Source organism: Vipera berus, assembly GCF_964194415.1.
Source record: "Vipera berus genome assembly, chromosome: 1".
In the NCBI taxonomy this organism is placed as follows: domain Eukaryota; kingdom Metazoa; phylum Chordata; class Lepidosauria; order Squamata; family Viperidae; genus Vipera; species Vipera berus.
Window position 1 is genome coordinate 150,281,977 of NC_138202.1, and position 144,179 is coordinate 150,426,155.

Here is a 144,179-nt window from a genome sequence, read left to right on the forward strand (position 1 = left end):
TCCAAAGATCTTTGTCTCTTAACATCCTTAAAATAAGTTAGATTCTGTTGAGTATGAATAGTCTATTCTATCCCAAGATAGTGAGCCTTGAGATTTTTGAAAGATAAATTAATTGAAATGTGAACTTGATGGAAATCTACTCAACCATTTTCATATATGTAGTAAACATCCATCCATCCATCCATTCATTCATTCATTCATTTCTATTTATATGGCCACCCATCTCACCAAACCAACCCTGGGCACCAAACAAAGTTTAGAACTATGATATAAATAAAACCAGCGAATGTATTCAAAGCAAAAAATGGTATTCAAGGACATCATATCAAGATTAACAAAAAGCCACATGGGCTCCATTAAGTATGTGATCACAGCCAGGTTTTAGGCACTGACAAACAGCCACATATTTTGCACTTTCTGGAAAGCCAACCAGGTTGTATCCCTTCTAATCTTGGGCTGTAACATGTTCAAGAGAACAAGCACTGCAAGAGAAAAGACACTGTTCCTGAATTCCACTAGATGCATTCTTTAAGTTCCACAATGATGGAACTTCTCTTGCTGGATCTAACGGGGTGAATAAAGATGTTTGGATGTCATCCTTGCTATCTTTTCTATCACAATGGTTGGGATATCTTTATTCTTTTGGGGGTCTCCCGATACTCCCATGTTACACCTCTGCTCTGTGAGCTGCATTGGCTTCCAGTTGCCTTCCGGGTGAGATTCAAGGTGCTGGTGATGACATATAAAGCCCTATATGGCATGGGTCCGGATTACCTACGGGAGCACCTACTGCCAGCGTCAACTTCCCTGCGTCCTGTACGCTCCCACAGAGAGGGCCTCCTCAGGGTACCACCGGTCAGAGAATGGCGGCTGGTGACCCCCAGGGGGAGAGCATTCTCGGTGGGCGCACCAGTCCTTTGGAACCGCTTACCGGCTGAACTACGGATGGCCCCCAACCTTCGCTCCTTCCGGCGTGATCTAAAAACTTATCTATTCGAACAAGCCGGCCTGGTCTGATGGGTTTGGGGTTTTAACATTGTTTTTAACTAACTTACTACATTGGGCACAATCATTTAACTTTAAATCTTGTATCCTGTATTCTTATTTTATTGCCCTGTATACCGCCCTGAGTCCTTCGGGAGAAGGGCGGTATATAAATCAAATAAATAAATAAATAAATAAATAAATAAATAAATAAATAAATAAATAAATAAATAAATTTGTTGATCAACAAATGCTGTCAGAAGACTAATAGAGTATGTTCAAATAAGATGCAGGCAGTAGATATAGTAATCTAATTCATTACTATATCTAAAACAGAAGTATTGTATATCTCTGTTAACATTTCTGCCTACTATAATTGGGAACTATATCTATGCAGCTGGTTCTCTTTTTGTGGCTCTTCTAAAGGTTCTGGGATAAAAATAAATTGCTGAGAACTAGTGCTAAATGGTTGAAATCTAAAAGGAAGAACTACTTTTTTTTGTAGGTATGCAAATCTATTTGATTCAAACTGTCAGTAAAATAAAAAATGAGCATACACCTAAAAGTCCAGTAGCCAATGCAAATAGAAAGACTGGGTGTAAATCATATAAATAAATAGTACAAATACTATCTCACAAGCTTTGAATTCAGCCAAAGTGATTGTGCTTGCAGTTTAAACCTTATCTGTTACATAGTGTAGCCATTAATCACGAATGTTTTCTGATTCTATATGGTATAGGATACTTTTTGAAGCCACACAAAACATACTAAAGCATAAGCTGGAGGAATATGATATAAAGTTGAGCTTTTTCCCCTTGTCTTTCAGTCAGTTCATTCACACCAAATGTCAGGAAGATGTGACATCACAATCTATCATTATTTAAAAGCAAATGACCCTTTGGGCAAAGAAAAAGAAAGGTTCTTATTTAAAAAATTAATTTAACTGCAGTAGAAATAAAAATGAGCCTGTTCCATTGCATTTATATTACAAAACATATTAGGCAATACGTAAGGGCTCTTTTCAACACCCAGCAAAAATAATCATTTAGATCTTCACTCTGAATAGCAGAAAAAAGGCTATTAGCAAAATCACATCTTACTGCAGTTTGCTTGGTTGAGGGGGGCATCATCTTATCTGGGACTGCCTAGAGATATCATAATAAATGAAGACGTTGCTCTAAGAACATGGAGAGCATCATTCTTACTAGTGAGTAACCAGAAAGACAGGTTTCCAGATACGAGAATAATGGTACACCCACACGTACATACACATACTGCATCAAGATCCTAGAGTGAACTTCATGCTGAAAAAAAATCCGGCATAGCTGGAAGTGAGGGACCAAGTAGGGAAAATTGCAGCAGATTAGCAGATGGCTATAGCTTTTGAGCAGTGATTTGAGTAGGCGTACTTCTTTCAGCTAATTATTTTACAAGGAAAGTAAGATTGCAACCATCTTAATAGTAACCAACTCCTTGGATACAAATACCAAGAGCTGAATAAAGGGTTCAAGAGTTCCAGTTACTTTCTCTGAAACAGAAAGCAAGATGGGCACACTGGATTATAGCAGTGAATCATGGTAAGAGCTTAAGGGTCAGGATGGGGACACAGCATCCTAAAGAAGGCCTGTCTATACATTCACTAAAGTTTGACATTCACTTGATGGCTATCTCTGTCTTCTGTCTCTGTCGCTCTCTGTCTCTGTCTCTCTGTTTCTCTCTCTCTCTATCTCTGTCTGTCTCTCTCATCTATCAAAATAGGCTTATTTGAGATTTTGCTTTGGTGCTAAACATCACATGGATGTTGTTCTGCTGTCAATGAATCATCACAAAACAATTGGGCATTTCAGATGCTCCTCAGTAATGGTCCCATGCAAAATGCAGATGATGTTAATGTATTTAGGTTTACTAATATTTACTCAAGATAAAGGAGATTCTGGATTTAAAATAATATTTCCAAAGGAGGACAAACTCATCTGCCTCCATTATCATATTCTTGCCAAATCATTTTAAAATAAGCTATTTAAGAGAAAACCTAGTCTATCTTTCAGTAGAAATATAAGGAGGCATAGAAAATAAAGTATTTCATGACTCTTCATTCTCATGTTATGCTGAGTATCTCACTGCATTATTCCCAGGGTAAAGCACTCCTAAACTTAAGGTTGTGCAGAATTTGATGAGAAAAGTGATTTGATTTGGGTACCTATCAATGCTTCCTTAAATCAAATGCATCTTTTCCTGGGATTATAGATCCACCACCTTTTGAATCAAAGAAGTCACTTTTTTAAGGAGTTGTAGATATAGACTACATATGCGTGCATGCGTGCATGCACACAGAAATTAAATCACCATTCTCCTTTTGACTCCAGAACTATGTAGGCCTAATGAATAACTAGTGAAAATATATTGAGGTACTCTGGAAAATCATGTGTTCTAAGGATATGTGCTGACATGTGCATCTACAGATATGCTGTTTATATTATAAGCAGAGGATTATCTACAGGAATTAATACTGAATTCAGGATGCACTCAAGATGACAGAGTTGGTTTCTTATTGGGGGTTTGTTATCATATTTTTGCAAGGACAATCAGATTTCTCCAAATCTGTTTTTTCAGTAGTCCATGAATTGAACCTATACTACCTTGTACTCCTCCTGAGTAAAGATTTAAACAGAATTTCTAAAATTAATTTTGAAATATAAGCATGCACTCTTGACCACAATTTTTAGCTGATTCATTTAATTTGCATCTTCCCTCCCCCAGTATTAATGTCACTTGCACAGTAAAAGGTGCGTGGCAAAAAAGTAATACTGATGCTGCTTGATGTATGGCCTCAAGGTGCTACAGTGCAGTGGGGTGCCAGAAGAAATCATAGTTGTTAAATAATTTGTTAGGTCTATGTACAAAGTAGTCAGTACTCGGGTCAATGAAACTATAACATTTATTGAACAAAATATTGCAGCTGGATTGTATGATCACATGTATTCGTGTTGTTCATTGCTGTGCATGATCTGAATTTATAGGAGATTATGCCATAAATGAGAATGATGTCACAATGCAAATTTGATTGCTACTAAAAAGAGGAATGAAGCATGAGGAAAATGAAGGCCTTTTAGAAGCATTCCTGGAGGAAGTACAGTTTCCACTAATTTTACAATACTGGACTGTAACCTGGGGTGTGCCACTGAGAGAAGTTTTAACATATCCTCATGCCATTATATCCATAGATGGGGAAATAGGGAAACTCACTGACTTGAGTTTGCAAGGATGGCTGATGCTCCCATAGGAGGGGATTCTTGGATCATTCCCTTCCCAGATTTTGGGATCTCACAGGAAGTAACAGCATGTTGACATGGTTAGGACAAAAAGGAAATGCAAAGTTGATGGTACAGCAGGTTTGCTCCCCATGACTAATGAGAAGACTTTTAAGGCATTTGTTGTTTGCTTTAATAACTTCCTTTCACACAACTTTTTTCCCCAAGCTAAATCTTAATTTTATTATAAATCCAAGAACAAATGTTTACAGATACAGTACATGCCCAGAAGCATCTGGAGTATAAGCGAGGAGAAATGTTAATAATCTATTTTCATTTCTGTTTGACAACAGGGGGAGAGGTTGGGATTTTTTTAGGCAGTGAAATCTGAAGGAGCAGGGCTAAGCATCAGTTTGGGACAGCTAGAAAAGACAGCAAGTGAATACTTGTTCAACTATTTGTTAGAAAAAATGAGCTGTGGCAGCTGAAAACTCTCTGAAAACTCCAAAGTTGCAGACAAATAAAGCCACATATTTCTCTCAGTTTCTTGATACCTGACTAGATCTGCAAATAGTCAAACAACCCCAGATTGATCTCACAAGCATTTTAAACTGGGTTTAAAAGGTTTGGCTCCTTGAACAGTTGGTCACCTGGTTTTCCAGACCACCAACCATTCCAACTCCTTTGTCCATCTTAAAATTCTTTTGAGATGTATTTTGGGGTACATTTAGCTGGGAAACTGCTAAAAAGGATCTTTTCACCTCGCTAGGAAAACTTCTTGTAAATAAGTGAGTCAATGGCAGAAGCTGTTCAGGTTTAGCTTTTGGGGTGTGATGTTTTATGTTGGCTGGGAAGTTGTCTTCTATTGTGAATGGGAATACAATGTGATAAAGGAGCAACTATGTTCAGTGAGAAAAGAGATAACTGGCCCTTCTATTAGGCAAAGCAAGATGGCTTCTGATAAAGGGAATTCAGAAGGATGCAGAATGGACAGCGAAGAGGCACATAGGTTGCTCCGATCCACAAAGCTGTCCTACTCTCTTGGGTGCTGTGGACAACACCAAAGCTGGTCCAAGACGCTTGGCTGCCTTCTGTCATGTAGCAACAAACAACTCCCCTTTTTTCCCCCAAAGTGCTCAAAGTCAATAAAATCATCAGCTTTGAAGTAAGATTCATCTGCTAGTCAGATCAACCTTTATCCATCGAACAAGGCAAGAGAGGAAGGCAGTAGCAACAATTTCACTTCAGGCAGACAAGTGTTTTGAACCTGCCAGTTCCTGGGAAAGAGTTACAACTAGAAATCAGGAGACACAACTGTAGTTCAGCCTTTAGACTTAGATTGTTCATTGCTTACATAAAACAACAGAGTTGTTTTCCATTAAAATGCCCATTAAAACTGGCTAGGGCCTGGAGGAAAGAAAGCAGCCCCATCAGGAGCCATATTCATGAGGAGCATACAAGCTCCCAGAGCTTTGTCTTGACAAAGAAACCAAGCTTTCCCCTAATAGAACAGCGTTCCCAAAGGAGCGCCTTTCCACAGTGAGTGTGCCATTTGGAACACTGACCTTCGTGATCCCTTCTGAAGCCAACCAAATCTGAGCAGGATAAGAACTAATTTGCTCCATCGTCTCCTACTAATACTTCCTTCCAGAGAGCAAACACAGAAGTGTTTTCAGATGCCTTGACGCAAATGCGGCGTGTCATCTATACCCTTTTGTTGAACAACACTTCCCACTTTTGATTGTGGCGACACTGGTGTTTTGCTTTTTTGCTTTAGAGATTTTCATTTAAAGCATTTCATCCTTATTGATCACAACCACATATTATGTTCTTGCACCAAAAGAGAGAGAAATGAAAACAAAGATTATTCTTTAATGTCTAATAGCAGTGGAAACGGCAATATATCTTGAGTTGCCTCGATTTTAAACTAGTTTATCTGAAATGCATAACTTTCTACTGGTATATTTTGTTTACAGAATTCTTACAGATTTGTGAATTGTTACCTTAGTTTAATCTTCCCTTTTATACCGCTCTATTTAGTAAACAGAATATACTGTATAACATAATATACAATTATAACTGTAGGTGGGTATGTTCCTGGTGACTCAAAAGAATTTAAATTTAAATATTAAAGTTACACAGTGGAATTCTCCACTTTTATAATCAAGTAATCAGTGGATCCACTGTAGAAAAGGTGATGTGATAAATGCAATATTTAGCCTACATTATTTTCTGCTTTTCAAGAACCATGAATAGAAAAAGAACTATAATTTTAAAACCTACCTGCCCTTGTCACTGTAATCCTATATATTTTTACAGGAATGTAAGTCCCATTTCAAGGGAAGCGGTGGCTCAGTGGGTTAGGACGCTGAGCTTGTCGATCAGAAGGTCGGCAGTTTGGCAGGTCGAATCCCGAGTGCCGCGTAACAGAGTGAGCGCCTGTTACTCGTCCCAGCTTCTGCCAACCTAGCAGTTCGAAAGCACATAAAAATGCAAGTAGAAAAATAGGGACCACTGCGGTGGGAAGGTAACAGCGTTCCGTGCGCCTTTGGCGTCTAGTCATGCCGGCCACATGACCACGGAGACGTCCTCGGACAAGCGCTGGCTCTTCGGCTTTGAAACGGAGATGAGCACCGGCCCCTAGAGTCGGAAACGACTAGCATGCATGTGCGGGGGAACCTTTACCTTTACCTTTAAGTCCCATTTCAGGTTATGATACTTGCTATCATGGAAGTATTTGGGAATACCTTTAGTTTCAAAAGATAAATCAGAATAGAGGAATGCACATATGTACACACATACAGACATTTAACAGTGCATAAGTATAGTTTATTTGCTAGTTCCTTCATTGCATGTGACTGTGGATAGAGTGGTCATCACCTTATCTGTCTAATATAAAATATCTGCATCTAGCTCAAATTATTCTGAAATCCTGGCCTGGATTAAAGAATGGATTTGCAGCATGCAATACAGTTTCATTCTGCACCAAGATCCATTTCCAGGACTTTCAGAGAATCACAAGAATGAAGCACTATTGTTTATTCTCTTTGGATAACCCCTTGGACATCCTTCTGTAGCAAACAGTGTCTAGCTAGCATGATCTTCATTTCAGTAAATTTATATTTCAGAGGAGCAGAACTGAAAATCATACAGGCTATCTGTGTCTTTACTGCAGAGCCTAACTGATTAATCTTTCTATTGCCCAAATAGTGAGCAATGAAAGTTGCCAACCGATAAATAAAAAAAAATACACATGGTGCACATTCATGTTAACTCAGAAGAAGGTGGTTTCATTATTTATTTATTTATACTGTGTGGGAATTTACGGGGGGGGGGGAATCCTTTATGTCAAGGCTTCATTACAAAGTTGCAATGTTACTTGTTAGAGTAATGGGACATCAGAAAGTATTCAACCCTAAATATGCTTTTAAAATTAGATATCTTCTTGGCTCAGTTATATACTGAGATATATTTCTGAGAAAGAGAACAAGAGAGCAAAAGCCCCACCTTGTGGTCAAAGAATGTCACATTTCTCCATGCAGCAAGGGTCCCCCCCCCCCAAAAAAAAAGTTGCAGTGGATCTTTAAAAAGGACTAGGATTGAGAATATCTATTTTGTCTATTGATAGACAGATACATAATTTGTATACAGTCTTATGTGGAAAACCTGGTGAACCCAAAGCACTTTCCCTTAAGTAGCAGGGATTGCTGGATTTTCCTGTAGCAGTACCTAAACCAACATTGGATATCACCCAGGTTTTGGGTGAAGCCAGGAAACATAAGCCATCTCCACAAACTCCAAAAACTAGTTCCTGCAGGATTTAACAACATCATCTCTATTTCCAACCCCCATGTGTTTCAGTTGGATAAAGATAAAGAATGGATCCAGGTTTTTGCCAGAAGTGTAAAGTTATCTACAGAGGTTGGTATCAGTTTTCCTATTCCATCTTCTTGAGCACTCTATGCAGAGATTAGGCTGTTTTAAGAATAGGGTAGCATAGGGTGGAATGGAGTGGAGTGGAGAGGACTGGAATAGAATAGAATAGAATAGAATAGAATAGAATAGAATAGAATAGAATAGAATAGAATAGAATAGAATAGAATAGAATAGAATAGAATGGAATATGGAACATGGAACATGGAACATGGAACATGGAACATGGAACAGAACAGAACAGAACAGAACAGAACAGAACAGAACGGAATAGAACGGAATGGAATGGAATATGGAATATGGAATATGGAATATGGAATATGGAATATGGAATATGGAATATGGAATATGGAATATAGAATAGAATAGAATAGAATAGAATAGAATAGAATAGAATAGAATAGAATAGAATAGAATAGAATAGAATAGAATAGAATAGCTTTATTTGGCCAAAATTTGATTAGACACAGAAGGAATTTGTCTCTGGTACAGAAGCATTCAGTGTACTAATTAAATTAAATTAAATTAAATTAAATTAAATAATTTAATTTAATTTAATTTAATTTAATTTAATTTAATAACATTTATATACCGCCCTTCTCCCTGAGGACTCAGGGCGGTTCACAGGGCAGAATAAAATACCAAATACAAACATTAAAAAAGATTAAACAGTTGCCCTAGTTAAAACAATAGAAGTACAATTCTAAAAACCCCAAGATAAAATTAAGAGACCAAAGATAAAACAACCCCACCGATCCCCATCAAACTGTTTTCAAGAATTTGGAGAGTGAAGCTAGTGAGGATGCTGAAGAGCATCCAAAATGTCCAGTATGGACATTTTTTATTCAAGTAACATAAAAGTTTCATTGTTGGAATCTACAGGCAATCCTCGACTTACAACACTTCATTTAGAGACTGTTCAAAGTTACAATGGCACTGAAAAAAGTGACTTATGACTGTTGTTGCATCCCCATGGTCACGTGACTTACATTTCAATGCTTGATGACTGACTCACATTTATGATGGTTGCAGTATCCTGGGGTCACGTGATCCCCTTTTGCAACCTTCTGACAAGCAAAGTCAGCAGGGAAGCCAGATCTGCTTAACAATCGTGTTATTAATTTAAGAATTACAGTGATTCACTTAACAACTGTGGCAAGAAAGGTATTAAAATGGGGCAAAACTCACTTAACAAATTTCTAATTTAACAAGATAAATTTTGGGCTTAATTGTGATCGTATGTTGAGAACTATCTGTATTTAACTGATTTATTTATTAGATTAGGCTTCCATCTCATCTAGGTGCAACTCTGGGACACTTTAATACATGAGTGTCAAACTTGCCACATCACATGACGTGTCGCGACGTATCACAACTCTTTTGCATTGCCAGCAATGAAATGCGCGGCTTTGATATGATGAAACCAGCCCGTGGGCCGGCAGTTTGACACCCCTGCTCTAATATCTAAATCTAATCCAAATATAAAAAAGCGTAAAAGGATTGCTAATTTCTAAAGAGGATTTTTATAATATTGTATAAATCTCTCTAGCTTATTGGATAAAGCTACAGTATATAATTTACACAAATAATGAGTTGTCACAGCCATCCAGCAAGTGCCCCTGTGGCCACCACTGGCCCATTTCAGGAAAGGCCTCTGCAGCCCAGAATGGAGCCCCTGGTTGACGCACACCTCACCCCCCACGGCCTCCATTTTGCCAGTAGAGGCCTTCAGGAAAGGCCTTTGCAGCCCAGAACGGAGCTCCGGGTTGATGCACGCATCACCCCCAGCCTCCGTTTTGTTGGCAGAGGCCTTCAGGAAGAGGAAAAGGCCTCTGCTGGCAAAATGGAGGCTGGGGGGGCCATGCGCACATCAACCTGGAGCTTCATTCTGGGCTGCAGAGGCCTTTCCTGAAGGCCTCTGATGACAAAATGGAGGCCAGGGGCAATGCGCACAAGCAATGGCGAGTGTACACAAAAGTGGGTTGTTGCTGGCCATGTGGCCTCCTGCTGGATGGGGCTCTCGGTGCTGCCACCATGAGGCAAGGCAGGTGTTCAGGCATGGGAGGTCTGGCTGCGGCGGTCCTGAGGTAAGCGGGTGGGGGTGCATAGGGCAGCTCCACCCCCACCCTAGCTTGATTTTTACACGTGTGCCAGTTCAAACAACCACAATTTTACCTAGCATGCCTGAAGGGATGTGAACTTGCTTTACAGTCAAACTCATGGGGAAATAGTCGTATCAATATTCTTTAACTTGCACAGTTTTAGTAAGACCACACCTGGAATACTGCATCTAGTTTTGGTCAACTAAGGGCCTGGAGATAAAAACATATCAAGAATGGTAGCAGAGATTGGGTATGACCAGTCTAGAGAAAAGAAGTATTAGGGATGACATTATAGCAGTATTCCGGTATTTGAGAGGCTGCTACAAAGAAGAGGGGGTCAAACTTATTTTCCAAAGTACCAGAAGGCAAGATAAGAAACAATGGATGGAAACTAATCAAGGAAAGAAGCAACCTGGAATTAAGGAGAAACTTCCTAGCAGTGAGGACAATTAACCAATGGAACAGCTTGCCTCCAGAAGTTGTAGGTGCTCATCTCTGGAGGTTTTTAAGAAAAGACTGGACAGCCACCTGTCTGAAATGGTATAGGGCCTCCTGCTTGAGCAGGGGGTTGGACTAGAAGACCTCCAAGGTCCCTTCCAGCTCTATTCTGATTGATTGATAATGAGATAAATGTTGGATGTGTGTGTTTGTGTCTGTGTGATGAAGGAATCTCTTGCCTTTCTCATACACAGAATAAAAATGTGGAGAATCAAAAAGGATGTAATTACAAAATACTGTTATACTTGCTGGTATATTAATATATGTGTGTAGTATTTACTGCCTTAGATTGAGGTGGCTCTTAATAGATGATCGTATGAAGCTGCCCAAAATGCTCTTCCTTTAGAATACTTGAATCACCACATCCATGGTTCTTCTGACTTAAGTGGTCTAAAGGGAGAAAATATATTATTTTGATTTCCCCTAACTTAGCATATTTTGAGGCTTTATGAGAAATTCAATGGTGGTGAGTTTCCAAACTGGTTGTGGTTCTGACACTTCAACTAGCAGCTGTGACTGACATTTTCAGAAATAAAGTGGGTTCTGTAGCACACTCCAAGTGACTGAGCAGGAACTAAATGAGTAGTGGTGTTTGTAATAGAACTAATCACTTACTGGACCATGTCAACAGAATTCTGGAAAGCCAATTTCTGACCGATTCTTCATCTAAGTGAATTTATCATTGGTCTGATTTGAAGAACTTCCAAAGGAGCTACTTTTTATTGGTCTGTCTTTCAAACACAATACTACTATATTATTATTATGGTTGGTCGCGCAGCCAACCAAATGTTCAGACTGGATTTGACATTTTGAATTCTTCCCAAGGACCCGGGATATTATTATTTCAAATAAGACCATGGTAGATGATATATATAAGGGACGCGGTGGCTCAGTGGGTTAGGACGCTGAGCTTGTCGATCGGAAGGTCGGCAGTTTGGCGGGTCGAATCCCGAGTGCCGCGTAACAGAGTGAGCACCTGTTACTCGTCCCAGCTTCTGCCAACCTAGCAGTTCGAAAGCACGTAAAAATGCAAGTAGAAAAATAGGGACCACTCCGGTGGGAAGGTAACAGCGTTCCGTGCGCCTTTGGCGTCTAGTCATGCCGGCCACATGACCACGGAGATGTCCTCGGACAAGCGCTGGCTCTTTGGCTTTGAAACGGAGATGAGCACCGGCCCCTAGAGTCGGAAACGACTAGCACGCATGTGCAGGGGAACCTTTACCTTTACCTTTACCTTAGATGATATATAATTAAGGATTGTTTTATTTTGATGTGACCTAAAGGTGGAAACTTTGTCAATCTTCAAACTCTTTTCCTTCTCATTAAATTTATTGAGATATTTATACCTTAATAGCTTCTCTGGGTGGTCATGCCTTGATATGATTGCTAATACTTGTGGGTTTTTATCTGATGCTCATTATATAGCAATACGTGTTCAGCTATCACTGATTTTTCAAATTGTCTAGTCAGCAGTATATTTCATGGACCTTTAGTCAAGTATTAATATTATCTTTTGTAGTTCCAATATATATCTGTCTGCAACCGCAAGGTAACTCCCACTGATAAAAGCGGACTTCTGACATCCTTAGATGATAAAAGCATTTCTTGGGTTTTTCTCATTGGCTTATAAATAGTTTTAAGCTTTGTTTCTCCTGTAATTTTCCAATGTTGTCTGTAGCATTCTCAGTATAAGAAGCACTTTACCTATTGGGAATGCTTTGTCTTTCTATCAGATCTGGGCATTTTACAATCTGCGAGCCACAACTGGCCCTCTAACTGTCCTTGTCCAGCCTGTGGGGATGGCAGCAGCAGCACTGGGTGCAGGGTGGTGAAGTAGGGCAATGATGAGGTGTCCAGGGCCTCCCTCCACAAGAGTCCCAGTTTCTCATGTGCCCCCTTGGGAAAATTAATTGCCCACCCCTTCTTTAGAAAGAACATGGTGGCTGGACACCATCAAAGATGACACCAGCCAGAGCAAGATATCTTCATCATCATCATGATGTTATTCTTATGGCTGGATTCTATCACTTCCCTGATCTTACTGTCAGAGCAACTTAGTGCACAGTATTAGTCTATAAAGTAAGAAGATGTGGTGGCATAGTGGCTTAATGATGCCAGCCAGAAATAGTCTGCACTCCAGCAGTTTGAGCCCGGTTCCGTGAGACGGAGTGAGCTCCCGTCATTCAATCCCTAGCTCCTGCCCATCCAGCAGTTCGAAAGCATGCAATACTGTGAGTAGATAAATGGGTACCACTTTGGTGGAAAAAACCTAGCTGCATTTATAAGTGCAGAGAGACTGGAAGCCGACACTGGACTTGGCGAGGCAAGGCAAGACTGGTGGAGGAGCCCAAAAGAGCCAGCAATCCGAGCGCCACTAGTCAGCTGGTATAAGTTAGTTCATCCCCCTGCAGTGCACCAAGGATAGGCACACAGGCACCGGACAGAATGAACTATGCATGCCACGTGCTAAATAAATAAAGTCTATAAAGCGCTATCAAGGTATCCCAGCTCATCACATAATCTTTCAAGCTCGCAAATGTATCAAGCACAGTTGGTGAGTGTTTTAATGATAATGACTCTTTTCTAGCAGGGATGATGGTTAGATCGTTCCTGTAAATAACGATTCATATGTGCTGGTTTCTACTATAGTGTATCCTAGTTATTCATTTTCCTGATGTTGCCAACAAAATAGGACAGGGCTTTTCAACCAGTGGTACAGGTACCACTTGTGGTACATTGGCGACCATCCTAGAAAAGTGGTGGCGGGGAAGGGCAATGAGCTGAACCGGTGGCAGCACCGCACAAGCCTGAGCAAGAGATGGCTGGAGCTGCAGGGCTGTCAGGGCTCAGCGAAAGTGCCAGGATCAGCACCAGGCTCCAGCTGGAGCTCGGCACTGATCCTGGTGCTTCTGCTGAGCCCAGAAGAAGCGCCGATCAGCTGGAATGTTGCAGCATTTCCAGGGTCGTGTGATTTACATTCAGATGCTTGGCAACTGATTCATATTTATGACGGTCACAGTGTCCCAGGGTCATGTCAAGTGACCAAAACCTGCTGCAACCACCCAGTAGACAGGGGGAATAAAAACCAAACACCCCACCCCACCCCACCCCCGCTGCCAATCCTCAACAGAAATGCTCACAACAATGAAAACCTCGGACAGGAGGAAGAGTGCCTCTGGGCAGGCAGGCAGGTGTCTTGCTCGGCTGTGGCTTGGGAGGCACCTTTTTCAGTGCCATTGTAACTTCGAACAGTCACTAATTGAACTGTTGTAAGTCGAGGACTACCTGTACTTCATCACTTTTTTCCTTTTTTTTTTGGTCATCAAATTTTTGACACCTTGCTAGGCGACTGGTGGTACTCGGATGTTGCCATATCCTAAAAAGTGGTACAATGGGTGAAAAGGTTGAAAAGCCCTGAAATAGGACACCAAATAATTAGACCACAGCTGACTCGCCGAAAAGTTCATTTCCATTGGTTCAAATGATATCCCTCAGTCAATGGTAACTTTCACTCAAAAATATGCATACATGCATGCCATTCAATTTCAAGACAATCATTTTGGCAATTGTGGTCTTCATATGCTGTGAAGTATGTGTTGTCAAATTACAGTATTATCAAATTCACTTGTGGGATGCTGTTACAGGCACATTGCTATAAGCAGGGGAAATCAAGCAGGAGAAATCATGCAGGGCAGTTTTCTGTTAGCACTATGAACCTGACTGTAGTAATCAAGATCAGCCTGGCTGCTAAAATGAGCTTGCAAAAAGAGCTGCTGTACAGGAGGAAGGATTGCCACAACCTCTCTTCTTCCTCCAGAATTCTAGTACAAGAACAGTCAGGAAACCATCCGTGTCCTTACATAAACAAGTGGTATCAACTGGATCAGTTCACCGTGTTCCTTGGGTACTGAAACCACAATTTTTCTGGACAGAATTCATGAATTCATTCATTCATTCATTCATTCATTCATTCATTCATTCATTCATTCATTCTGTCCATCTCCAAAGTGTATTTCCTGTCATGCAATGGAAGAAGCCATGGCACATTAATAGGATGCAGATCTTTCATTCAGCATAAATCATAAATCTAACCAAAAATTCATCTATATTTTCTAATGCGACAAGGCAAATATATATAATTATATAGTAGATGGTTATTTATATATAAAGAAAAAAATAAATAACCATCTACTTAATTCATTTGTTTTGAATTTAATTACAAATTTCATCCATTTAATTTCTCATTTTCCCAGTCACTTCTTTTGGACTGCAAACCAAATGTGGCCCCTTTTCTGGAAAACAAACAAAAAACAAAAAAACCTGCACATGCCTGATGAAGATTACTCCGAGTTAAATGAATTAATGGCTTGATGTGGTATAAGATAGATTCCCATGTTCGAGTATCACGTCTTCCTTCGAATGCTGCCCAATCTCAGCTCTGGAACACACAAGGACCTTTTGCCCAATCCTTGTGTCTTGTGTCTCCTCTATGTGTGTGTGTGTGTGTGTGTGTCTGTGTCTGTGTCTGTGTGTGTCTGTGTGTAAACAGTGCAGTGCAATCCATGTGAGACATAGAAAAGTCCATCTATGTTTTTCTGTATTTTCTTTTGGAGTTCTTATGGCTTGAAAATTATTCTCTTCATTGACATTTGTTTGATGTTATTTGTAAAATTCAAACCAAGCAATGTCAATGCATTTGTCAAAGCAAAGACAAGGAAAAAATCCAGAATGAATAGATGTGCAAAGAATTGCATATTTCTGCAATTCATGTAACTGTTAAGTATCTCACATGAATATTCATTTCATTTGTAACTGGTTCTTAGTTCTGTTTGCAACACTTCAGCCTCACATTCTGCCAAATACGTTTCTCAGCAAGAACATTGGGTGAGTGAATCTACAAATGTTTCATGCAGATATTTAAGTATATAGAAAATTGGTTTTAAAGCCGTATAGTTTGCATGAAATCGAAGGCATTTGAAAATTCGGTCACACTTAAATGAATCATCATTCCCATTTACTTCAAGAGGATTAAGGTATGATTATCTTGCCTGGATCCAAGCCAAGATGTTTTTGCAAGACCCATTTATCGCTATACTATATTGTACAGTATTCATGTATCACAAGGTTTTTCATTGGCCTTTGGGGGTATGTAATACATGTATTTATTTCAGAAATTGTATGACCTTATTGTTCAAACAGCTTAAAAAGAATATATCAAACCAACATAAACTTGGTTTATATCTCATAAGCCCCCACTCCTTGGAATATCTTATTGCCTGAAGTAAGACCTATCCCTTCCCTTCTGGCTTTCTGGGAGAGTATTAAAACCTGGCTCTGCTAGTTAACCTGGGGTCCTAATGGGGCCACTCAATATTGGCAGTGGCTGATGGATTAACAGAAGATGCGGCCACCACATTGATCTTGCCTCTTGCTACTTATCTCTGTACTTAATGTTTTAATATTTTTACATTTATGATTTTAATTGTGCATCACCCAGAGTCACTTTGCAGAATAAACTGAATACATAAATTGAATACATAAATAAACAAACTTGTAAGGGGAAATATTAAATATTACAAATTTCATAACCACTGAATCTAAATCCACTGTATCTTTTAAGATTGCCTTCACAAAAGCATAAGAAAATAGCTGACTCTTCACATGGCAACTAAATTCTCTTTCTGTCTTCCTTATGAAATTTATAAGCTTTTTCAGCATTTATAGATGAGAAATAATAAGTAAATGGTTAAGTGACCAAGAGATAGAGAATTTTTCTCATGGGACTTGTAAAGTGAAATCAAGGCAAAATTTGAGAATAGGAGGATATTCTTATCAATGTTTTTTTTTATTTGCATTTAACAGAAAGGTTTAAAGTGGATAAAATATTTTATGGTTTTGAACAAATATGACTGAATTTTAAATAGAATTATGTACTAATGATGTACTAACTATTGCTAAAATGTATGTGTTTATTGAAATATGAGATAGAAAAAGAAGTGAAAGAATGTATGATAAAATGAGCTAAAATCTGGCTAAATTAAGCACATGTGAATGAAATAATTGAAATTTACGTTATGTTCTAACCTTAAAGAGAATTTTTACAAAATGATGTATCATTGATATAGGTCAACAGAAACATTGTTCTAGATTGTATAAAAGTATTTTGAATCTTTGCTGGAAATGTGAACAAAATGGAACGACATGTTTGGTTGACAAGTAAAAAAGCCAAAATATTTTGGATACAAATACATGCATTAATTGAGAAGAACTTAAAGGTTAATAATACAACTGAAACCAGTGGTTTTTGTTTTGGGACTAGCGAACGAGCAACCAAAAAAAATATATATCACAAAACTTTGTTTTTTACAGGTAGTCCTTGGTTTATGATCACACCTGGGGTCAAGACCAGTCAAGACCACCAAGTGTTATTTAAATGACTTCAGTGAAAGAAATTCTATGGCTTTCCAGGTAATTTCTTTATTGTGAAAATAACCATTGGGAAGCTTCCAATAGTTAGCCCACCTGAAAGGGCTTTGAGTCAGCACCAACAATATATGCTGCTAAACAGGCAACACAACACAACAGTATAACACAATTCCCTTAAGATCACAGGTTAGAGAGTCTGACATGGAAGTGACTAATAAATGACAGAGACAGACAATAATTTTAAAGGATATGATAGAATTATAATAGCCTGTGCTCTTTATACTCCATTAACTCCATCAAATACATTTGGCATGTTGATTCACAACTTTCAATATCTGTTGGACTTAGGAGTCAGAAAATTGAATATATTCATGACAAGCAAGAATGACTCTATCATACAATTGTTGTTGTTTTTTATATTACTTGGCTCCAATCTAATACTTCTGGTCTTTCTTTATTATTAAAGGGCTTATTGTCTTTCTCATTATTTGGTCCTCCCAATATCTTCATTGTTTTCTGGATGGCAACATCAATGTCTCTTAGCCTAACAAGAGGCTCTAATGAGAATACTCCTCATATTATTCTATTGGTACCTCAGAATATATTGTATGGGAGAAGAGGGATATGTAATTTACCACAGAGTCAACATTACCTTTGATCAGAATAAGGCATCTTAGTAGATTTGATGAAACAGTTCCCAGTGAAAAATAGTGACTGAGATATGAAATAAGTACTTTCAAATTATGCAGCATATTTCATTCATTCAGTGAGTGGCTGTCCTTATGAAAACTATATAACTATAACTATATTGAGGAGGCTCTTCAAACAATTGAGCAATTTCTTGATTCTTTCAAGCATTTGCTAAATGAAAGTATTAACTGCAGGCAGTATATCTGGGGGAATGCTAACAGTAGAGAATCCTGCTATAGATAAACATTTGGACTTATGGATATATACGGGAGAGAGCATGACAGTGTATATATCCCCATATATACATGTTACATTTATAATGACATTTTTTGCATACAGAGTCCTAGGATGGCACACAAAAAGCCAAAAGAAAATTTTTGATAAAATCAAGAACTAAAAATAGGAGATGAAAGGTTCATGCAATAGAATTCAAGAATAGTAGTAAAATAAATAAGCACTATACCTTCAATTTTCCAGAAAGGTGTTGAGGATTATTCTCTCCCATGCAGAGGCAATGTTTGCTTCTCTTCACTTAGGGATCCATCAGATCATACAATCTGACCAGAAAGGCTGAAGCATGTGCATACAAATATGGCATTAGTCTCCCTCCTGTCATCTTTCTGATCATTTTATACTTTTTATACTTTCTTTCACATGAGAATCAGCATCCAGTTAAGATCCTGAGTTGAAGAGGGACAGAAATTCACTGAATCATTTTCCAAAGGTGCAACCCCAGGACTACCATACTGTATCCATAGTGTGCTTTACAGCCTTCTCTAAGCTGTTTATAATGTTGGCATATTGCCATCAACAATCTGGGTCCTCATTTTACTGACCTCGGAAGGATGGAAGGCTGAGTCAACCTTGAGCCCTGTTAGAATCAAACTGCAGGCTGTGAGCAGAGTTTGCCTGCAATCCTGCATTCTAACCACTGTGCCACCAGGGCTCCAATGCTAGAAAGATTATGGATCTCTGCAGCTTGATGTCTTTAAATACTTAAATAAAAGCTAAGAAAAGCTGATGGCAAAATTAATGAGTGAACAAATTAATAGTATATACAACTCAATTTCACAGCTCTCTCAGAAAGCTGAAGTCCTCTGATATTTTCTAGGGTACTTCCCACAGGATCTTCTTATTATTATTTCATATTTTCACTTACCAAGGAATACAGGCAGTAATAAAAGTCAATACTATTTCTACTCTATCATTAGTGTAATGATATGCATATAAGATTATAGTTAAAGGAAACACACTTCATAAATTTTTGTCCCAACCTACCAGGTCTGATTTTTAAACCATTAATCCAATCAATGGGTATGGGTAAGCCTACCTTATAAAACAAAACATTTAAATCATTCCACTGTATTGTTGGATTATTTTGTAGATTTTACAAATCCCCAGCTCACTACTGACAACTTCACAAATTTGGTTTAACTGTTTTGATGTAACAATATAATTAGGTAACAAGTTCAGCAGCAGATCATGTTTCGTTAATTTCAACCATCTGCTTCAGCATTTGTTGGTATGTGTACCAGATTTTCAGGGTTTCTCCACTCTAATAGTAATTAATGGGAATGTTCATATGATACATGAATTATATGCAGCAGTAATTCAACAAAGAATCATTTTATGAGACAGATTATATTTAGCAAGCATAGAAAATACTTCATATTCCTGAATGTTGCTTTTTTCTAACTAGTTGTTTTACTTTCCTCATAATGAAACTCCTAATTAATTTCACAAACATGTTGTGCATAATTTGTAATTTGAAAAGCATTATCAGGACAGTTTTTATCATTGTTTATTTAAAACACACTGTCTGTCTTTAGAGGACATATATTAGCCAAACACGACTCTTCTGCAAATCTGCAGAAGAGCTGATGTTCTCATTTTGAGTATTTGTGAATATATCCAGTAAATGTATTCTTTCCCTCCCCAGATAATTATTTTGCTTTAACTAATTTTTAATTATTAAATTTATAACAAATTGATTATATAAATATTTTTGCTTTAACTAAATTTTGTTTATTAAATTTATATGCTGCCCATCTCACTGTCAATGACTCTGGACAGCTTACAAACATAAAGAACCTCTCCAAAATTCAAAATATTAAAACATTAACTATTAAATAAGGAGAGATTAAAGAAATTTAAAAACCAGAATACTATGAGTGGAGGTGGAATCTTCTTCCTAGTCCAATATGGAACGCCCCATCGGGGCCTAGGCCAGTTGGCAGAGCCAGGAAAATTATATTCTTCCTGAAAGCATTGCCTCATGATGCCTCTTTTGCAAAGAAGCCTTCCTTGGGATCCCAAATGAGGAATTCTCTGCCACAAAACAGTGTAAGAGGAATGGCACCAAGAACAACAGAGAGCAACAATTCTCCAGGTAGTTCTTGACTTATGTCCATAACTGAGCCTTGAATTACAGTCATAAGTCATGGTGGTCGTTAAGGGGGTCGCCACATGACTGTGCCTGATTTTACGAACTTTTTTGCAGTGGTTGTTAAACAGATGCAGTGGTCATTAAGCAGACAAGGAGTTTGTTAAGTGAAACTGTTTTATTCAATAGGCGATTTTTGCTGGAAACTGGAAGCAGATGCCGGGAACTGGCAAAAAAAGTCAAAAATTGCTATCACATGACCATGGGATGAAGCAGATGGCCATAAATGTGAATTGGTTGCCAAGCACAAAAATGTGATCATGTGACCGCTGGGGAGGTGGCTATTGGAACTCCAGAACCAGGTTTTAAGTAGCTCTGGGGAACTCCATTGTAACTTTGACCAGTTGCTAAGCAACCAGTTGTTAAGCTAGAGTTACCTGTGTTGCAAGGAATCCATGTGTTCCTGTTAGTGCTAGTGGCAAATCTAAAATACTGTTGGCATTTATATTTTCAAAGGAAGGACATCTACTGTATATTATTTGTTCCTCCCAATAATCTCTGGTATTTCATATGAATAGTATGTTTGTGTACATACACACAAACACACACACAGCACTTCCTCCACTCCATCTTACAAAATGCAAACATCACAATGATCAGGATGAATTTCCTTTCTCTCTTCTGCCCTCCTTTTTTGCTTAAAACCCAGCTTAAAGAGAAAGCGTGAACAGTACATTTTGACTTTTTCCATCTCATATAATGAACACATTATTTGGCCGTTACTTTTGCACTTTAGCTTTACAGCTGTATTTTTTCTGCAACAAAAATGGTAAGCATTGATTGAAGAGCTTACTGTTTCAGTTCTCTAGTGGGATTTTGCAAGACTGGTCCTATCACTAGACAGAATGAGGCAATGGCCTCAGATCGGCACCATGCTAAATGCAGAACTTATAGGCATGTAATGTGCTTTATAACAGAGACCCCCAATGTTTTGGGCACCAGGACCAGTTCCGTGGAGAGAGGTTTTTCCGTGGACCAGAGGGGTGTGGTTTTGTGTGCTGCCTGCATCCTGTGGATGGAGCTTCGCTTGTTTGCACAGACCAGTTTCTGCTATGCCGTGGACCGGTGCTGATTCACAGACCAGGGTTTGGGGATCCCTGCCTTATAATAGTTCAACAGTTCTACTGGCTTTGGAGAGATGCAACAGAGGCTGCTGTCTTGTCACCAAAGCTGAAATTAAATTTCATGGCTAATTGAGTTGTCTCAGTTATCAGTATCTTCTTCCAGGCAGATCCTATTTCTTTGATGTGATATTTAATAATATTTTCTCCCTGAAACTGAATACTATCTACTATATGTACCTATTTGTTCCCAATAAGGAAGGAACTACCAGGAGAAGCAATCCTACAATATTTTTATATATGTGGAACAAATCCTTATTACATTTTGTTGGTGCTTATTCATTAATGAACTGTTTTAGGATGGCTGTCTGAATGGAGCTTTTTTTTTATTGAAAAGTTTTATCATACATTTTATCTTTAACAATCCCCCCTAGCCCTCCCCTATCCCTCCCTCCCTACCCCTCCCCCCTCCCCCCCTCCCCGACTTCCCAGAGCTAAGTACAAGGTATAAAAAACCAAAAAAAACCAATCGTAGACATTCATATGCTAACAACCATAGACTCTGAATGGAGCTTTTTTTATTTAAGTGCAGCAGAAATAGAATGACAGAAAATGGTTGAAATGACAAAGGTAATAATTTCTTAACTTACTTAATGAAAGAATATGGAGATTTGACCACTGGGCTGATATCATTCTCCATCTGTCTCTAGAGATATTTCCAAATAGTTTTCCATCAGTGTATCTTTAGATGAGATAGTCCAAATTGGTTTCAAGACTAGAATTTTAAAATCTGTATAAATATTCAGGCTGAGGGCTATGTACCAAAAAACGAACCATTCTTATTTGCCTTTCAAGGATTGCTCAGGAAGTAGGAAAAATTGAAATATTCTTGTAATTAGTTGCTCTTTGTCACGGAACAAGTCTTTAAACATGCAAGAATGTTAACATCTAATTACCGCTTATGTGATTGCTAACAAAACATTAGTAAAGTGGCAAATGTTGGCAAAGTGGTAAGTGAAGTTGCAAAGTGACAAATTTTCCACATGAATCGTACAGGTCTAAGCTTTGGATTCAAAGTTCAATTATGAAATTGTGAGCATGAAATACTTAACAAAATTTGCATGAATATTCAAAACAAACCTAATATTCATTGATGCATCAGTATATCCTTTGTCCAGAAGATTTGTTTATCTAGCTTATTATCAAAGCAGTTACTAAATAATTCCAACAAGTGTAGTGTGAGAGAGAAACTACACTAGGAAAGAAAAACAATCTATGGACTTCCTATGGTAGCAGCTGTATTAACTTTTCAGTATATTTAAGTCTCGGTTGCTTTTTGCTATTCTGAGGAGTTTTTACTTGTAGATAAAAAAGGCTTAGCTTCTTTACTCCATACGGTATTTATCTCTACAGTGAAAAAATAAATCAATGTTTGAGAGTTACCTTGCAAGGAATTATCCTCAAAAGTAATATGTGTGTAAAATCTGTAAGTAAAATAATAAGCATATTTATTTATTTATTTATTTTTATTTACTATTCTAAATCTCAGACCAAATGGCTGAATTCCATAATCATATGAAGTTTCATTATTTTATTTTACATTGTATTTCCTGTAATTTTAATCAGGGGCAAAAGAAGAAGATTGAGATTCAGAATATGTAGCTGGATGATTTAATAGAGATGCCTAGGATTTCTGATTTATAATACCTTAATAGACTGAAGTTGCTTTTAAAAGAATGGCTTCTAATATTGCCAGTTATACACTCATTATACTTTTCTTCTTGCTGGCTGTAAGAAGAAAATCTGAACAAGCAGTGATAGGCAGACTTGTTGCCCACACTGGAAGATGACAATTTTTGGATTCACCATAAAATTTTGTGAGGCAAAATAACACTGTGAGAAAACCTTTTTCTGGCCTCTAGATTCACTATATATATATAAATATATGCTCATTTTTAGCTCTTAGCTACAGTGCTTTTTATTTGAAAAAAATGAGAGTACAATCAGTTGCATTGATCAACTCTCTTTGCCTACTAGTAATAAAATTGTGCTTGAATTTACTTTTCTCTTCAACAAACCTCTTTCTTTGTTCCTCCTTCCATTCACTTTTCAGTGTCTTTTCTCCCTCTTAAACATTAATCAGCATTTGGTGCTGGATTGTTTTATTTAAACAAAGAGTTTTTAAAGATTGCGTGTAGGTGGACGTTCAGGGGTCATAAAGATGTCAGGTGGGATCAGTGGTGGGATTCAGCCAGTTCGCACCACTTCGGCAGAACCGGTAGCTATTTTTTTGTTGCCCAGGCCCAGAATGGACTTTTGGAAGCGGTATCCACAGAGAGAACTGGTTGTTCACATATTTGAATTCCACTACTGGGTAGGATGCTGTTCCAATGGACATAGAAGACCTGCTTCCTTGGTTCCACAACATGACTTTGCTTAGTCGAAGAGACCTGAAACAAGCCAATTCTGTTAGAATAACCGGATGGGCAGATATAAGATAATAACTGTTCTGTACCAGCCTGCTACCGGCCCTGCAGAAAAGGCAGGGACAACCCCTTTTACAAGAAGGCAAGAGGCTGGAATTACGCCTGCCAAATTTATTACCACAAAAACAAACGGAACAAGACAAACCAAGAAACAGGAGCTTTAAGAAACATGAACTATCCAAGCGGTTGCCTTCAGCAAACCAGCCCTCCCCACACATTCCCCTTATATAGAGTTCAGGGCGTGGCTTCTCTCTGCCTCCTTCCGAGAAGCCCCATTGCCTTCCTCTGTTTACTCCTAATTGACTGCCTCCTGCGTCGGGCGTCCTTGAACAGGGCCAGCTGTGGGTCATCTTCATCCACGCTGTCAGGCTCACACAGCTGGGTCTCCGTGGTGACCAAGTGGGAGGGGCCTGGCTGAGGGCTCTCATCAGCAAGATCTTCAACCCCCTCAGCAAGGTCTTCAACACCCCCCTCCTCCTCCTCTGAGTCGTCCGACCCAACTGCCGAACCCACAGGCTGACCCTGAATCACAACAATAACTGGCATTTTAAATTATAGCCTTGAAGCCAACTAGGCATTTCATACTGTATATGACTGCCAGTTTGGTGCAGTGGTTAAGACATCAGGCTAGGAACCAGGCGACTGTGAATTCTAGTCATGCCTTAGGCACAAAGCCAGCTGGGTGACTGTGGACAAGTCATTTTCTTTCAGCTGAGGAAGAAGGCAAGGGCAAATTTCTGAAAAAATTGCCAAGAAAACTGCAGGGACTTGTCCAGGCGGTTGTCAGAAGTCAAAACTGACTTTAAGGCACAAGTGTGTGTGTGTGTGTGTGTGTGTGTGTCCTCTGTGGGAGGTGGGTGGTTTAGAATACACACACACACACACACACACACACACACACACACACACAAGAGAGAGAGAGAGAGAGAGAGAGAGAGAGAGAGAGAGAGAGAGAGAGAGAGAGAGAGAGAGAGAGAGAGATGCTTTCTGTAATTTCCCTCTTAGTTCTCCCTATAAAGATGTTATCCTCTTTCCTACCCATTTTTTTCTTATTTTTGAAAAGTATACTGTAGGTATAGACATGTAAAGCTGGAATTCAAAGCACAGCAAATATAATTGTATGCTGTGGCTATAGGTGCATCAAGCTGGACCACAGGTAGTCCTTGTTTAGTCACTCCAACTAGGACTGGCATCTCAGTTATTAAGTAAAGCAGTCGCTAAGTTAAATCATGATGGTGTTTAGAATTTTATTTCAGCTTTCCTTTGCTTTACAGACCCATGAAAGTCATAAATATGAGGATTCTACTAATCTAAATGAAATATTAATGTATATATTGCTAGTCCGAGTATGTTATGCCATACACTAAATAAATAAATATGAGGATTGGTCACAAAGTTACTTTTTCCTTACTGTCATAACTGTGAATAGTTGCAGTATGAGATAATCGTTAAATAAGGACTACTTATACACAGTCACATGTAATCCCTGTGTAAGCCATGTATCAGAGGTGACATATCTCTCTGGAGATCAGATGCTGAAGGAGGCTGTTGCTGTCACATCCTGGTCATAGGCTTTCTCAAGACAACTGTTTTGCTACTCTTGAAAACACAATGATGCTTGATGATGGATCAACCTTTGGACCAATGCAGCAAGGATTTTTCTCATTTGCATATTGCATATTGCAATCAAAATGATTAGGGATTTTCTGAATTATGTTCTAAATCATGATTACAGATTAGATTCAAACTGTGCCACATTTTAAGATGCTTTTACAATCAGGTTAATTAGTTCCCTTCCTTACATTTAATCATTGTCCAAACATGTCCTACCAATATCTTTCCCCCTTTTTTCACAAAGGCACTGCCTTCTTCTCATCTCTAACCCATGAGTGAGAAAGGCTTTAGTCACCCTCATTCTGTCATTAAACAAGGGGAAACTCTAGGAGCATTTAATCTGTTAGGCTATGTCACCTATCGTCTTGGAAGAGAGTCCAGTGACTGACAGTGACTGGGAACAGAGGCAATAAAGCTGGAACAGAGATCACAAAAGGGACAGCAAACTTCAAGCAAATATAATTTCTAGATTGACTTCATCAACATGCCTTTGGCTTGGCTTGGCTTGGTTTGACTTGGTTTTACAACTCCATGGAAATAAACTTGCCCCTGCTTCTCAAAGGTTTTTGTTTTTAATTCCAGTAAATATACAGTTCTCCAAGTACCAACGAAGTCTAACTTACTTTTTCTTAATTATGCTTTTCAAGATTACCCAATACAATATCAGCTAGGTGCTATGAATCCAACATACTAATTCCTAACCTCTTGGTCTGTTTGAAATTGTTTCAACTAGTCAGCTTTTATAAGCAGATTTTGAATGTTCGTTTTATTAAATGTTACTAAATTTTATTCTGGCAATAATCTATGTCCTATTTTATTTCACAGTAATACTGCTTGGTCATATATTATATTGTTCAGATACATACAGCTTCCTTGAAAACTTTACAATAAAGCTTGTATTTCCTAGGTGACCTTTTATACAAATACACTTTATTTAAACTATTTTCTTTGTCTGGCTATGGTCTCCAATTTAGTTTATGATTCTTTAAAATCCATCTCCTTTAAAAAAAAATTAGCTGCTAGGTTTTCAAAGAAAAAAATCCACTAACATTTTTATTTTTGTGTTCATTAAGGAAAGCATACTTTTTTTTTATTACATTTATATCCCGCCCTTCTCCGAAGACTCAGGGCGGCTTACAAGCTTAGCAGTAGCAGTACTTCATGAATTTGTGAAGATGTTTTGACCCTAATTTGACAGTTTTAAAAATCACCTATCACATCACCTAGCTGCAGAGATTTCAGTCAGCATTTGTAACATATTAATGGCCTAAGGGGAAAAAGCTACATCAGTTTTATTTATGAAAGCTTCCTTGCCTAATGATTATCTAGGGCACACCTTTAAGGGCTGCAGGAAGTTAGATAACTACTTGCTGATACCTTTTAAAGGGACAAGCACAAAATCTCATACCTAATTCTTTTTGCCTTGGGGCAGAGGGTTTGGTTTGGAAGTGATATAGGCTTACCACAATTCCTTATGTAATGTTTTATAAATTTAATAGTTCAGCAATAACACTGACACACCATTTTGGGATTTGAACAATGAGATGCAAATGGGGATTACAAGCCAATCAGAGGCAAATCTGCATAGTTTACTCTTGTTCTGCTTCCAGTTTAATAAAAGTAAACTGAGGTAGAAGATTAAATCAGATCTGAAATTAAGCGTAATTGAAACATTGAGAAAATAGCATTCAGAAAAAAAAGTCCACGCCAAACAGTTCCTTCACATATGCCAAAAATAGTTTCAGAATAGGAATGAAAAGGTGAAACTTTTAAAACTCCAGATGTACAATAAAGTATCCATAAATAGTATGAAATCTTGATCAAGAACTGCAGGAGACTATTCATGATCATCCCTATCACAACATACCTGTTTCCCAGGAAATAATATATCATATGTATATGTTCTAACGGTCATTTATATATCACTTTAAAACGATTTTTCAAAGAAACTAGCACATTAGAAATAAATAGTAAGAAAACCTACAACAGAAAAACAAATATTTAAAAACAATAAAAATATATCAGTGTAAAGTGGTAATAACTGTCAATACTAGATGGATTACTTGACTGCTCTCTTGTACCTGAAAAAGTTTTCCTGCTAACTCGGGGAAAGATACATCCTTCAGCACATAGCACAATTTTCTGCCTGATATACATAATTTTGTATATGAAGGAAGTAAGTTTTAGGTTTTGTTTGGAGCCAAGGTGATGGTCTTTAGCAGTGCTTTTTTTGTAAAAGAAAAAGGTGCCGGAACTCACACATGTTATACAACCCACCTTGCCTACCCTACAAGGTTCCATCCAAAAAAGATGCCGGAACTCCGTTCTGAGCGTTCAATGAGAAAAAAAGCCCTGGTCTTTAGTAATAGATCTATCAAGTGGAAGTACTCATAGTATTCTTTGTGCTTTAATTAGTACCAACTATTCCTTCCCATCTGTTGGACCAAAATTGAACCAGTCCTTCTACCAACACTGGAGTTACAGTAGAATGTTGACTCAGGGCTGAACTGGAGATAATCTATTCTGTATGATTACAAACTAATAGAGCTGAAAGCAAAGTAGCAACTGCAGATTTACAGATCTCACTACTATTAGCTCATTAACCAGAGGAATCAAATCCTAGCTTTGTTAGCCATTTGCTTTCAGATTTAAAATGGATTAGTATTTCCTTTAAACTACAGTTAAGTATGTGTTATTGCTATAATCTTTGTTGTCAAATTTGCACATTATTGCGTGCAAAGCAGCTGTTCTAACTCCAATATCCTGTAGCACTTATCTTAAATATTTATTGTAGATATGAGGTCTGGCTTGATTTCTTACTAAGCATCAAATGTCATGATCTCTACTTTTGACTTTTGTATATATATTTTTTTCAAAAAGAGAATGAAAAGAAGGTCCATGTGAGGTTGATCCTTGGTATTATTTTAATGTTAGCCTTCTGGAATAAATTAATCAATCCACACTGTAAAAACTGCTGTCTTGTGTTGAACAAGTCTGTCCAAACAGAAACCACACATTTGTATTTGCTGTGTAGTAAAGCCACATTGTAAAGTTTATGGTAGGGCTATTTGACCATGCTATTTCCAGCTGTGAAATGTTTCATGATTTATAATGTGCAACAAAAGTTTAAAAGTGGGGCATACTCTTTCACTTATTTTCAATAATTCATTCATGGGGTGAAGGGGAAGAAGAAACTGCTAAAAAAAACCTTGTTATTCAACTATTCTTAGCAATTTGTGGCTAGCTAGTGCTTTGAGAAGCTAGTATTCAACGGGGCATCAGATGTTTGAAACCACAGCATGGCAATTTTAAATTCCTTTCCCCTCGTACCACACCAAAGGAACAACAGCAATCTTTCATGTGTTTTCATGTGCTGGCTATATTCATACATACTGCCAGGCCAAAATGTGTTGGGCTTAGCATGAACAGAGTTACTGCGGGTTCATTCCATAAAGGCTGCTGTCATTTACAGCAAAAGAAGGCAACCTGTAGACCCTGATCCACTCTACTGCAGATGTCACAATTCTCTTGGATAGCTCAGTGTGAACCTTCCTGCATTTTTATTTAATGTGCTGGGTAAGAATGCTCTTCCAACTACAAGACAACTATTAACATGCATTTTCTACTTTCCTTCATGACTTTTATAGCACCTGAAAACGTCTATTCTACACAAAAAATTACTAACTTTTAAGGCCAACAACATATTTCTAAACTCAGATATAAGTCACATGGATTTCAATGGAAATTACTTCCCATCCAGAAAAAAACAGATTTAGGATTGCAGCTTTAGATTATCTAAACCTGTGATGCAAGAATGAGATCTTTCCTGAGCCATATCTGACTAACTACCAAATATCTGCTTTCATGAACTTGGAACAGATGTTGCATTCTTGTTTGTGCACCATTCAGAGCATCCAAGTCAAAGGAGGAAATAAGAAGCAAAGGCGGTATTTGGTTCTCTTTAAATTCAGTTCTACCAAGTAATGTTGGCTTCCTATTGGCTCCCTTGTAAGGGCTTTTTATGATTTGTATTCATCTGTTTAAGCTCACGCTTAAATGGACTCCAGAAGATGGTAGAGGACAGGGAGGCCTGGAGGAACGTTGTCCATAGGTTTGCAATGGGTCGGACACGACTTCGCAGCTAACAACAACATTCATCTGTTTCTGCCATGGCTCCGTGATATTGTGTTCATCTCATTATCAATCCATGACCAAGACATTTCCCTACCCCCCCCCCCACTTTTTCTGGGTCGCTCCAAGAGCAGATGTTAGTTTTGTTACAGTGACTTAAAACAGAAGTAGGACTGGGACTAGCAACAGAGACTGCAAATCCCATGCTGATATACTGTAATTTTCTGGAGCTCAAGACATAAGGAAGAACATGGCTTCACAACAGACAGTAAGACCCATAGAAGACCCACTTTATATTATTATTATATAACTTTTATTCATTAAACATGAAACTCAGTCAACTGAACACTCAAATTGACTGGCACTAATGGTTGACACAGGTTGCTGCCAGCATCCTAGATATCAACCAGGTATCTCCTTAAAATGTAAGATGTTCCGAGTAGCGCAGTTTTTTGTAGCTTTGTTGGAGTTATTGCAGGAAGCTGCAATTTCTTGATGTATTTTACAAAGTTTTTGGACATAGTTCCCAGTGCCCCGATGACAATGGGTATCACTGTTACACGTTTCACCCATAATCGCACAGTTTCGATGGCCAGGGCGCAGTATTTTGTAACTTTTTCCAGTTCTTTTTCTTCGACTCTGGCATATCCTGGTACAGCGATATCAATCAGCTGTACGCTTCGGTTCTCTACAACTGTGATATCTGGCATGTTGTGTTCCAAATGGTGATCTGTCTGTATTCAGAAGTCCCACAAGATCTTCACCCTCTCATTCTCGACAACTTTTTCCATCCTATGTTCCCACGACTTTTCGGACACAGGGAAGTCGTATTTTTTACACAATGCCCAGTGGATTAGTTTAGCAACTCGGTCATGTCTAGCTTTGTAATCAGTTTGCGCAATTTTGCTGCACTCACATATTAAATGTGAAACAGTTTCAACTTTGTTGTTGCAAAGTCAGCAATTTGGATTGTCAGTAGATTTTTGTATCTTCGCTTTCATGGCATTAGTTTGTAGTGCTTGTTCTTGAGCAGCCAGTATTAAGCCTTCCGTTTCTTTCTTGATGGTTCCTATCTTAAGCCATGCCCATGTCAAGTTGTTATCACATTTTCCTTCAATGTTTTTCAAATGTTCTCCATGCATCATTATTATTATTATTATTATTATTATTATTATTATTATTAGTAGTAGTAGTAGTAGTAGTAGTAGTAGTAGTAGTATTCTCCTCCTGTTGCTTGACAGGAAAATATGGTAACCTGACCTAACTGAAAAAGCAGCCTTTTCAATGGGACATTATCTCTGTAGGCCTCTATCCTGGGAAGCTCATTTCCACCTACCTTTACAAATGCTCCATCATGGGAGAATTTTTTATTTTTATTTCTGTCCTATTTTATTATTGCATGAATATTTTTAATCTAGTCTTTCTTAAGCCAGGATGTTTCTTTTTTATTGAGTCCTCCCTGAAATTAGCACAATTTGAAAACCTTCTCATTGGTTGCTGCTACTGCAAATATCAAAAAGTAGTAAGATAAACTGCTTTCAAGCACTTTCAGAGGACCTTTCTCCCCTTCCCCTCAACCGCTCCCCTCCTCTTTGATCCATTGCTGCCAGCCACTGCAGTCAGATGCTGACCTGAAACATAGTTTGCTGATGGCTTAGCATGTCAGCTAAATTCACCAAACTATGATTGGTGAACCTTAGCTTGTGTGCCTTGGTGTAACCTCTGAACTCAGCAAATTTATTCAATAAACCACGATCAAATAAACCATGGCTTGCCAAAGAACAGAAAAAGGTGGGCGGTTAATGAATATACATAAGAATCGTTCAAGATAGTACAAATTTTTTTCTGAAATTCTGAAGAGAATTTCCCCATGACTACAAAGATGGAATCCTGAGCCACATACACACAAACAAGACAGACCACAGGCACGCAACCAAGTTTGTTTCTGGCGTTTGGGCATGATTTTTAAAAGTATCTGGGATCTCGGAAGGTGATAGTAGAGGCTACGCCAGAGCAGTAAGAAGTTTGCGCTTTGTTTTCCCTCCGAGACGGTGTCGAATTACAGAGAAAGAAAACCAGCTCGGGCTGGGGTGGAGGGGAGGCGGGGAGCTGGGATCAGTTTCTCCTGCTGATACGCAGCCGCCCCTTTCTTTTCTTTTCTTTTCTTTTCTTTTCTTTTCTTTTCTTTTCTTTTCTTTTCCATCAAGTAGAATGGAGGAGAATATCCCAGGCTGCCGAGAGGAGGAGGCAGGGGACTCCTAAGAAGGCGCTGCAAGTTGCACCCGCCGGCCGCTCGGCCCCTGCTGGCGGGCTGGCGGGCTGGTTGGCTGAGGACATGCGACTGCAAGGCCGGCCACGCGACACCGAGGAGACGTGGATGCCGCGCTATAAATATGCCACGCAGGCAAGGCGCAACAGGCGACTTCTCCTAGCTCGCTATGCGGGCGCGCTCCAGGGCTCCGCGTGGCGCTCCTCTTGCCGCCTCTGTAGGTAAGGAGGCCCGGAGGCGGCCGGAAGAAAAGCTTTTCAAAGGCCAGGCAAACTTTTTTCTCCGAAATGAATAAATTCCGGAAGGTTTGCCGAGGCAGCGGGCGAGTCCTGGCTTTGATCTTCGCAGCCTCGGTCGTTTGGCTGATCTTTGACATGGCAGCCCTCAAGTTGTCCTTCGGCGAGAGCGGCACCAAAGTGCTGCAAGGAGAGACGGGCGGGAAGGACAGGGGGCGACGGCGAGTTTGGCGCAACTCCGAGCGTGGCCTGGGGAGGTGGTCCCGAGAGGAGTCCGAGGTTTCTCCGCCGGGACAAGGCGAGAAGCCCTCTAGGAGCAGCGAAGACGCTGGCCGGGGCGCGGAGGGGAGAAGGCAGCGCTTATCCCCCGGCACGACCCCGGCCAAAGCAGCGCCCGGGAAAATCCCCGGCCTGCGGGACATACTCCCGCTGAAACGGCGCCGGCCGCCCGCTGAACCTTCCCATCCCCCGGGAAAGAAAGTCAATGGGGCGGCAGCCACCAACCACCCTCGGCAGACAAAGCCGGCTCTGGCCCGGTGGGACCAGGAGCCCCATTCGGTAGCTGCTGAAGGGCGAGCGCCTGTCAGGCCAACTCTTCCAAAGGGAGCCCCTCAGAAGGCGCCCGCCCAGAGGACCGCGGGAGGAGCGGAGGTGCTGCACGTGGAGTTCCCAGATAGTAGGGCTTGGGCTGGGTTTAAACGTGGTGTCCCCACTGGAAGCGAGCCTGAGGGATGGCCGGGCAGTCCCCTTTTTCCCAAAGCAAACGGGACTGGGGGGCTAGTAAGAACGGTAGAGGCTCCCGAGGTCCCAGGAAGGTGGGTTTTACCTGCTGACAAGCTGAATACCTCAACAGCAGAGAAGAAGGAAGTCTCTCTGAATAAAAGAGCTCCGGGAAACCTGCCAAATAGGAAGGATGCAAAACTACCTCCCGCAAAGGATGCTCTTTCGGAAAACCAACAGGTCTTTATAACCAAGGAGCTGGTCCCTGTGGTTTTTCCAACAATTCAGCGTCTCCAAGTCAGCACCCGAGGGTTTAGATCGATGGGAAAGTCTGTACAGCTGCCAGGTGAGAAAAGCAGTCATAAGCGGAAAGCCACCAATGCAACCCATATAGATGGCCAAATTAAAGCCGTGAGCGCGGAGGGGATCCTTGCCAGAGGAGGAGCACTGGGGAAGGTTGACAAAGGCCATTTAGTAGGCAAAGAGCAATTCCCCAAACTTAATCAGAGTAATGTAGATTTCGCAGAAAAAAATCGGCTGCACAAAGTGTTAACAATCGATAGGACCCTGGCCCCAAGAGACCCCAGAGCGCCCGGTCAATTTGGGCGCCCTGCTGAAGTTCCAGGTGAGAAGGAGGAAGAAGCCAAAAGGAGATGGAATGAAGGGAATTTCAATGTCTACCTCAGTGACTTAATCCCAGTTGATCGTGCCATTGATGACACAAGGCCTGCTGGGTAAGCTGTGATTACTTGTGCTGCACAGCACACATTTGGGCTGGTGCAATTGCTGATTTATCAAATGCTTGTCTAGAACAGGAATTGATTTTCTTTGCAATACCATCTCTATATATTTGTACGCATTTAAATATGTAACATGCATTTCAGTGTTATATGCCACCTGGAGTTGTTTTGTATGAAAGTGGACATATAATTGCGATTAATTTAAAAAAATACTCCTTGTTTTCCCCCAAAAGAGTTTGTAGGCTTCGTGAAGCTCTCACAGGTGTCTATGAAACAAAAAAAGCCAGTTTGGTCTAGTGATTAAGTCACCAGATTTGAAACCACAAAACCTCTGAGTTCTAGTCTCTCCTGTTGACTGGATGACTTTGAGCCACCCAACTTGCCTCACAGGGTTGTTGTTGTGGGGAAAAGAGGAGGGCTATTACGTATGTTGACAGCCTTGAATTATTTATAAAAAATAAAAACAGGATAACAAAATCTAAAATAAAAGGGAAAAGACCCTGGTTCAGTAGTTTTTGGAAAGAAATATTATTTTAAATATACAATATTCACAAAAGTCATAGGTACCTAAACAAGTAAATATACATTACATAAATTTGCATCAGCAAATTAGTAATAAGCATAATTAGCAATATGTGGAGTAGAATTAACCTTTAACGTTCTCCTCAAAGCCAACAAAGGCTATGTGTGAGGCCACCATACAGAAAAGGCCTCGCCCAATATTTGAAAAATCTTACAGAACATCAGATGTTAACCTGGAAAGTCAAATAGCAAGATCTCAAATTATTGAAGGACTACTGTGAACAATTTAAATTATTTTGGTATTTTTCATAGAGGTGCACTGGGCAAACGGAAGTACTGAACAATGCAATCCTTTTAAAGTTTGTTCAGAAATTAGTTCCAGTATATTTGCTTTATCTAATTTTCTGGTAAGTGTACATAATTTTGTGGGATGAGTGTGCTTAAAATGATGTGTCACTGCTGAAACATAGCTATGGATTTTTATATCTGGAATCTTGTTGGTGGGAACTGTAGAACTAGAATATCCATGCTGATACTAGGATGCACGTGAAAATTGGAAACTGGCCCATCAGATTAGATATCACTGCTACCCAAAAAGTTAACACTGAGTGATGTGTTGAATTGTGTAAACACACCCACATATACAGACATACAAACTGTTTGTGTAGCCTTGAATATGGAACACAAGGATTTCCTCTCTGCTTATTTTAAAGAACAAAGTTGGCCCTTAGAGGAGCAATTTTCCTGCAAGAAGAACTTTGCTTTGGCAGCTGTCACCTCAAAAAGAAAAAGGAAGTTTGAAACCAGTCTCAAAGTATCCATCTCTGCCCCTGGTGCTAAACCAGTAAAGGGTTACAGACATCCAGTTACAGGAAACCCATAATTTTCTGTAAACTGCCAAGAGTCACTTTATGAGTGAGCTAGGCAGTAGTTAAATCTGATAAATAAATTAGTTTTCTCCAAATAGTGTTCCCAGGCACGAATGCATTACATAGGGCTCCAGTCCTCATCCTGCTTCTGCATTTAGCATCCTTTTCTTTATTTTAATGTCATTTTTTTCGGTTATAATTCTACTATTACTTTCTGTAAAAAAAAATGTTCAATTAGATCTTTTTATTCTGCTGTAGGGAAAGTATAGTTCTAAGCTGAAAGCTATAGTTTACAAATCTGGGTGATTCAGTTCAGACAATATAAACCACCACCACCAGCACCCCCAAAACGGCAGAACCATAATATAGCTTCCTGTGATGCGTGAACTCAGCCACAGAATCAAATCAGTGGCAAACTGTCATTATTTCATTTTAACACAGGCTTTCAGAGCCATGCAAAACAGTATTACCCATGCGTGATAATCGGCTTACGGAGAGAAGTGCACTGATTTAGGAATTGCATATATTTAAAGCAGCATTTATGCGTCTTAAACAGTTGGTTTCTGGTACCTAAGACAGAAAATACCCGGTGCTCTTTTAACCTGTGTAAAGCATACATGACTTACTAACTGTGGAGTTGCAGAATCAATCTCCCTACTTGAGTTTAAGGGGCTGGGCACTCAAGAGATGCTGTCCCTTGCAAACAGCATCTTCATGATGGAACAATTGTGGCTCTGAGGTGGGAGGAGGGGACTTGGGCTCCATTTTTATTTGCGCTGATGCTCCCTTTTTTAAAACCCGTGTGGCAAAATGTTTGAGCAATACAGAAATATTCTGATAAATAAATCTGACACCTCAGTTAAAGCCATTGCAAAATTTTCAGAGGCCTTTGAAATATGGCAGCTGAGGAAGGTACAGTAAGTCGCTTTTCATTCTCAAGGAGTTAAATTCTTCTACCTAAAAGCTGTTTTCCATTTCCCCTTTGTCTGCCAGTCTAACTGAAGTTGAAAGCAGGTAGGCCAACAAAGGCTGTCTTTAACATCTTGAAACACAGGCACATTAATAAAGGCACCAGAGAGCCTTCAAATGATCTGCCTTGGATGTTGTCATAGATACATGTTGGTACATTGCCTGCAGAAACTGTAGCTTGGCACTCACTTTGTAAATCAAATTATTGGTACAATGCACCATTGTCCTATTGATACCCTTGGGTTTGGCCAAAGATAGTGGTGCATTATGGCAATATTTTGGCAGCATTCTGGGGCACCTTAGCAAAATGAAGGCTCTCAAACGCAACAGGATTACCTGAAAAGACTATGAAGCCCAGAATGGCAAAGGGCAGAGAATAATGTTTCCCATCAACTGCTATTTGATCTGTGTTTTAATCAAGAGATGCCAGTCAATGAATTAAGAGCCTTGTCATGTAAAACAGGCATGCTCCCATTGAGATACAGTCCACTATTTTCCCAACAAAACAACCCAGAACAAAAAAAAATAGTTTTCCATCTAGGTTGGGAGGATAGGATCAACCACCCTATCAAACATTGGTGAAAAATGATCAGGAGAATGGATTCTCTGTGGGAGGAGTTCTTTGGTAGCTTGCCCTGGCTTTCTCAAGATCTGCTGGAAGATATATTAGCCTAAGGGGTAAAGATTCCCTTAAGGCATCCATCAAACCCTTAGCTGAATTGCAAATAGAAATCGAGAAAAATGCTTTCCCTTCAGCCTTTTGTTCATGCAGAGAAGACCTGACCAAAACCTTTGACTCTTCTATTTTTTTTTCTAAACCAGCATGATGTAAAATGACAAATTCAATGAAATGAGAGAAATCTTTATCACCGGCTAGATCTACAGATTTTCTGCTGTACTTCTTTGATAGGCTTAGCCTTAGTGGGTCACGTTGAAACGTTGCTGTATTGAGGCTGTCAATAACACCTCAGTGTTCGCTGACTGTGTTGTGGGGGAGGAGAGAAGCTTTTATTTGGACAACATGACAGAAAAACAGCCTTGCAAGTAGTTTCTTCTTTCTTTTTTCCCTAAAGGGCGCCAGCTCTCCAAACAAATCAATTTATTCTACTAAGTATATGCAAACAAAGCCCTTGAACATCATGAATGTTAGTAATACTCCTGGAAATTAAAGTCTTGTCTGGATATAAGTGAATTTTGTTTTCTTTGACGTTGCTGCATTTTACTATATTTGGCTATTTGAAGAGGGAAATAATGCATGGAATTGCCAGGAAAAAAAGAAACAATATACGTTCTGGAGCCCTTTAAATGCACCCATTTTCTGAGTTGAAAGCATTCTTGGGAACAATGGTCTGACTCAGTATAAGGCAACTTGCTATGTTCCTTCATCCTTTGTGTGTATATTACATTTCAGGCAAGTCTACTCCCACCCCACCTCATGCATGTTTATTTGTCACAGACTGAGCACTCAAAAAAGGCTGGCTCTAGATTTGCAGAGATTGTAATGGGTTTTACTGTATTTCTAGAGGCTGCAGGATACATAAAATTTATTTGTGATTACTTTGAAGTGTATGTGTCATCCAAACACGAGCTTTCTGTTTATCTTATAAGGGAAATGGGCAGCACAGTTTTTTTAAAAAATAAAATTCTCAATTCCATGTCTTTTCTATTTCTGTCACTTCTGTGAGGCCCTCTTTCTCGAGTTTCTTCAGCCCTTGACTTAATAGCTACTAGTTCCGCACTTTGCGATCAGGGGTGGATATAACCTATGTTGCTATGTTGCCCATGGTTTATTGTAACATCCTTAACAGCATCAAAAATAATACTGAGCCCCCTCCCCCCCTTAGAATAGCAGTCCTATTGCCGCAGTAGTACTCTTTGCTTTATATAGGTCTGGTAGTCATATAGCAAGATTTGCAATGTGTTCCTTTTTTGAGAGATTTATATTTTGTTCTTTAATATGTTCCAGTCCCAAGGTACCGTATATACTTGAGTATAAGCCGAATTTTTCAGCCCACTTTTTGGGCTGAAAAACTCCACTTCGGCTTATACTCCAGTCAACAAAAAAAAAGAACTGTCCCTTCGTTCGGAACATGCTGCTGAGAGAAGCTGCCTCGCCTGCTGCGCCCCCAACAACCGCCGCTGCCGCTTTCCCCCCCATCGCTCACCCGCTGCCCCCGAAAATGCCGCTGCCGCTTTTCCCCCCCCATCGCTCACCCGTGCTTCCCCCCCCATCGCTCACCCGTGCCGCCCCGAAAATGCCGCCGCCCGCTCGCCCGCTGCCTCGCCCGGGGACCAGCACCAGCCAGCCAGCCCGCCGGCGAGAAGCCCGGCCCGGAGGTGAGGGGAGGGAGCGGAGTCGCTCACCCGCTGCCCCCGAAAATGCTGCTGCCACTTTTCCCCCCCCATCGCTCACCCGTGCTTTCCCCCCCCATCGCTCACCCGTGCCGCCCCGAAAATGCCGCTGCCGCCGCCCGCTCGCTCGCTGCCTCGCCCGGGGACCAGCACCAGCCAGCCAGCCCGCCGGCGAGAAGCCCGGCCCGGAGGTGAGGGGAGGGAGCGGAGTCGCTCACCCGCTGCCCCCGAAAATGCCGCCGCTGCCGCTTTCCCCCCCCATCGCTCACCCGTGCTTTCCCCCCCCATCGCTCACCCGTGCTTTCCCCCCCATCGCTCACCCGTGCCGCCCCGAAAATGCCGCTGCCGCTCGCCCGCTGCCTCGCCCGGGGACCAGCACCAGCCAGCCAGCCCGCCGGCGAGAAGCCCGGCCCGGAGGTGAGGGGAGGGAGCGGAGTCGCCGGGGACGCAGCCCGGGGCCCACGTGGAAACAACACAACGCTTGACACACACACACACACACACACACGCACGCACAAGGAGGGAAACAAGCTTGACTGAGGAGGGAAACAAGCCCCCCCCCCACACACGCAAGCACGAGGAGGGAAACAAGCTTGACTGAGGAGGGAAACAAGCCCCTCCCCCCCACACACACACGCACGCACGAGGAGGGAAACAAGCTTGACTGAGGAGGGAAACAACGCTTGACTGCCCCCTCCCCCCCACACACACCCACCCACGAGGAGGGAAACAACGCTTGACTGCCGCCTCCCTAGCAGACCTCCCCATTCCTGTTAGAAATGGAGCCCAGTACTTCTAGTACTCCTGCACCAAAACAAAGACGCAGGTCATACGAAGCTGCTTTCAAACTAAAGGTTGTGTTAAGAGCAGAAAAAAGCAATAACAGTATTGCAAGTAGGGAATTTGGTGTTGATGAAAAACAAGTGAGGGAGTGGCGGAAAATGAAAGCTGAGTTGGAAAAGATTCCAAAGGCAAAAAAAGCTCGACGTGGTTTAACAACTCCATATGTGGCTCTAGAGACTGAATTGCATGAATGGGTTATGGAGTGTCGTCAAAATGGTTACTGCGTAACACGCATGGGAATTCGCTTACGTGCCCTTCAAATGGCTAAAGATGACAAATTAAAAGTACCAGGCATTGAAAATTTTGTTGCGTCAGCAGGATGGTGTACTGGCTTCATGAATAGGTATGGCCTATGTTTGCGGCAAAGAACAAAGATTTCACAGAAGTTGCCAAAAGACCTTGATGAAAAAGTGATGTCATTCCATTCATTCATCATAAAACAAAGAAAGATCCATAACTATGACCTGGGAGATATTGGGAATATGGATGAAACACCTATGACCTTTGATCTTCCAAGCAACAGAACCGTGGCAAGTTTGGGAGACAAAACTGTTTTACTCAGAACCACAGGTAATGAGAAAAACCATTTTACAGTTGTTCTGTCATGTTTGGCTAATGGAACTAAGCTGCGCCCTGTCATTATTTTTAAAAGAAAGACCTTGCCTAAAAAGGTCAAATTCCCACCACGAATTACAGTGCGCCCACATGTTAAAGGCTGGATGGATGAAGATGGAACAAAAAAGTGGCTGGAAGAAGTTTGGAATGGACGACCAGGAGCAGCCTTAAAGAAAAAACCATCATTGCTAGTTTGGGATATGTTCAGAGCCCACACATCTGATGACATAAAAACATTGGCAAAGTCTTCTCAAGTTACTTTAGCCGTTATTCCAGGTGGGCTTACATCTGTATTACAGCCCTTAGATGTGTGTTTAAATAAACCTTTCAAAGACCGTGTGCGAAAGATGTGGTGCGAATGGATGTCATCTGGTCAAGCCCGACTAACAAAAGGTGGAAATATGATGAAGCCTGACATAGAACTGATAGCAAAGTGGGTTCGTGATGCATGGGAAGAGATTCCAGAGGACATGGTGAAGCACGCCTTCAGGAAATGTGGCATAAGTAATGCTATGGATGGCAGTGAAGACACTGCTTTGCATGAGGAGGACAACTGTGATAGTGATGACAGCGAACTCTGTGACAATGTATATGATGATAACCTCACACCAGCTACAGCTGAAGCTCTGTTTGCAGATACAGATGAGGAGGAGGAATCCAGTTTTGAAGGATTTTGATGCTTGTGTTTTAGCTTGGTTGCTTATTGAGTTAAGGTTTTTGTACATTTAAAGTTATTGTTAATACTTTAATATTATATATTGTTTTTGTTGAATATACTGATAATATATTGTTTTTGTTGAATATACTGATAATATATTGTTTTTGTTGAATATACTGATAATATATTGTTTTTGTTGACCCTCTTTTCCACATGCCTCAATTAAAGCAATTTTATTGTTATCTACCTGTATTTTTATTTTTGAAATTTACCGTGAGCTGCTGCATTTCCCAGCCTCGGCTTATACTCGAGTCACCAACTTTTTCCAGTTTTTTGGGGTAAAATTAGGGGTCTCGGCTTATAATCGAGTCGGCTTATACTCAAGTATATACGGTATTTAATGCTTTGTAAGAACGTTGTGTCACATGACACTCAGATACCTACTGATGCAGAAGGTTTTAGGTCAGGGGTGTCAAACTTAATTTCATTGAGGGCCGCATCAGCTTTGCAGTTGCCCTCAGGGGGCCGGGTGGGTATGGCCAGGGTGGGCGTGGCCTACTGGGTGGGCGTGGCTAGAGTGCGTATGGCCTACTGGGTGGGCATGGCCAGCTCTACATCGTTCGCATCAAGGGTGCCTATGGGGGCCTGGGCAGGAGTGGGACAGATCTGAGGGTCTCTGGCAGAAGGAGGGTCTCTGGGCCAGGGCCAAGGCAGAGGGGGCTGTTCCCTCACTGTTTCCAAGATGGGTTTGCGGGCCACATGAAACCACTTTGCAGGCCGGATCTGGCCCCCGGGCCTTGTGTTTGACATGTCTGTTTTAGGTGTTTGTCACTGTCGCTAGAGCTTTATAACTAAAAGGTTCTTACTGTCTTCCTGACACCCTTATCTTTTTTCCATCTTTTTCTGAGTACCAAAATTAATTCATTCTAAAATCTCATCTTTCCAATTTCCACATTTCCTAGAGTGCACTGGAAATCAAATTGGTTTTTTTTCTGTCTCCCAGCTGGAATTAAACTAGGTTTGCTTGTATAAGAATTGTGTTAAGAATAAAAAAAAATAACTTCCATAAACACACATTGCAATTTTATGCTAGGGAACTTCCAGGGATCAATATATATATACTGTTAAGTAACCGTAGGATTTAATAGTAGTGGAACACATTTATAGAGGTAGATTGAAGTGATTCATTCTGCCCTCTCCCCTGAGAGGCATTTCTTACTACAGCCTTTTCCAAGCTGATTTCCATGCTGGCTTGCAATTTTGGGAGCTGCAATGCATGTTACTGAGTAAATCCAAGTAAGACCCAATTCAGATCTCCAGGTTTTGATTATTCTTTCTTTTTTTCCAATCAAAAATATTTTTACCTTTGTTATGGCAGCATTGGAAAGGTTCAGCTTTGATGCTGGCATGTTAGTTAGCATTTAGGCTCAGAAAAAATATGTGTTGTTTTATGTTTCTGGCTTATGTATCATAGGGTTTTCCGAACCTTCAGCTTTTTCTATATTGTTAGTCTTTCTCTACCTGAATCCGACTATGTTACAGTACTTGGGATTACAACTCTCATTTCTCAGCTACATGGAGAATTATCAAAATTGCACCGAGAAGCACCAAAGTGGAGGAGACTGTTAGAAAGTCTTACAGGTTGGCAAAAAAAAGGTTTATTGTACAATAATGCAGATCTAGAACAGATGAGTGCAAGAAAAATTAGATAAGCCATGGGCGTGCTCTCCATTTTATACTTGAGCAAGTTACCTATTTTTCGGTCTTTTATAACTCCAGTTAAATCAGGATTACAAACACCCAGGAGACCCAGGGCCATGTTGGCTGAGATTTCTGGAAGCTGTAATATCTGGGCAGTTGGAAAACGTTAGTTTCAATGTTAAATGCTTCCAGTTTACACACAGTTTACATTTGCATTACATCTAGCTTCCTTTTACAATAAAATCCACAGTGTTTGCTCTACATAAATTATTTCATTTCTCTTGACTTCTGTTTCCTCATAACTCATTGTGATTGCCAACCCTTCTTGTTGTTTTTTTTAAACAAAGATTTTCCTCTGGAAAAATAATGTAGGTGCTTTGGGATTTGAAGACTATTTTGGCCACCCTGTTTGATCACAGGAGGCGGGTGCTATTTTAAACCAGAAACTGGCTAATAGAAGAAATCCAGGCTGCAGCCTGGATCTTTTATTTTTATCATCCACTAGGGACTATTCTTTGCCAGCGACAAGACTGTATTAATACAAACAGAAAATCTATCAACAGTTAGTACAACATATGGGTTATTTCTCAATTAAACTTAACACAGTCTTTGTTGTTGAATTTAACTTGTTCAAGAAAGCCCTTAAGTTGGAGGTCCTTTCTGGGGTCCCTTCTCTGCCAGTAGATCTTAACTATGATATTCATGGTCAGAACAGCATTGAATGGCTGAATCTAGCTTCTTTTAATTTACTCGAGTGCTTTGAGTGACTTTGTCCAGCTTGGAATATTGTGACAAATGTATAAGAATATTTATCTCCAGCCACATGTTTCTTCATAGAATGCCAGATCAGAAAAATGTTACATTTTATGTGGGATGCAATATGGAAGAATGCTATTCCAAGGCTTTGCAGCTATCTGAGGATAGCAGTAATAATATTGTTATTAAATAAATAATAATACTATAAAGTAAATAATAACTCTGCCTCCTTGCAAGAATGCACAGTTACTTGCAAGAATGCTTAGAAAACATGGTGCCTCATTATAGTTTTTACTTTTCAGTCTTCCCATTTCTTGGTTAACCATTGGAAGAAACTGGAAAATATGTCCCCAGTCACAAATTCTTGGCAAGGATCTTTCCTTTTTTTTAAAAAAAACACCTTATTACAGAATTAGTTCCCGTGTTGTTTTCTTTGGGTAGTAACTTCATGGCATTTGCAGAATTCTTTGTCTTATTTTTTCAGCACTCTATCAAATGGAAATAAGCTCCATTTGACTTTCTTGAAATAAATCTTCTATTCAATCTCAGAAGTGGGTACGGAAGGAAGGGAAAGAACTATTTTAAGATTATAATGTGGATGTGCCTGAAAAGCCTATTTAGTAGCTGGCAATATGTATCTCAAAGCTCATTTGGCCACCAAAGGAGAAGAGAGCACCTATTGGGAAAGATGTTGGGAAAGATTGAAGGCAAAAGGAGAAGGGGGTGGTAGAGGATGAGATGGTTAAATAGTGTCATTGTTGCAAGGGACATGAGTTTGGACAGACTCAGGGACACAGAATCGGATATGACTTAGTGCAGACATGTCAAACACAAGGCCCGGGGGCCGGATCCGGCCCGTGAAGTGGTTTCATGCGGCCCGCGAAGCCATCCTGGAAACAGTGAGGGAATGGCCCCCACTGCCTTGGCCCTGGCCCAGAGACCCTCCTTCTGCCAGAGACCCTCAGATCTGTCCCACTCCTGCCCAGGCCCCCATAGGCACCCTTGATGCGAACGATGTAGAGCTGGCCACGCCCACCCAGTAGGCCATATGCACTCTAGCCACACCCACCCTGGCCATACCCACCCGGCCCCTTGAGGGCAACCGCAATGCTGATGCGGCCCTCAATGAAATTGAGTTTGACACCCCTGACTTAGTGACTGAACAAGAAGTATCTCAAACCAGGCCACAAATCTGGATTTTAAGTTGAACTTTAAAAGTTCTACATCTGCTCTTTGGTACACTAAGCTTTCCCCTTCTCCTAATCCCTCTAGTTTCAATATTCTTTTGACAGCTGAAAAGAGCCAGGCAAATCTGTCTGGACCAATCCAGAAATTAACGAGAATCTGAAATTTTTACTCAGGAATGAGATACTGTGAGTGTCTGAATTAGGACTTGAGAAATGCTCTTACAAAAAGGGACAGAAAAAGCTTGTTTTTTTAAAAAAAATTAGAATGTATAAAGAATTATGCATCAGCAGCTTCTGTTGTATTTGATATAATGTAAATTGGATCTTGTGTTGCATGAAAGCGCAACAGTAATTTATGATTTGTATCTAGCACAAATCCACACTGTAGGCACAAAACATGCCAGTGCTAAAGGCCAAGGACCATGTCTTCTTGAGATGATTCCACTTCTGGCCCAGTTTGGGGGATAAAATCTGTGAATTTCAGTGAAAACCAGCCCATTAGGGGGGAAGTGGCCTTTTTGTAAATAGCAGGATTTTTCACTGTGATATTTTTATCAGAAACTCAGTCACCATTTGGTTTTACAATAGTACTTGTGCAGTTGCAGTCAATCAGTGGTAGAGCCTTCAGCTTAGAATTCTAAGCGGGGCCTTTCCCCTTGAACAGATCCTCTTCCTCCCCGATGCTCATTTACTTAGTCTCTTCACCTGGTCTGATCTGCTTGGCTGTGCAGAAGAGGATGTGACGGATATGCACCTGTCTCCATCTGATCAGAGATGTAACAGTTTCTGTTTGAAGTTTGAGCAATTTAACTTTAATGTTGAGATCAAAAAATTATCAGAAAAAAAGAGTAAGAACCTTCAAATTCCCTAACTAGTGAGTACATGGACAGCAGACTGAGCAGGCCTAACAGTTCACAATGCTCCCCACTACATTAAGATGTATTATAGGATTATGCCATTACTATTTCTCAGTTTCCATTAAGCAGATGCCTAGCAATGCCGATTCCTGATGTTGTTAGCTGTATTGGAATCAGATACTCAAGTGATAGCTTTCCTTACTTTACACTCTAAAATTTCTTTCCCACAACTTTTGATTGCCGGGGAGGAAGTCTTTGCATTTTGATAGATATTATTTTAGTAGAATTTATTTTTTAGAGCTCAACTCTCTTGCCTTCAGGAAGAAAATATCAGTAAAATAGGTTTTTAGGGCAATTGGAGAGGTTAATGTTCACTTCTACCAGTAACTTTGTATCAGCTGTTTATGTTATATTATGCTATGCTAATCTCTTTTGCTCCAGATGTTCAGATCTTCTTGTCCACAATGACCTTCCCACCACTAGCATTATCATGTGCTTTGTTGATGAAGTGTGGTCCACTCTCCTGCGTTCTGTCCACAGTATCCTCAACCGGTCCCCCCTTGAATTGATTAAAGAAGTCATTTTGGTGGATGATTTTAGCACAAGAGGTAAGTTGATAGCTCAGGATCAAGATGTCATTTGATAATTTACTGTTTGACAAAAGTATATATTTTTTTCATCATGATAGAGGTTACTGAAGTTCTCCAATACATCCCATACATTTCCCTGACATATCAAATTGGCCTTATTTTGCTTCAGTGGATCCCTGTATGTCAGGCACAAAAGATCAGGTCCACAAGTGAAGGTCCAGTTAAACTGATTTATTGTTACTCATCGCTATGCATAGGAACCTCTCAACTAACAGTTGGCACCTGCCAACAGAACTCTGGAAAGGGGTTGGACTTCGTTCTATTGTGGCTACATAGGGATTCTAGTCTGATCCCTCTTTTCACTCTGCCTCCAGATTCTGCCCTCTCTTCTCCTACATTATATCATTTTTTTTCTCCCCTTACAGTTTAGAGACAAATGTACCATACATTACATTTGATTTAAAAGCGTGCAGAATATTTTAGGGTCACTGGATGCTTGTGTGTGTTCTGTACCAGCCTGCTACCGGCCCTGCAGAAAAGGCAGGGACAACCCCTTTTACAAGAAGGCAAGAGGCTGGAACTAAGCCTGCCAAATTTATGGATACAAAAGCAAACAGAACAAGACATGAACCATGAAACAGGAGCTATTCAAGCGGTTGCCTTCAGCAAACCAGCCCTCCCACGCATTCCCCTTTTATACAGTTCAGGGCGTGGCTTCTCTCTGCCTCCTTCCGAGGTGCCCCATTGCCTTCCTCTGTTTACTCCTGATTGACTGCCTCCTGCGTTGGGCGTCCTTGAACAGGGCCAGCTGTGGGTCATCTTCATCCACGCTGTCAGGCTCACACAGCTGGGTCTGCGTCGTGACCAGGTGGGAGGGGCCTGGCTGAGGGCTCTCATCAGCAAGCTCTTCAACTCTCCTCCTCTGAGTCGTCCGACCCAACTGCCGAACCCACAGGCTGACCCTGAATCACAACAGTGTGCAAGATTTGAGAGATCAGTGAAGTATGCCGCTGAAGCCTGATAGAAAGAATTTGCTTTTGGCCTATAGAGAGAGGGAAGTTGTGTAAATATGTTATGACAAAAATATTTTTAACCTGTGAAATCCTTAAAGGAGGAAGAAAGATTTGGTAGTACTTGGTCAATTGTAGATAGTGCAGATAAATCTCTTTTCCTTTAACAATAATTTCCCAGAAAATGACAACAGGCCATTTTGTAAGGCAGAAGCAGCCGATTGGTGACAGGTACATCTACATGACTGCTTCAAATGTTGGCAACTCAGTTTTTTTCTCTTCAGGAAAAGTAATTCTCTGCAGCCTCATAGGCCTCCTCATCTCAAAAGTTCTATGTTACTCCTTCCTTTTTGTGGGACATAAAGAATACTACAAATCTGGAGATAGCTTTTAACCAAGTACTTTTTTCATTAGAGGATCTTTGGTTTTTATTATTTAAAATGGTCTGCAGTGACACTTTTAAGCTGCTTGGCAGGTAGAAGGTTTTCTTTTTTTCAGATTGCAAGAATATTGTTTATTTCTGGATAGACCAGTTGATATGAAAAATAGGTATTTTGTATGAGTGCATCTTTGTGAGCATTTTACTGGATCAATTCTACCTAGTAAGGGTGATGTATAATCAGTTGATTAATACGTAATAGTAATATACAGTTTCTAGCCCCTACAGTCGGTAGAAAACAACTTTTTGGTATTTTTTAATACTCGTCCCAGCTTCTGCCAACCTAGCAGTTCGAAAGCACGTAAAAATGCAAGTAGAAAAATAGGGACCACTACGGTGGGAAGGTAACAGCGTTCCATGCGCCTTTGGCGTCTAGTCATGCCGGCCACATGACCACGGAGACGTCCTCGGACAAGCGCTGGCTCTTCGGCTTTGAAACGGAGATGAGCACCGGCCCCTAGAGTCAGAAATGACTAGCACGCATGTGCGGGGGAACCTTTACCTTTTTTAATAATCCTCTATAAATTGGAGGCAATATTCGAGGACTGATGACCCATTTTATCAGTTAAGTTTGAAATAGGTACAATCTGTAGTCCACATACTTGATTCTCCTCTATTCTGTAATTTAGCTTACCTGAAGGACAAATTAGACAAATACATGGCACAGTTTCCAAAGGTCCGTATCCTTCATTTGAAAGAAAGGCATGGCTTAATACGAGCAAGACTAGCTGGAGCAGAGATCGCCAAAGGTAAGCAAAATGGCATTGATTGATTAATTGCAGTTACCCTACAAGGTACAGAAATAATTAGAACAATCTAGTTTCTTAAATGAAATTTGTTCATTTAAATTTCATTAGAATAAAGTAGTATGTTCCTAGGTTTTGGTTAGCTGGGAGCAGATGCTAACATGCAGTACTCTTAACTGAGTTCGCATGTTGTGTGAAGTCATGGCTTGTTTTATCCTCTCTCATTATTCTAAGCACTTTACAGTTTTTAAAAAAATACAACAAAAGATAGGCAGTACTCATTTAACGACTGTTCTGACGTGAGAGCAATAACCGAGTTGTACAACCAAGTTAAGTACAGCCGAGGTGTACTTACAACTCGGTTAATTATACTTGTTTGTTTGTTTTTTACTTTTATTTTTCTATTTTGTGTTATTACTGTAAGCTGCCTGGTCATGTGAGCAAGTGGGTGGCTATATAAATTTTCTAAAATAAATAAATAAAATAAACTGATCCTCAGAATTCCATATGACACAATTCCCCATGGTCAGAGGATCATGATCTGAATGCTTAACAACTGGCCACCTTGCCAATTGTCACCAGTGTCTCACAGTCACGTTGACATGATTTGTAGTCTTGGGTTCCCACAAGTAAATTCAATGGGGAAGCTGGCAGGAAATCAGAAGTTATAATCCTCGTGAGTTGCTCACTTAGCAACCTACATGGTCTTAGCTTAATGACAGTAACCGGAGACTGCCAGAAATGCTGTTGTTAAATGGTACAGTGACATGATATTGCATTTTACAACTGCATTTTTAGGAATGGAAATTCCAGCCCTAATTACTGTTAATAATCAAGGACTGCCTATAAGCTCAGAGAACAGCAAGAACATGAGTTCAACCTTGAACTACATACATTTACTACTTTTTGAATAGAATAAGAATCATAAAACTTAAGACTATCAACACCACTCCATAAAATGATTAAATTGTTTAATTAAAATCAAATCAACATTCAAATTAATGTTAGAGAAAAAACTAGAAACAACTTCCAGTACCCCCACTGTAAAGGTGATAACAAAGAATTTGATGATTTAGCGACACTGGCTGTTTACACATGACCTAGATGGTGTAAAAATCACTGCCTGGGTTTATATGCTGTAATATAACATAGTATTATTTCAACAATTGTACATTAAGTTTATTGAAATCAAGCAGATATTTTTAAAATCACCTGCGCAGTATAATTAGCATTAATTCACCTGCACTCCAGAATGCTTTTCTAATCTGATCTTTTTAATAGATTTTAGTGGCAATGTTTTTAATTTTTAAATACTTTTCCTGTTGATGTAGTATTTTATGAATCTGATATTGTTTTATTTGCTATGCAGCACCTTGGTATTTTTAGCAGAAAGTGTTACACATATATTTAAAATGTTAAAACTTTCTGCCCACTAAAGATAGAATTTTAGTAGCAAGTTTATATAAAGATTTTGCCAGGAACTGTCCTTGAGGCCAGCTCTACTGATATTCCAGTATGAAAATCTCCTCTACTTTAATAGCTCTTGCAACACAGGCTCTTAATACTTTACCAATTTTCAGTATCATTATATATTTGGAATTGTTTTTCTTCTGAATGTTACTGTTATCAATTCTGAGACATTTTATGGAAGATATGCTTGAAACTATAATTTTTGCTTTGATTTTTGGACTCAAATAGTATTTTGAGATGTGTGTTAGAAATACTTTCTGAAAATTTCTTTTTTTAATTTAATTTAATTTTAATTTAATAATATTTATATACCGCCCTTCTCCCTGTTCCCCAAATTAAAGGATTATAGAGTTGTAAAAAGGAACTTCTATTTGGCATCCTTGTGTCCTTTTTCTGTACATTCTATCACAGTATTTCCCTTCAGGATCCTTAATAATTTATCCACACAAGCCTGGTCTATTGGAAATCGTGACATGGATAGGATAATGCAAATAAATTAATAAAGTCTCCAAGTTTTGAATGCTGATGACTATCAAAATGAAATGTGAATTAACGCAATGCTTCTTTAATGAGTTGGTTGGGTTAATTGTAGCCAGAGAAAATGAGGTAATTACATTACACAGTCAATAAGGTTTAATTATGCAAACTCACTGAGGGAAAGTAAATTCTGAGAGAGGTGAATATTTTCACAGGTAATACCAAAAGTCATCAAAAGGAGGAGAAACTTTTTGACTTAACTCTTTATCTTCCTTGCTTTAGATAATATACCTATATTGGTTAGTGATTGATTTTCACATCTGGGTGTTCAACGGCCTCCCTTACATGTTAAAAACAAATGAAAGTCTTGCAAATTTGTGCAGGCTAATCCTACCACTACACGCCCAAGTCATGTAACCATTAGACATATATTTTATGATCATAAGGGGCTTATGTGCAAAGATCCCATCCAGGCAAGAAAGAATCTATTATGTTATAAAAGACCTTAGTATTAGCATATTAGTATGCATATAGCAACTTCATTTTGAGTTTGCCAAATATGCAGCAGCGATGGAAGCATTAGCAGGTGATAGGACCAGTTATTGCTCACATAGAACTAATAAGCACCTTCAAGATCGTTCTGCATGAAATAAAATTTGTCCTTCCGTAAATATACCTTTTCATTATTACACCACTGCAATGTTTGGAAGTCTCTGTTAATAAAATGAAAAACTTTTATTAACACGTTTTCCAACTCATATGTCATATATATTAATGAAGCCTTAAAGCACATCACAATTTCACTACTCTAGAGAAATTTCTAATTAGGTGAATATGGTGCTGACCAGCGGAGGCATTCTTATCAATTAGTGAAATGCCATAAAGGACATTTTTCCCAGTGGTATATAAAAATTGTGTGTTGGAAAGAGTATATGGTATGATTAAGATACAGTTAAGAATTAGCATTTCCAAGTTACTTTTTAGTGTGGAATCTTTTTATGGTTCTTGACAAAGTGAACAGTAAAAAAACATTATATTGCGGCAAGGTGGAAGTTTTTGAATAAATAATGAAGAGATATAATTTGTTTAAACAATGTCTCCCATGAACTTCTTTTTTATGTATGGATTATATGTTAAATAGTTATCCACAATGGGAAGCAGATAGAATTTTTTTAAGAGACCAATAAATACTATAAACCTTTCCAAGTTTTGCCTGTCTCCTTGTTATAATGGCAAATTTACTTGCTGCTCTAGGTGATGTCCTGACCTTCTTAGATTCTCATATAGAATGCAACGTGGGGTGGTTGGAACCTCTACTGGACAGAATTCATTTAAATAGAAAAAAAGTTGCTTGTCCTGTTATTGAAGTGATCAGTGACAAAGATATGAGGTGAGTTTTATTCTTCCATGTTTCCCTTGAAGCTATGGGGCTGAACTATGGGCAGAGAGGGAGTTTAGCATAGCTTTTTCCAGGATTATATCGTGATTATGGTCCTCCAATTCACAGAGGAAACACACTGATAATTAACTGAACTGGCCAAGCCTCCATGGTCTCATGTACTCTGACTCTGTCCTTTTAATATTCAGCTCTCCTATCTTGAAGGACATGATCCGACAGGCTCTTCTAGGCATGTTCCTTCAAAACACATTTAAAGCAGGAGTGACAGCAGGAGAAGCCTTGGGACTCCAACACAAATTACTGCCCTCATTTGGGCAAAACAGTTCTACCGTGATAGAACATCTTTTCTTAAGATCTTTGCTTGTTTGTTGTAAAGTTTAATTCAAAATAAAGTAAGAAAACACAAAGCTCATTTCACAATGTTAAATAGTTCATAATTTTGCAAGCTCTTGTTTTTAGTCTGATGTTACTAGCCCCAAACCTCAAAGATGCCATTCAGTTTATTGTAACTTCTGATTCAGCATTTGATTCTTAAATTAATTCTTTGCATGTTCTCCATCGTTTAGTTACATGACCGTGGATAGCTTTCAGCGCGGTGTTTTTACATGGCCAATGAATTTTGGGTGGAAACCAATTCCTTCAGATGTAATTAAAAAAAATAAGATTAAGGAAGCTGATATAATTAGGTAAGTATATGAAGATAAAGTTTTGTGAACAGAATTGCTTTTTAAGTAATAAATATTCGACATGGTAGAATGACACATAGTTTATGATTTGCAAATTTCTTCTTTCTGGATGGAAACTAACATGTTAAACATGACCTGTTATTCAACTAAAGATGTTACTTTAATGCAGAATAAAGAACTTTGATTTTTTAGATATTACTGAATTACGTCTCTGCCCATTCTGGTCCGTGGAAGTTGTAACTTGGCAATAGGTGGCTACAAGTTCTCTGCTTCTGCTTTAAATTATTGTCTAACATAAATCAAGAGATTTTTATAAGATTTTGTAAAAATCTGTTAAAATGGCAACATTGAACTATTGCCAAACTAGATTTCTAGTGTTGTGAACATTCAAGTATGCTTGCATTTAATAACAATTGTCATTTGTGTGCAAAAGGACATGTCGCAGAAGTGTATTATTATGGCTGCACAGATGATGCAAATCTCTAGGCAAGATAGTCAGCAAACAAATGTAGTAAATAAAATAACATTTGTTATTTCTGTCTATTGTGTACAAAGTCAGTGCACCAAAGTTAAGAAACTGAATTTTCCCTGTATATAGATAGGAGTATTATTTATAATTTTATAATTAATAATCTATTAATATTTTAAATTCCTGGTTTCTTAAGCAATATATATATAGTAAAATATATTCAAATGGCAACATTGAACTATTGCCAAACTAGATTTCTAATGTTGTGAACATTGAGGTATGCTTGCATTTAATATAGCAATTGTCGTTTGTGTGTAAAAGGACATGTCTCAAAATACAAAATCTTCATTTGCCCTCCGAAACCTCAATTTACATGTTATGTCTGGTTCAATCATTAGGTGTCCTGTAATGGCAGGTGGGCTATTTTCTATTGATAAGAAGTATTTTTTTGAGCTTGGGGCATATGATCCTGGCCTTGATGTTTGGGGAGGTGAAAATATGGAGATCTCATTCAAGGTATGTTAAACATATTTTCATTTGTTTCTAATTTGTACTTGATTATCAAATTAATGCTCTCTTGTCAGTAGCTAAATTGTGCATATGTATTCCAGGTCTCTTAACAATGGATGATCAGGAATAAGTGTATTAAAATAAACAGTATAATGTCATTATGATATGTTTATTTGTATACATGGAAATGGATATCCATAATACCCCAATGCCTGGTGAATCAAAAGTATATTATTATGGCTGCACAGATGATGCAAATCTCTAGGCAAGATAGTCAGCAAACAAATGTAGTAAATAAAATATCATTTGTTATTTCTGTCTATTATGTACAAAGTCAGTGCACCAAAGTTAAGAAAATTGAATTTTCCCAGTATATAGATAAAGAGTATTATTTATAATTCTATAACTAATAATCTATTAACATTTTAAATTCCTGGTTTCTTAAGCAATATATATATAGTATTATCTAAATATAATTTACATTATAAAATCCTAAGCTTCCCTTTCAATCAAGACATAAAGCTCCAAATGCTGGCCAATCATGCAATATTTATGCGGCTCGGGAGGGGACACGAGGCTGGCTCCAGGCAGTGATATCTGCATCTTTGAGTGAGGGTAGTTTCCCTGCCATCTTGAAGGAGGCAGTGGTGAGACCTCTCCTCAAGAAGCCTGCCTTGGACCCAGCTGTTTTAAACAACTTTCGTCCGGTCTCCAACCTTCGCTTTCTTGTGAAGGTTGTTGAGAGCGTGGTGGCGCATCAACTCACTTTGGTCCTGGAGGAAGCTGACTATCTAGACCCGTATGAATCGGGTTTCAGGCCCGGGTACAGCATGGAGACAGCATTGGTTGCTCTGGTGAATGATCTCTGGAGGGCCCGGGACAGGGGATGTTCCTCTGTCCTAGTCCTATTAGACCTCTCAGCAGCTTTTGATACCATCGACCATGGTATCCTGCTGCGGCGTCTCAGGGGATTGGGAATGGGAGGCACGGTTCTTCAGTGGTTCTCCTCCTACCTCCTGGGACGTTCGCAGTCGGTGTTGGCAGGGGGGCAGAGGTCGACCTCGAGGCCTCTCGTTTGTGGAGTGCCTCAGGGGTCGGTCCTCTCACCTCTCCTGTTCAACATCTATATGAAGCCTCTGGGTGAGATCATTCGTGGTTTTGGAGTTGGGTATCATCAGTATGCTGATGATACCCAGCTTTTCATTTCAACCCCAAACCACCCCAGTGATGCCCTCGACGTGATGTCCCGTTGCCTGGAGGCGGTTCGGGTCTGGATGGGGAGGAACAGGCTTCGGCTCAACCCTGACAAGACTGAGTGGCTGTGCGTGCCGGCATCTCAGGAAATTCAGATCATTCCATCCCTTACTATGTGGGGTGAGTTATTACCCCCCGTAGATAGGGCTCGCAACTTGGGAGTCCTCCTAGACTCACAGCTTTCTTTAGAAGATCATATAGTAACTGTGACTAGGGGGGCCTTCGCCCAGGTTCACCTGGTGCGCCAGTTGCGGCCCTATCTAGACCAGGATGCCTTGTGTACAGTCACTCATGCGCTCGTGACCTCTCATTTAGACTACTGCAATGCTCTCTACATGGGGCTGCCCTTGAGGACCACTCGGAGGCTCCAACTGGTACAGAATGCAGCCGCGAGAGTTGTGTTGGGGGTCTCCCGATACTCCCATGTTACACCTCTGCTCCGTGAGCTGCATTGGCTTCCAGTTGCCTTCCGGGTGAGATTCAAGGTGCTGGTAATGACCTACAAAGCCCTACATGGCATGGGTCCGGAATACCTTAGGGAGCACCTGCGGCTGGCATCAACTTCCCTCCGCCCAGTGCGCTCCCACAGAGAGGGCCTCCTCAGGGTGCCACCGGTCAGAGAATGTCGACTGGTGGCCCCCAGGGGGAGGGCGTTCTCTGTGGGTGCGCCTGACTTGTGGAACCGTTTACCGGTTGAGCTCCGGATGGCTCCCGACCTTCGCTCCTTCCGGCGTGATCTAAAAACCTACTTGTTTGAACAAGCCGGCCTGGTCTGATGGGTTTGGGGTTTTAAATTATTGTTTTAATGTAATTTATTTATTGTATCGGGCACTATGGTTTAATCTGTTCTTAATTTTTGTATTTCGGTATTTTGATATTTATTGCCCTGTTCACCACCCTGAGTCTTTTGGGAGAAGGGCGGTATACAAATTAAATAAAATAAATAAATAAATAAATATCTATTACAAAACAATGATCAAAGAAGTTGTAACACGATTAAGCCTGAAGTCTCAGTCAGAAATGATAGACTGAGGCCTCATCACTGGCTTGCATCCAAAGAAAGTTATGAAAAGAGTTTGCAAACTAATATTTGTGCTCATTATAAGTGGTGTAATTTCTGAATTTGCTAAACAACCATTATGGCCATTGTTTTACTTCTGAAGATTTCAACAAGAAAGTAATTCTTGAGTAGTAGAAATTAGAGAAGGTGTTCTAAACCACGATTTATCCAGGAATTTGGAACTCCAAGCCATTATTTGTGCTGTAAATACATGGTGGATGCAAACCATAATGTTACGTGTTGTCAACTTAGTAGATATGGATTTTCTCATAATAAAACAAAGTAAGACATATGCAGGAGTTAAGACATCTACACATTGCAGATTATGGAATAAAATTGCCAGAAATTGTATCTATTGTTGGTGTGATTTTATTTCATTAGGTTTGGATGTGTGGCGGAGAAGTTGAGATTATCCCGTGTTCCCGAGTAGGCCATATTTTTAGGAATGATAACCCCTACTCCTTCCCTAAAGATCGCCTCACTACAGTAGAGCGGAATTTGGCCCGGGTGGCAGAAGTTTGGCTGGATGAATACAAAGATCTTTTCTACGGACATGGTTATCACCTCATTCAAAAAAACATGGACATTGGAGATTTAACTCAACAGAAGAAACTGAGGAAGCAGCTTCAGTGCAAGAACTTCAAATGGTATTTAGAAAACGTGTATCCTGATTTGGAGGCCCCTCTTGTTAAAGCTAACGGGCTGGTATGTTCATTTTACCAAGTCAGGTTTTTGCTATGTGCTTATGTTAATGGTGATTTTAGCTTAATTTCTTTTCTTCTTGTGCACTATAAAAATCTCATGTTAGTAGCAGCAAAATAGTTATGTTAGTTGAATTTCCCATCAGGTGAAGTTCTAAAGAGATGGGTGGGTGAATTGGTTGATTTATTATGTCACCTTCTTCCATAATGCAGTTTTGTTTTAATAATTTATAGTAATTTAAAAACTTCATTATGGACTTCTGTATGTGTAGTATACTGAATCACTACTGAATTTACCCTGAGGGTAAAATCCACAATATAAAAATCAAAGAACATCACTACTGGGTGGTTTTTAACTCTCAAATCCATGAATATACTGTATCTTGACCTTCTAATGTCAATATGCTTATTTAAAGTAAAACATAGAAAAACATTTTACAGAGTTTATCATTACTTGTCTCCATGAAGGTACTAAAATTGTCAGATGACAACTGTAAAAAGTTTGGTGTCATTTGACATCACACAGTTGCCAGGATACATTCAGGTAATATACAGAGGATAGGCAAAAGGGTAATGGTATTTTTTCACTGGTATAGCACTAGATAGGCCACAGATATTGCTCTTGTTTTTTTGTTGAAGTTCTGCTTCTTTAAATACATAGCTGGAAAAATTGGGATTCTGTTGGTTTCAGGTAAAAGAAATCAATGTTAGGAATAAAATTATTGAAAAGATCTTGATGACCAGTTAATACTGAAGTTTCTTAGTGGGACATTTAGAATTTATATAATTATGAAATCTTATTTCTTTATGAAATTTATATGTCACCTCAATCCAGCTGGATTCTAGAGCAATGGTTTTCAACCTGGGGTCCACGGATCCCTGTGGGGGGCGTGATGTCATCATGGGTTCACGAATGCTTGAAGAAATGCTATTATTTAAATCTTGAGTTAAATCTTGGTGGTCTGTGGCCATGGTTCATGGCCACAAAAGATATTTAAAGGGGGTCCATGGTGAAGAAAAGGTTGAGAACCACTGCTCTAGAGAATTAGTTTGATTGAAAACAAATTTGTGAGTGGGTGGTGGATATTTCTGGTATCTTTGTTCTCTTTGACATAATAATGGTGAACGTTGGGTATGTCAGGACAAATTAAAAAAAATTAAAATGCAGTGGGAATAGGTTAAGAAATCTGTGGTAAGAGGAAGTGCTAGGGTCAAGAATGAATAAAGGTGGATTGAACATGAAAGTGAGTGACCAGTACAAAAAAATATACTGCAATGTTTTGGTCATATAGAGAAAGTGAATGAGGATTGAATTTCGAAGTAAATCTCTATAAAAAAACAATGTATTGAGAGGAAGGGAAAGTACCAAAAAAAATTGTATTTGGATAGCATTTATGAGATGTTAGAAAGAAGTAGCTGAGAAGAACAAAGCTGATGAATATATAAATCAATATGTGGAATTGGTAGAAACAAGGATAGTTTGCAAGTACAATATATAACAGACTTTGGATAGTTTGCAAGGCATGGAGAGATACAGTGAATTGTGTTCGTATAAACTAGATATAACTGTATCTTTTGTCTTATTTCATGTTTTCACATTTTTAATGTCTATTTGGTTAATATTTCTTGCTTTGCTTTGCTACATGTAACATATTCTGTTTATTGAAAGGAAATAGTGTGATGGGTATGTATGTTCAATAATACACTGTTACATGTGTTTACACAACACACAAAACTACAGTAGAAGTAAACTCCTTTATGGCTTAGATTAATGAGTGAACCTGACCTGTACATATCTGTGTATCTGTGTTATACATAGACAGCCATTTATCATTTCTAGTTTTTGGAAGCACAACCTACTGGTGGTGGGTTCCCTATGCTAACCTAGCTTGAAGTCTTGGAAGTAAATGCTGCAGAATTAAGAGCCGTGGTGGCACAGTGGTTAGAATGCAGTACTGCAGGCTACTTCTGCTGACTGCCAGCTGCCAGCGGTTTGGTAGTTCAATCCTGACCCGCTCAAGATTGGCACAGCCTTCCATCCTTCCAAGGTCGGTAAAATGAGAACCCAGATTTTTGGGGACAAATATGCTACATGCTTAGAGTGGGCTGTAAGTCTAAGTGCTATTGCTATTCCTGCATTTTTCTCTAAATCTGCATTTTTCTTAAGCACTGCTTTTTCTTTTAGCAAGATTTTCTATTACTACTCCTGGATATTTATTTATTATAGTGCAACATCTCTGATTTGAAATCAGATAACTATAAAGAAAGGATAGTAGTTCTGTCAGTGGAAAGTTATGCATTCCGAGCAGTACATTGGCATGCAGAAGAGAAAAAAGCAGTATGTTTTATAATTTTCCCCCAGAATTAACTGGCAAAAAAAATTGTATAGGAAACTGGTGTAGATCCTTAGGGTAATATTTGTAAATTAACTAAATGGGGAAATATTTAAAATTCGTAAGCCCCAAATACAGATTCTCCTTCAGCAAACATAAAACTTTCTTATTCTTACCTTCCAAAATCTATATAATTTATTATTATTATATAACTATTACCTAAATGAGATGTGTTGATATCAGGCAGATACTTCAGATATTCAACCTAATTGTAGAACTTGTTCACTTCAAATCCTTAAGGATTTCATACTTTCAATTTACAACCACTAGAGTGCACTAGAAATCCATTTTATTCCTTTCTGGAATAAAATAGGAATTGTTTCTGTAGGGTCCCAAAGCCAACACCATCTATAAAATTGTGTTATGCATCTTAAGGAACTTTTAATATCCATTCTCCAGTTGCAAAGATAATTTAGCAGCTGTAAATGATAGCCATCGTAACATGAAATGTGTTATGAGTTTCTCTAGAATAGCATTCTCAGGAACTACGAAGTGGAGCCATAAAACTTTTTATGAGCTACGGGAGATGGCAGGAAGTTGTTTGGCTTCCTTTTTCCAAAAGTATATATATATATGCTTGATTTGATATGCCATTTTTATATAAACGAATCAGGCCTGAAGCACATTCTGGTTTGTATTTGTGATATATATAAAAACAGCATATCAAATGCCATTTTCCTACTGTAGCTGCCTTTTTACTTGGCATCACTAAAGATAGCTTGAGAAAGATGCTCAAGCAAGGAATCCGTTTCAACACCCTGAATCCATGGAACAATAGGACAACACACAGTCCTTGTAGGGCATAAGGCATAATTTAAAAAACCCTGATGTCATGATATCAGCATCCTGCATGTCAACAATTACATGGAACTGTAATTCTTATGGTTACAGTTTTTGGTACATCTTGAAGGTACATCTCTCGTGGATCATCTTCATAGTTGGGCTGCTGTTGAAGTGATATTTGCCCTAATAGAGCTCCTCTGTGGATTCTTGCTACCATAAAACTTCAGTTATCTGTGCGAGATACATTAGTCATCACTCAGTGATTCCCTCATTTAGCAACCATTCCCAGTTAAGACAGTGATGAAAAGTAACTCTGCAGCTATGACCTTTGCAGTGCCTTTCTGTGTCACATGTTCAGTATTACAGTAAGTATGTGTTGCCCCATATAAAGTCATAAGCACAATTGCACTTGCAATTTGTCACTTAGCAAACACATTACTAAGACCAAGTTGCCAGTCCCAAGTTAAAAGGACTACTTCTAAAAGCACTCTGTTTAGTCTGGACTGCATTCACAACTCTAAATGGCTTGCAGTGTGTAAATATTAGGATTAAAGCAACAACATGGCGGGACAAATCAAGCAAATAACAATAAAACTGCTAAAGCCCATGTTAGAATTAATCATGTATGATAAAAGGTAGCTTAACCACGAGCACCATAACCCACCTTGCCCCAGGGCATGCTGAAAAAGCTACATCATGAAAACACAAGACCAAGGCCATATTGAAACCCTATTTTTTCTACCAGACCTTCTGTTGTAACATATTCCATCAATGTTCTCCTGCTATCCCAGGCTAGTCCCTGCTTATATGACATGATAGGTTATAAGGGTATGAAAAAAACTGACCTTGCTTCTGATAATGTTTATCTTTTTTTCCTATAGTGACAAATTTTGCAGAACAACTTGAATGGTGACCTGATCAAACAATTCAGAGCTCTTGCATTATAATAGTTGTGTAAAAGAGGGGATTCTAGGATACGAGGGTAATTCAGAAATAAACCTCCGTTTGGTTATCAATGACAGAACTTTTATTACACACATTAGAAAACTACCACCATTACATTACTTTTTGACATAATTGCCATTCAGATTGAGGCACTTATCATAACATCTAACAAGGTTTGAAATTCCTTAGTAGTAGTTGCTCGGCGCCAAATCTGAGCTATAGTGGGGGGTGATCAAAAACATCTCAACAGAATTACTTTGAAAGTTCTTGGGTGCGTCAAGCGGTGTGCGGGTGAGCATTATCGTGGGCCAGCACCACATCGGAAGTGGTGCCATAGAAAATCTCGTCAAATCTGAAGATGCCAAAGGATTACTGCTAGTGAAGTTCATGGAGTGTGGTTCAACCACCAATTCAGAAGTCTACTGTGAAACAAAAACTCAGATGAGCCATCCATAACAAGGGTTGGGGCATTATCAAGAGCCTTGGTGGAGCAGTGGGCTAATGCCTCCTTAAGTAACACCAGCTGCCTGGAATTAGTGCAGGTTCGCATCCCACCAGGCTCAAGGTTGACTCAGCCTTCCATCCTTCCGAGGTAGGTAAAATGAGGACCCAGATTGTTGGGGGCAATTAAGCTGACTTTGTAATAATGCCGCTTGGGGTGTGTGTGAAAGCCCTAATAAGCAGGCATATACATAGAATGAAGGCTACTGCTAAGCTTGTAAGCCGCCCTGAGTCTTCAGAGAAGGACGGGATATAAATGGAATTAAAATAAAATAAAAATAAAAAATTATCGTGGTGTTGGTTTACGATAATGCTTGCCCGCACACCACTAGACACACCTAAGAACTTTTCAAGCAGTTCCATTGGGATGTTTTGATCATTCCCCCCCCCCCCCCATAGCCCAGATTTAGAGCCGAGGGATTACTAGTAAGGAATTTCAAACCTTGTAAAACATTATGACAAGTGCCTCAATTTGAATGGCGATTATGCCAAAATGTAATGTAATGTAGTGTTCTAATGTGTATAATAAAAATTCTGTATCTGCGAGTGTCTGTCATTGATAACCAAATGGAGGTTTATTTCCGAATTACCCTCGTAATTGGTATAAGAACATCTCCTGAGATTCCATTTGTCACCACAACTTTGAATTTGTATAGGAGTCCTTCCTCTTCTAAATCTCCTTACTCTAAGGGCAAGGAATGGGTTAGGGTCTGTTCTATTATCCATGAATTCAAGCATCACAAAAATCGATATTATGAAGTGGGGGAAGAAGGGATTCTTGATAAGTCTTAAATCTCAGTACTGAAAAAAAATGTTATATATAATCAGTCACTCATCTTCCAAATCCATTAGCAAACTGAGATCTTATAACAGCAGGAGGGCTTACCCACTTATTTATATTTATTTTTTTTGACCTTTACAATAACAAATTACAGCTCACTTCATTAATCTGGAAGAGTTTGTTTAAAACTGTAAATTAGTCTTGGTTAGACCAACTAATTTTAAAGTAGAAGATTGCTGTTTCAATGGTTTGGGCAACCAAATTAACTGCAAAAGGTCAGCTGTGGATAATTACATTTTTACCTGTCCCTGCTTAGGTTGCTGATACGCTATAGCAACAAATAGAAATAACTCGTGGAGACTCCCTTTTGAAAAACTGAACAACAGCATTTGAAGTAGGGAAAGTTAAGTTTGGACAGCCAAGGATTGTTCACAAGATTCAGGAATTGTATTAGCTTTGATCAACAGAAATTAAAGTACTTTTGTATGTTCACCTAAAACTGGAGATAGGAGGGTGGAGTCAATCAAAGAGTCATGATACAAACTGTGCTTTTTGTACAAATAGTTCATAGCAAAACTTTTATAATATGAGGAGCTGCAGGAAATAAAGCAGAGGACAAGATGCCTTGAGTGAGAGGTAGGAAGTTGTAGAGGTGACTGGACACTGGTAAGAGATTAAGTTCAAGTCGATATGGTGAAGACTGGGATAATGTAATTTTTTGCTTATTGCAGCTTCACATTTTCACCTATCAGAAGGAATTGCAGAATCATTTTTGTAAGTGTGGAGTTGGAGAATAATTGCTTAATGTCATAAGACCTGATTATGATGGAAGTAAAGCTTGTGAGAAAACAAATGGAATGCTTGGGGAATTGTTCAGCATTGAGCATAGAATAAAGACAAGGATGTGAAACATTTTCATAGTTGTTTAATGTATTTGTAGTAAAAATGTAACAAGTGGTTATGTTGGCATAGAGGTTTCTTGGCTAGGGACATAAATGTGTATTTTTGGATGCTGATGATGCCTTGTCGGCTGGAAACACAATATTTGAGGTGAATGTCTGGTAGATTGCAAGGTACAGTGTGGGACATGTATGACTTTGTAGAAAAATAACATATCAAAGACAAACATACCTTTGCCATGTTTGACAGGGAAAATGGAGTGAGTCATTGCAGGTTGTCAATAAATTTTATAAAGAACTAGAGGAAGTGAGTGAACAGCTTCAGAAAACATTCACTAGAAATAGAAAAGTGGAATGAGAATTTTAAAATGAACTGATTGCTGATAGAGTGGATAGTATTTCAAAAGAAATTAAAGTCACTGTACAGGAGTGTATTTATGCCTTATTTCGGGTAATCAGTGTTCAGTATCTCAGAAAGAACATAAAAGTAAGTTGAATGCAATAGGACTGGATACTTAAGTGTGCATAGTAAAACAAGAAGAGATGGAGTCAAGAATGAATTAGTGTGGACTGAATACCCATAGAAGAAGTATGGTTGACGTGGTTTGTTTATATAGGAAGAATGAATGAAGATCAGATCACGAATCAAATCACAAATCAATATCTGAAGAAAGAATGAATGAGATGAAAGGAAAGGGAAATAAAAGATGCAGTTGAATGGATTTGAAGAGTTGCTCAATCCAAGATGGGTGACATTCTCGAATGTCAGGGTTTGAATCAGTATATGTCGGAATGTGGAAAGCAAGGATAGTTTGCAAGAATAGGGAGATGCAGAGCCATACAATGAATAGGGTTGTGTAAATGAGATTTAGATACAATTTCTGTTCTGCCTCTTTTTCTCATGTCTTTAATTTCTTTTGTTTACTATTCTTTTCTCCTCTTTGCACATTGCATAATGTGTTGCGTGATGTGCATATACTGTTTTGGATTCTCTTGGAAACTAGTAATGAAAAATATTACAATCTGAATCTTGGTTTAGTTGCAGAATGCAGCCTTCCATTGATTCGGTTGCCTTCCTATCCCTAAGTGAAAACGTTAAGATCCTTTCGGACTTCTTTTCATTTCAGCCTTCTAGTAGTATTTTTTCTGCCCTGGGAAAATCAATGGCATACAAATATATTATGCTGGTAATAAATTGGCATACTCAGTGCATAATATTTTTCTTCCACAAATAAAATACAATCAGATGCAGCTTACAAATGCTAAATAGTCATTATAAAATTTAATTGCTTCAACATTTTCAGTCAACAATTGTCCTTTTTGGTAATTTGAAGTTATTTTTTTTCCTGAATATGTTTCAATCATTTATTTGTTCTAGATTATTAATGTAGCATTGGATAAGTGCGTCACTGTGAATCGATCTAGTCTTACCTTGGAAACATGTGATATTAATAACAAGGTAAATGGAATTATTTCTCATTATTCTTAGAGGCTAAACCCTTTTTAAAATGTCTTCAAAATACTGGATATGGTTTAATCTTATATAAGCTATTAAGTTCTCTACCCAGCTGTGATACTTGTATTATTTTTAGTTGTAAAGGACCTTCTGAAGTCAAAAGGAATCCAGTTCTGTCTGGATAATCCAATTGTCAGCTTATCCAAACAGAAGGTGTAGAGCAGTGTGTCTCAACCTTGGCAACTTTAAGATGCATGGACTTCAATTCCCAGAATTCCCCTACTAACATGCTGGCTAGGAAATTGTGGGAATTGATGTCCATACCTTGTTCTGTACCAGCCTGCTACCGGCCCTGCAGAAAAGGCAGGAACAACCCCTTTTACAAGAAGGCAAGAGGCTGGAATTAAGCCTGCCAAATTTATTAATACAAAAACAAACGGAACAAGACACGAACCAAGAAACAGGAGCTTTTCAAGCTGTTGCCTTCAGCAAACCAGCCCTCCCACGCATTCCCCTTTTATACAGTTCAGGGCGTGGCTTCTCTCTGCCTCCTTCCGAGGAGCCCCATTGCCTTCCTCTGTTTACTCCTGATTGACTGCCTCCTGCGTCGGGCGTCCTTGAACAGGGCCAGCTGTGGGTCATCTTCATCCACACTGTCAGGCTCACACAGCTGGGTCTCCGTCGTGACCAGGTGGGAGGGGCCTGGCTGAGGGCTCTCATCAGCAAGATCTTCAACCCCCTCAGCAAGCTCTTCAACACCCCCCTCCTCCTCTGAGTCGTCCGACCCAACTGCCGAACCCACAGGCTGACCCTGAATCACAACATACCTCTTAAAATTGCCAAGGTTGAGAAACCTGGGTGTACAGGGTAAGGCAGATTACCGTGAAAGAGTCCTGCAAGAACCATTACATAGGCAAAAGGGGGCTGAAGTATTTTATAAGTGCAGAAGAAGGTAACCTTTAGAAGCTATTCAGGCAGACAATTCCCTAATTCACTGAGCTATAAAGAATAGGAGGAGGAAGTACATCACAATTAGACTTGGAAGAGTCTGTTATAGCCAGTCCCAATTATAATATTCTTAGCCTTCCTGTGGAGTTGATTTCCTGGCCAGATGTACCCAGCGATGCTGACAGAAGGGGATTACAATGTGGCAGCGATTCATCTGGCTTGCATGCCCAAAATTGAATTGTGGCCAGAATTCCTTCTTCAGATAGGGGGTCCCTTTGAATGGGCTCTGCTCGAATACTCTGTCCCTTTTCCTACAAGAAACACAAGGGTTGCAACAGTCAAGCTGCTTGGAGAAAGCTGAGAACAGCCCCCCCCCCCACTCGTGATGGCCCCAAGAAGAAGTCTAAGAAGACTCACCCTGGAATAGGAGTGAAGTGAAATTAGAGAAGAGCACCCTGATCCTGGGTGGGTGGCTTTGGGAAGTGCTCAGGAGTAGGCTAGGGCTGTGAACACAAAGAACACTGAAGGAAAATCCCTAGTTTAGTGTCAGCACTTCAGTAAAGACTGTCTGCATCCAGACAAAGCAGGATTGTGCTCTCTTTCAGGTTTGCTCATGCTTCCTAGCTTTCCGCACTCACAAATCAAAACTAATGCTCTTCTTAGTTCTGCCAGGGTTAATAGACATGAGGACCCATGAAGAAAAAAAAATGGAGAAAATTGAGGGGGGGGGGAAGTAGTTGCAATGTTATGGAGAAGAGGTTTAAGAAGTCTTTTTTAATGTGTTTGCCCCAATAAATTTTTTAAAAATGGATGAGTAATTATTTTATTTTATTTTAATTCCATTTATATCCCGCCCTTCTCCGAACTTTTTATTTTTTAACAGGGGGTAGTTGGAAATACATAACAATTTGTCTCAATATAGGCAAACCTTTAATAAAATTAAAAGGCCAGAAATGGTGAGAGCAATAGTATTTCAGATGCAGAAAATAATATGATTAGATCATTTTTCATGTAGCAATATGTGTATTTTGAATCTTATTGTCCCCCTTCAACATTTTTCCCTGAAAAGTAATATTTTCCATATCCAAATAATATTTTGCATATGCTCTGAATATGCAACTTCCTTTGTGTTAGGTGAATTGACGGTTGCTTACGTTTTCAATAATAACTTTATTAAAGGAAAGGAACAAATGAAGCAGCTTGTTAGGTCCATTTGTAACAAAAATTAACCTGTTAAAGTGAATTTAAAAAAATAAATGTACACTTACTGTTTGAATAACCTACATTTTCAACTTAATAACCCAAACATAGTTTTATGGATTTTCAAAGTAACAGAATGAGTAAGTGTTGAGAGGGGGGGGGAAGGGAACAATAAAAAAATCTGTCTTTTATTTAATGGATCATAAGTTTTGAAAATAGGTCTTATGTGTGCCTTTAGCATTGGTCTAACTGAGAAAGGGAATTGTATTATTTATACTGACCCTTTGGTCAGTATTTGAGTAACCTCTGGGAAGAGCATCTTAGACAATCCAGGGCATAGTCACAGAGAATCAACTCTTTAATTCAGAAAACTCTGATTGAATCTTTTATCTTTTCCAATTCTTTTCTATGTGCAGAACCAAAAGTTCAACTACACCTGGCTGAGGCTAATCCAACATGAAGGCTCCTGCGTGGCACTTACTGATGCCGAAGGGACCCTGGGTCTGCACCCTTGCGATAAAAGAAACAATAGCCAGAAATGGTTGCATAAATCACTGGTTGCTTTTCACCCAGAACTCGTAAGTGCGGCTGTTTAGCAAATAACAACCCATCTCACTGTGGCTAAAGTGGAACCGGTTCAAAACAAAGAGAGCTTGCTACATCATTTCCCTCTGTATGGCAATGACAGACATGCAGACATTTGTCATTCAAGTAAGGAGAGGACTTATGCAAGGTTTACTCTTAGCTATCATTTGTAGGTAGAGAAGTAATATCAGTGAATATTTAATCTATCATCAGCTCCCTCCAAGTGGTCTGGGGCAGTGTATATCATTCTCGTTGCACTTAACTCTTCGCCACACCCCTGATCTGAACATTAGACTGAAGATTATGCTTGTTCAGGATCCTCCAGTAGTGAGCTTAATGGTTTAGTCAGGATTTGGGCACGGGTCTCTCTAGTGCTAACCTCACACTTTTAACTCCAGGATTGCAAATAGAAAGTCTGACTGAAAGTCTAAGGACTACCGAGCTAGTATCAAATTTTGTAGAATGAAACCCCTGTCAAAAAAAGAGAAGGGTTTGGAGTTACACTTAACAGATATTTTCAACTCCAAATTTTATTATTTGCCAGTCATGGAATTTCTCTCCATGCTCCATTTTGTAGTGAAAAAGTGGAGTAACAAAAATAAATTTGGAAACATTTTTGTTGATTGTGCCCTTTGTTTAATGCTGTTCCATTATATCACTTCCTATTTATTTCAGCAGGGACGCGTTCTTTAGGATATCCAAATTGGAATATTGTCATTAAAAAAAATTGCCGAACAAAAATTTACAACCCACATGTTAATAAACGCTAAAAGATAATAGGCAACCATCAGATTTAGACCCTAATCTAATACCAATATAATTCATAGGCAGCTCACATCAAACACAGATCAGAGAGACTTGTGCATTTTGCAACTCCCCCCCCCCCCCCCGCCCTCCCAAGCAAGGTCTTTTTCATGACTAATTGACTCTAGGGACACCTCTGTGCAGCTTTCTTGTCAACCATATGTAAACAATTTGTCATTTCCTTCTTTTTTAATTCCAAACATAGGTAATGGTGGTGGTGGCTGATACAAGCTCTACCTTTTTTCCACATAAGTTATGATGTTGCAGGCATGTACAAAAGGGGCGGAGCTTGAGTTTTTGTGAAGCAAGACTGCTTTCACCATTCTGAATGATTCATCCTTCTGATGAAAGCAATGGGACTGTGAACGCCTCTGCCAAGTTCCCTGTAATTTCTTCACTAACCCTGCATGGATTTTTAAGACCGGCCAAATTTGGCTAGGACTTGCCATGTACTATAAATTATTCTGTTACTTTAACCAAATGGCCACAAAGGTGTAGTGAAAACAGTGAAGCAGGGGAAAAAAACCCACTAAGTCAGGGGTCTTCAAACTTGGCTCTTTTATGACTTGTGGACTTCAACTCCCAGAATTCCTCAGCCAGGCACGCTGGCTGAGGAATTCTGGGAGTTGAAGTCCACAGATCATAAAAGGGCCAGGTTTGAAGACCCCTGTAGTAAGTAATGTTTGTAATATCCAAAATGAGGATTGATACAAAGGGCACCAAAAGAGCAGCCTTACAAAACAGTGTGAGACCTTTATTGAATGGGATATGTTCCAGATTCAGTATTGATAGGTTTTTTTTTAAAAAAAATCTCATATTGAAAGTAAATGTCTCTACAAGATGGAGAAACTCTCCATCAGATAAAACAACATTGGTTAGATGAAGTGCAAAAGTTGCTCCTTATAGAGAAGATGACAATATGTGTAGAGGTTATGTGAAGTGATGAGTCGAACAAGGAGAGCCAGAGGCCCCTCCCCACTTTATCATGGAACCAATTGCACCTTCTCAAGCCATTCTACCTCAAAGGATTGGTGTTGTGGGAGAAAGATTATGAACCTCATGTAATCTGCTTTTAGCTATTAATAGGAAAAGCAGAATGTAAATGCAAATAAGAAAAAAAGAGTATAAAACTACAGCAGTGAATAACTTGTTGCAATTGGAGTACATGCATCCAGTTTTGTATTAGGCTGTGTTAAAAAGTCTTTTAAACAGCCAATGTTTTATTGAAGTTATTGAAAAATAATCTCATTTGGTTTCCTGTTGCTTTGATACAAGCTTGTCAAAGCTATAGTTGCAACCTTTCAAATATATTTACCTTAGGTGGCATAGAGCATAAACTGCTCATTTAGGATCCAAAAATAGTTTTAGCAAAAATATATATTTTTTTATCCTCCATAACTATAGGACCTAGAAATTGATCTTAATGCTAAGAAACTGCTAAAGTAAATTAGAATGATTTTCCTGTATCTAAAATTGGAACGGGGATAGAATATGTCAGTAGAATCTCTTGGTTTTGTGGGGAAGGTCAATTACAGCAATTAGAATATCTCATCAGTAATCATGTATCTAGTCTTGGTATAGAGATGCCTTCCATTTATTCCTCCATCGAATAGAATTCCTTAAAAAAAGGAGAAGGTATTGTCTTGAAAAGGGTTCCTAAAAATTTAAGAACATTTTCATCCATTTAAGCTATGAAATAGTTTGCCAGTTTCTAATTGTCTTCATATGAAAGATGGATCCTTGCCATCACAAAGATGTTTGAGTACCTTCCTTCCTTCCTTCCTTCCTTCCTTCCTTCCTTCCTTCCTTCCTTCCTTCCTTCCTTCCTTCCTTCCTTCCTTCCTTCCTTCCTTCCTTCCTTCCTTCCACTAAACCATTAAAAACTAATTAAACACAATTGGATACATACTGCTGCATCCATCCATACATGTTAAATTAACATCAAACTGAGGTATACACCTTTATCTGTTGTGGTAAAAGATCAGATTAGTTTTTATGAGAATTTTGGATGTTAAAGGAAGAGAATATAAACCTTAAGGGAGAAATGCAGCCTAAAGCTGTCTCCATCATAGGAAACCAAAATACGGATTTCTTTTATATGAAAGTAATAGCTGTTACTCACAAGGCCCTTTTATGGCTGCTTCTATTGAGAATAAAGAAAAATCAGCAGAACAGCCTATTCTTTGGGGGTTAGTCATAAGAAACTTCGTCTTCATTTCCCTTTGTATGGAAGGGCAAAGAGGAAGGATTTATTTATTAAATGTATATGCCGCCCATCCTGCCAAAGATAATTCTAGGCAGTTTCCAGGTATTGAAAGATACCTGCTTCCATCTCTCTGGATATAGTAGAGGGAGTCTTCGACTTACAACCATAACTGAGCCCAAAATTGTTGTTAGCTGTGCCCCGTTTCATGACTCTTTTTTGCCACAGTTGTTAAATGAATTATGAATCATGCAGGTGTTAAATGAATCTGATTTTCCCCCATTGATTTTGCTTGTCAAAAGCCAGCTGGGAAGGTGACCAATGGTGACCACATGACCCTGGGACACTGCAACTGTCATAAATACATGCCAGTTGCCAAGTGTCTGAATCTTGATCATGTGACCATGGGGGATGCTACAGTGGTCGTAAGTGTGAAAACAAGTCATTTCAATGCCGTTGCAGCTTCAAACAGCCGCTAAACAAATGGTTGTAAGTAAGGACAACCTCTAGTGTCAATATTGTGCCTACATCTATGTACACACATGCAACTTGACACAGATAGGCCAGACATCAAGTCTAAGATATGAATCTGATGGGAGAAACACTGAAGTGGGATGCTAAAAAGTTTTTTTTTATTATTTGTAAAGTTTATTGGCCACCCATCTTACCACGGGGTAATTCTGGGCGGTTTCTTTCCACGCACTCCCAAATTTAGTTTATTTAGCAAGAAATGAATGCAATGCTAATGAATTGCTTTCTTTTTGTTCTTATTGCCAGTGTTATATCTTGAATGCTGAAAGTCCCTTCATTACAAAGATCAGCATTTACTTGCATCATGAATCTCTAGATTTTGAATATTTGTGGCAATGCAGGTTTTTTTTTCATTTCCTTAACTTTTTCAGCTTTTAAATATCTATTTTTATCAAAGATCCTTCAAACTTATTTCTTTAAAAAGCCTATTTCTTCGGTTGAGAATAGTTACGTTACTATTAGGAAACCTACTTAGACACCTAAGTTAGTTGCACCTGAGAATATGATTTTTGCTCATTCAAACCTTTTCATGAATTTATAATTTGATTTTGACAATTAACAAGGCATCCAACCCCCTTTCATTGTGATGTGTCCCCTATTTCATCAGCTGGGTAATACTGCAATCTGAAGAGCAGAATCACCTGCCATTAAATGATCCATTATTGCAAAGGCCACATGGTATAATGTCCTTTACATAACAATTAGTATTTAGATGGGAAGAATTGTCTTTGTAGTCCAAGAACAAATAGACATGTTGTACACTTCCTGTTCTGCTTATCATAATAATCATAGTAGTAAAGTTGGAAGGGACCTTGGAGGTCATCCAGTCCAACCCCCTGCTCAGGCAGGAAACCCTATACCATTTCAGACAAATGGCTGTCCAGTCTCTTCTTAAAAACTTCCAGTGTTGGAGCATTCACTGCTTCTGGAGGCAGGTTGTTCCACTGGTTAATTCTTCTAACTGTTAGGAAGTTTCTCCTTAGTTCTGTTGGGAAACATGGCAGGATTTACTTTGACCAAGCTTCTCTAGTACTAAATCAATGGTTTACCTTTCGGGTTTGTGTGTATAACCCACTGTCACTGTCTTCTCTCTTCTCTTTAGATGGATCACATTGTTTCAGAGCACCTTTCAAGGGCTACATGTTTGGAAATAGATCAATCTCAGAAAGTTCTGAGGGCTAACATTTGTTTTCCAAGCAATATCCATCAGAAGTGGCAATTTGAAAACTACTATGCTGAGTGAAGCAGAAGCCAAGCAAGCTATATGTAGGAGCTGCTTAGTACGCTGATAAGTTCAAGAACGTCAATTCTAGAAATGGGAAGTACAAAATGTTTCTCAGAACCACAATTTAAAAGCAGCATATGGGGAAGTCAACAGAGATGGAGAAAGACACAGCTGGTTTAAGGTGGTATCATTCCAACCAGGGCTGTTACCTCAAAGGAAGCTGGGCAGAAATCTGGCAGGAAAAAAAAGTTCAACAAAAAGGAAGTACTTTGAGTATCTTTTTCCATGATAAAAAGTAAACTTAACAATGAAATATTATGCTTGATATTATTATGGAAGTCGTTATGAATATTTCAGTTCATTAGTGTTCTCTCTCTCTCCCTCCCTCCCTCCCTCCCTCTCCCCTCTCTCTCTTTCTTGGAAAACTTTGGCAGACCTTGTAGTCTTAAATATCTAAAAACCTTTGTTTCAAAAGCACGTACAGAAGGTTGAAAATGTCTTCCCAAGTCTAGCAGAAAAAGTCTTATTGTTGTCATTTTCAAGAAAATGCACTAGAATCTCAGGCTGAAATCACTTGACGGTAGAGTTCAGAAGTAACTTTTTCAGTGACCCTTTCTCCTAGAATTATGGTCACTTCGTCACCTTTCAGATCATCCAAGATGGGAAAGAGAAAGAAGAATCCCATAGCTATGTTGAAAACAGGATTGGAGGCCTTAAAATACTTTATTTTGCCTTGAAATTTCTTTTGGGATAATTTACAACTCTGGCTGAGTATTCTGTGTACATTTCCTTCTTGTGACAAGAATTCACATTCCTTGTTTTAGAAAAACTGTGGACATAAAGGTGTGATCCCTTCAGAATGATGACAAGCATGTATTCAGCGGGAGGAGAGGGCAAAATGAGAGAACTCATGAAGTAGAGCTTATAGAGTGTTATCTGAAACAGCATTCCTTCATATATGTCAATGATGTGATTCATTTCACCAGGCGTGAAAAATTAAAGAACCACATAAACTCACATTGGGTAATTTCTCCAGCAGTTCGTATTACTATCATAAGGCACTCCCAGATGGAAGAATCTGTCATGCATTTACTATTTGATAGCAAATTTGGAACTTAAGTGTAATGTTCCTGACAGCATGAAGTGCCAGATGCTTGTAGCCTCCAAACACACAGAGATTCAAGCATTGCCACATGCCTGCAACTCTTTGGGTCACAGAAACATTTTTCAGAAGACTGCTTGATTTGCACTTTGGAACTTGCCATCATATAAGTTAATATTCTATGATATTTTAGTGATTTTTCACAATCTACAAGGACTGGGATGTTCCTGATGTAAGGCTCAAAGTGAACATCTCCGAAAAAAGATGTTACTTAAGAATAGAACTCATTCGGTCCCACCACTCTCGGCATAATCCCCTGAAGCAGACAGAACTTAACAGAAAATAATCTTTCCAAAAGCATAGTCAAATTTCACACATATCCCAGTATCTTGAAATAGTTTGTCATCTTCTAAAAAGACAAATACTTGTGTTTTCCATATGTCAATATGTGAACTTACATTTTTTGATGTTGGGAGAAACACCATTGAGTTATCCACCTACTATCTGAAGTCACATAGCCCAACAGTATAATGAAATTATTTATACAGTATATAATTGCACACTATAAATATACGTCTCTGCATTTAGCATACTTGTGCATAGCACAAGGGGACTGTGCCCTGGCTTGCAGCCACTTTATCTCGAGATATTTATATTTAGTGAATTGAAACTCCTAATTAAGGACCTAGAGCCAGTTTGGTTTAGTGGTTAAGGCACCAAGCTAGAAAGCAGGAGACCGTGAGTTCAAGTCCCATCTTAGCTGTGAAAGCCAGCTTGGTGATTTTTGACTAGTCACTCACTCTCTGCCCAACTCACAAGGTTGTTGTAGGAAAAATAGAACGAAGATGATGTGTTGGGATGTGTTCCCCACCTTAAGTTGTAAAAATAATAAAAGGGATACAAATAAATAAAATATAGGCTTCCCCATTAGGTGGATACCTGACATTATAGCACAGGCATGTCAGACTTGCGACATCATGTGATGTCACGCAACGTATCGGAACTTTTTCCCATTGCCGAAAATGGGATGGGCGCGGTTTCTCCGTGACGCTCTGGTTCGCGGGCCGGCAGTTTGACACCCCTGTTATAGCACATTCCATTTAAACAATATCAAAAATGTGTGTTTCTCAGGATTTGAGGGTCCTGAGGAAGTCTGGTCCTGCTTCCCTACATCCTCTTAGTTGGTTGTGGCACGCCCACTGTTAAATTAGGCTGTTATTTGACAGGACCAACACATTTAACAATAATACTCTCAAGATATTAATTTAAGAGCAGTGAACACTGGTAACTCTGGAGTTAATTAGCTGCTTATCAGCGTAAGAATTCTTATGATTGTGAATTGCTCTGGAGTAAAAGATTTAAAATTCACATCTTGTGTCTCAGAACATTATGCTAACATTATTGTATGTTTTTGTAATATAAGCTTAGAAGGCAGCCAAGCTTTCATCAGCCGTCATATTTACAGCTGGTTACAAGATTATTTGGTGTCTTAAGAGGGTCTCTGTATAATATCACATAGTGCTGACAATGCTTCGCGAAGCAAAGTTGCCAAAATATTGATTTGCCTAGCAGACATCCCAGTTTCATTCCCAACTGTCTTTCTAATTACCCTTGAATATCATTTAGTATTGCTACCCTGCGGGCACTATCAAAAAAATTACACAGATGTTGTCTGTGATCTCATGATCACATTAAAACATTAATTTCATTACATTTTGTGTGCTGATATTCTATCCTTCTTCATTTAGCCAACATAGAGAGGCTGTACATAACAGTCACATTGTATTTCACATCAGTCCCACTGCATTTTCACTCTTCATTTTCCAAAATGTCCGTTTCAGCGATGGTTTAATTTAGGCTTTAAAAATCATTCTGTATTCTCTGTGCAGCGTGGGGAACAAAGCAGCATAAGAAAAAAAATGCAATATTATACCCAGGTTTTCTTGTAGGAAACAGATATCCTGGGCTCAATATCCAAATAAAAATTTGAAGTCCAGGATATAAGAATGAGCACCTGTGAAATTCCCTTCATTCCAAAGCAGAGTATCTGATACAATTAGCATTCGCAAGCTTTAAAAAAAATGGCACAAATATCCCTTTACAATCAATTGTGATTTCTTGTTTTCATTCTTTAACAAGTAGTCATGTTGGCCTATTTCCCTACAGTTTGCAACCATATGTTATCTTTTTTGCTTACTGGTGAAAATTACAAAAAATGCATTCCAAAAACAAACCAGACTTAGAAAGTTGATGTCGCGTTTTTGGATGTCACTATCAACCAGTGTAGAAGAGGACAGAAAGAATCTTCCCTCATTCTCCCACCCTGATTATTGAGTTCATATCTGGAAATAAAAAGAAATAAGCCCCTCATCCTTACATTAGCTCTGAGTTGGTATTTACTTTGCCTCCTTGGCTTCTGTGTGTTGCAGCTCTTTGTGTAATTGTTTTCAGAATCAAGCCAAGATATATATGTGCTCTAGGACAGGGGGTCTTCAAACCTGGCCCTTTTATGACTTACAGACTTCAACTCCCAAAATTCCTCAGCCAGCATGCCTGGCTGAGGAATTCTGGGAGTTGAAGTCTGTAAGTCATAAAAGGGCCAAGTTTGAAGACCCCTGCTCTAGGATTTGGTTCTGCCCATGTTTTTAAGTGAATCTACCTGCTTTGGTCTCTTGCGCAAAAAGTTTCAAATACAGTTGACTATATTCTTTTTTTACTGTTTGAATTTATCCAATCCATTTCTCGGCTCTTAGGAAAAAAATCACAATCCAATTTTGATGTTTCTTACACTTTTTTTTCCTTACAAAATAGATTGATGAACAAGTATCAGTCACATGTTTGTGCCTCATGTTCACCATAATTTAAGATCCTGGCACTGAACGTCTAAAAATATCTAAAGAAGCCATGTGAAATTGGTTTGATAATGTTAATAAATTGCCAGTGCAGCCTGCCATCACTTTTCACTTTCTGTAAAGCCCAATGAAACTGAACTGTGTGCTTGTGATGATTTTTGCATTAATGAATGAAATGCCCATTAAAGATAGAAATATAGAAAACAAGAGAGCCAAAAAAGACTTAGTGGTCCATCCTGTCTGCATGGATAACTTCTGTATTTGGCACAGCACTGATACATCATAACAGCAGCACGCCTAGATTGAAAAGCTGACCCTTCCACGTTGATCTGTAGTACATGTGACAAAACATGGACATCTTTAACGTCTCTCCAAGATAGGTGTCAACTCTGAAATGTGAATAATCTCAAGTTGCACCTATAAACCTAAATTTAGATAAAGCTTCACTGAAACGATTGCAAATTCTCTGCAGTTAATTTCCCTTTGTTATCTACTTAAAGCACAATCTTGGTTTTGCCTAAGAACAAAAAAAAAATCCATGCGGACCTGGCAAATGAGTTTACACAGCTAGATACCTGAACAGCAGCTACTTGTGCAGTAAGGGGACATGTTGCATTACTGTATTTTGATGTATTACCAAAGTCTCGGATCAAAAGGTCATTTATTGAAAATATGGACCATTCTGTTAAATCAAAATTTATTACTCATGATGAATGAAGGTGCTGATACTGATGCAACCGTTCTCTTTTTCACTGATCCTGGGAATTCAAAATGAATCCCTAATATCTATTTCAGGGAGCCTTAAATGTCACCATGTTGGCTTCATGCCACACACTAACCTAATATATTGTTGTGTTTCATCTTTGTATGTATGCATGTATGAACCTAGCAATTGTGACTTCTTCAGTAAACTGTTTTAGGCAGACTCCCGTGTTTTGTGCAACAGATCTGTGTCTGAAACAGCAAAAGGCAGGTACGTTAGGGATCAATGTATGAACTCTGTCACTATTTTTATATGAAATATAATTTGTTCCGTTTGTATGTTATGCTCTTGATGTTAAAATTGTTTCAGTTTAATAGCTGCTCTTTTTTTTAGCTGAATTAACATCCAGAGAAGAACTAATCTTTTCTTTGGTGAATTTAAGTATATTATTGTGATGATTTGGATACAGATTTGTATACATGCTCCTCCCATCATTACTGGATTTCATTATTGGATTTGATTCTTACTCATGCTTAGGTAGATTTATTAAAATCAATAGGATTTGTAAATCCTTGTAAACCATTCAGTGATTTAAATATCTGATCTAACAAGACGTGCCTTAATGTGCAGTCCCTTATGACTTACTTTGGAGTAAGTTTCAGTAAACTCTGGAAATTATTGCAGAATAGATATGTATAAGAGATTACTTTTTCAAACTTGAGCACAAGATGTCCCTTCCTTGATGCTGTTTGTTGATAATGTTTGACATAAAATTTTAATTTTGAAAACTAGTATTAAATACCAAAATTGCTATATAAAAATGGTTGTGTGTTTTACTGCCTCCTCATCTTAATTTTGCAGCGCCACGGATATTTAGTTGTTTCTCAGATGTAGCTCAGCATCTGAAGTGCAATATTTTTTCCATCAGTGATTGCATGACTGAGAGTTTGATATGGTCAAATAGGGTTTCTTGAATACTGTACACCTTTGCAATGTTTGGCTCCCTAAAATTTTTGGGCAAATGATGAAATTCAGGAGAGATCAAAACATTCTGTTAAAATACTTTGCATGTTATTTGAAGCACACAGCTGGCTCATACCGGTAGTTAAGTGATTGTCCACTAGGACTCCTAGATCCCTCGCACAGTTACGGCTGTTGAGCCAGGTGTTACCTATTCAGCACCTGTGCACTTGGGCCCTTGTCTTTCTGCTTTCTTCTCTAGTGGAATACAAAACTCACATTAAAATAATGATCACTAATTGTGTATAAAGCAAGTGACCCTTTTTCTGGATCTGGTTCTTTAACACCAATTTTGTGTGTGGAATCAACAGGGGCAGCTACTAAGCAGCTTAGAGCTGACGTCACCCAGATTTTTGATTTCTTCAACTCAACTGCAGTTTTTGTTGTAAGCAAATTTAAAACACCCCCAAATTGTGCCTTGATAATGAGACATTTACCAAGGGCATTTATTGAAACAAAAGCTCACCAAAGCTGCTGAAGTCTGTAGGCTTGAGACTAAAATGTTTGCACTAGAATATATGGAAAGTAACCAGGAAAACCGATACTCCAAGCTTAATTACAATTTGATTACAGGGTGGGTGATGGGAACCACTTACCAGACTTCAGAAAGAAAAGATATTTGTACCAATCTTGACCACTTTGAAAGCTATTCTTGGAAGGAAACTCTCTGCAACAAAATTCAGATCTTAAGAATCTTGCTATGTGTTGTTGCAATGTGTATGTGTGTGAGGGGGGGATTGTATGTAACAATGTATGTATGTGACTATGTATGTAACTGCATATATATGGTCAACTTTTTCATTATGCAACAAATAAAAACTATACCTAGTGAATATAGCTGGGATAAAAAGGAGACGTTTAATTCACAACTTTGGAGAGCAAAGTAGATTCTTAATTCAGTTTATTTCTTTCCAAATATTAATTCCAATATATCTGTGCACGTACACACACATTTTTATTTCACACAAAGTAATCAGTGTGTTCTCAGAATGAAGATGAAATGTTGACTGAATTCTTAGCATTTGTCTGGAGACAAGGATCATAAACAGAAGCCTACTATTTGCAAATATATCCTCTGGGGTCATACAGACTAATGGGGCAAATAAACAACTTGCCTTGGTACAATGAAGTTTGTGTTTAGTATGTACAATACTGCCATTTTATTCATTTAAACAAGAAGTATGATGAACAAAAATAAATTCCAAAACGTGAAAAATAAACCTAACGCATTCTTTCATTTCTAAACTTTAGTGGCATTGTAACAGCTCCATCCCCGCACCATTTCACTTTTCCTGGTTTATTTTTATTACCCCTGATGTTCAGTTAAGTCAAGTGCAAAAGAAATTTAATAAAAATGATAAAGACCTGACTGGGCAGGGGCAACTGCAGGGCAGCTGCAGAGCAGCGGTGCCCTTAGCAGCATGAAAACAGAAGCCACAACTCAGGCAATCAAAGACCCACTTTGCAGACGGTACAAAGGATGTTCAAAACGAATGGGGCTTCAGTTGCCCAGATGTCCCTGTCACGTAGATGTTGACCCCTCATGGATGTCCCTGATGCTGTGCTTATCCATCATAAGAGACCTGCAAATGTAATGAAGTATTAAATGTAATATATGCACAGTCTGAAGTAGATGCCTATCTATTTAGAATGATAGATTCTGGATGGGAAGTCAATATGTGCGACCCCTTTGTGGACCACATACACAACACCAAAAAGAAACAAGCGTAATGCTGATAAACAGATTTGAATAAATGTGTGTGATCCAATTTATGCATCTAAATGCAAATTTAGATATAATTTAAATAGAAAGCCAGATCAAAGATTGTGTCCAGATTTGTGTTGGCTGCCCATTCTACTAACAGAACCCTTCTTAAGTTGGACTTTGAGCAACTTTTCCTGTGGAAAATGAGTTGGCATAGATGGTTGTCCTTTGATTGTGCTTCGAAAGGCTAAGGAAACCTGCAGTCTGGAGGCAGAACAAAACAAGTTGAAAGGAATTCCAGGAACAGAATGTTGCAGTTTGTTGAACCTCACTAAGTACAGGTCCTTCGCAGCTGAAAGCTATGAACAAGAGTGTTGTTGCCAAGCTATGCCCAGTCCTTCAAAAGCAACCCTTTCTGGAGTGTGAAGCCTCGAGACTGAATGGCTGCAACATGGTATACACAAGGCTGCAAATAAGGTAAGAGTCGGTGTGGTGTAGTGATTTGAATGCAGTATTGCAGGGTGATTCTGCCCACTGCCAACAGTTCGATTCTCACTGGCTCAAGGTTGACTCAGCCTTCAAGGTCGTTAAAATGAGGACCCAGATGGATGGAAGCAATATGCTGACTCTGTAAACCTGCTTAGAGAGGGCTGTAAAGCGCTATGGAGCGGTATATAAGTTTAAGTGTTATTGCTATTATCTGGAAACTGCATTTGAGAATTTTGGCAATCTGCTATTTGATGAGAGATGGTTCAGTAGTGTGACATTTATTTTGCAGACTTCACATTGGTTGACTTATATTCAGAGATCTAATAGCAAAGTGTTGGAATATTTTGTTTACAATAATACCTAAACTAGCATAAGGACTGATAAAAAGTTAAAAGGTTATAATGAGCAGTAGCTCTGTCTGGGTAAATAAGCATTCTGCAAAAGTTGCCTGAAAATAAAATTAAAAACTTAGGGGTTGCTGTTTACAGTAGCCATTGCAGTGAACCATAAATAGGAGGTGGGGGACTGCACATAAGGGGTCCTTGCTAAGAAATCTTAATTGATGAGCTTATGCCTTATACTATCATTATTAATGATTGGCCTAAACTTTTGAATTAGAAATATATAAGAGGTAGGGAGGAATGGCTTGATGTGAATACCATTTATCTCTGTATACTTGCTGATCTTGGCTCTGCTGTAACAATTTCCTGATCTGTCCACAAGTGTCTTCCTGCATTTATTGTAGCCCAACATGGGAACAAACTTAATTTTGATCACACAAGTACAGGGTCGCTGCAACGGCTATAACTTTGAAGACTGGTCATAGTTACAGGCTTACGTTCAGAGTCAGAAGCCTGAACTGCCAGATGGGCAGCAAATAAATTTGATAATAAATAAATGATTAAATAAATTTGATAAATGATAGACAGACAGACACAGATAAATAGAAAGATAGGGGTGGTTAGGATTAACAAATAGTCATTGATAAGCAAGTATTATCTGTGTAATTATATTTTGCCATCTAGTGATCATCTGGATTTTTGCAGCCTAGATCTGGTAGCCCTAAAATGAGAGCTAAGCGTGGCTTCCACAATTTCATCACATCTATTTATAAAGAGTCACTTAAAGTAACAAATCCTGCTAAAAACTTTATCAAACAACCAACACATTCAACTCTACAAAATAACTTTAATTACATAATACCTTCTCCCTCTCCTTGCCCCCACCATGACTGTAGATCTTAAGAAATCAGTTCACAGATCACATTAAATCATGATATTTTAATCATGGTCTGTTGAGATACATCTATTTTGCTAAATCAAAAACTAACCATATGGTGGCTTATGATCTGTTAGTCTGTTGAATACCTTCAGGAGATAGACATGGAAACTACTATTCACAATTTCCCTTCATTTCTCAAATGGTTGAAATGGAGACATAACTGTTATGCATAATCTGCTTGCTTGCAGTGGTTATCTTAGGAAAGCCATTTCATGATCATCTGTATTTTTGGGGAAACCATATAAGGTGCCCCAAGTTCTCCAAAGGTGATTTCATGGTTTAAAGCAGCCACCCACTTTATTTTATCAGGGATTTGCAGAAACTGAAGCTTTTGAAGACCCTTTTACCTGTATCTGCATCGTTGCTTGATCCATACCTTCAAAGCATATGAACTTCATCGAGTTTAATAAACATTATCATTCAATGCATTTACACTGTTTCTCCACAATTTATTTCCTGAAAAAGTGCAGCAGGTTTCAATGTTTCGTCAGATGCATTTCATTCCAAACCAAACAAACTACAGGAGAAAGATGATTTCCTTGTTTGTGAGATGAACCAACTGAGATTAATGTTTTAAACACAGAGCCTCTTGCCCCACCTGCTGTCCAGCTGGAGGATCTGCCGACTCTTATCTCATTGGTTCCTCAGGTGGCATTTGTTTTGCCCAATTCTCCCAAGGTTTTTCTACCATTAGAGCAAAAGAAAATGGCTGATATATGTACAAGAAGGATCAACTAATCCTATAAAGAGGTTGTCTTATTTTATAGACAATGTGTGGTTATTAATTTGGAGAAGATTAATTTATTTTTTGATCCTGGAGAAGTTTGTTTTTTTCTTTGCAGTATGGCCTCTTGCAACACACATCTGCATACATAATTGTGACACGTGCATGTTATTATTGGGAAGTAGGAATGCCTCAGGATTAGTTTCAGTTGCAGTCAACACCTATATTAAAAAGGGAAGGAACTTGGGCTTTGCTCAGAGTTTTTGGCTGTCTGCTTTATTAATTTTGATTATTCTTATTTTTTGGGGGGGCAGGGGTTATCTTAAATACCTTCAGATAACACAGCATTGTGTTGATTTTCACTACAGCTGTGAAAAGTACAGAAGCCTTATCCTCTCTTTAATTTGGCTTCTGACATTATAGCCTACCAAGAGTGCTTATTAATAAATTTAAATGCAGCATAATCTTACATATTTTTATGTAGAATACACTGCAAATGAAACCAATGAAGTGTCTTCATAGCAAATATGGACATAATCAAATTATTTATATATATATATATATATATATATATATATATATATATATATATATATATATATATATATATGCGGTGGCTCAGTGGGTTAGGACGCTGAGCTTGTCGATCAGAAGGTTGGCAGTTTGGCGGGTCGAATCCCAAGTGCCGTGTAACAGAGTGAGTGCCTGTTACTTGTCCCAGCTTCTGCCAACCTAGCAGTTCGAAAGCACGTAAAAATGCAAGTAGAAAAATAGGGACCGCTATGGTGGGAAGGTAACAGCGTTCCGTGCGCCTTTGGCATCTAGTCATGCCGGCCACATGACCACGGAGACGTCCTCGGACAAGCGCTGGCTCTTTGGCTTTGAAACGGAGATGAGCACCGGCCCCTAGAGTCGGAAACGACTAGCACGCATGTGCGGGGGAACCTTTACCTTTACCTTTATATATATATATATATTAATTAAAACATTCACACACACACATATATATACATTTATATATATTTTTCAGTTTTTAAAATCATTAACTGTTTGTATTCTACCCTTCATATGCTGGTCTCTGATCATAATAAAGATTTGATTACCAAATGCAGACATGAATATGCCCATTTTCTGGAATGTTTACTCTGAACTAAGAACCATTCTACCTGATGGTACATGTGTATACTGGTAGGACTGGAGTTGATAGAACCCCGATGAGTCATATTTTCAAAGCAGCCTGTTTTTCTATAGTCTGGCTGCCAAATGAGAGTGAACTAGACTGCTCTCTTGGAAAGATGCTACAGGACTGAATTAGTCAGTATATGTAATTTATTAAGACTGACATGAAATGCTGATGTGATAGGATAGCACTATAGAAAAACTGGCAAAAAAAACCTAGTTAAAACAGAAGAAAGAATCAATGATATACCAAAAATGGACAGAAACATTTTGTTTGAAATGCATCTTTAAAATCAAATTAGGGTAAATTGATCATACTACTGACTTAAACCTAAAACTGTCATTTTAAAATAGAAGTAGTTACACTGTTTAAGTATATAACCAACCAATATAGAATGGAATGGAATGGAATGGAATGGAATAGAATAGAATAGAATAGAATAGAATAGAATAGAATAGAATAGAATAGAATAGAATAGAATAGAATAGAATAGAATAGAATAGAATAGAATAGAATAGAATAACTTTATTGTCACTTTGAATGTACACTAATTGGCATACATTAAAATGAAATTTAGATGCCCCAATCCAGCTACAATCAGTTGCATCTACGTCCACTGAAATCAGTAGGCCAGAAGTCAGATCACAAGCTTGTTGCAAGATATGTAGGTACGTACTTGCCATAGTAAGTTACATTACATTGAGTAGGACTTCTTCCAGTTAAGTGCATATGGTATAAGATTGCAATCATGCAGCCTGTTCTTATGTATATATTGATTTAGAAGTAAACCTTCATGCAGTCAATGCGGCTAGCTCCCAAGTGGCAAGGGAGCCTCTTGTTACACCATTAGTCAGGACTACTATATTTAGTTGGATGGAAGCCACCAAAGATTTTACAATAACATGATATTGTAGATGGAGAAACATCTGGAGTGGAGATAGGTGGAAGAGAAGAATCCTAGCAAGCCTATTTGGTCCTCTGCCTCAGTTTATGAATGCATCATGGACTCAAATTCATCAATTCTCTGTTTAGTGTTTCCCTTCCGGATCTTCCGATAAGATATTGTGTTGTAACGAGAATAACTGTGCCGAGAGATATCATTTTTTTTCAGGGCACCTGGTTGGTCATCATATTCCTCAGTCTGGGAGGTACAGCTGGGACTGGGAGGAAGGCTTTGGATATCATTGTTTTCTTGCCCTTTTTTATGAGAAGCCACACTGTTTTCCTGTTGAGATTCATCATCTGCATCTTCCCAGTCTTCTTCTGTTATGCTCTCGCTGTCTTTTAACAGGGTTTCTTCTTTAATTTGCTCACAGGTCTCGTTCAACTGTATCTTTCCTTGTTCTTCCTCTGTTTCTGTAGGGCTATCAATATTTTCATCCTGAAGCTTGGGTGGGACATTTTCTTCCCCCTGAAATTCTTTTGTATTTAAAGTAGCAGTCTTCTCATGGAGCCCTGTAACAAAAAACAACACTCACAATATAGCAGTACACTAACAAGCTGACAGTGCAAGCTTGTCTGTCTCAACTCATAAGTTAACTAAGATTCCCCCCCCCCCTACTAAGGGACTTTAGGATCATCACTTACTATATTATTAACTTTTGGTACAGCTTTTTTTAAAAACACACACACAAAAAACAACCTTAAGTCAGCTTTGGCTTCTGGCAATTGCCTGGACAGGTTCGTGTGGTTATCTAGGCCAGGGGTCCCCAACCCCCAGTCCATGGACCAGTACCAGGCCACAGCATGCCAGCAACCAGTCCGCACAAACAAGCAAAGCCCTATCTGGGGGATGCAGGCAGTACACAAAACCATGCACCCTCCGGTCTGCAGAAAAACCTCTCTCCACAGAACCGGTCCCGGGTGCCCAAAAGGTTGGGGACCTCTGATCTAGGCAGCATGTCTTCTTTCTTGGGCTGAGATCATCCACCACACACAAACCAGCTTTAATGCCTAAGGCTGAATTAGAACATAGTTTCTTCATTCTTATTCCAGCACCTTAATCACCACACCAAAATTGGCTGTACTGACTGTACTACTGAATTGCTGGAAAAACTAGCCTTATGTTTCCCGTGTCTGTTGGAGACAATCCCATCCTTGATTAGTTTTATGCCTAGCACATACACTAAAGTTTTGTCTTTTTGGTTAGTCATTGTCTCTTGTAGACATGTCAAACTTGCAACGTCACGTGATGTCATGCAACGTATCGGGACTGTTTTGCCATTGTCAACAATGGCGAGAGCACGGCTCCCACGTGACGCATCTGGCCCATGGGCCGACAGTTTGACACCCCTGGTCTATGGGTTCTATATTAAGAGTTCATATCCAACAGCCCATTCAGGGATTCCTTTCATTCCTTCATGATGATACCTCTGAATTAGAGATGTATTTCTTTCTCAAACGATTTGTCTTGCTCTTTGGACACATTTTGACAAGCTTTTTTCAACCTTTGCTTTAATGTGTTGTGTTTATCCGCCTCTGTCTACCTTACATTATCACCAAGGCAGCAGTGTTCTAAATCTTCCTCTTATTATTTTCAAATGTAACACATGGTGGATTTGGGCACCTGCCCTCTACCAGCTGTGCTGGATGCAACTTCCAGATGTGTTGGATGCAACTTCCATTATTTCTAACAAATGTAATCAGTACTCATGTCAGTGGAGATGATGAGTACTGAAATCAAATACTTCTGAAGGTCTCCCAAGTTGGATCTGGCTGGTCTCTAACCATGTTAGGAATGACAAACTCAATAGTTGTAAACATGGATCTCTAAAATAACAGGTAATTTCCCACACTATGCATTTGGGTTCATATGTGTGTATATTCTAGAGAAAACTGGCAGCCACTAATGTCACCAATCTATTCAGAAATGTTAGGTCTCAAAGACTCTGAGGAAGGGAACTTTTAACACCCAAGAAATATTAACAAACTTGCTTAAAAAACCAAGTGGGCCATGATATGGACAATGATTTCTCGGAAGCAATTAAAAACATCTACTATAATAGGTACCTTATCAGTAATACAAATCAATCTCATTTTCTCAGCCACCCTGACTAATTTACCAAGCAACACAGAAAATCTTTAATAGTGCAGTCATAAGTACCGGTATATGTGTATCTTCAAAAGTGGGCCTCATAATTTTGGGGGTTTTTGTAGCTTGTACGTATAAATGGTCAGTCAATGTGAAATGTTACATAAATATCTATATCTTCTTGTCCTGACAATAAAGTAATCCATGCATAGTTATCTAAGCTTTTATCTCCACTTTCTCTTTTTTTTATTCTTTATAAGTGGTGAGGAAGGGAATCAATAGGAGATTTTTCTCAGGAACCAGAAAAAAGATTTTGTGTTTTTTCCCCTGATTACCAAGCCAGCAAACACTAACCTCTAGGTGTGATTCCCTCAAAAATATAAGTTTGAAGATAAATACATTGAAGACTTTTCTGGGGGTGTTCACCCAAAGTCACTTTGTAAAAGTTCAGTGTATGAATGTCAGCACTGCAAGAGAGACAGAAATTTGCATTTTCTTGTGCCCCTTTGTGTCACTGGATGAGTATGGTTTCTGACACGCAGTTAAAGTGGCTCTAGATGATTGGAATGATTTGCCAAGCTTAGTGATGTGAAATGTGAATCCTGGGCACTAATGCAGTGTGAAGGCTGTGAAATCAGACACTGCATTAGTGCCCAGGATTCACATTTCACATCACTAAGCTTGGCAAATCATTCCAATCATTTAAAGCCACTTTAACTGTGGAAGCAAAAGCCTTCACTGAACAAAGCTAACTCAACCTGATTTGTAAAATGGGATTTGCACAAGCCTCGTGCATCAAAGCCCATGGGGAAGAAGTAGCATTAAAAGTCTTTTCATTCAGTAGGAGATAATCTCTATGCCAGGATGTACCATACCCCTGATAATTTTGAAGAAATCTATGTTTAGAAAGAAGTGTAATCATTTTGGGATAAACAGAACAGTGAAGATACTTAATGCCAGTATCCTGGCATTAAACAGTATCCTGTTTAATGTGGTAATCCTATCTTCCCTTAATGGAAAGATTGTGAAGAGCCTGAAAATAAACCACGACTACCTCTAGACATAAACAATCAATAGATGGCAGAGTTTGTTAGTGGCTTATTTAATAAATGGAATCTCAGTCCAGGTTGCAGAAAGCACAGGAAGAAAAGAGTTGGCTTTTCAAAGAGATCCCACCTTCATGATCTCACATAAATCCATGAGGGGTGGAGAGTCCTATCACAATTCCCAAGATTTTATACTCAGCTCATAATTCATGCATTAACATGTATTGTCAAAGTCTGTATGATTCTTACTTCCTTGACTGTGCTTTCCTCTCAGGGGCTTGACCCTTACTTTATCCCTAGATAAAAATGCATAGAGATAAATGACATAAATGGGGAAAATGTACCAATCTGCAGAGTTATCAAGACAGGCATTGGGTTCATCCATAATGCTAACTCACAAAGTGTTGGGTTTGGGTTAGCCTCTTTTGGTAAGACAGTGAGAGTGCCATGGCTAGTGCAATGTAGGAGCCTCGCCAATGTTTGCTAAGCACCATTTGCCAAATTCTTGTGTAGGTGAAGAGACACCATCTTCTCAAAGTGTTCTGTGAAGCACAAAACTCCACTGTAGGAACACTTGTTAATATTTTCTTTAGGGATTACAGGCAGGCCTCAATGTATGGCTGCAATTGAGCCCAACATTTCTGTTGTTAAGTGAGATGCTTGTTAAGTGAGTTTTGCCCCATTTTACAACCTTTCTTGCCACAGTTGTTAAGTGAATCACTGCAATAGATAAGTTAGTAACTTGATTATTAAGTGCATCTGCCTTCCCCATTGTCTTTGCTTGTCAGAAGGTCGCAAAAGGGGATCACATGACCTTGGGACACTGCAACGGTCATAAATATGAACCAGTTACCAAGTGTCTGAATTTTGATCACATGATCATGGGGATGCTGCAGAGGTCGTAGCTGTGAAAAACAGTCTAGCCATATTGGTCAGTGGGAAGCAATCAAATTCAAGGCCCCTGCTTTGTGTGATTTCTCCAGGCTCTACTACAGGGGTGAACAATTAATTTTCCCAAGGAGCCACATGAGAAACTGGGACAATTGTGAAGGCCTGCCATCACTGATGCCCTGCTTCCCACAGCTCCAACAATGATGGCATCCTACCTCCCATCAACAATGATGGCCCATCTCCCCAATGACCATGCCCACCACAGTGGGCTAGACTGAAACAGCCTGTGGGCCAGATGTAACTCACAGGCTTTTAAATGCCCAGGTCTGCTCTACTACCTCCCTGTTTCTTTTTAATTCCTATAAGAAGCCCCTGTGGGAGATCATCCATTGACACTGGCCAAGTTATAATGTGCTGGTGATGCCCATATATTTCTGCTCTTGGCCAGACAAATGGACATTGTCAAGATTCTGTCTGTGTGTCTGGAAGATGTGGGGATCTAGATGGGAGAAGACCAAGCTTCAGCTTAATCCTAGTAGGATCAGGTATCTGTGAGTTTTGACCATGCCCAATTGGATGGTTTTTTATTTTTTTATCTCTGAATGCAATAACAATCTTCCAATCAGAGTTGGTGAAAAATTGGGGGTCTTTCTGGGCTCATCGTTTATAGTTGAAAAACAGGTGACAGCCTTAGTTTAGAAGAGATTTATAACAATTCATCTTGTGTGCCAATTGTTCCTGTTGCCAGATCAAGAGGCCCAACACATGATAACTCACGCCTTAGTCGTCTCTCAGCTGGATTACTGCAATGGGCTCTACATGGGATTTGCCTTCATTCAGCTCTGTGAGCTGTACTAGCTCCCAGTTGGCTTTCAGGTGCAATTCAAAGCGCTTGTTGACCCTTATAAAGCCCTACATGACATGGGACCAGAAAACTCATGAGAGCATCTGTCGCTGGTCATTATGCTTTCCCCACCAAAATCTGCACAATTGGCGTTCTCTAGGTCCCTTTTATTAGGAAATCATCTTGTGGAACTTAGAAGTCAGGCCTTCTTACTTATGGTGCCTGCCTTATGGAACAATGGCCCTCCCTGACTCAAGAGATAGGATAGACTTGACTCTTAAGCAGTTTTTGCTTTTCTGGTCCTTTTCCCTCTTTGTTCATCTATGAGTTTAATACACATTGTTTGTTTGTTACCAAATATCAACAGGAAACATGGTGGCAATATGCAAAACAAAACATCTGCTTCTATAAGATCATCTTGTAATACTACAAATTTCTGGTAAGGAACGTGTCTTTCAAGCATTCTTAGAAAATTGTTTCTAAAAACCCCTCATATCCACTTGCTTGAAAGGAAGCCAAAGATAAACTGGGCAGAAAAGAGAATTTGGGGGTCCTGGAGAAAGTGTTGTTTTATGAATGATCATGGCAGCCATTTTGTGAATAAGCAAGCCCTTTTTCCATAACAACCATTTTGTGAAAGTACCTATAATGTGTTTTAAAAATTACAAATGTGTCTCTAGTCCAACAAAATTGACAGGCTTAAATGTGGACTAGATATATGACTTCTTGTCATTGATGCTTATAGTGAGTCAGCTCAAAAATGCTGATACAAGCTAGCTAGAATTTTCCAGCCAACATTTATTGGTTCATTTGGGGCAGGATAGAAATTGATAAAATAAATGAAGCTCTCCTGTTTCCTTCAGTATATTCATTTCTGTGTAAATGAACCAAACTATACATTCCTTAATTTCAGGAAAGCAATGGGCATGTGTTTCAAAACACAAGAGGTCAATCACCCGAAGGTTAACTATCTCTTCTCCAACACTCTCCTTATAAGCATTTTCCCATCATAGAGGCTGCTTAATACCCACAATCAAGATTCCCACATAAGGGCTGGAGAAATATTCCTTTCCAAGGTTAATCATGGCTTTAGTAGATCATCTTAACCAAATCTTAACCAAAACTGCAACAACAGACAAAGTTTAACCATTCCCATGACTGTTTTGATTCCCCCACTCTCACATATCTGTTGCAGCTATTTCCACTAAGGTTAGGTCTGGCCTCCAGCCCAGGAAAAAACAAAAATGTACACTATTAGTCTATTCCTGTAAGAAGCCTTTCTCAACCTGGATCCTTACTATAACCCCATATCTCCAGCCGAGCGTGGCCATTGCAAAGAGTCCTTGAAATAGTATTCGTTTGAGAGATGCTGTTAGAAAGCAAAGTTTGGCTTACAGTGAAATCCTCATACTTCGATGGAGCATAGCTGTAATTAATTTAAACCTGAGGCAGGGTGAACATGCTAAGTAACCTATTAAAATAAACTTGAACCCAGGTTAAAGTTTAAATCAGGTTAGATCATGCTGTAATTCACAATATCCATGATGTTTCTTAATTCCAAAAACTAAGTATACTTCTCACCGTCTCTGGATTCTTCTTCACAGACTCTTGACTCCTGGTAAATGAGACAATTTTTTTCTTCATTTTTTCCTTCTGGCTTTCCTTGAAAAGATATAAAGTATAAAAGTGATATTTCCCTAAAAACAGGGGTTAGTGATTATAACTTGCAGTTATTAATTCCTTCACCATACAATTCAGCTGGAACTCTAAGGGAACTGAATTTACAATTAAACTGTTTTTTTAAGACTGAGGACTTGTAAGTAAAGTCAGTTAAAATGAATTTTAATGGCAAAATTCAGCCAAAATACAACTCTTTTAAATCAGGCTACTTTCAACAAGAACATGTGGTACACATGATTACATTTCTTGAATTTGAAATAACTTAGAATTAAAAGTAGTTAGTTTTACTGAGACCTTATCTAAAATAATGGAATGTATTTCTTTGTTTACATCATCTTTAAAAGCTCAGATTTTTTTTTGCATGGCCTCTGTAACCTTGGGTTACTATTTTTCATTCTTAAAAAATAAAATATTCTTTAAAAAATTAATTTAATTAAAAAAATTAAAACAAAATGCAAATTCATTATCATTCTTTCCCTAAAGCTACTGGAAAGAACAATTTTGCCAATATAATTTTACCTTGAAGTTCTTTTGCAGCTTCTGAAATTTGGTGTACCGAATTCTCTGCCAAATGTTTGGCACCTTCTTGATTTTCTTCTACAAAAGGAGAGCTGGGATTGATCGCTGTAATTTCACATGGAAGTATCTCAGAAGAATTAGCTATCTGATCAATAATATCAATAACCTGGAGCTGAGGTTTCTCAGAAGACATGTTCCGATTAAATTCAGACATACTGGCCGGAGCTTGGATATCTTCTGTCATGATTAAAGTCGTGTCCAGATGCTTCCTGGCAGATTTGTATCCAGTGGTAATTAAAAATCGTACAATTATTGCAATATTCAAACCAATTGTTCTGTGTAGGTGTGTTTATGTGTTGAATAAAGAATTGTTGAAGAATCAACAAGCTTCCCTTCCCTTCAAGTTGTTGCAACCAAAATAGAGAATAGATTTGACTTGGATTTGTCCGAGCTCTCACAAGAAGCCAGCCAATCAGTAGCTCTCCTGTCACTTAGCCTTTCTGTTGCATAATAAATGCATTATTTTCAATTTACATAAACAAACAATCTACAAGCAACAGAGCTTTTTGTGCTGGCATGCAAAGCTGAGCTTTCCGCATATCAGCCCCATTGAAATAAGCAGAGATTTTGTCTATCCACTATAAAGCTTCTTTGTCCACTCGCCTTGAAACAAGAGTGTGATTGTCCCAACCTTTTAATCTGCACCAAGTGACCACCTTGAGGCACAGTACTAAAGTATAAACAGATTAACATTCCCCAATAGGTTAGATGTTCTGGTTAAACCTTGATATCCTCCTGGATTAGACGAAGAATTCATTTGACATTTGTGAAAGAATAAAAGTGGGCACTGGATAATCTTGCTTGTGATTGCATCACTTTTTCCCCCCAAGATATGTTATTCTGGGTACAGTATACTTATCTCTCCTGCCCTCTCCCCATTTTTAACCTGGCATTTTTTAAAAATAAAATAAAATAAAATCTTACATAAGGTAATAATGCTTTTTAAAAAATCAATGTATTGGGGAAAAAAGTAGCCACAACGTAAAGTTCTGTTATTGATGATGTAAAGGAGACATTTTTAGTGTTGTTGAGTCAAGGCAGCAAAATGGACTTTGCCATTTAGTGACACAACTGTCAAGTAGATCTTGAAGATCTGTCTTCAGTTCTATTTCTCTATGCTCTTAAATGTTTCAGTGAGTTGTCTGAACAATTCTGTCATTACAGATCAAGGATGCCACTCAAGTGTCTTTTCTCCATCCCAGGACCTAGTAGATAATATCAGAGACTGATTTACAGCATTGCTGCACCACAAAACCTCAGATCAGACTCTTAACACACTACATTTCCTCATCCAGATTCCAAAGACTATTTGGCATAGGTACCTTATACAACAACCGGTAACATTTGCAATGTTATGTGTATGTGTATGGCAGTTCTCCAGATAAGCTCCAGTGATATGCTACAAGACACTTTTCTGGTGGATATTATTATGTATTTCCAAGGCATTACAGCTGCATGCCTCGCTTGTCCTATTCAGATGTGAAAATGCCCACTAGCAATCTGTCAAGGATGTGAGCATCCAACATTGTCATCTTGCCCCAGCCCATCAGAAGAGCAGATATGAGCTTTTTTTTTTCTTGCTTCCCATCAAAAGTGGAATATTCACATTTCTGCCATCTAGTTCATGAGCTTTAGAGACAGAATAAACAGTATGGAATGTTAAAAGGTAAAGGTAAAGGTTCCCCCGCACATGCGTGCTAGTCGTTTCCGACTCTAGGGGCCGGTGCTCATCTCCGTTTCAAAGCCGAAGAGCCAGCGCTTGTCCGAGGACGTCTCCGTGGTCATGTGGCCGGCATGACTAGACGCCAAAGGCGCACGGAACGCTGTTACCTTCCCACCGGAGTGGTCCCTATTTTTCTACTTGCATTTTTACGTGCTTTCGAACTGCTAGGTTGGCAGAAGCTGGGACAAGTAACAGGCTCTCACTCTGTTACGCGGCACTCGGGATTCGACCCGCCAAACTGCCGACCTTCTGATCGACAAGCTCAGCGTCCTAACCCACTGAGCCACTGCTCAGAAGTACATATTTTATAAAATTCAGCAAAGGGAAACATTGATCTACTTCTGTACAAAAAGCAATTTAAGTTGAATGATATTCCCATTGAAGATTTATGTGTTATATTTTTCTCCATTTTTCCCCCCCTCTTCCACAGTCAACCTGCTGGGCTCAGTTCCAACACTGGGAAATGGAAGAAAAGCCCAGAAGCTTTAGGTGGTCACTGAGATTCTTCTAGTTACCGAATATCTGATCTCTGATGGTCAGCCATCACTGAGAAACAAATAAAATGTGTCATTAAGCGATAGACCTTGCGCCTGACAACTTTCATGCAGGAGATCTTTTTTGTCTGTTGTAGGAAAATGGCATTGCCTGAAAGTCACCTCCCCAAGGAATTGCCTTCTTCCTTACATTACCATGCTCAGTTTGCAATCTGTGACAAGGTTTTCATGTTGTGTTTATTGGTCATAATTTGCTAAGTAAAACCACAGTTGGGATTCACACATAGAGAGCCATTGATTTATCAATACCGCCACTGGGTTTATACAACATGCCCTAGCTCAAGCTATTGCATCAGTAACTATTGCATCAGATTCAAATGGTGATGACCAAATATAAGATTTTGGTTGCCTCCGATACTTGTCTGTTTAGAAAACCTTGGTGCCAATAAATCCAACTTTCAAGAAAGAGGACATTTTCTATATCTGGCATCCTTTGTACCTGAAGCCTAAGACTCTTCTTATTGGAGCCTACATTGTTTTCTAGTTATTTTGCTATTTCAGGTGAAAGACTAGATAGTGCTTCTTTTTTTCAGCCACTTTACAGAACTGGACAGCAGTTGAACCTTCTTTCAACCTGGATGATGGGATGGTATCCTCCTCTAGATTTGAGATAACAGGTTAGCTTAGTGTCATGGGACAAGGTAGATATTTGTTTATATATCAACTCTGAAGACCACCCATCTCACTCACAGAGTGACTCTGGGCAGTGTGCAGTTAAGCATATGGGTAACTATGGATATGATGGACAGGTCAGAACAAAAATGTTCAGGAGGATCAGTTGGGAGTCTTCAGCATCTACTGCTTGAAATTATTGCTTTACTCTGCCTAAGGGTATAGCTCTCCCTATCTTCAAGCCATTTGGGACATGTTCTTTCTTTGGTGCTGAAACAGGTGCAAGACTTGTTAGCAGGGAAATCAGTGTATACATAAATGCATGAGAAGTGGGTAATTTTCTCTAAACCAGGGGTGTCAAACTGCTGGCCCGTAGGCCGGTTGGATCATGCGGAAGCTGCGCCCACCCCAGGTCTGGAAATGCAAACAAATTCGTGACATGTTGTGACATGTCACGTGACACAGCAAGTTTTACACTCATGCTCTAGTCTAGACATTAGAGTGAACTGGCCACATGACCATGGAGACGTCCTCGGACAAGCGCTGGCTTCTTCGGCTTTGAAACAGAGATGAGCACCAGCCCCTAGAGTTGGAAACGACTAGCATGTATGTGCGGGGGAACCTTTACCTTTACCTTTAATGGCCCATTAAGTCTACCTTGACTCCTGTTGACCAGGGGAACAAACCTATGCAGTTTTCCAGAATTAGTTTGCTATAGCCTTATTTTTAAATTGAATGATTTGCTAAAAATCAATGAGCAAGGCAAGACTAAAATTCAAGGCCTCTTAGTTTCTAAGAAAACTATATGATATTACCAGACACTTAGTTCAACCCAGAGGGCATTTACTTTTACCATCATACTATTTTTTTCCTGGAGTATTATATAGTATATTAAATATCTGATCAATTCCCATTGGATCCAGACTTAGGACATTATCAAAAAAGGTTCTTGAGACTGCAGATCAGGCGTCTACTTGTAGCCCTCAGTCCACCACTCAGCAAAACGATGGAAGGCTTCTCCTACATGAAGTATGAAAAGAAGTGCTTTTAGGAGGCAACCTCTGGAATAGTGAAAACATATCCTTGTAGAAGCACATTAAGAAAGAACCAGCATATTTATATGAGCTGCAAATACAGAGATACGAAATTAAGGAATAATTAATATTTTAATTTTAAAAAGCAAGCATTTCCAGGTTTTCTAGGACTGTGTTGCAGAAACACTGTTCTATTGGTCTTTTGTTCTGAAATTAAAATGGTATTATCCAGCTGGAAGCTAAGGAAATACATCTGTTAGCCATTAAATGTCCTTATCTGACAGTCTGATTTCTAGATAGTTCTGCTATTAGCAGCAGCACCTGCTGGTGAAAACATGCACTTTTTCAGTGATGCAGCAGATGGCAGCACTTAGCATATGTTAGCTGATATCAAGAAGCTAAACAGAGTTAAGACTTGATGGGAAATCCCAGGGCTGCGTAGACTAGGGGTCTTCAAACTTGGCCCTTTTATAACTTGTGGACTTCAACTCCCAGAATTCCTCAGCCAGTGTGCCTGGCTGAGGAATTCTGGGAGTTGAAGTCCACAAGCCATAAAACAGCCAGGTTTGAAGGCCCCTGTTATAGATTAAAGAACTTGAAGGGAAACTGTTCTTCCTCACCAGCATCTATTTCAGTCAAACGGAATGCATTCCAACCCTAACTTGGAGATAATTTTTAGTATACAAAGGCCTTTGGTTATTTTATTATTAATAATTGTGCATGTAACATCACAGAACAACTGGAAATAATCTCTTCGATACTGAAGATAATTAAAACCATCTGGAACCAAAAAAGGGCTTTATTATTATTATTATTATTATTATTCAGAATATCCTCCCTTTTCTCTCCTGTGCCAATTTGTATCTCATTGAGATGCTGCTTGGAAGGAGGTAGGGATTTTTTATTTTGGGGGGGGGCAGACTGAAGGGAACTAGGCTGTGATCCATTCTCCAAATCCTGTGGCATGTCATTGATTAATTGCAGCATGCCATATGGAAATGTACATAAATACCCTGTTCAGCTTGTCTACCAATTAATCATGCAGTTCAGCAAATGGCTTATCATGTGGTAACCAGTGTGCCGTGTGCTAGAAGGATGCATCTCCACTTAAAATTAATGTTCGTGTATATATTGCCTTCAGTGATGTTTTACTCAGTCAGAACCTGTTTTTTCAGCACCACTTATTCCTCATGTATCTGCTTCCTGCGACAAAGAAAACACAGGTGTGTCAAAGCTCTCTCCTGTCAGCAGTGGAGCCAAAGGATTGTGGTTTGCGTTCACAACTGTGTTGCTCCTGAAGTGCAATTCACTGTAACTGGTCCCCCTCTCTCTGATTTTAGGAAGGGTATTAAGAAGCACTTCTTTCATTTAGGTTTTGAAGTACATTTGGGGATAGTGTTTAGTTTGTATAAATGTTTCATGTTCTATTTTTGTGATGATTTCATCATGCTTTTTATTAATGTGCATTTGTGTTGTGTTGGCTTGGAGGTTGTTGAGTGTGCTTTGTGGTGGAAAGGTGAGATAGCTATCTAATAAATATGGTTATTGTTAAGTAGTGGGCAGGAATGAAGACACACAGCTGAGTACAGAGAAACTCATTCTTTTATTAGGCTGGAACTGTACTGGGAACTTGGGGCGCACCCCGCCACAATATATAGCCAAACCCTATGGTAGCAACCAATCAGATTGAACCCGTGCTTGCCGCCTGAGGTTGACCAATTGCAGGACCGGAGGTGTGGTACCAAAAGCCCAGTATATAACACCCCTCCCTCCTAAGATTAGGCTATAATCCCCTTAATAAACTTGACAATAGTCAAGACTATGAATCACTCCAACAACCAAAATACATAATAACAAAATAATACAAAAAAATAATGCTTGTTAATTCAAAGTGGTTAGAATGACATTACGCGACCTTTACAGACGTGCCTTGTAGTATGGACTACAATAAGATTAAACAACGGCTAAATGGCTAGTCAATGCAGTAAGGACTACAAAGAGATGAAACAACGTCTGAATGAACATGCTTGCCAGCAGTTACAAATTGCCCCAATTTCTGTAGGTAGTGGTACAATTGTCACAACATTATACATCACTTTATTTTACAATATAGTCTGTAAGATATGCCGGGGGGGGGGTTGTGTGGCCTGGAGGAACTCCTTGGAGTTCCACTCACTTTGTGGTCTACCAGCTTACCCGGTGGGCTGGGTAGACCCATGTCCCCATGTGCTCCATCGTCCAGGGGAATTGAAACGCTCTGGCTGGCCTCACCAGGTTGGCCCACCCTGGAGTCAGTCTGTTCTGCAGAGTAGGCACAGTGGTTGCTGAGATTTGTCTGGTTCGCCTGGTCAGGGGTCCCATGTTGCACTTCCGAGCTTCCTTGTTCTTCCTTGGAGTCAACCTCAGCTGAGAAGGGAAAACCCTGGTGGTTATGGTGTGTGCTGGCTTGGGTGCCAGTTTGAGGATGTTGGGAGGGACTTATGCCATAGTCCTCACTTAGTGACCACTCTGGAAACCTCTTTCTAAGTTGGTTGATGTGTCTTCTGACCAGTTGCCCTCCCTCCAACTCCACTTTGTAAGATAGGGGTCTGAATGCTTTGGTCACCTGGCCAGGAACCCACAAATTTCCAGGCCCTTAGTTTCTGGCCCAAACCCAATCACCCATTTGCAGCCCCCTCGGGGGTTTTGGTCTAGAGGCTTTGGATGCCACTCTGTCTGGATACAACCTATCCAGTTTAGTAATTAAATGCCTTCCCCAACGAAGCTCAGCAGGACTTTTACCTGTAGCCGTGCAGGGTGTAGAATGCTGACAGAGCAAAAAAATCTGCCAGTCTATGATGCCAGTCACCTGTGATAATGCACTTGAGTGCCTCCTTTGTTGTCCTTGCCATGCATTCGGCTTGTCCATTCGAAGAAGGACGAAATGATGCAGACGTAGCATGTCTGATGAGGTTAGCTCTAAGAAAAGCCTGAAACTCAGCAGCAGTGAATTGAGCTCCATTATCAGAAACCAAAACATCAGGCAACCCATGTGTTGCAAAGAGTTTTCTCAGCACCTGGATGGTCCTAGCAGTAGTCATATTAGGGACTGGAACTACTTCCAGCCATTTTGAGTGGCTATCCACTACTACCATGAAAAGCTGTCCTTGAAAAGGCCCAGCCTACTCTATATGAACCCTGGACCAGGGAGTATGTGTTTCTTCCCACCTGTGAACTGGGGCCTCAGGCATTTCAGGCCTAGATTGCTGGCAGGTATAGCAACCATGAACTTGATCTTCTACAGCCTTATTCAGGCCAGGCGACCAAAGGTACCTTCTAGCTAAGGCTTTCATTTGCACAATGCCTGGATGGCCTTCATGTAAAGACTGTTAAGACTCTGTCCCTCGATAAAGTGGGGATAATGACTCTGTTGCCCCATAAAATACAGCCCTTGTGTGCAGACAACTCCTGTCTCCTGACAAAATAACTTTGAAATTCAGAGCCTGGACTTTTTTCCAACCAGCCCGTGTATACCCATGACAGTACTCTGCTCAGAATTTTATCTGTGGCAGTTTCAACAGCAATATCCCCTGAGTGGAGGGGAAACTCAGGTGAGTCCTGAATGGACAATATTTTAGCAGCAGGAGCTGGATCAGGATCCATTAGTGGCAGTGGTAGTCTGCTGAGGCCATCTGCATGGCCCATTTCCTTCCCAGGTTTGTGAATTAACTTAAAATTGTATGCAGACAAAATATAGACCATCTCAGCATTCTTGGAGATAGTATGTGGGGAGTTTGCTTGTCTGTTGTGAATAACCCCAAAAGGGGTTTGTGGTCAGTGTGGACAGTGAAATCCCTGCCATATAAATAATCATGAAATTTCTTAACTCCAGCCACTATGGCCAAGGCTTCTTTATCAATCTGTGCATAATTGCGTTCAGCAGAAGATAAAGTCCTAGAATAAAACGCAATAGGAACCTGTTTCCCATTCTTCTCTATATGGCTTAAGACTGCCCCCATCCCGTAGGACACACTTCTCCAGCTTCTGAAGAACCCCACACTAACTGGACCCTGGGCCCCAGTACCTCTCCTAGTCGGTTCCTCCGACTAGTGTTTGGGTGGCCTGTCTCTCTGGCGGGCTCTGCACACCACCGCGATGTGGCCAGTCTTTCCGCAAGCTCTACGCATGGCCAAACGAAATCTGCAATTGGCGCGGAAATGGTTGCCTCCACACCTCTAACATCTAGGTAAGATAACTGCCTTGGAATCGTTTTCTCATTGGTGGTTGCCGCGGTTTTGCGTGTTTGGCTGCCTTTGGAGCTTTTTTATTTCAGGTTCTTTGTCTTCTGATGATTCTCCAATGCGTTTGGTGACCTCAAGATGGACAGAATCTTCTACTTTTGAAGATTTGGTGGGCTGCACTGTTTGCACTGCACCTCCAGCTGCTTCGTCAGCCATGACCTCATCCTGTGCCTCGGCAAATGTGAGATTGGGTCTGGCAAACAGTCTCTGCTGGAGGGTTCTGTCTCAAAGGCCACAGATGAGTCGGTCTCTCAGTTGTTCCTCTAAATTCGAGAACTTACAAAGGTGTGCGGCCTGCCTTAGGCCCACGATAAACTCCAAAGCTGTCTCTCCGGGAGGCTGCACTCTTTGGTTGAATTTAAAACGCCACGCCATCTCCAACATCTTGGGCTGAAAATGCCCTGTCAGCTTTTTAAGGTCTGCAAACAATACTGCTTCGATGAGCGTTGGTGTGAAAAGTTTTTCCGCTTGATCGATAGTCGTTGGCCCACACATGCACAGCAACGTGGCAGCTTTTAGGCCTTCCTCTGCAATCTGGTTTGCTCATAGATAGTTCTCCACTTGTGAGAGGTAAGACGGCCATTCTTCTGGATGCTTTACATCTAACTCTCTGAGTTTGCTGACCTTCGGCATCTTTCCTCGATTCCTGCGTTCTTAGATCCTGCTTCTTGGGCTTAGGGAATGCATCCACTGAGCACACGGCCGCTAGTGTAGCTTTACTAGCCGGCCTAGAGAGGGGGGGGAAGATGCCTCTTCCCTCCAGTGTGTAATTCCGACCCCTCGTGAAGTTCAGTCCTGTAGGCCACGGGTCGGCAACCCGCGGCTCCAGAGCTGCATGCGGCTCTTTGAGCCGTCTCCTGCGGCTCCCAGCCACCCGGTGCACGCGCACCTCTTCGAACGGGCAGTGGTGTGCGCGCACCTCTCCAAATGGAGAGTGGCACCGCCCGTTTGGAGAGGTGCGCGCGCACCTCTCCGATTGGGCGGAGGTGCGCGCGCACCTCCCCAAACCTTTGAAGAGGTGCGCGCGCACCTCCGCGCGAACGGGCAGCGGCGCCGCTCTTTGGGAAAGCTGCCGTGGCACGTTTGCAGGCTGCCGAAAGTGGCAGCTCTGCAAATGGGCCGCGGCAGCTTTCCAAACAAGCGGCGCCGCTGCACATTCCGAGAGGTGCGCACGCACCTCTCCGAATGAGTGGAGGTGCGCGCGCACCTCCCCAAACCTTTGGAGAAGTTCGCGCGCACCTCCGCGCGAACGGGCAGCAGCGCCACTTGTTGGGAAAGCTGCCGCGGCACGTTTACAGGCTGCCGAAAGCGGCAGCCCTGTAAACGGGCCGCGGCAGCTTTCCCAACAAGCGGCGCCGCTGCCGATTCCGAGAGGTGTGCGCGCACCTCTCCGAACGAGCGGAGGTGCGCGCGCACCTCCCCAAACCTTTGGAGAGGTGCACGCGGACCTCCGCGCGAACGGGCAGTGGCGCCGCTCTTTGGGAAAGCTGTCACGGCATGTTTGCAGGCTGCCGAAGGCGGTAGCTCTGCAAACGGGCCATCGCCGTCACGCAACCGGGAACCGGTTCCATCACACATTAAAAAAAATGGCAACCGCACACGTCCGCGCCTGCGCAAGAAAAACCCGTTTTGCGCATGCGCAAAACATTTTTTGCGCATGCACATGCATGGACGCACGCACACGGCTCCCACTTTTTTTATGTGTGATGGAACCGGTTCCCAGTGGCTCTTTTCCTTTTTCAGGTTGCCGACCCCTGCTTTAGGCGGTGAAGCAGGATCCCACCTTCGTCGCCACAGTTATGTCGTGAGCTCTGGTGAGCAGGAATTTTTTATCTTAATTAGTTAATTAGGACAGGGGAAAGTCAATACCTTATCCAGATGAGGATGGAGGATAATGCTACAGAATGTGATCCTAAATGATAAATAGGAGGAAAAAGCACCAATGCTCCATAGGTATAGGGAAGAATGAGTAAAGTACCGAAGCAGCTAATGCTTTAATAAGAAAAGCAGATAAAGAACTAATTTTATATACTTAATTGTTGCAAAATAGTTTGTTGGTTTGTAATGATTGTGCCATTCCAGAGCCTCAAAGCAATAAAGTCAGAAGAAAATAATACCACTAGATAAGTTGCAAGATGGAAACAAGAACTGTGGTGATGCAGCTTAAATTCCTGTATTGATCTCTAAATGCTTTCCAGAAAAACTGGGACTTCTGGCTGAGAGGAAACTATTCCTGCTATTTCAAAGGAGGAGAGCTGTTAGACCTGCCACAACTTAAACCTCTAAATAGAAATGACCCTTGGCTCCATCAGCTGAGAAAGGCATAGTTTTATTAGAAGTCAAGTGTATTGCAGTAATGCAAAGCCAGAACTGAGAACCATGTGCCAAAATCCCTAAGTTCAACTTTTTCCTCTCTTTGCTGTCTCTCATTGCCCACCCGCGTGTAAGCAATCAGGTTCAGGCAAGATGCTTTCATAACAGTCAGTCCAAGCATAGTTTGGTATGCAGCTCCCTCCTCCTTCCAGCTGAGTAACCTTGAAGCAGCATCTCAAGGGGATACAGCCCTTAGTTTCGTTTCCCCAAGTATTCCCTCCCCTTCGTTCCCCCTCCCCCCCAGTTCATGGCAGTCTGTATCGCATTGCAGCAAAGCACAAGCAAGCATAAGGTGGCAGCTGACAGGAGCAGGCCCCAAGAATGCCTGTCTCTATACACCTTCTCATCTTAGCTTCAGCATTTGGGATGGTGTCTAACCATCGGAGATGGTTTCTAAGCCCTGAACCACATTTGCCCTGGGAAACAAAAAGACAGTCAGGGCAACTCCCATAACGACAATGTTGTCGCATGACAATATTGGGAGTGTCCTGCAAGTATCTGGATAGCTGCCTTTTGTACCAGCAGTAATTCCTGCTTGGTCTTCAAAGTCCAAGTCAGCTCCAAGTGCCAGTAAATTGTCACCATCCAATACAAATAAAGTTAGTCTTTAACAAATAATCCCAGGCCAATTTATAAAACCAAATCAGGATCTCTCTGACTTCTTAGAACTAAAACTGAATCATCTCTCAGAATCACTTAGCAATTGCCTAAAAGTGCAATAATCTTGTGAACTTTTCAATGGAACAAGGCAGGCGCAGGGCTCGTTATTGCCACCTGCAGGCCAGAATAACAGATTTCATCTAATCAAAAATTCCACTTAATTAAAAAGCTCCAGAAAGTCAGCCATTTGTCCCAAAGTTTAATGATGAGGAATGATTTCAGTGAAGGAATTTTATCTGAACAAATAAATTAAAAATCTGATTTATTTCCATGAAGGTAGTAGAGAAACTCTTTCCTACTATAATGCAGAACACACCTGAAGACTTTGCCAGCCATTTCCTCCATATCACAGATGTGACCTGACCCACCTGTTCCAATTTTAGATAAACATCCCTCAAATGTTATGACTCAAATGCTTTGACCCTACTCTTAAAATACTAACTGGTTTTGTTCAATTTTGTTAGTCATAAATTAGGGAGGGCGGTATTTCCAATAGGAGAAAAGCACTATGTTCTTCTTTCAACAGTTCCCATCTTCCACTACTGTTGTTATTGACCCCTAACTTCCCACTTTATCTGGCATTTGAACAGACAAAGGATGTCAGTGGCAGGGACAGCCCTCCTATTGCCTGCTTCATCCATTTCTTTGTTCCTTCCTAAGCTCACTCAAGTCAACATCTGGTAGGACTAAGTCCAAAGGGCCACAGAATTTAATAATTTCCTCTTACATCCTCTTGCGTTCATTCAACCATTGTTTTTCTCATTGCAGACTACTTCCCGTATCCTCACTGCAGACAAACCACATGTCTAGCAAAGAGCTCGAGAACCTTATTGTAACATCCTCTATGAGGGAAAAACCATCAGCGTTAACTTAGGTAACACAGATAGTCCTTGATTTCAACAATTCATTTAGTGGACAGTCAAAGTTACAGTGGCACTGAGAAAAGTGACTTAAAACCGATCTTTTTGCAGCCTTCCCAGCCAATTTATGACAAGCAGTCCATGGGGAAAGCCAGATTCACTTAACAACCGCATGATTCACTCAACAACAATGGCAAAAATGTTGAAAAATCAAGTGAAACTCAGTGAACTGTTGCCTTGATTAGCATTGGAAATTCCAGTCCAATTGTGCTCATACATTACGTAACACTGAAAGCCCTTATTGCAGGAGTCCCCAACCCTTGGTCCATGGATGGTCCGGTCCACGGCCCATTGTGAACTGGGCTGCGCAAGTGGTGGCAAGTGCACAAAGCTCCATTTGTGCAAGTGGCAGGTATGCATGTGAAACCATCTCCTCCCCCCTGCCACGATTGCTGGTCCACACAGACAGAAAGATTCGGGACGTATTGTACATTTGAATTCAGCAGAAGCCTTGTTCAGTGAAATGCTCCTGAACGTAAGCAGAGCTTGAAAAGTACATAAAGTAATTTGGTCACAAGGCATCCCATTGCAAAAGTGAACTGCTCAGGATCAAGCTGTCCTGGAGGGAAAATGTGACTTTAGCTATCAAGTATTGCTAATGGATATTCGCAGCACTTTAAGTTAAAGGAGATTTATTAGAACAGAGGTCCCCAACCTTTTGGGCACCAGGGACCGATTCTGTGGAGAGAGATTTTTCCGCAGACCGGAGGGGGCGTGGTTTTGTGTGCTGCCTGCATCCTGTGGGTGGGGCTTTCCTTGTTTGTGTGGACCGGTTGCTGGCCAACAGACCAGGGGTTGGGGACCCCTGTATTAGAAAATACATGAGGATACAAGAATCTCACTTCTATCTTGAAGAGATATACAACATGCACAAAATTCTCTTTTGCCTCTTAAACACATTCTCCTCTGACTAACAATTAGATCAAGTGAGAAACAGACATGGGGCAGTATGGGAAGACCTTATCTGTGTGACCCCATTTGTCCCTGTGGACAAAATACCTTATAGGTGCAAAGAAACAATGGAGCAACCAATCTGAAAACTCTTAGGAATAAAAGTCCCTTGGTTTTTCCAGATTTATTGAAATCCTTTTTGTGTCTATTCAGAAATAAATCTCCTGATAAAAACTATTCGGGACAAGGGGGTGGAAAGGGGCAAGTGTTTTTAAGAAAGCTGAGGATGGTATCAAAGAAGCACTGCTGCTTACAATACACACTCAGTTGTGAAGAAGGTTCTCTTGTTAGCCCAATTTTTGCATCTTTCTTTAGCACCACAAAAGACTAAAAATCCCAGTCAACAAAGCTTAAGTGGAATGAATGTCTCCCAATATGTGCGAAGATGCATATCATAAAATTTAACATGGGTCAGTGAGGGTATCCAAATATTTACCTCTGTCCTGAGGGCATTTATAGATAACCTTCATATTGTGGTTAAACTTGATTTCAAGTGAGACAGCCCTCCCATATCACTCCAGCAGCCACTTCCTGTTTGTGTTATTGAGCACGTCAGAAAGCTCTGAATATCTTGATTTACGAGTCATGCTATGATGTGAGGAGAATGTAATCTAATTTCCTTGCCAACATTAACTCAGTTTGATGCAAAACATCTATTCTGGACAGGAATAGACTGACAGATCAAGCCAAATATCATTTACTTTGTTCTTTCCCCTTTTTTCCCCTGTGAACTTTGTAAGAAATGAAATTAAAATGTCTTTTTTTTTGGTATATACACGTTGTCCTAAATTTGGAATTTACTTTCCCAAAAACATTAAATGTACAATTCCTATGTTATTTATTTGCTTTTTCATTTGTTTAAAAACAAGATGAACAAAACACGGAAAAGCAAAAAACTGAAATAAAAAAACAAAAATAGAGACTACACAATAGCAAATATTTTTTTTAAAAAAATTTTGGAGTAAGCATTAGTACATGTGTAAACATAAGGAGAAATACAAAATCCTAAACATCTGTATTCAATATTTCTATTTTTAAAAATAATTATTTGTTGAGATAGAGGTAGCTAACTAGGGCAGGAATTACTTTGTCAATGTAGCTAAAAAGAGAAATCAAATGTAATTAAAACAATATCATAGCATGGGGCCTGGTTATCTAAGAAAGAACTTCTTGAAAGATTGCGTAGTTTAAGCTCCTGGTCTAGTGCTTGAAAAACTGTCATCTAAAACAACAAGAAAGGATATTTTATCATGTATGGCAGATATATTAAAAAGTGGGAAAAATGTATACAGATTAATACACTATTTCAGGATATTTTAAAGACTAATGTAGAATTGAAACCAGAGACTTTTCTTTTGGGATTAATAGGCAGATAGTTAGAAAAAAGCCATCTTTTATATATTTGACAAGTGCAGGGAGATTACTAGAGGCTCAAAAGTGGAAAGATTTGACCTTACCAACCACAGAAGAATGCTTGGTGAAGAATTTGCAGATGGCTAAACTGACTTCCTTGATTAGAAAAAAGATAATATCTACATTTGTGGCTGACTGGAAACCTCTTACTCTTTTGCATGAAACAAAGAAAAAATGCACTTACTGTATAACTTGTGGATGGATGATTAGGGGGAAAAAAATAGATAAAGCAAGCTGTTTTTATAGCCGTAACATAAAAGATAACTTTGTAATCATGGTAATATTTGCTGCAAAGGAAACTAGAAGCTGCTGCTTTCTATCTCTTTTTTGTTTTAATTTCTGAAGTTTTTTTTTCTTTCTTTTAAAAAAATTCTATATTAAAATAAACCCACCAAAACTGCAGCGCTGAATTGCTACTTAGCCAAGATAGTGCCAGGTGCACATTGTGAAAAAGTCAGACTTTAAAGAGAGAAAATTGATGACAATTGTGTGCCATTGACAATATACAGTCATAATGTAGGATCAATGCCAGGGACAGATTACAGATAAAAGGCATTGTGAAAACTAAAGCAGAAAAATTATGCTTTTAAAATTTCAGATTCAAGAGGCTTTCAGAATAAAGCTAATACGATAGTCAGAGAAACATGGAGGACAAAACCTATGCCAAAAGGAAAAAAAAACAACAAAGATGTACAGTCAGTAACTAAACTCAGATTTATTTATTTTTTCAAGCAAGGAAACTGAAGAAAAAGGATCTAAGTCAAGAGTATTAATCAATAAAGTCTATGAATAAAAAAAAAGAAATGGGTGCTGTTTTTAAGAAGATCAGAGAAATTACTGGATCCTTAAGTAGGCATATTTAAGAAAAGGAATGTGTAAAATTCATCAATCCAGGAATGGAATGTTCCAGAGAACTCCAGAATGTTCCATTTCTCTCCAGATTAGCTCTTCCTACATGAAGTATGAAAAGAAGTGCTTTTAGGAGGTAATCTCTGGAATAGCAATAGCACTTAGACTTATACTGTATATCACTTCACAATGATTTACAGTACTCTGAGTGCTTTACAGAGTCAGCCTATTGCCCCCAACAATCTGGGTCCTCATTTTACCGACCTCAGAAGGATGGAAGGCTGAGACAACCTTGAGCTTGTCAGGATCAAACTCCTAGCTGTGAGCAGAGTTTGCCTGCAAAACTACATTCTAATCACTGCGCTATCATGGCTCTTGAATATGTATTGTTAAGTCCGGAATGACGAGCGGAGACAGCGATGTCAAACAAGGAACGTTTATTAGAACTCACATGGGTCAACTGGCTAGCAGCCGTTGAACCCTACCTTAAATACTAGGTTCCATTCAAACACAACCAATCCCCGGCTCAGAATCTCCCGCCAGGAAGTAACAGCCAATGATTGCACTAGGTTTTCCCACCGAAAGGAAACCACTCCCATAACTATGTACACAACACCCCTTCCCCCCTGGATGAAATTTACTATTTGACATAATCCTTCAGGTAGCTAGGGGGTTTATGTTGCCTGACTGGATATCGGCTGGCCATACTAACTGCTGGGGTTTCTTCAGTTCCGCCGTTGACTACCTCCTCTGACCCTGTTGTGTGTGTGGACGGCCCTGGTGGTGTTTCCTTATTGGGCTGTTGTTGTGATTGCTGTTGTTGGGGTACATTGGATTGACTGGATGACCCTGGTGGGCTGTCAGGGGGCGCTATCTCTATCCTTGCGTTACAATTCTGGGGGTTTGCTTCAATTGCCCTGAATTGTATTCTCCTCCCTTTTCCCCCTGGTGCTTTGTTAACCTTGACTGGGGAAGGTGCAGAGTCCGTTGTAGTGTTTTCCCTCACTTTGTTGGCTTGTACACCTTCAGGGGCCCTTTTCCTTAACTGATCGATGTGTCTCCTAATCAGCTGATTCCCTTCCCCCTCAATTAAATAAGATAAGGGACCGGTTTTATCGATCACGACCCCTTGTGCCCATTTGTCCCCTTGTCCATAATTTCTAGCCCACACCATGTCCCCAATGTTCAGAGACCTGGTTGGGGTAACCGGGTCGTGTTCTGCAGGTAGTCTGTCAGGGTGTAATCTGTCCAACTTCGTTATCAATCGCCTGCCCCACCTCATTTCAGCGGGACTCTTCCCTGTGGCCGCACACGGTGTGGTGTGTTGGGCCAGCAGGAACTGAGCCAGTCTCTGATGCCAGTTGCCGTGGATGATTCGTCTGAGGGCGTCCTTGGTTGTTCTGACGTTCCGTTCTGCCAAGCCGTTGGAGGAGGGGTGGAAGGGTGCTGACGTCGCGTGCCTAATCCAGTTGGCCTTGAGGAAGTCCTGAAATTCATTAGATGTGAATTGTGGCCCGTTGTCAGAAACAATTACGTCAGGTAACCCGTGAGTGGCAAAGAGTCCCCGTAAGACCTGTATGGTTTTGGCTGACGTCATGGACTTAACAGGCACGACCTCCAACCACCGGGAGTAGCTATCCACTACTACAAGGAATGTGAGACCCTGGAATGGGCCGGCGAAGTCAATATGGATCCTAGACCACGGGTTCCTGGCCTCTTCCCATTTGTGTACCGTTGTGTGTGCTTGTTCTGGTCTAGATCGCTGACATTGGTAGCACCCAGCTACTTTGTCCTCTATGGCTGTGTCTAACCCTGGCCACCATACGTGGCTTCTAGCTAGGGCCTTCATACACACAATTCCAGGGTGCCCATCGTGTAATTCCCCAATCACTGTGTTTCTATGCCTCTCTGGTATAACAACCCTGTTGCCCCACAAAAGGCATCCTACATGTGATGACAATTCGTCCTTCCTTCTAACATACGGTGTGAACTTAGGGTCAGGGTTTTTGCTAGGCCACCCGCCTTGTACCCACGCTGCTATTCTGCTGAGTATGGGGTCTTTTCTGGTAGCTGCTGCAATGTCCCTGGCAGTTAGGGGGCACTCAGAGAGTTCTTGTAGGGACATGATTTGTCCCACAGGTGCGGGGTCTGTACCCGTATCCTCTAGAGGTAACCTGCTGAGGGCGTCAGCGTGCCCCATCTCCTTGCCCGGCCTGTGTTTAATTGAGAATGTGTATGCAGAAAGGAAAATTGACCATCTGAGCATCCTGGGTGACATTATTTGTGGTGTCTGTCTATCGGTAGTAAATAACCCTAGCAGGGGTTTGTGGTCAGTGTAAATGGTAAAATCCTTACCATACAGGTAATCGTGGAACTTTTTTACGCCTGCCACGATGGCCAATGCTTCCCTGTCAATCTGTGCATAATTCCGTTCCGCCTTTGTTAAAGTCCTAGAATAATATGCTATAGGCCTCTGTTGACCCTGCTCATCCATGTGGCTTATAACTGCTCCCACTCCATAAGGGGAAGCATCACATGCTAAGAATATGGGTTTGTTTTCTATAAAGTGAGTGACTGTAGAATTGCTGGACAGTATGTCCTTTAGAGTTTGGAAACTAGTCCTGTGTTTTTGTTGCCACTGCCAGGGGGTCTTCCTATCTAAAAGTCTATGGAGGGGTTCAGCAATAGCTGCTTTGTGAGGCAGGAATGTGTGATAAAAATTAATTAAGCCAAGGAAAGCTTGTAATTCTGCCTTATTCTTGGGTTCTGGAGCTAATTTTATCGCCCTAACTTTTCCTTCTGTAGGGTGGATGCCTAGTGCATCAATTCTAAACCCTAAGAATTCTGTTGATTTTACCCCTATGCAGCACTTATCCTTTTTTAATTTTAATCCTGCCTCCCTGAACTTCCCCAGTACCTGTTCTAGCCTCTCAGCTAGGATGTCCTCAGTTTTTCCAGCGATGAGGACATCGTCAAAGTAAGGGCATACACCTGGAATGCCCTTCAAGGTCCTCTCCATCACCTCCTGGAAGATGCCTGGAGCTGCAGCTATCCCGAACTGAAGTCTGTGAATGCGGAACGCCCCCTTGTGGGTAACTATCGTTTGAGCCTCGGGGGCTTCCTTAGACACAGTAAGTTGCAAATACGCCTGCGCCAAGTCGAGCTTGGCGAAAATGGCGCCGTCCTGGATCGTCGCGAGGACCTGCTTCACCGTCGGGACCGGGTAAGCATGCTTTTTCATGGCTAAGTTCAGGGTGGCCTTATAGTCGGCACAGATCCTCACATCCCCGTTTGGTTTCAGGGGTGTGACGATCGGTGTCTCCCACAGGCCCCCTTCTATGGGTTCTAAAACGCCCTGGCCTACTAGCTTATCTAGTTTGGCCTCGATTTTCTGTTTAAGGGCGAAAGGCACCCTCCGGGCCTTAAGCCTAATGGGCCTGACCGCGGGGTCTAAATTAAAGTTAATGGGGGGTCCCTTGTACCTCCCTAACGACCCGTCGAATACGTCTGCGAAGTTATCGCAGACAGATTTTAGGGTTTTATTCTGAATGGTGTTAATTCCCCCCACCCAGATGCCCAGGGCCGAGAACCAATTAAGGCCTACAAGGCTAGTTCTCTGGCCCTCAGTGACTAAAACAGTTAGTGATCCGTTAAACCCTTTGTATTTAACCTTAATGGTAGCCTCTCCCACTAGTTCTATGGGTGATTTCTGGAAGTCGGCTAATTGTAATTTGGTGGGTTTAAGGGGAATTCTCTGGCCGCTTCTGTTTTCTATGTATCTAAGGGTGTCCCTAGAAATTATAGATACTGAGGCCCCGGAGTCCACTTCCATCTTGCAAGGAATGCCTTGCAGTTGGACTTCAATTCTTAATTTAGGCCTTAAAATGTGGTTAATTCTAGGGGTATGTTTTTGTCTAGGGATTCCCACGTGGTTGACCCCCACCCCAGCCCCCGGGTTGGAAGTGCATGCCTTAGGCCTAGGGGTCTCTCCGCCACTCCGTTCGGGGGTTACCTCACCTGAGGCCCAAGCGTCGAGCTCGTGGAGGCGGTTGTTGCGCGGTCGGCTTCGGCAGATGGCCTGGATGTGGCCCGTTTTTCCGCACCCTCGGCATTTGGCGTTTCTGAATTGGCACGTCGATCGTTGGTGATTTCCGCCGCAGCTTCCACACCGGGTCTCTGGGTCGCGAGGTCTGGTTGGGTTGTCCCTCTGGGGTCGTTGTAGCGCTGGAGGTTGCTGTCTTCTGTTCTGGTCGGGGCCTTCAGCTCGTGGTGGTCTCGGCGCCATCTTCCCGAACCTTCTGGCTACTTCGGCAATCTCGGCTTCCCACTGGTAGTCCACCTCTCCACCGTCCACATGGCTCTCCAGGTTTATTTCGGCTGAGGCGGCCATGCTGTTGTAGGGGGGGTCGCGTCTGCCTGTAGACTCGTACGTGAGTAGCTCGTCTAAGACTTCTTGGAGGTTGCCTGTGGGTTTAGAGATGATTCGGTTTTGCAAGTGTTCGTCTCGCAGCCCCAAAACCACTCGGTCCCTGATGCGAATCTCGAGGTTGTCATATTTACAGCGCAGGGCTGCTTCTCGGACTGCCGCCACAAATTGTTGTATTGATTCGCCCGGCCGTTGATTCCGCTTCTCAAATATCCTCCGCCAGAACAGTTCCGACCGTTTAGGGGTGAAATGGACCCTCAGCTTAGCCAACAGGTCGGCGTACGATACGCTGGAGACCGGCAGGGGTTGGCACAGGCCGACGGCCACCCGGTAAACCGGAGTGCCGCTGATGGTTAGAAGCGCCGCCGCCTTCTTCCTGTCCTCCATGATCCCGTTGACCAGCATGTACCCCTCGACTTGACCGACATATTCTTCCCAGTCTTCAGGGTAGTTAGGGTCAAACTCCTTCAGGGAACCGACTTGCGCCATTCTGTAGGCTCAGTTCGCTTACTGCTCGGTTGACTGTGATTCAAATTTCCCGCTTTTCGCTCTGTCGGCTTTCCGCGGTTCTTTCGCTGTTCTGCCGTCAGATCCCACCTTCGTCGCCACTGTTAAGTCCGGAATGACGAGCGGAGACAGCGATGTCAAACAAGGAACGTTTATTAGAACTCACATGGGTCAACTGGCTAGCAGCCGTTGAACCCTACCTTAAATACTAGGTTCCATTCAAACACAACCAATCCCCGGCTCAGAATCTCCCGCCAGGAAGTAACAGCCAATGATTGCACTAGGTTTTCCCGCCGAAAGGAAACCACTCCCATAACTATGTACACAACAGTATTTAGGGAATTTTTACATCCTCCAATTTTTTGCAACTTTGGGCAACCTACAGGATAGAACCAAAAAAAGCTACAGCAAAACATTTAAAAAGAAAAAAAGTCCAAAAAACTTTGGTTTAATAGACCAAAACACCATACAAGGGGTCCGTCACCCACACTAAAGTAGGCCAGGATTTTGATGACATCTCCACTCTGGCCTGCGATAGCTATTACTATTGGTGAAGATATTATGCCTCAAGCCAACAGATGAGCTCTGTAGTGGCTTCACGTAGATAATAAACAGCAGGGGGGAGGGGCTCTGCAGAACCCCACAAAGGAGCAACTACCATTCTCTCCTAAAAAAGACTGGAACTGCCACTTAAAAGGGAATGAAATTGTTCAGTTGCATATAGTTGCTTGTTAGCCCATCAGGCTCGGAAGTCTGACCTTTCTTTCTTTTCTTTTTTTTTTCACATTGCTCAGAGAAAATAAATCAGGATACTTAAGGCTTAAATAATTGGGAGAGAGGGGTAAATTTTCAGGGAAAGGCTAGCCATGCTGCTCTTCTTTTTCAACCTGTATTTCTGTTGGGGCTGGAAGCCATATAAGTAGCACGGGTCTTTATTTATTCAGGGACTTTTTTCAGAAAGAACATCTGGCAGTTGAAAGTTTTTCACATCATCAGCGTGAAGACTGCAAAGCCAAAGTTACTGTGGCAATGGCTGGTGTATAGCAACACCACAGAAAACCACTTCCTCTCTCTCCTGCTAGGCAGAGAAACAGGCAACATACCCACCTAAGTAATGTTAGCATTGTAAACAAGCAGGGCCTGCAGATCAGCTTCAGATTCATGTTGCGAGGGTGGATTGTGCTTGAACTGTTTCACATGTCAACCGCAGGACAAAAATATTACAAATCCCAGAGCTCTGCACACACTAATGTTGTTACAAAGAAGCAAGAAGAGATGAGGTGGGACTGCTCCCCAACACTCTCTTGTCCTCTTCTTGACAAGTTTCACACCATTTCTTCACACACTCTTACATGAACCATCATTAAAATTTCCTTCTTGTGGAGGTTTCCCTCTTATTTGAGCACAAATAAAATATCTTTAATTCCCTCAGGTATTTGCATATTAGGTTTCTCTGCTCTTCATTGCCAGTAATTCTATCTCCTTTTCATATGTCAGTGTCTAACTCAAACCTGGAAAGTGTTTGGTGAAGAATAATCTAGAAGAAACATTTTCAATCATGGTCTTGGCATCAGTACATGTAGAAGACCTCTTATGAGGCTTCCCACCCACATCCACTAATAAAAGTTGAACGCTTTTTAAAAAAAATTACCTCAGTAACTGATTGGCCTAAATGTCTATGGAGATTCTCAGTCATCCAGGTCATGGGTATCTATGTCCTCAGTGTCACCTGTGGCCTTTGTCTTTTAAATGCAGATGGACTGCTGAATCTTGTCCTGATGGGTTTGTTCTCATGGCACAACATAGGAGAACAAACCCATCAAGATAAGAGAGCCATCTGCATTTAAAAGACAAAGGCCACTCTTTTGAAGAAAGCAAAGTCCACATTTTGAACAGACAGGACCGTGAGTTTGAAAGAGGGGTCAAAGAAGCCATTATGTCAAAATTGCACAGCCCTCTCTCAACAGAGGGGGAGGGATATGACATCATCTATCTCCTGTCTACAACACAGTACTTTCAGCAGTTCCAAGAAGGCTCCAAACCTATTTGCACTACTTAGGTGTCCCTGATGATACAGATAAACTCCCCTAAGCTCTACTAGAGATGTTACCTAGCCTGGTAATGAAAGGTTCAGAAACCAGCCCACAAGCTCTGAGAACAAATCTTCACCCTCACATAGATAAACCTCAGAGTGGCCTCAATGACTCTCTAAAAGAATGCAAATGACCAGCTGTCTGCAAGGAATATAAATACTTCCATTCCCCATCATCCAGTCAGAGCTGAATAAGTTTCTTGGATGAGAAGTGAAATGTCTTCAAAGAAAAACAAAATCCAGTTGCCGCTTGAAAAAGCACCTTTGGGGTAACTGATTAGTTCTGATAATACTCTGGTGCTATTTATCCTGCTACTGATCTACTACTACTACTACTACTACTACTACTACTACTACTAATAATAATAATAATAATAATAATAATAATAATAATAATAATAATAATATTAATGAGAAGAAGAAGAAGAAGAAGAAGAAGAAGAAGAAGAAGAAGAAGAAGAAGAAGAAGAAGAAGAAGAAGAAGAAGAAGAAGAAGAAGAAGAAGAAGAAGAAGAAGAAGAAGAAGAAGTTGGAAGGGACCTTGGAGGTCATCTAGTCCAACCCCCTGCTCAGGCAGGAAACCCTATACCATTTCAGGCAAATGGCTGTCCAGTCTCTTCTTAAAAACTTCCATTGTTGGAGCATTCACCACTTCTGGAGGCAGGTTGTTCCACTGGTTAATTGTTCTAACTGACAAAAAGTTTCTCCTTAGTTCTAGGTTGCTTCTCTCCTTGACTAGTTTCCATCCATTCCTTCTTGTCCTGCCTTCAGGCGCTTTGGGGAATAGCTTGACTCCCTCTTCTTTGTGGCAGTCCCTGAGATATTGGAACACTGCTATCATGTCACCCCTCAACCCTTCTCTTTGTTAAACTACACATACCCAATTCCAGCAACCGTTCCCTATATGTTTTAGCCTCCAGTCCCCCAATCATCTTTGTTGCTCTTCTCTGTACCCTTTCTAGAGTCTCAACATCTTTTTTACACCGTGGTGACCAAAACTGGATGCAGTATTCCAGGTGTGACCTTACCAAAGCATTGTAAAGTGGTGTTAGTACTTCACGTGATCTTGATTCTATCCCTCTGTTAATGCAGCCTAGCACTGTGTTGGCTTTTTTGGCAGCTGCAGCACACTGCTGGCTCATATTGGTGATTGTCTACTAGAACTCTGAGATTCGTCTCACAGTTACTACTATTGAGCAAGGTACCACCTATACTATACCTATGCGTTTGATTTTTCCTGCCTAAATGTAGAACCTTACTTTTTTCACCATTGAATTTCATTTTGTTAGATAGCGCCCAGTGTTGGATTCTGTCCAGATCCTCCTGAAGCCTATCTTCTGGAGTATTGGCTATTCCTGCCAGCTTGGTGTCGTCTGCAAATTTGATGAGTTCCCCATCTATCCCCTCATCCAAATCGTTAATGAAGATGTTGAAGAGCACTGGGCCCAGAACAGAGCCCTGGGGCATCCCACTACACACTTCCTTCCATGTAGATGCAGTTCCATTGAGGACCACACACTGAGTACGGCCTGTCAGCCAGCTACGAATCCATCTGGTGGTGATGCTATCTAACCCACATTTTTCTATCTTATCAAGTAGTAGGTTGTGATCTACTTTATCAAATGCCTTACTGAAGTCCAAGTAAATTATATCTACAGCATTCCTCTGGTCCACTAATTTTGTCACTTGGTCAAAGAATGCAATAAGATTTGTCTGGCATGATCTGTTTTTAACAAACCCATGTTGACTTTTAGTGATGACTTTGTTTGCATCAAGGTGTTCGCTGATTTGTTGTTTGATTATCTTTTCCAGAATCTTCCCAGGTATTGAGGTCAGGCTTATAGGTCTGTAGTTTCCTGGATCTATTTTTTCCCCTTTTTTGAAGATGTGAACTACATCAGCTCTCTTCCAGTCCTCTGGTAGTTCCCTAGTGCTCCAGGATCTTTGAAAAATATACTTCAGTAGTTCTGAGATCATGTCTGCCAGTTCCTTGAGAACTTTGGGGTGTAATCCATCTGGTCCTGGTGATTTGAACTCGTCTAGGCTGGACAGGTGTTCACTTACCATTTTTTTGCCTATCTTAACTTGCGTTTCTATTCTGTTTTTTATGGCACTGGTTTTGGTAGGTTGGACTGTTTTTCCCCTTTGTGTAAAGACAGATGCAAAAAACGAGTTAAATAGTTCTGCTTTCTCCCTGTTGCTTGTCACCTTCTTGCCACTTTCCCCCACTAATGGACCAATCATTTCCTTAACTTTTTCTTGTTTTACATGTTGAAAGAAGCTTTTTTGTTATTTTTGACTTTGGTCGCAAGCCTTAGTTCATTTTGAGCCTTAGCTTTCCTCACTTCATCTTTGCAGGGACGGGCTGTTTGCTGATATTCTGCCTTAGTTATGTGCCCCTCTTTCCACTTCTTATACTTGTCCTTTTTATCTTTCAATTTATCAGAGAGTTCTTTATGCAGCCATGCTGGTTTCTTTTGAGAGCTGTTATTTTTCTTCTTTGATGGTATTGTGCTAGACTGGGCCTTTATTATCTCACTTTTCAAAATTTCCCAAGCTTCTTGAGTTGTTTTCCCCTTGAGGATTCTCATCCATGGAATCCTTCCCAAGTTCTCTCTAAGTTTATGACCATGGTTATCTCAGATGCTTATATTATTATAGAAGTTTTAGCTAGCTTTATTTTTAAATGCCATTAGGGAGGTATCTCCAATTCAGGATCTAGATGCTAAAGGGCTCACCTATCATAGTACCTGTCCTATTTGGTTTCAACATTTAATTCCCCCCCCACACACACACACACATAAACACACACTCCTCCAGAGCTAATGTTTTAAAATATGGGTAAGTGGTATTTTTAATATCACTTTTATTTCCAATAACACCTTAGTGTTTTCTTACTGTCCAATTTGCTTGCTATTTTTCATTTCTTTACAGACAGGCAGACACCTGCTTCTCAACTGGCTACTTGCAGGATGTCAGGCAAGTTTCCCTCTGGGGTTTCCTGTCCTGTCTGATCACCTTGTCCTTGGCTCCCAGCTGTCCCCTTCTTAAGGGTACTTCAACCTACAAACCATTTCTTCTTCCCTTTAAAATACATGTGCATGAGTGCGCATACATACACACACATGAATTTCTAGTGCAAGTGAATGGAAGAAGGGTATGGCGGTTTCCTTCCTTCCTTCCTTCCTTCCTTCCTTCCTTCCTTCCTTCCTTCCTTCCTTCCTTCCTCCCTCCCTCCCTCCCTCCCTCCCTCCCTCCCTCCCTCCCTCTTTCTTTCTTTCTTTCTTTCTTTCTTTCTTTCTTTCTTTCTTTCTTTCTTTCTTTCTTTCTTTCTTTCTTTCTTTCCTGCTCAAAGAAAGGAAAGTTATTATAGCTTGTTTCATGGCCAGGATGGGAGGAGTAAAAAAACAGGAAGATCCATTCACTAGAGGACTAAGTAGCTGCCGGCCAAAGAGAATAAAGGGCCAGGACTGTGACCATAGTAGAGAAAGGTGCTGAAATCCAAACTCCAGAAAGGGGTTTCATAAGCTGGCTTCATTTCCAGACAGTTTACACACAGGAATGAAGCAGCTTCAGGTTGTACTGCAGAAAAATTCAAGTGTGAAGCGTTTTCACTGGAAAGAGAAATGAAAGTCTCAGCTGCTCTCAAGGTAATAACGTACTGGCTGCAACACTGCAACTGCCCCACAAGGTTCCACTGGAGGTTGTGATGGGTAATTATTTTAGCTGATTGACTTGTTTACATTTATATCAGTTGAGAAGCATGCTTTGTTAAATTAAAGTTTGCTTCAGATACTGTGATGGAAATGCAAACGGTATGTCCATTCAGAATCAGTCCCCTAACAGGACCCTCCATGTTTGAATAAGGAAATAAGAACCGCAAGAAATTTTCTAAGTGGTACTAGCATAGCAGCGTTTATTTTATTGATTTATGAAAGGGAACATTTTGCCTAGAAAGAAAAAGATATCCCAAAACATCCAGTCTCCAAACACTGGACTCTCAGGAAGTTTGCCAGTTCAACCATTTTACCTCAAAGATCCTTGGAACCATAGAAACACCTTTAAGCAATACAAATCCAAATGTTACCTATTTTATTTTATTTTATTTTTTAAGTAGGATATAGATATTTGACATTTTATTTTTCAGTCCACTTGACCTGTTCTTTTTTTTTCTTTTTTCCAGCCTGATGACAAATCTCCAGTGTTTCCATTTTTGAAGAGTTCACTGGAATTCCAGCATCCATATTAAGGCAACACAGTTCTCAACCAATTCAAACACAAAACAGCGGCCTATAAATACAAAATTTGAATGCTTAAAACACCGGTATTTTAACCCATGGGTTAAATTATTATTCAGACTATATTTACAAAGAGAAAAAAAAGAAGAAGTAGAATCTTTGTACTGAAGCACTTCCTCTTTCAATGCTGAGTTCGTCTGTAATAAGCGGGGGAGTTCACAGAACAGGAAATATCAGTATATAAAAATCTAAAAGCAGTAGCTATTATCGTAATTCAGTATGCTAACAACGTTTCCTTTGGGCCTACTCCAGCTTCAGTTCCTCCACAAGAAGTAAGGTGTGGGCTCACTGGTGGGATTCAAATATGTGAACAACCGGTTCTCTGTGTAGATGCTGCTTCCGGAAGTCCATTCTGGGCCTAGGCAACAAAAAATTATCTACTGGTACTGCTGAAGTGGTGCAAACCAGCTGAATCCCACCGTTGTGTGGACTATAGCTAGATGAGTATAGTAGTTTGTCAAGCTGTTTTAATTCTCATCCTTATTGCAATTGGCTTTGTGGTGTTTATATTCTTCCAAACTATTCCAATCATAAAAATCATTGCATTTCTCTGAACATACTCACACAGATTTCTGGTTCTTCTTCCATGTGATCATAATTTAAAATATATCAGTTGATCACAATATTTTTTTTTAAAAAAATCCTTCTCATCCCTATGGGTGGTCTGTGTCTTCCTCAGTCTTGCATCCTGTCAGGGGCCTGGGAATTTGAGGGATCTTGGCTGTTCCTAGCACTGCCCTCTTCTGGACATTCCTGATATTAATTGGAATCTCTCTCCCTGCTTAGGAGTCAAAGCCCCCAGTGGTCATATCACCACTGGGATCACTTTGGCCTCTACTTTCCACATCCTCTCTAGCTGCTCCCTACAGGCCCTGGTACTTCTCCAGCTTCTCATAAATCCTTTTTCCTAATGTTGCCCTCACATGACTAGACAGTAGTTAGAATGCCACCTTTGATGTGAGAGACTGGGTTCAAATCCCAACTGGTACCTATATTACCAGTATGGGTCCTTGGGCAAAGACCTCTACTGCTTCACTTGCCTACCTCAAACCTTAGAGTGACACAAACTAGGGGAATCATGTTGGCTTAGTCATCAACCAGATTTACAAGGTGTGCGTCAGATGTTGGGGAACCAAGACAACATATATTTTTATTTTAAAAAAATCAGGGCTTTTTTTCTCATAGAATGCTCAGAATGGCGTTCTGGCACCTTTTTTTGCAAAAAAAAGCTCCCTCTGAAAGCCTATTGTTGCAGGGCTAGGCAATCTTGGCCCTTTTTTATGACTCGTGGACTTCAAGTCCCAGAAATCCTGAGCCAGCCATGCTGAGGGGAAAGGGAAAGGTTTCCAAGCTGAGCCATGCTGGCTCAGGAATTCTGGGAGTTGAAGTCCTTGAGTCATAAAAGAGCCTGCAGTGGAGGAGGACATTAAAATTATTTACAGGGTTACTTCTTTAGGAACTAAACTTTTAGAATCTAAAACAGCTAATTCAAAAAAGCCAACAGGAAAGAACCTCACATTTTTCATCTGCTTCTGTCTTTTGGAAAGTAAAATTAGATAACAAAATAATCTATTTCCTATGTTAACATCTCTGCAATGAAATTAATAAAGGTAACGAAAGAAATGAGAAACATTTTTCTCAATGTAATATGTCTAATTTAGCTGATGCTAGAAAAAAATAGTATCTTTTGTACATACTCTCGAAAACTATTTTGAATCTAACCATCTATTACAACTAAACCACTTTAAATTAAACAATTCTTAAGAATGAAATATTCTTTTCTTTTATTAAAGAGTTTTACAAAAACAAGATTTTACAATATATCCCCAAATCCCCCCACCCCAAACCCCCCCACTTCCCCCCCCACTTCTCAGAGCTAAATACAGGATTATAGTTATAATAATCATATTCTAAATAAAAAGTTATACATGATATACAATTAACCAAATTCATAATGTGCTTTAACTCCCCTTTAACATAAAATCAACTCATAAGCTAAATGGAACTTTTTAGTCCCATATTTATTCTGAATATAATCTATCCATCTCCTCCAAACTGAAATATATCTTTCCTGTGAATGATCTTTCAAATAAGCAGAAATCTTAGACATTTCTGCAAGATTCGAAACTTTAAGCACCCATTCTTCTATAGTAGGCAAACTATCCTTCTTCCAATATTGTCCCACCAGTAACCGTGCTGCTGTTATCATATTCAACATCAAATTGGTTTCTTTAACATCACAATCTACAACAATACCCAATAAAAACAATTGCGGAGAAAACTTTATCTTTCTCTTAAAAATCTTTTGAATGTTCCACCAAATTTTAATCCAAAAAGCTTTTATATTTCTACAAGTCCACCTCATATGAAAATAGGTGGCTTCTAAACTACCACATCTCCAACATTTAGACTGTAAGTTAGGATACATTTTAGACAACATCTTGGGATCCAGATGCCATCTATAAAACATTTTATAAAAAATTTCTCTTAAGTTTTGAGCCTGAGTAAATTTAACATTTCTGACCCAAATTATCTCCCAAGTGTCCAACGAAATTGGTTCCTGAATATTTTGTGCCCACTTTATCATACAATCTTTAACTAATTCCGTTTCCGAATCCAATTCAATTAAAGCATTATATATCCTCTTTATATGTGCACAATTTAAGTCTCTAATTTGTTTTACTAAATTTTGATCTGTAATTGTGATGCCAACCTTTTAATCTAACTTCCACCTAGCTTTCAATTGGGTATATTGAAACCAAGAGTAATTTATGCTGTCTTGTCTTAACTCATCTAATGATTTAAGTTGCCAATCATTCCCTTCCAATCTAAGTAATTCCTTATAAGAAACCATATCCAAACTCACTCCCATAGATACGCCCTCTATCGCGTGTCCAGGAATTCCCCAAATCGGTATTTTATAATTTAACTTATAATAATACTTTTTCCAGACACGCAATAAAGCACTTCTAAGAATATGGGAAACATTTTTCTCAATGTAATATGTCTAATTTAGCTGATGCTAGAAAAAAATAGTATCTTTTGTACATACTCTCGAAAACTATTTTGAATCTAAGCATCTATTACAACTAAACCACTTTAAATTAATTAAATCCCAAGAATGAAATATTCTTAATTTGGACTTTACTTTTACTGTTTGGACTGTTGTGTGTTTTGAAAAATAGATTATTTAGAATCTAGTTATGTTGCACTTCAGTCTTTAAATAATTAACCTAGTATATACATAACAATATATGATGTTTTCCATGGTGAGCTTAACATCAATAACAACATTTATTAAAAAGGCTAAAATAATTTCTGGTGGTATTATCTGTACATTAAAATTTTGCTTAGTCACAATCTTTCACTTTTCACATGCTGGAAAAGCAATGGTCATGTATCCTAGCAAAAGATTTTACATATGTGCATAAGCGTAGTCAGTAGCATATGCCTTTTTTAAAATATCAAACATGCAAAGAAACAAAAATAAGTCCAAAATATCTGTATTACATCCAGAAATGCAAACTTTGCAACCAATATTTCTCATCCATAACTATGGCACCCTAATGATACCTGCATACATGCAAATGCTTCTCTTGGATCAGTAACGCAGCAGGGATTGCTTTTTCCTTCCAGTAGCAGATTGCTGGGAAATACCAAACATGGCCTTAAGAATTCCAATGTTTGTTACAAATTTTTCTGGATGTGGTTGGAAAGAAGCCTAGAAATGCCAGCACAAATACATCACACTTGCTGAATGTGCACACGCAACTAATTACAATCTTCAATTATATGTGATATATCCAGGGCTTTTTTCCCCATAGAATGCTCAGAACAGCGTTCTGGCACCTTTTTTTGCACACAAAAAAAAAGCTGAAGGAAACTGTTCCAGAGAGCCAAATTCTCCTCAGGCAGCCAGGTTGCAGAGCAGCAGAATGCATCACAGCGACGGGCCTTCAGATGGCTCAGATCGAGGGAAATGCGATCCGTACAGGCTAATTTAAAAGTGGGAGGGTAAGAAGGGCCGAGTGTGAACAGGTTGCTTAGCAACCTGCTTAAACAGTCTCTGTAACTTTCAGCTCCCAGTGCCTTGCCTTTTTTAAGCTGGGAAGTTGAAAAAAATGCTAAAAAGAAGGCAATAGAGTGCTATCAAAGAAAATGTATACATATAGCCAGCAGACGTTTAGGGAACCTTTATTTTTCATACACTGTTCGAATTTTGTTTTAATGCCATGGTGATACACAATCAAATGTAGTCAGTCTTTTTTTTTAATCCCAAAGCATCTGTTTGTTAAATACAGTATAACAAAGTTTTGGATGATGGAATTATTTTTTATCTAAGGATAACTAATGATAACAGTTCTTAAATCTGTTATTTTGTTTTATTTTTGCACAAAAAATTGTATAATTTGCATTTGCATTCATTTACAAATAGAATATGTTGTTAAAATGTATTGGTGTTGAAATAATTAGTGCACACATATACCTAAAACCAGTTTATTGCATTTGGCAATTGTACTAAAAAAAATCTCATTGTCAACCAATATAATTCATTTAATTTGAAATCAAGTGAAAAATTGATTTAAATTATTTTATTAAAACAAATTAATGGCAATTCTTTTATAAGAAGTTGCCTCAAACAAAATGAGTTTGACATGCCTGCTCTAGATAGTTGAATGCTCCAAAATAAATTCTAGTCCAGGCCTGTACATGCAGCCTACCAAGCACCCTTGGACAGAGCACAGACTTTTTTTTTTTAAAAAAAGTAATAAAATCACCACCACTGCCCTGAAAGTCATGTTGCCTAGTACCTCCATGGTTTACCATGACCACGAACTCCAACACTGTAGATGCTTTTCTAGTCACCAAATCATTGATTAGCCTACCAGCATTCCTTTGCAGACCACAAAGATTTTTAATTTATCAATGTGGGCCTTTCCCTTCTACAAGTTGCACAGACCTCTTCTAGATTTTCCTCTTGCCTTTCCGAGTTAACTCCTTGGTCTGTCACTGAGCAAGAATTGACTTTGTAGGGAAGCATATTATCATTTGATGTATATTTAACATATGTTCTACCTTTGTTTACCGATTATATAATATTTGTACGCAATCCACATGGCAAGGTTTGGGGCAACTTACAATATTTTTAAAATCATAAGATTAAAACAAAAAAGCAGGGCTTTTTTTCTCATAGAACGCTCAGAATGGCGTTCCGGCACCCTTTTTTGCACACAAAAAAAAGCTTTTGCGCAAGCTATGCTACTTCCTCTATTGGCTTTCAAAACCCTATTGGCTTTTGAAAGCCAATAGGAATTGCTGCTGACCGTGCCAAAAGACCTGGCCAGCAAACTTTGCACTGGCAAGTTGTCTGCAGCGAAGGCGAGTTGGCAGGAACTTTGCATCCCTCCCTGCTACCCAACTACACCATCTCAACTAGGTAAGTAAGAGAGGACAAGGAGTGGGAGGTGGATTCTGCAGAGTCCATGTGCACTCCTTCCTTGTGCTCACCCGTGTCAGCCAGGCTGGTGGCTTACCTGGTGCTGGACCTGTGCCACCGTTGCCTCTCCCTGCGTGCCTAAGTGGCCGCCCTGCATCGCCTGGCCCGCACCGCCTCCACCGCTTGCCCTGCGCAGCCCTGCCATATAGAGTGGGCCGCGCTGCTCCCACAGCACCAGCCACACCGGCTCCAGCCCCGGGGGGCAGCCCGCCACCAACACCCCTCGCACCCGTGACCACAGCAGCGCCACCCCCCTGCCCCCCTGCCTCCTGCACCCGCCAAGATGAGAGTTCCGGCACCTTTTTTTTTTTTAGAAAAAAAGCACTGGAAAAAATACATGTCTTGCTAGCAATTGAGCACTTATAGGTGTACATGAAGTCTTAGTTCTTACAAATTGCTGCCTTCTCATTGTTTCAGGCCTATATTATAGTGTTACTAGGCAACAAGTCTAGTCACCATCTTTCCTGCTTCCCGCCAAAAATCCACAAATAACACCCGAATGTATGTTATCAATCCAATTATCTAGAAACTATATGAGAAAAAAACCCTCAAAACTATCAATCCAAACTATTTATTTTATTGCCATTGTTTTACTGATTGAAAGTATGAAATGCAGGCCTGATTTGATTTCAAAAATGCAAATTGCAGTCCAAGGTTTCTGTGAACTATTGTCATTCTAAACTTGTTCCATTGTCAGACACGACTTTCATCCTCTTCCATAGCTCGGTGAAGGCCAGGAATGAAAGTCAACAGCTTCTTTTGAATACTTCCCTTTCTGCTTTTCCGTGGGAGAGTCCCAAAGATCTTTGAGAAGTTATCTCCATTCTTTGAAGGAGATCTACAGACATTGCTAGTCACACTGATACTCCGATGCCTTCTCAGTGACGTCTTCTTCACTTTGTTACTACCAGTTGGAAGAAAGCAGTCGTCTTCTGTGCTTGATTGTCGGCTAAAAACCTCCTTAGCGGGGTCTTCGAAAACACTGGATTGGTAAAAGCTGTCCTCACTATCCAGAGTCATTGAGCTAAGACGGCTTAAGCAGCTGCTTTCACTGGAAAATCGGGGCTTACTGCCCAGTGCAGATTCTAATCCAGCATGATCACCAAAGATATTAGGTCCTTCTAATCCTGCAGAATCTGGTAGTGAGCACAGTTCTCCTGAAGAGAAAATGGAAGAAAACAAGCATTATATTCTCAGAAATGTTTCTTTGTACCAGAAGAATACCAAAATTACCATTTGATTACTATGAAGACACTGGAAGCCTTTACATGTGGAGCAAAAGGTTAGTTTCCAGAGTTCTGTGAGACTTCTTCTATATGAGTGTGAATGTTGAACAGACACGAGGGTGACATGAAAGCCTCCTCATGTTGCCGAGTTACAATCCCCAGCAACCTTTAAGGCTGTTTCCTTGGTAATCGCTGGTAAAGTTTTCCTAGTATCACTCAGCCCTGGAGGCCTATTCTCATTGGTGTCATTTTGGCCTAAATCAGTATTTCTCAACCCTGACCACTTGAAGATGTGTGGACTTCAACTCCCAGAATTCCCCAGCCAGCTATGCTGACTGGGGAATTCTGGGAGTTGAAGTTCACACATCTTCTAATGGTCAAGGTTGAGAAACATTGTGTTGTGATTCAGGGTCAGCCTGTGGGTTCGGCAGTTGGGTCGGACGATTCAGAGGAGGAGGGGGGGGTGTTGGAGAGCTTGATGAGGGTGTTGGAGAGCTTGCTGATGATGGCCTTGAGGCTCCGCAGAGCCCTCAGCCAGGCCCCTCCCATCTGGTTACGACGCAGACCCAGCTGTGTGAGCCTGACAGCGTGGATGAAGATGACCCACAGCTGGCCCTGTTCAAGGACGCCCGACGCAGGAGGCAGTCAATCAGGAGTAAACAGAGGAAGGCAATGGGGCACCTCGGAAGGAGGCAGAGAGAAGCCACGCCCTGAACTGTTTAAAAGGGGAATGTGTGGGAGGGCTGGTTTGCTGAAGGCAACCGTTTGAATAGCGCCGTTTCATGGTTCGTGTCTTGTTTTGCTCTGTTTTATGTTAATAAATTTGGCAGGCTTAGTTCCAGCCTCTTGCCGTTTGTAAAGGGGTTGTCCCTGCCTTTTCTGCAGGGCCGGTAGTAGGCTGGTACAGAACACATTGGGCTAAACACTACTTGGTTGACTTTAGAAGAGACAATAAATTGCCGTGTTGCAGAGCCAGCAAAGTAAATGGTGAAGAATACTGGGAATTGTAGTTTAGATTATCTTCAGTCTCTGGATTGTAAACTATAATTTAGAAAGTCCAGATTCCAACTTTTTTCTGCCACTATCCCCTTCCATGAGCTTGACCAAGCTAAACAAATAAAAAAGACCAGGGTCACCTTATAGAGGCAGCATATAAATTTAATAAACAAACAAATAAATAAATGACACACTCATTGAAAATCCTAAGTGTCAATCAGAACTCAGCAGAGTCCAAAGGGGGAAAAATTAACGAAGACGAACTAAAATTAGTTTTGGTTTGTCTTTGGTAATTTTTTTCTCCTTTGGATTTGGTATTTTAATCTTTAATCTTTTGAATGAAATAAAAACATATTTTAAAAAAGTCTCCTGCAGCATGATTTTTAAATCTCTAGAGCACTCCATGCACCTTGACATGAAAAATAGAGATTTTTTTTCCAAATCATCCAGACAAAGTGATAAGAGTCAGACAGAAAAAATAGTGCTGGTTTATTTAATGCATGTGATGTATCTTTATATTAGCCTACATTGGGGAAATGACAAGGAACTTGTTCTGTACCAGCCTGCTACCGGCCCTGCAGAAAAGGCAACCCCTTTATAAACGGCAAGAGGCTGGAATGACGTCTGCCAAATTTATTACTACAAAAAACAAACAAGACTCAAACCAAGATTCAGGAGCTTTGAAACACTATCTGAGCGGTTGCTTTCAGCAAACCATCCCTCCCCAAACATTCCCTTTATAAAGAGTTCAGGGCGTGGCCTCTCTCTGCCTCCTTCCGAGAAGCCCCACAGCCTTCCTCTGTTTACTCCTACTTGACTGCCTCCTGCGTCGGGCGTCCTTGAACAGGGCCAGCTGTGGGTCATTTTCATCCACACTGTCAGGCTCACACAGCTGGGTCTCCATGGTGACCAAGTGGGAGGGGCCTGCCTGAGGGCTATCATCAGCAAGATCTTCAACCCCCTCAGCAAGGTCTTCAACACCCCCCTCCTCCTCTGATTTGTCTGACCCAACTGCCGAACCCACAGGCTGACCCTGAATCACAACAGAACTATAATAAAACTAAGCAATTGATAGCCATCAATAACCGTCAGAATGGCAAGATTAAAAAGAAAATCACTTTAATATCTAATTTTACAACTTTCTCGATGTGGCACACCCACCACAAAGACTATCGTCAATGTACGTTTCATAAAAGAAGCATATGGCTCTTATTCCTCTTCAGAACTTCCTTCAAACGACGCAAACAAAACTGAAACTAAGCAACTTTACAACTATTAACTGAGTCTGCGTCATGTCCATACAGAAATTGGGTGTTACCGTTTCTTACTTCTGCAACAGGACATTCAGACTTACCACAAGCTAGGTGCTTTTCTCGTAAGCACAGGGCCTGGAGCTCGGTCAACTTATCTTGCAGAGTTTTCTGTCAAAGGGAAAACAGCACTTAGTCATTTGGAAACTACTGTAATGTAACACAGTCTTTATCAGGCAGCGACTCCACGCTTTAGTTATTTCTCATTGTGCAAAATTTCTCCTGAAGGTATCTCAGGACTGGATACAATAATACAGATAATCCTCAACTTACGTTCATTCAGTGTCTGTTCAAAGTTACAACAGCCTTGAAAAAAGTGACTTATGACCGTTTTTCACACTTATGACTGTTGCAGCATCCCCATGGTCACCTGATCAAAATTCAGGTGCTTAGTGACTGATTCATACTTATGACAGTTGTCATGTCCTGGGGTCATGTGATCAGCTTTTGTGAAGCCAGATTCACTTAACAACCATGTTACTGACTTAACAAATGCAATGATTAACTTAACAACTGTGGCAAGAAAAGCCATAAAATGGGGCAAAACTCACTTAACTATTGTTTCACTTAGCAACATAAATTTTGGGTTCACTTGTGGTTGTAACTCGAGGACTACCTGTATATGAATTTTTCTTTTGTGTAACTCCAGTTCTAAATTACTTCAATGGAGCCTAATTGTTTTCTATTGTATCAGTAAATGACTTAACGTTCAGGTAGTCCTCGACTTAAAACCACAGTTGAGTCCAGAATTTCTGTTGCTAAGTAAATGCTAGGTGAGTCATGTCCCAATTTACGAGCTTTTTTGCCAGGGATGTTAAGCAAATCCCTGAAGTTGTTAAGTGAATTGTGCAGTCATTAAGTGAATCCGGCTTTCCCCATTGACTTTGCTTGACAGGAAATCTCTAGGATGGTTGCAAATGGCATTCCCAAGATCCTGGGAAGCTAAATACACGCCGGTTGCCAAGCACCCAAATTTCGATCACATAACTGTGGGAAGGTTGCAATGGTCATATATGTGAAAACTGGCCATAAGTCCCTTTTTTCAGTGCCATTGTAAATTTGAACGGTCATTAAATGAATGGTTATAAGTGGAGGACTACTTGTACTGAGAAAGTCACAGTAGAGGTTGTATTCCAAGCATTATTTAGATGGGCAGTTTCTTGGAGACTCAGGGCCACAGCTGCCCTTTGAGTAGTGGGCCAGTTGCTGCCCTCCCCCAAATTGGAAAGAGTTTGGTTAAACACTAATTTGCCACTTTGGTCCTATTAAACATCACAACTTGGTAGGAAAGCCATCAGCAGGTGAGCAAACCACTGTAGCGTAGTCCAGAAATATCTTAGGATGCAGTTAATTGCAAGGTTTAAATCTGCACTGGGGAGCTACTGATGGTCAGGTGGGTGTGAGGATCACTGGGCATCTCATTCAAACCAGTCATCCCAATAGAGGGATAGCAAGAGTATAAGCAGATCCCATGTGCTGCTTCCATAGATTGGGCTTTTCTTACAAATGTTGGAACAATTTACTTCTGGAAACTTTGTGGCTTGTATATAATTGATACCTAATCTCTCTATTCCAATGAGCCAAAGCATTACAGTAAGCAGAGAGGGAGAAAAAGGCAGTAGCTTATACTTTCTTCTTCTATTTTCTTTTCCATAACAAAAGCCCTGTATGGTAGATTGGGTTGAAAGAGAATGAGGTGTTCAGCTTCGCTCAGTGAGTTTTTCATTGTGGATGCTGGATTTGAATCTGGGTCTCCCTGGTCTTGGTCCAATTTTATAGAAACAGACAACAGAGTTTTGAGCTAGCTTCAGTGAATGTTGCACTTTAAACAAATAATAATAAACAGGCGTGTGCCTATAAATTCATTACTTGTTAATAGTAAAGGTAAAGGTTCCCCCGCACATGCGTGCTAGTCGTTTCCGACTATAGGGGCTGGTGCTCATCTCCATTTCAAAGCCGAAGAGCCAGCGCTTGTCCAAGGACATCTCTGTGGTCATGTGGCCGGCATGACTAGACGCCAAAGGCGCACGGAACACTGTTACCTTCCCACTGTAGTGGTCCCTATTTTTCTACTTGCATTTTTACGTGCTTTCAAACTGCTAGGTTGGCAGAAGCTGGGACGAGTAACAGGCGCTCACTCTGTTATGCGGCACTCGGGATTTGACCTGCCAAACTGCCGACCTTCTAATCGACAAGCTCAGCGTCCCAACCCACTGAGCCACCGCGTCCCTTACTTGTTAATAGGTTAAGCTTATATCTGTAGCTATAAAGCAGGGAGAGAAATCCTGGCAAAAACACCAAGTAGATAAGTGGAGGAATTGACTTTGACATCAAGTGTTTTCATTTATGGAGGAATTAACCTGGATACGGATTTTGTTTCTAGACTCTTTCTCTGTCCACTGAATTGCTCACATAGTTTCACAATAGTCCTGATTCAGTGGGGCTACTTTTGCTGGGATCCAGCTTTGCATCACTGAGCAGTCCAAGGGGTTCCCTTCATCTTAGAATCTGATTGAAGCCAATACACGTGCTTGCTTTCCATTTTATTTATTTATTTATTTTATTGGACCTGTATACCACCCTATTCCCGTAGGAAATAGAAATCGTACCTTCATGCAATGCAACTTGGTTTCCAGTTCCATTCTTTTCATAATCAGGGCTTCATTCACAGTATCTAACCTATAAATTCAATTACCGATATCATCAGCACCGTCCAATCAATAATTGCATTACTAATATCATCACCACCACCACCACCACCACCACCATCAGTTTTATACAATTTTATGACAATACAACCCTAAGAATGCAAGCAAGAGTTTTTTCAGATCAGTCCATTTCAGAAAGATAGCTTACAGAAAGAAATATCATTTAGGGGGCCAAGAAAAGTTTTTCCCATCGTAGCCAGCCACAAAGGCCTTTGGGGGTCTCTAATAATGATCCCATTGGGGGTGGGGAGAGAGAGAGAGAGAAAGAGTTCTGTGGATGCAAGTCCCCTCTATCTGAACTGGAAGATAGTTTAGCTAAAAGTTAAACTTTTAGTTATTTTGACTAGTAGTTAAAAGAAATAAGTGCCAGTAGTTAAGAAGTGAATGTAGTTGCAAAAGAATGCCACTTAATCATGCTTCCAACTAGTCAAAGGGAAAAACAATGAGAAAGATGGTCCGTCTAGTTGTATCTCAGGAAAAGAATAAGCAGCTGGACTGTCCACTATTTCTGATTTTTGGGAAAACTGTAATTTTAAGTGGCAGAGTGCTATCATTTAATCCTCATCCATTTGTTATGATATATCTCATTCATCCATCAGAAAGTCACCCCAGCCATCTCTCCACCCTGGTATAGTACAAAGATGTGTTTGTTCCCATTTGTAGTGGCTTTCCAATCTAAGAACAGCCATATCCCTTCCTTGGCATGTGAAAAATTAATGCACTAACCTCCACAATCAATAACAAATACATAACAACCTGGAGGCAGGTTGTTCCACTGATTAATTGTTCTAACTGTCAAAAAATTTCTCCAGCCTAAAACTAAGGAGAAATTTTCTGACAGAACAATTAATCAGTGGAATAACCTGCGTCCAGAAGCTGTGAATGCTCCAACACTGGAAGTTTTTTTAGAAGAGACTGGACAGCCATTTGTCTGAAATGGTATAGGGTTTCCTGCCTGAGCAAGGGGTTGGACTAGATGACCTCCAAGGTCCCTCCCATCATCATCATCATTGCTAAAATAAGTTCAGACAGCCGCCCAAGATTTCTTGGTTACCTTAAAATATTCCTAGATGATTTAATCATGTCCACCTGTTCTTTGTGACTTAGCCCTTCAGTGCTCACTCCATTGATGTTGATCAAGATGTAACCTGGGACAATTACAAAATGAAATATATTAAGTGTATTTTGATGTTCATCAATCTTTCTACATCCTCAGAAATGTGATCCCTTAAACCATAGGAATGCTAAGACTAGTTACCATGTTGGAGTCCAGTAAGAAATGCTGGGCTTCCTTTTTTCACGTTGCAAATGTAAGTGCAAATTTCCATGAAACGATTACTTTGGCACTAAAATGGAAGAATTAAAGAATTAAAGTAAAGAATGAAACAAAAGAATTATTGTTAGAAGAGAAACACTGCCTTGCAGTTTTGGGCCTCAATTCCTAGCTACCACTAGGGTGGCTATCTGTCCCCTTTTTCAAAGAATAGCCTGTTATTTTAGCTGGATTCACATGACTTATTGAGAAGCCAACTACATTTTAGTCTGGATGATGGTCAGTTGAATGGTTTATCACACAAATCCAACAGAGGAAGGGGAGTAAATCAATCAGGGATAAGGCTGCTAGAAAATGTCCTCCATTGATAGGATTGTCCAATACAAGCCCTTGAAGTTACTCATCATAGTTGGAAGTTGGCCAACAGTTACAAGACTCAGCAAACAGATGGCTCCTACAGACCCCTATTTTCTCACTGAGGGCTGGTGTATTTTAATAAAATTTAAGTTATTTAAATTTCCATTGATTACATCTATAAAATGATGTCTTAGTCTCTTCATTCTTTGGTGGTGTGTTTCTTCTTGGCAGTGTGTAAGCAGCGATCCTGAGCTTCTAACATGGTGCAGGAAGGTGAGGTTGCCTTAAATCTCTACCAAACTGCCTACGCCCATGGAAAGCTTCACTTGTCAAGTGCAAAAATAAACATTTCCTCTTTTTATCGTTTAAAGAAAAGTAACAAGAACAATCAGAGGAAAAAATAGGTCTACCCACCCAACAACTGGGCTGTCGTGTTCTTGCATTGCATATGACTGATTACCAAGCTGCAGCAATATGATTAGGAGGAAGCTCAGCCCTTGCACCACAGAAGATTCCCTGCACTGTTCCCCAATCTGAGATTCAATTTTTAGACATGCCGTAAAGGGAAGAAAAGGGAACAGGGAGTGTTGAAAAATCAAGAGGGCAACTGAAATCCCACTTTTAAAATGTGCATTGCACAGATTGGTCGCTGTTCTCTTGAGTTGTTTGACCCCAGGCCCTTCACAGACACCCCGAAAGAGAAGGAGCAAGGACCAGGACCCAGGCCCAAACATTTTGCTGCTTATGACAGAGGACAAGGTAGCATCCCCTACTGTTCCACATACTGTACAAAATCTGATTGGATGAGCAGTTGAATGTTTTCTCAACTGTGATAGGAATAGTACCTTTCCCTGCATCTGAAGGGACTAAGCTAACTTAAGAAGCAGCTCCAATTACCCGACACACGACTCTCTCCATAGCACAGTGTAGAAACGTCCTGGGATTTGATGCAGGGGGTAAATGACTCATTTTACCACCTGGTAGGGCTGGCCCTGTGAAGAACACGTAATCCCCTTTCATTCCGTCTTGGTGATTATTGGGCAATGGTCTCTAAGCTGAAAGACCATCGCCCCATAATTGCCCTCCACAGGCAACTGGGTGGTAGGCAGGGTGACAAAGCATGACACATGTGATGTCAATAGGCAAATGCCATCCCTTGAATCAGAAATAAAACAGTTGTTGCTATTTGGGCACCAGTGCCACTGGCAGAGGACACCACTGTGGTCCTCCTTTAATTCTACAGAATTGTATGAAAATGGATATTTTCAACAATTAAAAAAAGTGAACTTTGCATATGTTTCAGTGGTAGGGGAAAAAATACACACACACACACACACACACACACACACACACACACATCCTCCACGTAGGAATAGCTAAGATGCTTAAGAAGCAGATCAGCATTCCCTCTTTTTTTGTTTGTATTTTCAGCCTGCCTGTGCCACACAATCCCTTTGAATGTTTCCTTCAAAGAATTAAGATGACCACATATCACTGTTCCCTTCTAAGAAAGGACAGCTTCTTTCATGGTGAGTTAACTCTTGTGATTTCATGGGTATGCCTGTTCAATATTATGATTTCTCCCTAAAGACTTGCAACATAAGATACAGTAAATAACAACAAAAAGCACATGGCCCAAAATTGCTCCATCAGCTTTATTAATGAGGTTAGTTTTGAAGTCTCTTCCTTCAAGCCCCAGCAGCCAGTATGTAATTGTAAGTTCCTCAAGCAAAATGACTCCGATGGGTCTTCGGTGTCATTCACGCCACACTCAATAGAAGCAGTGCTCCAAGGATAGTAAGGTAGGAGCCACTGTTTCAATTTTCCACAAAGCCCCAGAATGCTTGATGCAGAGCACTGTACAAATTTAAGAGGAAGCGTTCAAGTCCTGCTGACGTTGAGCAATGAGCCAGTAACAATGGATGCTTTTGTTGAAGTCAGTCTTTTATCTCGAACTACTATTTGCTGTCCCACATATTAGCCCATGGAGATGGCTAAGCTAAAGCCTCACCTGGATTTCAAATCCAAAAGTTTCATTGTCTTCTTTGAAGATTATAAATGTCTTTCTGCATTAAAAAAAAAACATAGGAAGAACTTGTTAGGCTATGCCATCTAACATTACTACCAGTAGCAATTAGTAGATATAGTGAACAAAAATGGTAACTTATGAATGGGCTTTTCTTGTGAAATAATCTTTAATTTTACTGATAACAAAAGTAATACGGAAACCTCCTACATTGAGGAAATCAAATAGTTCTCCAGCTTTGTGTCCTCTAGCAGTTTTTAAGTAGGACAAAATCCCAAAATACCCAGAGGAGACCACATTGGAGAAGGTGGCTCTAGAATAACGGTGAAATAAATGAAATAAATCATTGGCAGAAATTAGAGAAAATGCAAGGCAAGGCAAGGATCTCCAAGCTGGAACTCAAAAAATTTAAAGAAATAGACCTGAGAGATTCTACTGTGTTCAAAATGGGCTTTAGTCATGATAAGGGAACAGAAAAGGCAGACAGCTGTTATCATTCTAAAGGGGGAATGCTAGATCAGTTCAACATGTGAAAAAAAAATTAACAATGGACACAGCTGAGAAATCAAGGTAGAGCAAAGTTTTGCTGTTATCTCACATCTCCTCCAGCTCACAATTTATGTTTATATTTATCTCCCTGGGATAATTTTGGGGACAACTGGCACGCAGTTAAATTATGTCTATTCAGCATATTTATTGTCTGCATCAATCCATGCAGGTTACATACTTGGCTTTCCGATTTGGTTGGATAAATCAGATGGTGAAGTTAACAGAACAGAAAATGGTGGGTCACTTCATTGTGCATTTGCTACCAGATCAATCAGCCGTTTGTTTCCCGTGGAAATGATATTGCATGTAATGTCTTTCAAGATATATTTTTAATCTAATATACATACCTACTTAATCTCTCTAATTTTGCCACAATGTGGCATAATAACCGTATTGTTACCGGTTTCACAGTGAGGTTGCTCTTATGAATTATTTAATCTTTTCACCTCTGTACAGCCCACATATTTCACTGCAGTAATCTCATGCTTACATCTTCACCATTCATTATGTTCCTCTATCTTCCTACACATTTTTTGCTTTACAGGCTGGAAGATAACAAACAAATAATAAAAGAATAGAGCAAAGTAATATATTTATTACCTGTGTGGGCCAAAAGATTTGCCTATGGAGCTCGTTCTATTTAAAGCAAGCTGGAAATAGAAATAGAAACCAGGAAATTAGTTCATCACATAAACACACAGACAAGCCTTTTTTTTCTATCAAATAAAATCACTAACATGATGAAAATATTACATGCAGACCAATAGAAATCCTTAATGAAATAAACAAGAAAATTGCTTTTCCAAATACTTCATCAGGAGAAGACAGCCAGTATAACTGTTAGAAATCTTGTTTTGATTGACCCCAATTTTGTTCATAACCAATTTTTTCAGAGTAGAAAGCCACATTCAGATCATAACCACAACAGCTATCTTCCATCTTTAGCTAGTAGTAGAATAGAATAGAGTTGGAAGGGGACCTTGGAGGTCTTCTAGTCAAGTCCACCGCTTAAGCAGGAGAACCTATACCATCTCAGATAAGTGACTGTTTAGCCTCTTCTTAAAAATCTCCAGTGATGGAGCGTCCATGATTTCTGGAGGCAAGCTGTTCCACTGGTTAATTTTCCTCACTGTCAGGAAGTTTCTCCTTAATTCTAGGTTGCTTCTCTCTTTGTTCAGTTTCCAACTTTTGTTTCTTGTCCTGCCCTCTTGTGCTTTGGAGAATAACATGACCCCCTCATCTTGTGGCAGCCCCTCAAATACTGGGATACTACTATCATGTCGCCCCTGTTTCTCCTTTTCTTTAGACAAGCCAAACCCAAGTCCTGCAGCTGTTCTTTGTATGTTTTAGTGTCCAGCCTTTGATCATCTTAGTTGCTTTTCCAAACTCTCAACATCTTTTTTGTGATATGTTGACCAAAATTGGCTGCAGTATTCCAGGTGTGGTCTTACTAGGGTTTTATAAAATGGTACTAATACTTCATGTGATCTTGATTCTATGCCTCTGTTTATATAACCCAGGACTGTATTAGCTTTTTTGGCTGCTGCTGCACACTGCTGGTTCATGGTCAAGTGATCATCCACTAGGACTCCAAGGCCCCTCTCACAGTTACTGTTTTTAAGCCAGGTCTCATAGAAATATATTAGAAATATATTCATCTGACTAGTTATTATGTTGAGTAGCTACTGACCGGTCCATCTTTGGCTGTCAAAAAGCCTCCCTGAATAAGAGATACTTTTCTTCTCAATGTGGGCATCTCATTCAGTTATCATGGACAGCTTCTTCTCCATAACGTCCTCTAAAGTTCTCATCAGATCTATTAAGTTCTTATCATAGTGAGTTCGAATGGGTGAGGAAAATCCTTTATTTTGCCATAAATTTGTTTTTGATAACATTCACATACCACATGCTAATTTGCCAATTGTTCAAATATATATGCGCCTTTTAAATTCTATTTGATTCTGAATATCCCCTTTTGTGACAGTACGCAAACTCCAGTTTATTTATTCTTTGTAAACTTTTACAGCCTCTCCTATCTTCCTGAACAAAATACCATATCAACATAGATTCCTCGTTCAAGAGGGGGGCCTTCGCCCAGGTTCGCCTGGTGCGCCAGTTGCGGCCCTATCTTAGCCGGGATGATTTGTGCACGGTCACTCATGCGCTCGTGTCCTCTCGTCTGGACTACTGCAACGCTCTCTACATGGGGCTGCCCTTGAGGACCACCCGGAAGCTCCAACTGGTACAGAATGCAGCCGCGAGAGTTGTGTTGGGAGTCTCCCGATACTCCCACGTTACACCTCTGCTCCGTGAGCTGCATTGGTTGCCAGTTGTCTTCCGGGTGAGATTCAAGGTACTGGTAACGGTGTTTAAAGCCCTCCATGGCATGGGGCCGGAGTACCTTAGGGAACATCTGCTGCCGGCATCAAGCTCCCTGCGCCCTGTGCGTTCCCACAGAGAGGGCTTCCTCAGGGTGCCACCGATCAGAGAATGTCGATTGGTGGCCCCCAGGGGGAGATCCTTCTCTGTGGGCGCTCCGGAGCTGTGGAATCAGCTACCGGTAGAGCTCCGGATGGCGCCCGATCTTCGCTCCTTTCGTCGCGATCTCAAGACGTTTTTGTTTGTACAAGCCGGCCTAGCCTGATGGGGATCGGTGGGGTTGTTTTATCTTTGGTCTCTTAATTTTATCTTGGGGTTTTTAGAATTGTACTCCTATTGTTTTAACTAGGGCAACTGTTTAATCTCTTTTTAATGTTTGTATTTGGTATTTTATTCTGCCCTGTGAACCGCCCTGAGTCCTCAGGGAGAAGGGCGGTATATAAATGTTATTAAATTAAATTAAATTAAATTAAATATCAAGGAACTATGAAAAAAGAACAACAGCAGAAAAGAACAGCAGCAACAACCTGAGACTATATTTTTGCAGATTTTGATTCTTTTACTAGGGTCCATTCTAGTTGTACAGAATTTTTAGCTGGAATCTACCAATTCTGATAAATTTGGCACTACTTAAAAGACCGTAGGAGGACTTGGTTCAAGCATCTTTAGTCATACACCTGATGCTTATAAATCGAGAGAATACTGTGGGCCTTCTTCACTGGAAAACCAGAAGCCCCAATGAAGCAGGACACTGTATGAATTGGGCCTTTTTATTATTTGTTTTTCTGCCAACCTAGCAGTTCGAAAGCACGTAAAAATGCAAGTAGAAAAATAGGGACCACTACAGTGGGAAGGTAACAGCGTTCCGTGTGCCTTTGGCGTCTAGTCATGCCGGCCACATGACCACGGAGACGTCCTCGGACAGTGGTGTAGCGTGGGTTGTCAGCACCCGGGGCAAGGGAAGTAATTTGCGCCCCCTAACCCGTGGATTTTAGCACTCGAGTGGGCGGCGACCCGGCGGCTCGGATCGGATTCGCACAGCCAGCACTGCAGTGAGAGAGAGTGAGTGAGCCAGGCAGGGGCAGAGAGCTGCGAGTGCGAGCGCGCCCCCCCAGATGTTACGGCCGGTGCGGCCGGCCCCCCCTGCACCCCCCACGCTACGCCACTGTCCTCGGACAAGCGCTGGCTCTTCAGCTTTGAAACGGAGATGAGCACCGGCCCCTAGAGTTGGAAACGACTAGCACGCATGTGCGGGGGAACCTTTACCTTTACCTTTACCGTTTGTTTGTTTGTTTGTTTGTTTGTTTAAATATATTGGCCACCCAACTCCAATGATCTCTGGATGGCATATAAACTAGGGAAAATATAAAAATATTTAAAAGCACTTAATATTGTTGCCTTGAGTTAAATTTAGTCAGACAACACTATTTACTGAGCTCTGAACATAATATTAAAATATATTCTCTGTAGCTCATTTACACCTCTCTGTAGTTTTCCTCATAATGATGCAACTGTAATTTTCTATTGCTTTCTTCAGAGATTTTTTTTTAAAAGGGATTTCCTGAAATTTTCTCTATATGAACTAACTAGCTCTATCCCTATTTAGTTTCTTAGCCCAGGTAATGTGTGCCACCTGCTGTGATAATGAACAATTAACGGGATATACAGTAAATGAACATTATGTGCAATGGTCCTTTATGAAGCCACCTCTGGAAAACACATTTATTTCCAGTTGATGAAACATCATTCCAACACCAAAACTACCAGGATAGCCAGGTAGAAGGACTAAATCTCGAAAGGTGAGGACTAATAATTCTGAGGCTAGACAGAAACATGGAACAAATATCTCCAACCCTCAGGACCATTGACTCAAAAAGATGCTGAGGAAAAGGCCTAGGATTTAAACCTTGGGGAATGACATAGAGACCTTCACTCCTGTGATCTTACAAGATCTTCTTGTAAGTGTGCATGACTTCTTTCTCATCTGTAGCAAAGTAGCTTGTTTAGCCGTGCTGAATCTTTGACGTTTCTACAGTTAATGGAATCAAAACTGGTTTCTTGAGGGCTTATATCTAATGTTGCACCTTAAGTGAAATCTGCTGCAGAGATGGTAAATATGGTGGTGAAGGGCTGCCCTTAACATTTATTTTATTTTTATTTTATTTTTATTTTTATTCCATTTATATCCCGCCCTTCTCTGAAGACTCAGGGCGGCTTACAAGCTTAGCAGTAGCCTTCATTCTATGTATATGCCTGCTTATTAGGGCTTTCACACACACCCCAAGCGGCATTATTACAAAGTCAGCTTATTGCCCCCAACAATCTGGGTCCTCATTTTACCTACCTCGGAAGGATGGAAGGCTGAGTCAACCTTGAGCCTGGTGGGATGCGAACCTGCACTAATTGCAGGCAGCTGGTGTTACTTAAGGAGGCATTAGCCCACTGCTCCACCAAGGCTCTTAGGGAGAGCTGTAAAATAGATGGGCTAGCTTGCATATGTAGATGGGGATATATTTGAGAGAGGAATTTCAGAGGGCTTCTGGTTTTTTTAATTATGATGTTAATTCTACTATTCTAAGTTGGGGGGAGTTGACAGCTACAAAATAGGACTTTTCTAAGGCAATCACAGAGAGACAGTGGTTTCTCAGGAGTGGCCTTTATATTAACTAACAGCTAAGTTTTTGTTCTCTTTAAAATGATCTCTTAAAAATGTGTTGTTTTCTGTCCTTTTTTTCCTCAATGTTTTTCTGAGGCCACTTTGGGCATTTGGATATGGTGACTGATGGTTAGAAAACAAGATTGATCTCAGATATTCTCTCAGGTGAAGAAATTATTGCCACAGAGATTCAAACTCTGCAGGGGCATCTTCAAGCACAGTCAATGATTCCAAAATGGCAGGTGAGACTGGTCAATAAAAGCCCCACCCCTTTTATCTGTGTGAAGTGTGTCCCATGCACATTAAGAAGGAGGTAGAAGTTTGGACAATCACACCCAACATTTTGAGCTGTTGTGCCCCCCCTCCCTTACACTGTCTCAAGTAATACAATAAATAAATTAACAAAGCCCAAGTGACTAATTAGAGATTGTGGGGATTTTTTTTGTCAAAGACAGAATTAATAATGTGTGATTATTCAGAAATAACTTCTATTGAGTTCATCTGTAAGAACAAAACTCATCTCCCTAAAATAGAGAGTAAGAGATGCTCCTGGTTTAACTACCACCATATGATCTTCTCAACATATTCTTAAATGCAGCAGAATCCCCATTTGGCACAAGTAGACAGTTAAGAAAAAGCAACAGGACTTTAGGTCAAAGGTGGCTTGGACTATTGGCCTGATCTTAAGCACAGAACCCGTGACCGGCAGTTTTAAAGCGCCTTCTCTATGCTGGCACCCTTCAGTTGTATCAGGACTGCGATTCCAAGAATTGACTTTAGTCAAGCTGACCCAGGAGGCTGCTGTTATGGGAACAAGATGCATTTTTGGATTGCATTAAAATCAGTTGGGATTACAATCCCTTTATCAACACCACTCTGCTACCTAGAGATTGCCCAAAGCATTTTCTGTCTGACAGAGAAGAGCAAAGGGCACCCTGCACTCCAGCAACTTTCATAGCGCTGAAATTGCTATGAATTATTTAGGCATGTGAAATAAAAATATATTCCAGAAGAGGGAGGAAGGAAGAAAGTGTTCATAAATACATACACATGTATATCTATATAAAGCCAATTATATATGTATGTGTATGTATACACACACACGCACACATATACACTGAGTAACGTGAAAAAAAGGAGAAGAAAAAAAATATCACCATCTAAATTCCTACTAAATTTCTGTAATTCAAGCAACGCTCCTGGTACAAAACTAGTTTAGCCTTGAGTCTTCTGAGTTGCCAGTAACCATCTTCTACATTTGTATTTCTGGTTAGCCAAAAAGAAAAGAAATATGTCTTTTATAGTCAACACAAACAATATCCTGCAAAGTTCTGAAGTAAGCAGTACCTGTTTGCAGTCCTTGGCCAATGTCCCAGTTGGGTCTGGGAACCGTTGTCTTCTCTGGTTGTCCAAAGGTGGAACGGCAAATGGCTCCAAAGATGGGCTGTAATTGGAGCTGAGACAGTAGCCCACACAGTTGGCATTGCCTCTCTGTTGAATCAGCCTCTTCAAGGACATCTTGCATTCAGGCTGAACTCATTCATGAGTGAGGAAGCCGGCTAAAAGCATAACCACTCTAGCCCAAAATATACCAAAAAAAAAAAACATAGGGGAACTCATGTGACTTGTGGTTTAGGTGCAGGTTACATAAATCTGTTTTCTCAGAGCACTCAGTGTTACTCACGGCATGTAGTGTTTGGTTGGGGGTTTTTTTTTGGTTTTGGTTTTTTTGCTTATGAGACTGAACAATCTGCTTATTCTTCCCCTGCCTCCTTCAGCTAGTGGCAGATAGAAGGGACTCTTAACACGCTATTTTTCTGCCCCTTGATAATCTGTGTCCAAAACACCATCTGTCAATCTCTCCAGATCTGATGGTTTGATTTCTTTTATAAATGTCTTTACATTTTTTTTTATTAAGGGACCCACCATTTGCAACAGCATGGCAGAAATCAGAGAGAGATGGGGAGCAGGGAGGGTGGGGGGGGAGAGAGAGAGATTAAAACTGTTACTTAAAAGTAAAGCAACCCTTTTTCAAATACATCAGTAGGGGAATATTACTCATTTTTGAATGAGACAGGGCTCTCCCTACCTACCTGACTCTGGCAAGGTAGAGATGAAAAGTTGGGAATCATGTTTTATTTTCAGTGCTCTATACAGAGTTTTCCAGGTTGCACCTAGCCACAGCACAAACATTTGTTTATTTTTATTTTAATCCCATTTATATCCCGCCCTTCTCCGAAGACTCAGGGCGGCTTACAATCTAAGCACAAATCAAATGTGCTTAGCAATAGCCTTCATCCTATGTATATGCCTGTTTATTAGGGCTTTCGCCCCCCTCAAGCTGCATTTTTACAAAGTCAGCTTATTGCCCCCAACAATCTGGGTCCTCATTTTACCTACCTCGGAAGGATGGAAGGCTGAGTCAACATGCCCCCAGCAACTTATTTGCTCTACCATCATCCACTCATGATGTTTTCATTTCATTCCCAGTCTACCATATTTGGTTGTCTCAGTATTAAAATAACATTTCCTCTTATTCCAACTCTGCCCAATGCCACCTTCAAAGTATATTCCATCAGGCTTTGGGCTCTTCCTCCTAGCAAGCTTGCGGTCTCCCCTGCTGAATTTAAGCAGTTTAGGAGTGTACAGATTTCACTTCTTAAGCTTTGACAATCATGCCAACTAGTTGTTCTGTCAGGTTTTTGGTAACTAAGACTCCTAATTGGTGGGCTCCTCTGTTTCTAAATTCCTCCCACCTGTGCTGGGAATACAAGTGCCAATAACTTTCCATTCCAAGGGTGGGTTTTGACGACATGTGGTTTCCCATTGAGAGACCTTTTGCATGAGCCCCCCCTCCATTGATTCTCCCCACATACTCAACAGTTATCTGTGTGGTACAACAACTACTAGACTGTTGGGCAGGGAAAGGAAACACCACCATTTAATAGTTGGGATACTAGGGAAAATTAGCCAAATCCATGTCAATTTCACTCATCTGAGAGCTAGTCTGGTCTAGTGTTTAAGGCACAAGGCTAGAATATGAGAGACCAGTAGTTCTAGTCCTGCCTTAGACTTGAAAGCCAGCTGGGTGACCTTGGGCCAATCACACTCTCTCTGCCCAGCTCATAGGGTTGTTGTTGGGAAAATAAAAAGAGGAAGGTGTGTTAGATATCTTCATTGCCTTGAGCTATTTGTAAAAATAATAGGGCTGGATATATGATTGATAGATGAATGAATGAATGAATGAATGAATGGATGGATGAATGAATGAAGTAAAGCAAAAATAGTCCACTATTTCATCAGTCCAGCCTTGGAAATGGGAGGGGAGAAGTCCAGTAATTCATTGGTCCTCTCTGACCACTTTTTGTTGCCTTCCACATTGGAACACTGGTTGTAGGTCCGAATGGGGAACTAGTGCTTCAGAGGACTGCTTATTATAGATAAAGAAAGAATCCATGATAATAGAGCCTTGGTGGAGCAGTGGGCTAATGCCTCCTTAAGTAACACCAGCTGCCTACAATTAGTGCAGGTTCGAGTCCCACCAGGCTCAAGGTTGACTCAGCCTTCCATCCTTCCAAGGTAAGTAAAATGAGGACCCAGATTGTTGGGGGCAATTAAGCTGACTTTGTAATAATGCCGCTTAGGGGTGTGTGTGTGAAAGCCCTAATAAGCAGGCATATACATAGAATGAAGGCTATTGCTAAGCACATTGGTTTGTGCTTAAATTGTAAGCCGCCCTGAGTCTTCAGAGAAGGGCGGGATATAAATGGAATTAAAATAAATAAATAAAAATAAATATGCCCAAGAACTGCAACACAAAGTACAGGAAGTTTCCAGCAACACATGAAGAGAATGCATGGTAGCAAAACCACATCCCAGGCTCATGTTTGTACAAGTCAGAAAGCCCCACTTTTGAAGTTCATCAGGTATCAAGCTCTGCCAGGCAGGCAGACTCAAGAAATGAGAACCACATGGGTTTCTGGAAAGATCTTTATTTCTAGGAGGGCAACTTACAAAATCTTGAAAGCCTGCCAAAATCATGTCTGCAGAACTTGGTCACACCTGGTGTAAGAAAACTCTCCTTCTGGAGCTTTCTCCCCTCCTGTAGACTCAGGTGTCTCTTTTGCCATGTCCCTGTTTTTTTACCATGTTCCCAGGACCGGCTGGACATTCTGCAATCCATCAAAGCAGGAAAGCATATTAAATATGTTCTTGAGGTCCATATGATTATGAAATGATTGCTTGCTGGCAGTTAACAAGTCATGCAGAAAAGGCTTTTGTTATCCATTATCTTGGAAGGAAGTTGGTTGGCTTCAGTGACTTAACAGAAGTAGAGGTGGGATGGTGATTAGCAGTGGGGATCACAAGGCTGATGCTGTTTTGTCTAGACTCAAGAATGAATGGAGAACATTTTAGTTCAGCTGTGGGCAGGGATTCACATTCTAACACTTTTAAAGTATGTTGAAATCCTTATAACAATGCTTCTTCTATTATATTCTTTTCTTTGGGTGTATAGGTCAGTAACATAATAATGGTAACTTGTTCCCTTGTCATCTCTTTATCACTCAACATCACTACTATGGGAGCTGTGTTGGCTGCCAGTTGATCCCAGGTGCAATTCAAGATACCGGTTTAATGTAATTTTCTTCCCTCCCCCAGTTTTTCAAAGCATATGGGCAGCTGTTCAACATATGAGGGCTGTGCAAAATTAAAAGCAACAGATATCAATCAACAAAACAAAATATATTAAAACACCTTTTGTTGGAAATGATTCAGAACAATCAATTATGTTCACATAATCCTGCATTGAATAGTCCTCATAGTAGCTTTTCATATGATCTTTAGACTCAGGAACTTGGTCTTCTTCAACAGGGCACCAGATAACAAACCACAGACAAAATTAGTGTCATATTAGCAATATTGGATAAGTGCAAATAGGAAAACCACTCTTTTGTGTGTGCATGGTTTTAATAGGCTAATGTTACAGTTAGATATATGCCTAAGGTAAGGCTTTTTAAATATTATTTTCTGGAATGTGTGTTATTGCAGTAAAACTATATGAAATATTTATCCTTTTGTTTTGTAATGAGATATACATTTTAAAACATATCAAACCATTGCTTTCATTAGAAATCTTGATGAGTGCTATGAATCATAATAAAACAACCTTTTATTTGGTGAGGATGTCCTTTTGCTACTTCCAAATACTTGATGTGGTTGCTGCCCACATTCAAACCTTTATCCTCTCACATGTGTTTATTTTAACAAGTTAGGGTAAATTTCAAAGGCTCCTTCCATCATGGATTGGGCTAGGAATAACAGTTTTCACTAAGTAATATAAAAATGCATGATACCACCGGGGTGATGCACAATAGGAAAACAGTATTAGACATGTATTTTTTTTCCCTTGGGATCTTCATTGTGAAAGCTCATTAACTACCAAACTGTTTGGAGTAGGGCTTCCAGCAGTTCACCGGTCACACTTCAAACCACCTACTAAACATCCTATGATACAAAGGGGCACTGCACAGATACCCATAGTAGCTATCTCCATGGTTGCAGCAACACAGTGGACACAATGAATAGGTATGTATGTTCTACAGTAAATAGAGTTGCTTCCTCTGTCCTCCACACAACAATTTCCAGATGAGGAACATAGAAACCCTTGGCAACCCAATTTGCAATTTTAGAGAAAAATGTTTTGTTTTGACTTTAATTTGGAAAGGGCTTTTGTAATTGAGAATCTTGGTTTTGAACTCAAGACAGATCAAAGAGTTAGGCAGTGCTGACCCTAATTAAACCAATTACCTGGCCAACTAGAAGGCAGTGTCATGTCCTCGTATACAAATGGAGCTCAGAACTTTCTGAATGCCAAGCATTAAAACTCTACGGGTATATGGCTCTTTTCTCTTGAAGAATTTGCAAAAATGCAATCCAATAATACCTTAATCCTGGCTCAGCTACTATGGAAGCCTTAGAGAGAGTTATGTGTGGATTTCTACAGAATGAAAATGTTTTTTTATATGATGGTTTTCAGGAAACTGGTGTCCAATTGCAAGAGGATAAATATCACAAAATCTGCAAAAATATCAGTAGTATATTGTGCTGTAGCTTTGATGCTAAAACTGCCTACACCACCCAGATATTGTGCTTATCGTACAATATCAGCAAAAAGTATGACACAGAATAAGATACTTGTTCCAAAACTACCACTGCATTGATGATATTTTTATGATGCACAGCAAAGCCAGAGGGAGCTGTTGGATATTAATATTCAATACAACTGTTTTTATTTATTTATTTATTTATTTATTTATTTATTTTATTGGATTTGTATACCGCTCTATTCCCATAGGACTCAGGGCGGTTTACAGGGCAGTTAAAACCATGAATACAAAAAATTAA

The 144,179-nt window shown here is 40.2% G+C and overlaps 3 protein-coding genes across 4 annotated transcripts; 1 reads left to right on the top strand and 2 right to left on the bottom strand.

The window, feature by feature from the left end:
• Nucleotides 1-31,519: 31,519 nt before the first annotated feature.
• GALNT5 (polypeptide N-acetylgalactosaminyltransferase 5) lies at nucleotides 31,520-76,355 on the top strand. 2 transcript variants are annotated; one of them, XR_014026822.1, is made up of 11 exons: nucleotides 31,520-33,578; nucleotides 45,355-45,521; nucleotides 47,582-47,701; nucleotides 50,900-51,035; nucleotides 51,611-51,730; nucleotides 52,598-52,715; nucleotides 55,405-55,728; nucleotides 63,405-63,485; nucleotides 66,047-66,208; nucleotides 70,856-71,251; nucleotides 74,223-76,355. XR_014026822.1 is itself a non-coding variant. In XM_081330501.1 (10 exons), the coding sequence occupies exons 1-10, from the start codon at nucleotides 32,176-32,178 to the stop codon at nucleotides 70,994-70,996; spliced, it is 2,772 nt and encodes a 923-aa protein (XP_081186627.1). In that variant the 5' UTR covers nucleotides 31,520-32,175; the 3' UTR covers nucleotides 70,997-76,355. The 2 variants fall into 2 exon arrangements, 1 of the variants encoding a protein (XP_081186627.1); XM_081330501.1 differs by having other exon boundaries at nucleotides 70,856-76,355.
• Nucleotides 76,356-83,022: 6,667 nt separating this feature from the next.
• On the bottom strand, nucleotides 83,023-90,289 carry ERMN (ermin; the record flags this gene model as incomplete). The annotated part of the gene is made up of 3 exons (XM_081315473.1): nucleotides 83,023-83,489; nucleotides 89,428-89,508; nucleotides 90,046-90,289. The coding sequence occupies 3 exons, from the start codon at nucleotides 90,287-90,289 to the stop codon at nucleotides 83,023-83,025; spliced, it is 792 nt and encodes a 263-aa protein (XP_081171599.1).
• Nucleotides 90,290-122,701: 32,412 nt separating this feature from the next.
• Nucleotides 122,702-139,336, bottom strand: CYTIP (cytohesin 1 interacting protein). Its single transcript, XM_081341690.1, has 8 exons — nucleotides 139,122-139,336; nucleotides 133,340-133,389; nucleotides 132,176-132,230; nucleotides 129,793-129,880; nucleotides 129,589-129,682; nucleotides 128,436-128,505; nucleotides 125,871-125,937; nucleotides 122,702-123,451 (listed from the first exon to the last, which is right to left on the bottom strand). Exons 1-8 carry the CDS (start codon nucleotides 139,290-139,292, stop codon nucleotides 122,988-122,990), a joined length of 1,059 nt encoding a protein of 352 aa, XP_081197816.1. The 5' UTR covers nucleotides 139,293-139,336; the 3' UTR covers nucleotides 122,702-122,987.
• Between the last annotated feature and the right edge of the window lie 4,843 nt (nucleotides 139,337-144,179).

Excerpts from the sequence above, each read along its gene's own strand:
- CYTIP (XM_081341690.1), bottom strand. The coding sequence starts at position 139,292 with ATGTCCTTGAAGAGGCTGATTCAACAGAGAGGCAATGCCAACTGTGTG. Across the intron at positions 133,390-139,121 it reads TGGCCAAGGACTGCAAACAG|CTTGCTTTAAATAGAACGAG; the intron begins GTACTGCTTACT and ends TTCTATTTCCAG. Across the intron at positions 123,452-125,870 it reads AGAAAAGCACCTAGCTTGTG|GAGAACTGTGCTCACTACCA; the intron begins GTAAGTCTGAAT and ends TTTTCTCTTCAG.
- GALNT5 (XM_081330501.1), top strand. The coding sequence starts at position 32,176 with ATGAATAAATTCCGGAAGGTTTGCCGAGGCAGCGGGCGAGTCCTGGCT. Across the intron at positions 51,036-51,610 it reads ATCAGTGACAAAGATATGAG|TTACATGACCGTGGATAGCT; the intron begins GTGAGTTTTATT and ends TCCATCGTTTAG. Across the intron at positions 66,209-70,855 it reads TTGCTTTTCACCCAGAACTC|ATGGATCACATTGTTTCAGA; the intron begins GTAAGTGCGGCT and ends TCTTCTCTTTAG.